The sequence below is a fragment of the Lichenostomus cassidix genome, chromosome 7 (assembly GCF_008360975.1).
Source record: "Lichenostomus cassidix isolate B80296 chromosome 7, HeHo_3.0, whole genome shotgun sequence".
NCBI classification, from domain to species: domain Eukaryota; kingdom Metazoa; phylum Chordata; class Aves; order Passeriformes; family Meliphagidae; genus Lichenostomus; species Lichenostomus cassidix.
In genome coordinates, this window is record NC_139488.1 from 29,682,016 (window position 1) to 29,826,194 (window position 144,179).

The window sequence follows — 144,179 nt, forward strand, 5'->3', positions numbered from 1 at the left end:
AGTGATTATTTATCCTGGAAAACACTGCCATTTTTATTGCACATGAGCAGTTCCACATGGAGAGTTATTCAAAGTAGTTTAATATTTGTGCTGTGCCCATAAATGCCAGTTTCTTTTTCTAGACAAGGATCTTTAAAATATCCTAAAGGAATTGAATGCTGAGCCCCAGTGAAAGTCAGGGAGAGATAAGCACTGAATTCCCTCATTTTAAAAGATCCCAGTGTTTATTGGCTATCCCCCAGATGTCACAACAACATTTTAGGAGCAATTTTGGGTTCTTCCACCATGACATGCGTGGTGCAATGAGTTTAAATGCCCTGCCTTGGGTGACCCAGGGAAGCTGTAGCAGATGCAGAAGAACAGAGGAACCTGACCCAGAGCCCATTCACCTCCTGAATCACAGGCCTTCCGTCACAAGCCAAGGGGATTCTTTCACACGTGCAAGGAGAAATGGCAGAGACAACAACAGTTCAGCCAAGCTCATGGTGGGTTTGGATCAATAGGTTTTGGCCAAGCAGCCAATGCTGAGGAGCAGAGCCCAGAGCTGTGAGGTTGGTTCCTGGCTAACTGCATCTGTGCCTCTGGTGGCTCCTGGCAAGTCCTTTGCCTCACCAGCCTGAAAAGCTGGGCAGAAATGACTTAAGGAGTGGTTGTGAGAATTAGCTAATTACACCTGTGCAAAGCCCTGCCAGAGAGCTGCTCTGCCCTCAGTGGAATAGCCTGAGATGTGTGCTCTCTGCAGCCTCTTGCAGGGAAGGATTGAATTGCACAAGGGCTCATCTGTAGCTGCTGAGGTCACTGGGAGGTATTTTGATGCACCCTTTAGCCCCTCTACTTGCCCAGGCAGCCCCATGGACTGAAGCTGACTGAGGCTGCTGCAGCAGGAGGTGACTTTAGGCATTTTGAGCATCAACGAGCTCCCCCAGGGCAGCTCAGAGGAAGAGCTGTGGTGATCACTGCTGCCTGTGGAGCAGCACCAGATCTGAAGGGCAGCATGAGTTCTGCCACATCAGATGCTGCACCTCTAAAGCATGTCTGTAGCTCTCCATGAAGAGATTCCAGCACAGAATGTTAACAAGTCTTGTCACTCCGCTCACTTGCTGGTTTCTATACATGGCAGGAATGGTCACAGCAGAAGGATCCTGGTGAGGAACCACAGGACTCTTTATTTCCTGATATCCCTTCAGCTTAGAGAGTCAGGCCAGTTCAGGGATTAGGCAGGTGGACTCTGCAGCTGCGTTTTTATTTGTCCCAGCAGCATCAAATTACTCCTCTCTTCTTCTGAGCTCTACCTCATAGAGGTAGGCATATTTTATCACTGGTAGAAATGGAAATATCCAAGGAGAGGGATGAAGAAGGGATAAGAAGGACTGGTGTGGCATCTCTTCAAGACCTGGATTACACCATTGGCAGGTGAAATGCTTCTCCTTGGGTGAGCTGGTTTTCCCATTTTTGTGAAGGGCTCCTTCCCTTGCACCTGGGCTTAGTCTCTTCTCCACTCATACCTGATCGTCAGGGCAGTGGGAGTGCTGGGTGCACTAGCAGTGCCTGGAGAACTGCATTGCTCTGAATGGCTCTTGCTATTTCCTTGTGGTATCTATCCCAGAGGCTGTGCCAGTGGATGTTCAAGGCTTGGCTCATCATAACATTCCTTTGAGAAATAATGGTTTCACTGGAAGAAGTTGCCAGTACATTAAAAATTTAAGGACAGCATTTTTCACGCAAAAGCTTGCTGTCAATATGGATAATGAGCTATGTGCTGCTGGTTTCCTTCTTGGGGTGGGAGACAAAGGAGGACTGGACTTTGTGCTGAATGGATGGTTGTAAGAAGCTGGTACTATTCAGTGATTCACGAGCAGCTTGCAGACATCAGGAGTAAAGGTTTGTTACATCTCTAATTTTTTTCTTCCTCTGGGCAGGTGGCCTAACAGCCCAACAGCTGATCCTACGTTTTAAATTTAATTTTAATTGAATGCACTGCTAGAGATGCCTTAAATTGACTCTTTTTGTTTGAATTTCCTAAGGGAGTTTTCCCCAAGACCTCTATCCTAGTGATAACTTATTCTGGCCAATGGAGCCAGTGTGTATTTATTGTATAGCTCTCCATCCCCTCTCTGGCTTCTGCTCCCACGAACACTGCAGTTGCTGATGACTAGAAAATTACTCAAGTGTGAACTGTTTCGCTGTCTGTCACTATGCTCATTAGGCTAGTGAGAAAATGTATCTATGGCTCTGTCACACACAGCCCTCATTAGGTTAGCAGCACATTGAGATCATTGCCTTTTTTAAAGATGGCTGCAGGAAAATGGCTGGGTAGTTTGATGCTCCTCAGTAATAAGTGGAAGTAGCAAAACTAGGGCTTGCTGCATTCCCCTCTGAGATAATTGCATTGTTTGCAGGCAGAATAATCCCACTTCTTGCTCTGAGAGGAAGGGGCAGAAGGTGCTCAAGGTAATTCTGTGTGCAAAAGAGATTTAGGACAAGGACAGTCTTCATTTTTTGCATCTGCTTCTGCTTGTGCCTGTTCAGCTGGAGGAGCTGTGCTGAAGGTGGTGTGCTATCACTTGTGTCACTATGAGCAGGATTTAGGTCTATCAGCTGTAGCTGTAACTGGTAGGGAGGGTTACCTGGGGGTTTCTAGTTCTTACCTCCAGCAATGAGCCAAAGTAGCACTAGTCAATATAGACCCATTTTTGCCATACCTAGAAGGCTTCATTTAGATACTCACACTGCCAAATGTCCATGCTGAGTTTCAGCTAGAAAAGATGTGCTAAATGACCACATGCCTTCTCTCTAATTAGTACTTTCTTTCTAGTTTACTTCTTTTCCCAAGCAAAGAGTGCCACTGACTTCCACACTGCCATTTCACCTAAAATTGATTCACTAATTGTTATATGCTCTGGAAAGACAGGTAGCTATTTAGTCCAACCACCAGAGCAGGGACTTAATTCTACTTACAGCAGGACCACAGTGTTGGATGGGACCATTGTATTGCTGGGAGCTGCTGCTTGCTTTGCTGCAAAGGGTGATTCTGGGAGCTGCAGTACAGCCTTTTCTGCTGTGGCTTTGGTCTAACTCACCTCCTTACTACATGTTGTTAGCATTGGTAGGTGAAGGTTTGCATGTCACTACAATTGCTCAGAAAAGTAATTTTACATGAGGAGTTTCTTCTATGCTTTCACTGTAAAGTATTTCTATTGGTGATTTACTTCTGTGTGGTGATCCCAAAGAACTGAAAGGCAGTTTACACACAAACTTTTCCATCAACTGAATCTCTATAGAAGTGTGTGGGGCAGTGTCTGGTCACCCCACTGGACCTCCAGTGCTGATGATCCATCTCTGTTCTGCCACAGGAATGTTCATTCATTAGCGTTGGTGCAGAGGATCCGTCATGTTCTGTAGCTGATTAAGTTCATAGCAGATATGTATTCCCTAGGGATAGGATGATGAAAAAACTTAAAGGCCTTTTTGCTTATTTAAAGTTGATATCCAACTCCAAGTTAAATTGGATATCAAGTACTTGACTTACTCTGCGTATATTCTCTTCAATTCCATATACATAGGCTTCTTCTCATTATCTGCATTTACAAATTCAAAGGCAATTAGCCCTGAAATAGCTAGAAATGTAGAGAAAGAAATGTTTGAATTTTTATTTCCCGTAAAGTTCACATTTTCTTTTTCATTTAAGAGGAAGTTTAATTTCTTTTGAAGCACATAAGACAAATGTAAAAAAAAGAAAAAGAAAATCCCTCATGGGAAGGGAAGCTGAAAAAGACCATTATCATGAAATAGAATATTTGCTTCCTAGGCTGGTGATTCAAATACTCTTTGAGAGGCTGAGTCTAAATGCACATGTTGAGAGTGCTGGTGCTAGAATGGCTGGGCTCTGGTGGTTGGTTCTCCTGGCAGCTGAAGCTGAGCTGGGAGCAATGCTGGGTGTTTCTAGAAGCCAAGCAAGTTTGTGTGCTTGGTTCCAGCCTGCAGGGTCACCACAAAGCACAGACAAACTGCAGTACCACCCCATCTGCTGTGTGCAGCCCACTCCTGCCATGGGCTGCCATTCAGCTGGCTTTACAGTCCTCAGCAGGAGCTCAGATTTTTATCCAAGCCAAGCTTGGAGCTACCTGTGCAAGAACACCTGTGTTCAGTCAGATGCTGAGTTAAGGAACGTGGGAGTGGAAGAAAGGACTCCAACTCTCATTTAAGACATAATCCTGGTGTAGCCTATGTGGAATAGGCCACTTCAGCTCCAAAAGAACTGGTGTCTCCGTACTAAGGATAAGCAGACTGAGAAGGCTTGGTTCTCACAAGCCCAGGCACTGAGCAGCCATAGGATAGGAGCCAATTTCTCAGATTTTTTTCCTTTGTGTCAGAATCGAACCAGCCTGGTGAACAGGAAAGCCTGTGCTGTGTCTGCAGTGCCTGGGCAGGAGGACAGCTCTGGGGAACTGTCTCCAGCTCTCTGCCATCACTACATTCCCTGCAGACCAGGCTGGCCATCCCTGCTCCCAGCACCTCGCAGGGTTTCACAGGGCTTGTCCCACTGGCCACTGGGAATAACAGGTTCATGCTTTGTGATGATTTTGCAATTGTCTTCAGTTTTATATTAGTATTTAAGTTGCCTTGTCGCACATAACTTGTCTTCAGAACACACCAGCTTTTCATGAAAGTAATTAATTTACAGCAATATTAGTTAGTTCATCCAGCTGGCTGATTGTGCCTTATTAGTGCCTAGGAACAAGATTGGGTTTTTTCTTCTTTTCTGACAGGGATTCTTGGAGCCTCAAAGAGCAATTAGCTTAAAAAAAGCTGTCCTGGGGAGACAGGATTAGTACTAAAAAGGCCCAGGCCCTAACTTGAAAATCTTTGAGTTGTCTGGAATTTTGTTTTTCTTTTTATTCATTACAGGATACATTATTAACTAACAATCTTCTCCAAAATTCATATCACCTATTAAAAAGTAATAACTTTTTTAAAGTTTACCAGTTGATTTTAATAATTTTCATTTAAAGTAAAAATATAACATCATATTCCAAGAGGTGAATCAGTGTCCTGCTGAACAGATGATGCTTCAAGTGTTGTTTGGGGATTTTTTTTTGTTGGTTGGGTTGCTTTTTTGTAGAATGATATTTTCATAAAGAAATTTCCCAAAGCAGAATAACTCCAGAAGTTGACTTTCAAAGGACTGTTGGTGGCACCAGTTTCTTCTTCTTTTTATGGAGCTGATGGGAGCCAAGACTAGACTGTAGACTTCTTAGCATCTGTAAACTCTGCAGTATCTGCTGCAGTAGGAAAATAAATAACCAACAGCAATACATGAAGACATTACATGTAACATGGCCTGAACTAGTACCTCACTAATGTGTACATAACCTCCTTTATAAAACCATATCTTACCCAGGCTAAGCACTTAATTATTATTGATTAGTTCTGCCCACTCTTCCAATATCAGTCGTTATTGAAATAATCTCCATAGCCCTCATTAAACATGCATCTGTTTCCATGGGAATGCATTTTTAAATAAGAAGTGCTATTTGAATATTATTGGTTTCACTGGCTGTTCAGGCACTTGGTACTGTGGTTGCCCAATCTGTCATAGTTAATCAACTCTCATCTCTTAACACTGGCTGCAGTTATCAATGAGTTGAGGATTAATATTCTGGGCGAAGCAGATGATAAATCATTTGTATATAATTAGTGTACAGCAAGGTTACAGCTGACATGAATTTTTATCTTAATTATGAGAGAAATTTGTTCCATTAATTTAATTTAGTTTGCATGAGTGGCTAGACACCTAACAAAGTTAATCTTACACCTGTCATTACAACATTAAGGAGAGGCTCATTTTCAAGCTGTAGACACAGAAACTCTGGTATATAAGGATAATGTTGCTCATTCTGATGTGAAAATAGATGATCGTAGACAGAAGATACAGAACCTGCTCTCTTTAAAGAGTTCCCAAAGGATTTATGTGTGAATATTACAGAGATTCAAATTTGGTTGCTGCTGTACCGAGTAGACTAATTTTCCTTCTGTACCTCTTCATGAGAGAAGCATGCAGTGCCTGCAAACAAAGGCAAAAATTTCCCCTTAATTTTCATGGATATGCATTTTAATTACCTTAACTATACACATATAGTTAACATATGACAATATCACAGCACTTGTATGACATAATATCTGCATTAATAGCTATGGGTGAGGAAACTGTGCTGCCTGCAATCCAGCTTTCATATTTATGTGTAAAAGAATTATTCATAACTTCATCTACTACACAAATGGCAATTATGCAGGCATTTCTGAGGTTTCAGCACACTGAATAAACCTAAATTCTGTGTTAATTATCCAAGCAATTATCAAGTCTGATAAATCATACATGATTGATAGATAAGGTGGGGCTGTTTGGGTAACAGGATATGGTGTTAGTTATTTTGCTGATAATTAACCAAACACCTAAATGAAAGAAGACTATTTGTGGCATCTCTTATAAAAATGTTTATCTTTACAGATTTGTTGATTATAGTTATTTTATTCTGGTAGGATGACATGGAAAAAGAAAAGCCAATACCCGAGTCTTTTTACAGCTAATGAGATGAGACTGAGCACAGTGGAGACAGAAATATAACTGAAAATTGCATTCTGCACTAGCTCAAGTCCAAATACATATTTGTAATACAAGCCACAGTCCCCTTCACATTTGCAGCATAAAAATAACCCTCAAACAGAAACATTAATTGAACAGTAACTCAGGTTAATGTTTTGTAATATTAGTTCACAATTATTACTCTCAGCTAAGGTCAAGAAGTATATAGTTGGATATTCACAAAGAAATGACTGATTTAAAAACAAAGAGCTCTAATGGAATTCAATAGTGCTTTTCAGTCATTCCAGTTGGCATCTCTATTACCTGAAATGATTCACAGTCCATTATGGGAGCTTCCATGCTAATAGAATGTCTATCTTCTGTAATACAGACACATCAGGGCACTAACTGAGAATCTGTCACAATGAATTTCATCTAGATTTCACTTCATCTCTTCATGGACTGTAAAATTTGCTCTTGTACAATGCCTAAATTTACTGTGGGTAATTGAGAGAGATCTATAGATGCAGCACACAGTAAAAAGCAGTTTTCCGAAGATCTATTGTAAATTGTGCAGATTTGGTTCAGTTGGGAAAAGATTATGAAATGCTGGTCACCACTCTCTGCTAATTAAATGTTTTTGGTGAGCTCTGAAAATATTTTGAATGGATCACGGTGAATAGAAAAGTGAAAAAAGCAGCCTGGTTAAAATATCTTTCTTGCAGCTAGAAAGGCAATGAAAAAGCTTTTCAAATCTAAGAAATCCAAAGAAGAGGTAGGCAAATGAGTGAAAGTAAGCTCCATTACCCCTTGTAAGACTTATGGATCATATCAAGTAGACCTATGATATTTTTTATCTCTCTTGTGTTTACATAGTGCAAAGTGGGATATTATCCAGTTAATCTGACTACTTCTAGTTCTTTAGAAAATCCTTCTTAGATAGGGCAGGCAACTCCATTTTATTTTTGCAACTGAGAATATCCATCCTATCTGAAAATGTTGCTGTTAAGTTCTATGCATAGATTCTTGATACAAAATTAAAATAATGTTTAATGTGTGGCTCATTTTTTTTCCCAGCTGAATATTTGCTCCTCTGCTCATGAAATAGATATCCTGAGCATTTTTAACCATTTCTGTCAAGTTGTGCTTTTTTTTTTAATTTTACTTGTTTCCATTAATAGCTAAACAAAGTTATTGGTATCCTTACTGATCACAGACTTTAATATTTGTTAGTCAATTACAATTGTGATATATTCTATAGCTTTTTTCCTAAGCCACAAACAGAATAATAGCATCACGCTTCACTGCAAGTGAAGTGATCTCGGCCTTTACATTAGGAGAAAATCAGAATGGTATGACTGCAGTTCATTACTGAAATAGGTAACTGATGAACTGAAAAGACAAAGGGCATTGTTAAATGAAATGTCATTATTAGAGCTGTTCATGTTTAACAAATGTACTGTAAGTTAATTCAGTGGTGTTTTCTCCAAAGTTCTCTGTAGGATGTTCACCATTCATGCTTATGTCTTCACACATTCAAAGTATTTTTATTTTCTTTGTGGAAATAAACATTAACTAAATCTTAAGTAAACGCCAGTTAAACTGTTGTAAAAAATGCTACATCAATTTTTGTCCAAGGTTTACTTCCAGAACTATGGCTCACCCAGTGATTTCTGAAAGACAGGCCTTTTTGGATGTTTTTGAATGTTTATATATATTATGTTTGAATAAATAACTTGTTTTCCTTGAAGAAAAATGGAAGATAAATCCAGATTTTCATGGGAAAAAGATTTAGTCTTTAGGCTCTAATTCAGCAATTTGTGACTATGCAACAAAGCCCTTTGGCACGTGTTTAATGTCAGTACCTGAAGCATCTGTTTTAATATGTTGCTGAATTGGGGCCTTAAAGCACAAGCAGAACCTTGGACCTCGTATTTTAAGACCTGTGTAAAAGTGGTATTCTGATATTAAATAAAAAACATATCCTACTTTCAGCATCTGTGGGAAACTGTTTGCATTGCCCCAGAGGTGATAAAAATAATTTATGGACTCAGTATTTTTCACAACAAGGAAATGACCTCAGCTTTGGCAATCTGAGGTAGTTAGTGAAGCTTTTCTTCTACATTTATAGATTTACTTGAGCTACATATTCTTTGACCTGTATTCTAGATTTATTGGCAGATACATAAGTCACAGTGAATAACCTAAAAAGAAATTGATGCTCCGTGCATTTTTGTGCATGGATTGACTGACAGATTAAGAAGGGCTGCTGCTTCACAAGTGATTGAGACCTGTGCCCTTGCTTGTTATAAATATGTCTGCTGGGGTGTCATGTGAATTTTTTAACTAAAGGTTTTAATACAACAGGAAGATTAAAAGCATATTGAGACTACAGGATGTGTAAATATGAGCTTGAAAAGAGAATATATAGTTGTGGATGCTGTGATAAGGGCAATCAAACTCCTGGGAGCAGCCCTCTCTTCTCTGAGCAGTCCTACTGCCTTGGCATCTCTCTTAAGAGCAGGACTGCAGAGCCCAAGTCTGTGTTGCAGAGCAGTAAAAGTCCAAAAGTGTGGGGCAGGAAAGGTTCCTCTGGTTCCTCTCCTCCTGCTGTCACAGTTGTGACACTCAGGTCAGCACTGATAACAGCTGAGGCTTCACCCAGAGCTTGCTTTGTCTTGAAAGGATTTTGAAATGAAGGTCTGGGCCTTGAGTGCTCTCTATTCAAGGCACTCCTCAGTGCTTTGCATAATGCTACAGGACTGAGTGATTACCTCAGTAAGTGAAAGAGGGAGACTCCTGCTGGGTTTCCTCACGTGGATCGAGCACTGAGCAGTAAATATGTGAAATAGATGCTCTATTTGATGGTCTAGCATCTGACTGGAAACCACAGACCACACAACCATGGTTTTTTTCACGACACTGCCATGGAACTAAGCTATTAATGACAGGACATAGATATCCCTAATATCTTTTCATCCCTTTTTCACTTTAGGCAAAGAACTTAGAAGTTGCAATCAAATATCTCTACTGACAGCTCCATCATTTGCCTGATGGAAACTGGAAAACAAACAGCCCCCTCTCCCATCCTGCCACCAGCAGTGAGATTAATTTAAAGTGTAGGGCAAGACTGTAAAAGTTTACTTTCAGTCCCTGTTCTTGTGCCCTTAATAATCCTTCCACACATTTTTGGCAGCAAAAAATAATTGGCAAAATAAAAGTTTTAAAGCAACCCATGGTAATGTATCCTCATTCTCTGAGAGGAAGCACAAGACACATAATGAAGAGTAAAAGTTTACTCACTTGAAACTGAGCTTCATCCTTGTCTGTTCAACTATGCATAGGTTTTAAGTGTATGAAAGATGGATGTAAGCAAGAAATGATAACAGATTCTATCTTTTCTTCTGTTTCTGTCACCAAAGACATCACAAAAAAAATAAACATGACTTAGACTACAAACAGCTATGCATTAATTAGTATTTTCTACCTCCTGAATGTGTTATAGGAGATCTCTGCATTGCAAATGAACCTTGCACTGTCTGAATATGCACGGAGCTCTGCAGCACCACCATCCACCAGGCAAAACATATTTTCTTGGCTTATTTCCACTCATTTGTTTAACTTCACTGCCATCTGCTGTTGAGGAAGGGAATCTGGCCTGCAAGCCTGGGAAATAGCTGTGATGTGCCCACGTATGGCTTGCCAAAGCACTTCCAACACTTACACAATTTTAATGTGTTGAAAGGACAGAAGGGAAATAGTTGTTCATAAGCTTTGTGTCCTGTGCATCCTTATCCTCACCCAGTGAGTGATAAAGGGAGTGTTTTATCCCTGTCACACCTTGCAAAGACTCCAGCAACACCAGCCTAAGTAATGCTATCATTCTTTGGGCACATTTCCCTTCTGCATCTTCCTCCTCCTTTTGCTCAAGAGATAAAGTCTTCCTTATGTTTCTTTTCTCAGCACTGTTGCTCTATGTTCCTTTAAACAGATCTTGGAAAATCCCATTATTTCCACCTGGCTTAACAGTGCATAGAATAAGGGCTCTAAAAGAAATCAGTAATTACAACATTATGTGCAATGGAGGCACCAGCAGTTTATCAGGCAGAGAGTTCCAGAGCAGATCAGCTCTTGTCATTCACTATGTCAGGAATTTCCTTCCAGTCTAGTTCCTTGATGCTGGCATTTTCACTGCATCTAACAAATAACACTCAGTGTGGATAATGGGTTGCATCTAGGAAAAAAACCCCTACAATCAACCAAGAGAACAGTACCCTCTCAAAAAATCCCCATATATATATATACATATATATAGGCTATGACTCTAACCCTTTCACCACACATTTCTTTGTTTCCTCAGTCTCTCCTATGGAACAAGTGGATGCCCTCCTGAGTAGATTCACTCTTCTGTACAACCACTCATTATACATGGGTTCAAACTTTCATAAACAAATCTCTTCAGAACTGGCTCAACGATTGAAATTCAGTCTGTTGGCAAGTTCATGGAAAATTACTGGTACTTTGTAGTTCTGACTTACTGCATGGCACAAGAGCCACTGCTTGTCTTCTCACTTTGCAACTCCCAGTTCACTTTGTCTTCCTGAAAGCAATCTTAACTTTTCTGTCTCTCACAGACCAGCACAGACCTGTTTTCTCTGAGCCACTGTGAAACATGCTACTTCATTTCATACACACTTCCAGAAATAAAGGCAGGTGAATCCTGATGTGATGTTCTGATAGAGTATATACACTTAATTCAACCTACTTTCTATATCAAAATATAGCAGGATTTTTCCTTTTGCTATACAAAGGGAAGAGTATTGTAGATGGATTGACTAGAAGGCAGCCAGTCACAGAAGCAAAGACTGACAATAAAGCAAATGCATTGTCAGAGTTTTCTTTATATCTGTAGTAGAAATGATACTAGCAGACAGCTTCACCAGAAGAGATGAAGACAGAAAAGTGGTTTTAGCACAGTAGAACAGTAGGAAAGGTAAAAGGTGAATCATTTCCTTGGTGGAAGGCAACTGCATCTCCTCCCTAGAAGCAGTTCCTGGATTCAGTAATTTCTGCTCCTCGTGGCTCCAGTTATGGCATTGCTCTGTGCTCACTGCTCAGCTTCCTACCAGCCTCAAGCTTCTCAAAGTGGAAGGAAGTAATTTCTGCTGAGTCCATCTGTAGGAAATGAAGAGTTTTATAGCATGGCTTTTTAGTTTACAAAACGTCTGAATAAGAGAAGCAACACATCTCAACAGCCTGGGGTGTGGTAAATTGTCAGAGCAAGGCCAAGAGATGGGAAGCTGGAAGAGGTTACTTTCCTTCCACAGAGACAGATTGAGGAGATAGGATGTTGCTCCACATCTATTTCTTGCAGTAAGTAAACTAACACAGATCCCAAGAAAGAAGGCAGTAGCAATAAGAAGCAGAGCTTGCTGGAGTTTTTAACAGTTGCTTTGTGAACGAGCTGTGATTTTGATAGCCATTCCAAACAAATTACACTGGACAGCATATGGCATATCCCAGGTGCTTGTGTCTCTGTAGGAACTTTCCTTCTAATTTCAAAAGTCATGGAAGTTACAAGGCATCCTTTTCCACCTTCTGTTTCTAGAAGGCATAGTCCCTGACAAGAGGGCTTGCTTTGGGGATAAGCAGTATAACTCCAAACATATTACTTCCAGCCTTTCAAAATCACAAGGATATGAGCTACTGGAGACAGTGGAGAAATTGCTAGGAGGATTGTACAACAAAAGACTTCATTAGCTTTGTACTGTAAAAAATTCCAGCAGAGTCACTGGAGTCAGCCATTCTGCTGCTTTTGAGGTGACTGATAAGAAAAATGTTGACAATCTTAGAGGTAAATCTTTCTCCTGAGTGGCCCTGCATAAAGGATGTGAAGTTGCATAATAAGGCAATGACAATGCTCCTTATTTTTGCTATGAGCCTTGCAATATTTGATGTTTGTTTACAGCCCAGTCCCCAGAATCAAGGGATTAGGTGAAAGTCTCTGTTTTAATTAAGAAACAAAGGTTTTCTTAATTTTGTGATTGCTGGGGAAAAAAAAATCTCCAAGGGTGAAAAGCCCCCAAAAATCAGATAGCAAACCCTTCATATTGATATATGATTTAGATATGTTAAATGACCTGATTTAAGTTGATAACATTATTTATGGGACTGAATTTTTAATGTTCATTATTTAATATCACTAATGATGATAAACCTAAGTGGAGGTTTCTTTTTTAAATGACCCGTGCTTGTATTAGCAACAGAACAGCTTCAGGGAGACCCAAGCTTGGGTCAATTGATTCCTTTGTGATAGCACCTGTGAAGGAACAAAAAGCAGGTAACACTGATAGCTGATGTTGGAATTTTCCCTTTCTGGTAAGTGACATTACACCTTTGGCTAGATTGGATGCAGATACATGAAACTAAAAGCAAGAACTCCCACCAAAGCTGACTCAATACAAACCTTTCTGGCCACAGTGGGCACCTGGTCATGCTGTTGGAAAGCACAGAAAGCTGCCATGGATCAGTGCAGGCTGCTTATTGTCTCTGCACAAGGTGGCTTCTTCCAGGTTGTAGAGGGCCTGAATTTGTTGAACATTTACTGTGCATCCCTAACAGGCTTCTCAACAACTGAGCTGGAACTGAGCTGCATCTTGTTTTGTTTGTTTTTTTTTTAATTTCTTGCACTCTAAGAATCCTTAGAAATCGTACCAATTGAAAGCTAAAGCTTTTGGAGATGTTACTTTATCCTCCCTCATTCTTTTGGGCAATAATGGACTTGTTTTCTAAGTTACCACTTAGTATGAGTGATTTTGATCCAGCTCATCAACCATTGCAACCTTCCTGAATACTCTTCACTGCACAGAGCAGTAGAATTACCAGTTGGGTGTTTCTGCCACAGCATGTTCAATATTGAAAAAAACTCACCACTGCTAGGTGGCATCACAGGCTGAATGAAGATTTATCAGCCCACTGCTGTGAGATGCAGGGAGGAAGCACAACATACCACTTTTCTTTCAGGTAATCATGATATGCTGTGTGCTGACTTACTCAGAAAAGCTATTCAGTTTTCTGCTAGGTGACATTCTGATGGTTATCTTTACACTTTGGAGATGAAATGCTGTATTATCTTATTAAATAAATTATTAAATCCATATTATGTAGACCAGGTTCATATGATTAAATTTAAAAAAAAATTGGTAAGTCCTTCATCCCAGTTAAGAACTTGCATGATTTCAACATTCTTGACCTTTACCTGATGTTTAGGGGGCTGCACAGCTTTTGAAGTGTGAGAGTCAGTCTGCACTAACCACAGCCTTAGAAAACCAGTTCTTTGCAGACTAAAATTCCAGAAAGTGTTTTCCAAAGTTATTACAAATACTAAATGCTTTTATTAATTCCTAATGAAACTCACATTAGCCTGCCCTTGAATTTTAATGAAATGGGTGCCATCATCATTGTGAAGAAGAACCTATTCAGAAAAATCATGTATTTTATTTGTTAGCATATTTGGGTTCAATTTGTGCAGAAATTAGCTATGATTTTCAAATCATAGTTAGGTTAAGATCCATCCTTTTTCCTTACCTCTGAATAGCTAGAACAGCAAAAGGTAATTCATTTTTCTTAATAATTGCTTCTGTGGAAAAAGAAAATCTTTGAAAAGACAGCTCAGCCAAGTTTCTTGAACACTGTAAAAAAAATCCTTGGATCACACACTGAAAAGCCTTGAACTGTCCAGTGCCATAAAACTTGGGACTGCATTTCATGGTGCCCATAAAACCTGCTCCAAAGCCTCCTAAAAAATGTCTCAGAACAATTCAGAAAATGTTTGATTCAAATTACAAGAACTCATTGATTTAAGGGACAGGAGAGATAAGGTCGCTGTCAGCCATGATTTGTTTTCAGGCTCTCACTTTTGTACTTCTTACATATAACTGAATAATGAATTAAAACATATTAAACCACATCGAGGTGGATTTCCAGAGCTCAGCCTGTACTCCAGGAATGCATTTCCAACTGGCAGCAAAATACAGCGATGTGCCTGGTGTCACCAGAGGGTGCTCTTCCACCATTTGTCAAAGGGTCTGCCTGAGTGTAAGAAAGATTCGATTCTTACAAAGACTCGTAGTTCTACTGGCAGTTTTGGATTATGCCAGAATTCCCTGCCTAGAAGCAGTCTGAAGATGGATGGAGTAGTATTGAATGGTAGCAAAGTTTACTTTTTATTTATAGTTAACTTGCAGTCAGACTAAAATTTCTAAAAACCACTGCTTGGTGGGACTTTTTCATTTCAGAATGCACCCATGTATAAATCACTCAAGTTGGACTGGATGTCTACCCAGACACAGCCTTTTTTTTTCCCCTGCAGGCTATTTTCCTTTTTGCTTAGCTCTGTTCAAGGTTATGTTTCCAGTGCTCACCTTGAATCTCTACCTTTCTGTCTTTTTTACCTCTACATCGCTGGTATTTTATCTTGCTCCTCTTTCCACTTCTCTGCCTTTTCAATTCTCTTTCAAAAAATCAACATTGAAGAAGAAAAGTCAAAAAACTCCTCCATCTTAGATCATCATTCTCTTGGGAGTGAGGTGTACCTGAGAGAAGTCTGTTGCTGTTTCAGACTATCTCATTCCATTGGGAAATTGACTGTTCATTCTTACAACTATTTTAAGTGAAGGATGTGTCATAGTATTATGGCATGTAGAAGGTAAAGTCTAAATCCATATATTTTGCCTGAAACTGACACTGAAAATATACACCTCTCTGCCCCTTTGTAAGGACTTGTAAGTCAGTAATCCAATAACCTGTAGTCTTTTGTTCTTTGAACATCAAATAAATCTTACTAGTGATTCTGTTTGGAGAAGTTTTACCTTTCACAAATATAAGTTCCTGGGCTTTTTTTCCCCCAACAATTCCATATCAGATTTGCTCAGTCTCAATTTAAAAAGGAAGCAAAAAACATTTCTTCACTGTGTGAGCATCACAGAGCTATGATCTGAAATTTAATATCCTGGCCCAAATCAAGGACCCTGTGATGCACTTATAGTGCAAAAATTCTCATTTTGTTTGTTCCTTCTCAGGTCAAGGCTCAGTGAATCAGACTTAATTAGTTGTTCCACCTGCTTAAAGAAAGGAACTACTGTGTGGCCCTTTGCTAACTACATCACCAAGAAAGTGACCACGAACAGGAGTTTATTTTGTTTCCACAGCCATTACTCCCACCTGTTTTGCCTGTGTTTTCCTTGGGTTTGGTTGGGATGAGCTAACAGTTTGGTAAGTGAGCTAAATCTGTTTGTGTTCACATTGTCAATCTTACAAAACAATATTAAAAATGACACAAACATAATTTTCAAGAAAAAAATGTCTTCTTGTCTGCCTGTGTGTTTTAAAGTATCAAGTACTGAAAATGAAAATTGTTCAGGGGAGAGACTGGTCCTTCTAAATGTCACCCATGGGTACGATAGTGAGCATGTTTAAAACATCACTGTTTACTGTTATATCTGAGTGCTGAAAGGGCACAATACCTTGCAAAGAATATCAGCCAGTTTGATGGGATGCAATGGTCTGCTGCAGCCCCTAACACAGTGGCTACTGTAACAGGCCTGTGACTTTTTCATTTCACAGTGCACAGTCTCACTTCCACTGACGATAATTGGGAATTTGCAATTGCCCACTGAATGGTTCTCTATGCCTACTACATCTCAGGAAATAGATGAAGGGGAACTGAGTAACTGTAAGGAGATGGGATACAACCAAGACAACAAATTAAAGGAAGAGTAAATGCATGCAGAGGAAGATACTAGTGCTGTGGCTAACAGTATTGCTGATTCCAGGAATCTGAATGAAAACCTTCATTGCAGAAATCATTTCATTAGGGATCAGGATAGAGGTGATCTCTGTGCTGGGGCTGCCAGGCAACAAAATGGGTTGAAAATAGAGCTCACCCAAGATATGAGCCACAGAAAACAATGTAAAATGTGATAGTGAGTTTGGAAGGCTTGGGTTTAGTTCCTGTAAGTAGGAATCCAGCTGGGAAGATGCAGTCATGGCAGCACCGAGGTCCATAGCCCAGTGCAACCACTGAGATTCTTTTCATTTACTCTGAGATCTGTCCATGACACTTTGGTTTATGGTATCCATAAAAGAACATTGTACCCTAACAAGAAGATGCCGTACAAAGGATCATTGCACAGGAAGTTGTATTTACTTCATCTATCATGCAGAATGGAAATAAATCTCTTTCAGGCCTTCTCAGCATAAAGAGCATTGGAAAGTTACTTAAGTTACTATGTTTATCTGACTGTGTCTGTTCTACAAAGAGTGGAGCCCTTGCTGCTGTTGTTACAACTCCATCTCACGTTCTTCTTCTCATTTCAAGAAGAAACAAATACATTCTAAAAGATACAGTGAGACCTATTGCTACATTTTCAGTGGTGACTGAGTTTGATGTTGTCACAAGTCCAGCCTGAACAGCCAAATTCATCACGTGGCTATATAAAAAAAAGGAGGAAACTCTTTAGCTCAGCTTTGTGGGATCAACATTAAAGAAATGGAAAAATCAAGACAGGATTGTTGAAAGCAATTGCACCAAGAGCCAGAGCTCACTTGCCTTCACAGATCAAAATAAGTAGGGACTGGGAAAACCAAGCCTAAGTTGAATCTGCTAGAGATTTGCAAACACAAAATCTGGAAATCTGAAGGAAGGGAGGGTTTTCTGTTTCAGATGGTACCCCTCTTGGAACTCTTTTTAAACCTAATTGGTATTTAGAAGATTGGTTATCCAAATGTCAGAGAGGACAACAGCTCTGTCTGGGTAACTTGGGAATTTGCATCACAGTTAGGTGTTGGGAAGCAATGCCATTGCAAAGTATTTTATTGAGGTTCAGGTGATCAAAGATGAGTTGTAATGGACATAGATTTTTATATTTTCATTACTTTCCTTTTTCTTTCCTAACTACGTATCAGATGAAGGAAAATTCCAGCCTATAAAGGAGAAAAATGTTTCCAGTCCTCGTGGTCTCATAGACATAGAGCAAATTGAAAGAACCTATTACATTTCTGTAAGTACATCATTTCAAGCCAGCTTTGTGATTTTCAGGGCCAGTTACATGAGTTTTAAAGTTCATAGGAGTTAATTACCCCTGTCTCCCTCCTTTGCTTTACTATGCTTTAAAAATCCAGAGAAACAGTAGTTTCCCAGGGAAGGTTAGTTCCCCCCCTTGTCTGATACTCAGTTACTACTTAAGCCCCTAGTTCATACTACCTTTGGCTTTTTATTTATCCTTTTCCTTCACTGTGTTTCTTTGAAAAGGAATTTTATGACCATATTATGGCTCAGAAAGATTTTTTTTTAAGTTGATGTTTCTTCTCAGCAGTTACCTTACAACCTGCACTTGCTGCTGCATACGAAAGTTGTTTACATCCCTTCCTAATGCTCTCTTGTTTCAACCCTTCTCTTTGTCCCTGCTTTTTGTTGGCTTCAGTCTTCCTCTGCATGGCAATCAAATTAGAGCTGTACAGCTCTCTGCAGACAAAAAGCAGAAAGCCTGTATTGCTGCGGTGACCACATTAGCCTCTGGGGCTATGGAACAGTGTTCTGCAACTCTAATTAAGATGTGGCCAGTGGTTACGCCAGCACATGGCCTGAACTGGTCTGGCCTATTTTTGCTTTTATTATTATTATTATTATCATCATTGTTTTGATCATTCTGTCAGGGCAGCAGTCAGAATGGACTGTGTCACATATGCTCTGCTGCCCGCCAAGGGAAGGGAACACTGTACTCCCGTTCCTTTGCCTTGTCATGCTTCCAGCCACAGCCTATATTTTGTGTAACTCTCTTTGTATGGTAAAGAGTGTGGAAACAGAACACCTGTGATATACTTGAAAAGAGGCCCCTGTCAGGTACTTCCGAAGCTATCGCCAACAAGGATGCTACCCATGAAATGCCGCCATGGTTTGCTACCAGGCTGTTCTGCCCATCAAATCCCTGTGCACTGGTGTGATTTTATTCGCGAATCTGACACCAGCCAACAGCCAGTTCCTGGGCACAGCATCCAGAGCCCAGCACAGCCATCACTCTGCAGGATCTGCCAGGCTCCAGCACATCCAGGTGCCCACCTTCCCACCAGGGGATGCTCAGACATGGCCCCACGACGTGCCCAACAAATTGTGGGGGTTCCTCGGGGTGGGACTGGAGCACAAGCCTGATAAACTGGGGCAGTGGAAGGTGTTTAACCTGGAGGAGGCTCAGGGGTGACCTTTCCACTCTCCACAGCTCCATGACAGAAGGGCACAGCCAGGTGAGGTTCAGGCTCTGTTCCCAAGCAACAGTGACAGAATCACAGGACATCCTCTTAAGCTATGCCAGTGGTGGTCTAGGTTGGCTATTAGCAAAAACTCCTTCACAGAAAGCATGACTAGATATTGGAATGCGCTGCCCAGGGAAGTCGTGCAGCCACCGTCCCTGGAGGTGTCTAAGGAAAGGCTGAAATGGCACTTGGCACCATGGTCCTGTTGACGTGGTCCGTGTTAGACCTGATGATCTCTGGGGTCTTTTCCGACCTAAATGATTCCAACCTAAGTGATTCCGTGACCTGTGTGCAGGGGAGAAAAAAACACAATTAAACCCCCCTTGAGCTGTTATGTCACCGAAGGAAACACGGCTGGCAGCGAGAAGTGCCAGCACCCTGAGGGGCACGAGCGGCCGTGAGGCGCCTGGCAGTCAGGGAGCGCTCAGTAACTTGTCCTCCATGCTGGCGGGAGGCCTCAGGACCCCTTGCTAAAGGAAAAAAAGCAGAACACGGCGGCGGGCGAAGGGCAGCGCGGCGGAGGGGAAGCGCCCGGGGCCCGCGGGGAGGAGCGGCGCTGTGAGGGGCCGCGGGCACGGAGCACCCGGGGCACCCCCCACGGCTCAGCCCACAGGCGGGGCCGCCGCCGCTCGCTCCGCGCAGTCCGCCAGTCACATGAGCCGCCGCCCTCCTTCCCTGCACCCCCCCGGCCGCGAATGGCACGGCCCGGATGCGCTTGTACGCAAGGAGGGTGCGGGCGAACCATTGAGCGGGGGCGGGGGAACCCGGCAGCCGCCGGCCGGGAACACCCCTTCGCCGGGGCGCTGCGGCGGCGGGGAGCGGACGTGACAGCGGCGCGGCCGGCGGCGGAGGGCGATGGGGGTCCCGCGGGGACAGGAGCGCCAGGCCCCGCAGGAGGTACCGGAGCCGCGTCTCTCCCTGCCCCCCGTCCGCCGAGCGCTGCCGAGGCGCGGCCGCTGTTCCTCCGGCCCCGCTGCACCGGCGTCCCCGCGATCCCCGCCCGCTCCTTGCCCTCCTTCCCGGCCCTGGCGGGGAGCGCGGGGTCGGTGCCGCGCAGCGCGGGGGGCGCGGGGGGCCGGGGAGGCCTGCGGGGCTGCCGGCAGCGCTCTGCGGGTCACCTTCGGTGCTCCATCGCCCGCCGTGTCCCTCTGCCAGCCGGGCGAGCCCGGCTCCCGGGGCAGGGTGGAGAGGAGAGGGTGTCCAAAGGATAGGAGGTGGGAAGGTGTGCAGGTGGGTCCCTGCAGCCCTCGGGGACACCTGGAGCCCTGTTCCCGTCTCTCCGGCCTAGGGCCGCGGTGCTCGGGAGCTCTGTGCCTCTAGGAAATCATGTGTATCCCCGGAGCTGTGGGGTTTCATCCTGTGAGCTGGGGACAAAAGCACTGGGACGGGCTGGCTGTGCTGCTGAGCCTTCGGAGCACTGAGGCTGTCCGGGCTGCCTGTCACAGTTCACTTTTGTTACTGCTGTGCTGTGGAATTGTATTGCCCAGAAAGTGGAATTCCACGTGAATGTCTCCTCCTGTTTTTGTAGAAGGACTATAGAAGCGTGTCCTGGTTTTGGCTGGGACAGAGGTGGAATTGAGGCGTGTAATTTTATGAACCCTGAAATTGAAAGAAATGTGTGAAATGGAGAATAAATTCACTACTGGCTTATGGCAATAGGACCATCTCGCTAGCTGGAGGCAAGCAGTGGGCCAGGAGTTTGAACAGCAAAAGCAGATTAAAGTATTTAACTATGTGAAAACATGTGATGTTAAATCCATGTAGAAATGTGTTACCTGTTTCTTTAATGTCTTTCAAATTAACAACCAGGTTGCTAATGGAAGGCAGGTTTTCCCTGATAATGTGTTCTGTGCTAAGATTAGGTTTGGCAAGTGTTTGTTCTTCAAATGAATGAGAAAGGCTGAATTAGTGTTGTGTTTGTTTGTCAGGTTGAAACGAGAGAAGATGAGGAACAAAACATCAAGTTGACTGAAATTTTGGAGCTGTTGGTGGCTGCTGGGTATTTTCGAGCAAGAATCAAGGGGTTATCACCCTTTGACAAGGTGAGGCCAGTACAGTGTTTTTAAATCCTTTTTTTTAAGTATATGAGGTTTATATGTTTTGCCAGTTTGCTTAGCAATTCTAGGTGACTTTATAAAAGCCATTTGCAACCTATGGGGCTTCCCTGTGTGAATAATTCTGCAAATGACCTAGTTTCAGACAGACAGGACCTCCTCAGACCTGGAAGATGATTTCGTGCAGCAAGGCCTGTTTTAGAGGAGACAATTGAATCAAAACTAACTGCTGTCTGCTTTTTTTTTTTTGTGGGTGTTATGGCCTGTATTAGAGTTGTGCAAAGGAAATTTTCCTCCCTCTCTCAACAGCAGTTAGAATAGCTAGAAAGACTGGATAGGCGGAGATAGTATGGTAGTTTTAAAAGGAGCATTGATGAGAAATGAGGAAGTGTCTCTGTAAGAATGGAACAGTTAGCCTGGTGAGATTATTTTGGGGATGTTTTTACATGTCTTTAGAATGTCATATTTGTTAACCTTTCATTGTCATAGACAGGAAGCGTGTGATACTGACAGTGAACAAAGTTCAGGTTGAAGAGAGATTTCTGAATTGTTTTAGTGCTGACTCTGTGAGAAATTCCTGAACCAAGGTTTGAAAACACAGAACTACAGCAGCCTTGAAATGGACTCTCTCTTTGATCATAGCACAGCCTCACTTTGCAATGCAATTTTATTTTATTCAAACTCCTTGGTATTGCTAACAGTAGCTGCTCAGGAGTCTGTGCTCACAGACAGAGGAGTTTCAAGGAGACTGCCTTAGGATGTAACATTGTTGCATTTATGTGTAGAAATCACTTATACTTGCTTAAATACAATTGCAAAGTTACCATTTGATGGCAGTGCCCAACCTCACTGAAATGAGCATTGCTAGTGAAAATGATCATGCTGCTAATGCAAGAGGATATGTAGGTTATTACTTACAGGGGTGTGAGGGTATAATGTGGGGTAATGTGTTAGAAACCTTGTTAGAAATCAAGCTTCCTCATTTGCTGCACGATGTTGGGAAGTGACTCCACATTTTAATCCCTTTCTCTGTTCTTTGCTTTTGCGTACATTTAGGTTATCTTGCACATGTTTATGCAAGGTTGTCTTTAAATATTTATGTAAAGTTGATGGAATGGCTCAGGAGTTTAAGTATGCCTAAGTATATGTCAGAATAGGGCCTGAAATAGAGATTTCTGCAGAGCTGGGGGTTTCTGTTGCTGTGCTGATACTGTGTCTAGCACTTTGTGTTGCATGTGTCAGCAAGCAAGAAATAATAATAGCAAAGATGTATAAATAAAGGTAAATGTATAAATGCAGTAATTATGATCCTTGATAAAATTTTGATGTGGCTGCTTTTTAGAGGTCATGACATTTAACATGCTGTTATGTTTTATCCATTGGTTTTTTGTTTGGTTTTCCTTTTTCAATCTGAGAGCTGTTTCAAAAATAATACATAAAGCTAAGAGAAGAATTTAGAATGTCAATAACTGCTGGGTTGGTTTCTGTCTTCTTGTACATGTGTATTGTATGTAGAATTGTATGATTGTGCTATCTGTTTCAGTCTCTCTTAGAGCAGAGAGGACACTGAGGATGGAGAGATTACTGAGATGTTTTTTCTTAAACAGATAAAGCCTTGAGGATGTATTTGGGTTTACTTCTTTCATTTAAAATGGCCCTGACTGTGCTGTTGCTCCTTTGCCAGGTGGTGGGAGGCATGACGTGGTGCATCACTACCTGCAGCTTTGATATCGACGTGGATTTATTATTTCAGGAAAACTCTACTATTGGTCAAAAAATGTAAGTTGATTAAATGGCAAGTGGGGGATTTTTCTTCTTCTTAGAAAATAAAAGTAGATGGGGAGGGGGATGTTACCTGCTATTTTTCTGTTTCTAAGAAACAGTTTTAGTTCAAATTTCCTGCTTTTCAGGACTGTCTGTTTACAAAACATTGCACAGGTTTCTGGGTTTCTCAGACTGTGTTTCCACAAATTCTAAAACCAGAAAGAAGCTTATTTCAAAAAAGGCAGGGCTATTCCCACTGGGCTGCCATGTTCTTACATCCCTACTAAGCACTGAAAGCATTTATGTGGCTCCACACCAAACTGAATCGGGAACTGATCCAGATTAAAACCTACCAAAAAAAAAAATGAAAAACCAAACAAAAAAACCCAAAAGTAAAAAAAAAAAAGAAAATAGTTTTAACATGAATGAATTCCTGGATCTAGTTCTCTGTGCAGCTGCACAGATGCTTGTGCTGGCACAAGGAGATGATGCAGAGGCCAAAGCAAAGGGCAGAGGGAGACCACGCTGCTGGAAGCTGGAGTGGAACATTAGAAGACCTTCCCTGAGTTCCCTATGTCTGCAGTTCTGCTGTGTAAATAACCTTTGACTCCCTTTTATGGTTCTGCGTTGGAATTGTAGGCATCAGCAAACAGAATTTAAAGCATGTCATTGTTGCCAAAATAGTTACCTGCCCCATACTGAGGAGGAGGATTTCCTTCCTCTGAGGGACCCAATGACAACATTTTGTTTTCATTCATTTTTATGCATGGAATTTGCTCATAAGCCAGATAATTCTTGCAGTAGGGAGGTTAAAAACATTGTTTATGCTGGGAAAGGGAACACATTCTAAACTCCATTATTTCTTTATGTGTATCTGTGATAAAAGAGCCATAATTAAAATTTAGAGGAGATAAGATTAGCCTGACAAGTTAAAATGGCATGAAAAGGCTTGTTTACCCAGTGCAACTAAAAAGAACATCTTTCTGTGTTGTTTTCTTGAAAGTCATAGAGCATTGACAAGGCTTTTAAAAATAAATATTTGTGGATATTGCAATTGCATTTGGGTACACTCAAATCATCATACATAATTAACTATATAAAACATTGCTGAGTGCAAGGAATTAAGTAGAGACTAGGAATGAAGATGAATGAAGATGGTGGTGGTAGTTTTTTATCTTTGTTATCCTTAAGAACAGCAGTGTAGGAAATAGTTAAGTTGTTCTCAAAATGTTCTGTTATTTTTCCAGCTGACTGGATGCAAAACTGGCAAAACAAAAACCAGGCTCCTCTCCCAAAACAGCAACAATGATTTATTTGTAAATTCAAAGTGTTCAGAATCACACAAGCATAGGCTGTTTTGATGTCCATGTATTGTTTGTATTGGTAGTGGCTCAGGGCTTCTGTGGTGTTCTCAAGATAAGGAAAAGTTAAATGGTGTTTTCTCAGTATTATTCCAAAGACATTGTGAGGGTGTCCTGTTATTAAATTACTGGGCTGAAGTAAACATGAAAACATACATTAGGATAGGATCTTGCATCTATTGGATAAATAGCTTTTGTTTTAGTTGCATTTGCTTTGATTGTGCTTCACTTCCCTCTAGGAAGTGTAAGATTTCAGGCTCTATTCCCAGATTTCGGTCACTGTCTCGTAGCTCTTGATTCCCTTTTGTTCTTCCAGAATATCAGTTGTCCACTTGGACAGTACTAAATATCATTGAGGTCAATACTAGACCAGTTAATTTTTTTTTCCTTCATGGGTAAGTATCTGTGGTTTTACTAGTAAAGTTTTCATCCTCAGTGGTGACACCTGCTTTAAAAATGTACTTGAAAACATTGACAGCAAAAAAAATTCTTGCCCTAAAATTAGGTATTCAGTGGAAACTGGATGAATTTCTTGCAGATGGATCCCTTGTGGCAGGGTAATCCTTTCATTTAAACAGCTCTTAGTGAGCTCTAGAATAAGATTGCTGCCAGCAAATTCAGTTTTAGTCACTTGAAAAGTATGTGAAGTATACTGTGTATTTAGCTTTTAAGTGCAGTATATATTTAAATTCAGAAAGCTTCAGGAGTAACATCAATATACATTTTGAGTTATCTGCTAAATAAATTTTTAAGTCCTTACCTTTGATTCTGGACTTCCTTGGAGTACATATCTTTTACTTAATGTAACTGTTCTTAAAGCTACTTTCTCTTCATGTTGGCTGTACACTATGATTTGCAAAGGTGTTTGCAGGTGTATCTTACGTGGGTATTTAATCTGTCCAGATGTGCAGGTCTTGAAATTTTCTGTAATAGTTAAATGAATTTCCAAGGCAGAAGCTTGCAAGTGGGGCTTAATCATCTCTTCACAGACTGATGATATAAATAGTACCTGTAAAAGCTGTTTTGTAAATGAGTTTGACTGCTTTTCAGTATATATAGTGGAAGCCACTAGAGGGAATCTTTGAAGTACTGTGTTTGCAAAAATTTTAATTTGCAAAAGAAAATTGTAGCATATATACATCTGTCTTTTTGTTATTTTTAATAGTGCCTTAACTGAAAAAATTGTGTCAGTATTACCAAAAATGAAGTGTCCTCATCGTTTGGAACCACATCAGATCCAGGGACTGGATTTCATTCATATATTTCCTGTTGTACAGGTAATAATTTTGTGGTGTATTGATACTTTGCTGAAAAAGGCCATAAAACTTGTATGAAAAACTTAACAAAGCTTTGAGATATTGTTTTGCGCTTTACTTAACTTTGGAATATGTAATCACAGAGAAGTAGTTAATGTTTTTAAAGAATGGAGTGACATTAAATATGATAAAATTTTTAACTATTGTTATATCCACATTTAGAAAGTAAACAAAAGAAACTCTCTGAATTCTTTACAATGGAGTCAGATTGTGCCTGTTGTGAAATGTCTGCTTAAAGACAAAGTTTAATCTTGTTGTGGAATCTGATAGTCTGTTTTGCCAGACTGGGAAATAGAACAAATACCTTACAGTCTGTGTTTAAGATTATGGAGTGAGTTATGCAGATGGACCTTGAATCAGAAGGATATTAATAAGGCAAAGGCCACTGGGGTCGTTTCTCTAAGCATAATTCATCCTTATTTCGTGTCACTTAAAAACTGTGTTCTGACAAGTGAACCTCTTACTGTGTATTTGTTGAGCACCACTAACTCACCATGTGCATAGTTCTCAAGTTTATTGAGATTTAAGCTAACACTTGATGTGTTCCAGTTACGTGTGGTATTTTGAGAATCCTTGGCATGTTGTTATCGTTTTTTGATTTTCCTTTCATCTGTATGTGGAAATGTATCTCTGACAGATAGAGAAAATGAAGGCTGTTAAACAAGCTTCTTTTCCATTAAATATCTCTTTACCTCATGCCATGAAGGAATTTAGCAAGTAAGAATTGAATCTAAATTTCAGTTTGTAAGAAGTGGGGGAAACTTCCTGGTGCTCTTTCCTGTTACCTTCTAGTAGGAAGCTCCTGAGGAAAACCACACTTAACTACACTCCCCACAAAACATTCTGTGGTGTGTGCTACTGCTACACAGCTTTCAAACTGTGATGATGCTGCATAAGGTGGAAAGTTTGTATCTTGCTAATGTGAGTTTTGGCTTATGAACTCTTATTTCCTCTCCAGAAAAAAAAAAAAAAATCAACCCAGGTAAGTTTCTTGCCCTGGTCACTTGATGGCAATGAATGGTTATATTTATCAAGGATTCTTTCACAACAAAAATATTCCTCCTGCTGTAAAAACTATAGCAGCAGGCATTCTTTTCTCTCACCTGCCTGATTCCAAACCTCTGAAAAGGAGAAATATTAGTTCTGAACAGGGAGGAAATCTGCTTCTGGGTTTCTCCAAGAGCTGTGATTCTCCGTGTTGGTAGCTGGCCAGTAGGTGGTAGAGCTGACCCATACTTGGTGATAAAATCTTTTTTGATGGGCTTAATATTTTGTACGTAGAGGATCTTTCTTAAAAAATTGTGGCTTTCTGCCAGGTCCCTGTGAAGTTCTGCCTGTTCCACACTCTGTAGGTTCCTCATTTCATCCCAGCCAAGACAGACTTTCAAGGAAGTTGGTGTCACCAGTATACTTTGTTCTGAAAAAGACCATGCAAAAGCTATAAAATGCTGATTACATATTCCTATGTAGGAATTGTGTATTTGATTTTGGAATTTTACTCAATGCCCTGCTAAACTCGAGATTCTACTTTTAATCTGCAAATGTCAAATCAGTTTCCAAATAATACAAAAGCTTTCCCCTAAGCCTGGCATTGTGTCCCATTAGCTCTTTCACTGTGCAAGAATTTAGATGGATCCTTCCCTACAGGAAGAAATTAGGCTGAGCTGGCTCATTGCCATGGACTGTAGCAGAACTTTAAAAAAAGTAATTAAAAAAAAGTCGAACAAATATTCCATTGGGCAGCAATGTTGTTCATCTTAGTAAATCCTGCTTATGATCACAGACAAAAGTATGTACACAGTCTTGTGTTGAGATGTGTTCAGTAATTAATAGTCTGCATTTTCATCTCTTGTTGTCATCATGTTCCACTCGCTTTCCAGGGGTTCATGGTTTTAGCACAGGAAACAGTTGCAGGTTCAAACTTGGATCCCACGATTGATCTCATCTCTTCTGTGACCTCCTGCACAGACTGTCAACAGCCTGCAAGATTTATTTTCTCCAGCATTGTTTAAAATGTACTTCAATATTTTGTGGCTTTTTGTGTGGTCTTATAAATGTCAGAAGTCTTTTTTTCTTGCACAGGCATGTGGTTCTTCATGAACACATCTTCATAGGGTTGAAGATATGTCTTTATATGTTGGATCTGTAGTTTTATAAACCAGTGAGTTAACTATAGTAGGAGAATTTCACAGAAGAAACATATGCACAGAAGAAGAAGAAATGTGAAGTTTATAAAATAGCTAATGCTGAATCATTTTGTTAGGATTAGGCCTCAGAGGTACCATGTTTACTCACATGCAGTAGTTTGGCGATTGCTGCTGTTATTCTTCCTTTTTCAGCTGATATAATTTCTTCTTTTTTTCAGTGGCTAGTGAAACGTGCAATAGAAACAAGGGAAGAAATGGGAGATTATGTTCGTTCTTACTCTATATCACAGTTTCAAAAAACTCACAGACTGCCAGAGGTAAGATCAAGCCAGTTCTTTTTTCTGTTATAATATGTCAAATGCAGTACCAACCTCACAGCTCTGAAATCCACACGATATACCAGACTTGCTTTTGCAATCCTTTTGTGAATCAGTGCTAAAGGAATCCCCTACAAATTCATCTGGGAAAAAATTTAAGCATTATTGTGAAGAGAATTTTGTTGATTCTGGTTAACTTTTGCTTAATGATTACCTTAGTTTTCCTGCAGTATTTGCTAATTTCCTGTCATTCTAGCTGTTCAAAACCACCCAGGATACTGTGGAGAAGCCAATGCAGCTGATTGAGAATTGATAAGTTGTTAATGCTCTGTGATTTGGGGTTTATTTCAGAATGCTGAAAGGCAGCTCTTGTCTCCCTGTACCCAAACCCCAAAATTTGTTCTTGAAAATTAGATTCCTAAAAAACTTCATTCGAAAACTGAACTTTGGGAAAGAGAGAAAGGGGTCAGTTTGGGTTAAAAATAATTATATTTCTCTCTGGTGAAGTATGATTACCAGAGGAGTGAGAGGCGCAGTTTTATCTGGAAGCATAATGGCAAGATCAGCTTTGGATTGAAGGATACCTTGATCACTTTCCTTCTTCTCATAATATATAAATGCTCTCTTATTTCTTCATTGATGAGGTGAAGTTTCCTTGGTAGAGGAGGAGAGATGGAATGAGCTTGGGTATGTGGCTGTAGTGCAAATCCATCAGTTCTGTTCAAACATATCAGAAAGCAATTCCATATTTAACACCTAGAGCCCAAGTTTTGTCTCATAGTAGCAGGATTAAAGGAGATGCCCCTAGTATTGGGATAGACAGATTTTATTAGGTTGGGGTGGTTTTGATTTTGGTTCTCTTTTAATTATTATTTTTAATGCTTGGAAACTAAAATAACAATAGAGGAGACTTCTCTTTTCCACACAGTTTTAATGACCTACCTACCTTGTGATGGGAGATGCAGGTACTTTTCTGTGTTACAGCAAATCACTAACATTTCCCCAAATAATCAGGCAACTCAGAAACTATTTGACAGCTTTGTTTCACAGAATCATTTGAGTGTTTGAGATTTAAACTCCATTCTTGGTATTTTTAATTACCCCCAATAATGTCTTTCAGGATGATGAATTCCTGCAAAGAAAAGAGAAGGCAATCAAAATGGTTACTGATATCTTTGTAAGTATGTTATATGTTTTTTTTAATGATCAAGTGAGTGATTTTAGTAATGAGATGGAGGTAGTTAATTCTGTTTTGTGCAGCCAGGATTTTCTCATGAGAAGATCCCAATTAAGTTACATATTGAACTTCATTCTTTGAACAGGTCTCGAATGTCAGTATATCAGATTGAAAACCCTTTAGGTGTGCACTCTATGAGTAGATAAACCAAATCAACTGCCTGCACAGTGTGTGGGATTTCACATTGTCAAACAAAAGTCACAAGGTAGCTTACAGACTATTAAACCCTCAGCAGATCTAAGTGTGTGTTTGAAGCTATCAGCAATTATGCTATTTGTCTTGAAATTAGTTAATATGATGTTTCAGAACTTGACTTTTTTTACTTCTTGTAATTAGCAGTAGAAATACATGCCCTACTTCAGAAATGTTTTCTTCAAGTAGCAGATGTTGGTTGGTCTCACCTGTGTTCTCCCTCTTCAGATGAAAGTCTTTGAACTCTTGGATAAACTGTTTGCATATATTTTTTGAAAAATTGCTCATGAATGCTACATACAGTGGCACATAGAATACCTAGGCTCTCTCACTCTCATAGGTGAATTCAGCTGTCTAGCTGGCAACTGGAGTTTCTGTCCTTACTTTCTAATTTCCTTCTTTGCTTCTGACCATCAGTTCACCATTTCTGATTCACAGTAGTTTGCTGCTGGTTTGGGGGCTTTATATGGACCATCTTGATAAATTCCAGGCCAGCATTTAAAAAGGAGAAATGAGCATTTAAAATGAGAAATCTGGGCTTGCTTTGAATGGGACATTCCCAAGGCTCTTCAATAGATGGTGAAACCCTGCTCTTCTGAGGAAATCAGTGCTTTTTCAGACAGTTCTAGCCAGGCATGCTGAGCTCTTCATGCACAGATGGAGGTGCTCATGTAAGGAGCCATATGAAAGGTTGTGTAACGGGCCAGACAAGTCATCTTACTCTTTTGTCAGGTTTTGGAGGGAGGTAGTTGTTTTTCTGTGCAAATGACCTGAGTGCTGCTGAGCCTAATATATGTGGTTGAATTACAGTGTGTGTTTATAGAATAACATTGCAAGGAAAGTCTCCAGGTGATGACCAGCACAAATCCTTTGTTAATCTGGTTGAATAATTGCCCTTGCTTTGGAAATTTGAATTACAGTCTCTAAAGTGTTGATTTGGTTTCTTAATTATTAGCAGACTTACAGTGAGTCTTTTACTCCACCTAGAAACACTTGCCTTTCCAGTGAGACATGTTTTCTGTGTTACAAGTTAGCTCCCCCTGAACACAGATATCATTTATGCAGCTCTATAGCCCTTTAAACTGAGAAAGAATGCAAACCTGTGTGACAAAACAAATTCCAACCACGTGTTCTATCAAGTAGCACTTGAAATTCATTTGGCTTCTGCTTATTTTCAATTTCCAGAATAATTGTCCTAATTTTTCAAGGATACTTTTACTGTCTTCAAATAGCACTAAACATTCTGCATCCACGTGGCTGATCTTGACCTTGTCACTGAAGAGACAGAAACAAAATAATAACAATGCTGTTATGAGACACCAGTACCTAAAACTTTCTGTGAAATTTTTAAAAAATAAAGAAGATATTTGATTAACAGTGATGAAGGGTTCCTTTTGCTTACAGAGAAACAGAAGCCTTCTCAGGGCTTATTATTTATGCTCTATTAATTTGTATTCTGTTTTCTACTCTGTCTCACAGATCTCTAGTTTATAGGTGCAGCTTCATGGTAAATGAAGTTTTTAACATTTGTTCATCATTGCTCAGTGTATCATTAGACAAACACCTTTTCCTTAAATATATGAGCTCTGCCAGGATCATGTCTTCTACAGCTGGCACTGATCTTCTTAACAAAAGCTTAGCTCATGAGATCTTTTAAGGCATTAAGGCATGAGTGCAGTCTGGAAGAACACACCAAATGAATTTTCAAGAGAGAATGTGCACAAGCTTGCCTATCTATCCATAGGAGCTGGTAGGAGGAGAAGATGGCTGCTAGGTGAAGGTTCTTTTGCAGGTCACCTCCAAATCATTGTGCATTGGAAGAGAAATCCACTCTCCTAAAAGAGGATCAGCAAGTGTGAAAGATCAGTCTGTTCTCTGAATTCATTATTCTGGCTCTGATCTAAGGATGTGCCCTTTGTTCCCAAGGGGACAGTGCACTTGAGATTTATGGTCATGATCAGACCTAAAGGGATGGGAAAAGGGAATGTTAAATACCAGTGTTGGTCATTGGGATGAGGACTACTGCTGCTGACAGGTGACTGGTGAATTGAGGTTTTCTTGTAGTTGTTTTGTTCAACTACTCAATTACCTGATGGCAAGACTAATGTTTATGGTGTGATGCCTACACTTCATATAGCACAGGTATAAAACAGAATGCCATCATAAAAGCTGTGATTATTTTTATGACTTAAATTGCCTTTCTGTAGATGTGAAAATACATTTAGTGGTCATAAAAAGCTTTTTCATGTGACAGTCAAAAATGTAGAAAGATTGAATAGCTGCAAGCAAAGATGACAGAAATTAAGATTAGAAATGAAGTAAAAATTGTAAAGGGCAACAGACAAATCCAGGAGAAGCTTGCCAAGGAATAGTGTCAATTTTCACTTGTTTGAAATCTCCACTTTGGGATTACATCTCTGAAAAAGATGGAAAGTCATTTCAGCAGTGTTATGGTGCAGAAATTGTTTGCTGAAAATAATAGTTTATGTTATACAATAAGTCAGATCAAGAAAGAAATATTCTTCCATTTGTTTTTTTAAGTTGGAAGCAGCTCTATCATTACAAAATAGTATTTTCGAATCCTTGTTTTATTTGATGGGCTGTTGTCCAGCTATTGGATTATGCTGGGATAGCAGAGGATTAAAGTCATTTTACTACCAGACTTCTTGAGACATTTTTGTTCCTTAAATTATAATAAAATCTTCCTTAATTCCATTGTAATCTGTGATCATTGAGTAAATAATAATTGCATGTCATTATCTAATCAGAGTTTAAAAATAGAATTGACTCACAAAAGGGGTAACATTTCTAGACGCTGGTATTAGCCAAATCAATTTAATAGATGTTGAGTGTGTTACCTTTTATTCTTCTTTCAAACAGGGGAGAAGGTTGAGACATTGTTTCTTGTTAAATAGCCATTTGTAATTTTTTTTTAAAGACAGTCTTTATAGCACATTGCTTAGAATTTAATTCAATAAGATTTTATGCTGCAATTCCTAAAAGTGAAGAATGTTTATTTGGGTAAGCATATTGAGTTGGAAAGCAAACAGTGTGTATATCACTCTAGATAACAATTCCTCCTTTGTTTTAGAAGAATCTTTTACAAGCTCTGAACTCATCCATTGTCTTGCAGGAGGTTTACAAACCCCAGAGAAAATACAAACGTCAGACGGGAGCTGAGGAACTGCTGGATGAGGAATCAAAGGTTCATGCTACACTTCTGGAATATGGCAGGTGAAAGGCTTTATTTAGCTCTTTGCTGGTTTTGGATTGTGTCTATTCCAAGCATTACAGATAAAATTTGGATTGTGGTGAGGTGTTTTCTACTACGTTAGAATTGAACTGTTTCAGATTTTGTTTACTTACCCTGTAAATTCTCTGGGGACTGGACAGTCCTCATGTGTGTGAACCATATTTTGTGCAATGGCAGACCAAGTTCCGCTTTTATGCTCCTGGGAGGGTATGTTTTTTTAACATGCTTGTTCTTTGTGTTTAAAAATGGCTTAAATTCATGATACTTCTAAGTAGTGTGTGTCAATCAACATTGCCTTTTTGCATGCAATCCCCAGAAAGTGTGGGGGAAAAGGAGTTGCAGTTGCTATTGCTTCTTTTTCTTGCTCTCATGTGGTTGCTGCATCAGGAGACTGAATAATGGTTGAATGTTTTGTCTTCTTACTTTCCTGCAAACTTTCATTTAGACACAAAGTTACCAAGGCTTGCACTTTTCCATTATCTTTGAAAGTCCCTCTGGTTTACTGAGAGCTCTCCAAACACATAAAAATGAAGTTACAGAGCTTCTATTTCTAGTTTCTATTTCCAGCTTTCTTTTCACAGTTTAGTGGAAAGGACAGCTTGTCTCCTGCCTGAGCTCTTAATACTTAACGAGTGTGGATGACATTTGAATTCCATTTTGTATCTTCTGGGGCTTCTTTTCCCCCAAAGCTCCCGAAAGCCATAGATCTTTTGATTTTTTTTATCTCACTATTTTGAGTACATTCCTTTTAACAGTAACATGGACTGTAGTGTAATAGCTCAGGATTAGCTTTCAAATGGAAAGAAGGCATTGCTTTTTCCTTTCATGAGCTTTACATGACAGTATTTTATGGAAAGTCAAGATTTGCAAATCATGATGGAAGGAGTAGATGGATCTGAAATCATTCTGTAAATATGCTCCAGTACCTGCTGATTTAGTTTACTTGAAACATTTCAAAACTAATTTAATCCTGGCTTTTGGTGCATATCTTATGTTGAAAACTGATAGAAACTTAATGTATTTGTGAGAGTCATAAACAACAGTATTTTTCTTTCCTGTTACTATTGTTCTTTTAGGAGATATGGATTTAGCAGACAAGCAGGAAAGACAGAACAGGTAAAAATATACTAATTTAAAATACTCAAACTGTGGGAAGAACTGCATTGTTAAAGTGTTGGTTACTGTTGAATCTTAAAAGAATACAGCAGAATAAACTGCTAAAACCTCTATTATTAACATCTCTTAAAATGGTTAATTAGAACTAATAATCTACATGCCATGAAAGGTGGAATTGATTACTCTGCTCACAGATTATTTTGCAAACTTCTTTTCTTAGTAGAAGGAAGGCTTGTGTGTTGTGTTTGTATTGGTTTGATTTTTACTGTGAGGTAATGACATATCTTGTCTGTTTAGTCAGTATGTTTTAACTAAGTGTTCCATACTGGAATAATTTAAAGGGTTTTTCCTTTAAAGAACCATTCAACTTGGTAAGAAATACTGTAGACATATATTACAAAACAGTTTGTTTAATGTGATAGAGAAATACAATACCGTGCCAAAAATAAATCATTGTGCTTCTTGAAAAGTAGCATCCTTGCTGTGCTTTTGATGATTATGGAATCTTAAAATGTCCTTAAAATGCAGGATACCTGCAGTTTTATTATTTCAGTGCAGATATTAATTTGGCTACAAGTTTTTATTACAGACAGAGATAATGAAGGTGATGCATTAAGCATGTCATGGACCCAACAATCCATTGAGTAACTTAGGGTTGCTTCTTCTTCATTATCACAATATTCCACATAAAAATTTCATACTTAATTTTTATAAATGAAGATCTTTCCCAATCTAGGCATGCCTGTTTCCCCCTCAGAGTAACTGCCAGTCACATTTATAGAGTTCATTTTGTTTCCCCAAAGGTTTTGTTGACTTTGGGATATTGTCTATTAGATGTGCACCATGATTGTTGTGGAAGCTGAGCCTCCAGTAGGTTAGAAGTAGACAGTGAAATAGCTTAGTGGTGCAGTAGAGTGACCTAGAAATTGAGTCTGTCTGTCCCCAGTTCTCTTCACTTCAGTCCTATATAGTAGGCATCATACTCTGGGTTGTCTCCTGAGATTGTTAGCTCTCAGAAGGCTGTGGAATAAGGAATCTTTGGACCAGATGAGTCCCTAGGGAGCCAGAGACACAATCAGAAGATTTGGAATACTTGTGAGAACTCGGGGAGGCTTACATTTCAATTGGCATGATTTGGAGTGTGAGGATGCTCCAGTAGCTGAAATGAATTCATATAAACAGAACAGCTACATTCTAGTTTTGTCCTTGATGTCTTTCTTAACATTTTAGAATATTTGAAGTAGGCACAATAATGTCTTTATTTTCCTTTAAAAGGCTGAAGATAAAAAAACGGTGCTACCTCCAGGGCTTGCAGCAGCAGGGAAAGCTGAGCCTTGTGATGAAGATGACCTTCAGGCTGCTGAAGAGGTGTGCTCCACACACAGTAGGCATGGGAGTTACTAACTTGGGGGGAGGGCAGCAGGTTTCACTGCCCAATCATTCTGCAAAAGGAGGAAAATTTCCAGGGATAGTCAAAGTGAGGGTTGCTTCCCACAGAAGAATATGGAGCCTGAAATTGATGCACAAAATAATGTTTATTGATGTTAAATACCCACAAATTCAATTTTTGTTTTGGAATCTGAGCATTTTTTAAAGGGTTGATTTTTGGTTGACAGTGAGAGCTGAATAATCGGAGTGATTGTTTACTATTGCAATATATTTCCTTAAATTTGGTAACTTTAGCCACTTCTTCAACTTTCACAGACTTAGTGCCTCATGACATGTTTTAAAATACACATGATGTGATACTAATTATATGTATGTATCCCTCTCCCTGGAAGAAAAAAGCTAAATAATAGAAGTTAAATTGTTATGTGTAATTCTTCATATTTTGCTCTAGCTTCGCATTAAAACTCTGATGACTGGAATGGCTGCAATGGCAACAGAAGAGGTCAGTAGCATTTTAAACTGATACAGCTTTGTTGAAATTATGGTTGATTGTGGTAATTATTCCTAAAATCAGGCTGCTGTTTCAGGTCTGAAGTCTTGGAATGACTGTGTTTAAATAAGGAGAGTGCATAAAAGATAGTAAATTTTACAAGGCTAATTAGTTCATCATTTGCCTTGAAATGATAACAATATAAATAAGTGCCTCTTTCAAATGTCTTTCCCATGAAATTCTTTTAGAAACCATGACTGTGCAGTATGATCTTACTTTATTCATCTCAAAATAATTGTTTTACTGGGGAGAATGCAAGAAAATTTTATGCTTTTTAAGGTGCTTTTCAGAGAACTGATAAATATTTATAAACAACAGCGTTAGTCTAAGACACTGAAAAAATACTGGATATGTAATACTGGATATGTCTTGTTTTCTCAATTTGTTGTATTTAATGGTATAAAGGAACTTGTAGTCTCTTCTTTGATTTCTGGATGAGAGGACTGGGAAGAAATGGGGTTGTTAAACGATGTTGCTGTTCATGCTGGAGTCACAAAAGAAAAGGCAATAATTAATCTAGTCTCAGAGTTGATTGACATGCTTTCTACTGAAAATCCATTGTAGAATTCAGTTCAATTTGAAAACTGGTTTTATACATCCATGTGGTTTAAAGGTGAATTCTTGCACATGCCTGCATGCTTAGAGTTTTATCACTGCAAATGCAAAATTCACCATAAAGAATAGAATTAAAATTAAGTTTCTGAAATCCGAATTAAAATTTGCTAAGAGGTTTTAAGTAAGAAATTTCTGTCAGCAAAATTAGGTTTGGGGGCTGGAATGCTTCCTGGATTTTTCTTATGATTAGAGATTTTTTCCCATTGTGCAAATTTCTGTTCAAAATTAGAACTTACTGGAAATTGTCAGTGAAAATACAGGCAGTTCCAAAACTCCAAGCATTTTCTTGATACAATTGCAGGGCAAACTGACAGCGAGCACAGTTGGCCAGATTGTTGGACTCCAGTCAGATGAGATCAAGCAAATTGTGTCTGAATATGCTGAAAAGGTGAGTGTGTTACCTGAGTGGGTTTAACCACGTGGTGTCTGATAGTTTGTTCATTTAAGCCTTAAGCTGCCAACTTCATTGCCAGGATTCTCTTGATACACACAGTGTGATATATGCTGTAGGCAGCAGCACAGCCAGAATTCAGGGAAGTATTTTAAAGAGATTTAAACCATACTCAGGCTTTTGGTGTGATAGTACATATCCCTGAACTGCATTCAGGCCAAATTCATTACTAATTTGGGTTTAAGCACCTGCCTAAATGCTTTAATGAATGAAGAAGGGCCTGTGTTGTATCTGTTCAAACTAGAGGCCCAAATTCTCGATAGGTTTTAAAATGTTCAGTGTTGAGCACAGAAATACAATTCTGTGGCCTGCTCAGAGAAAAGTCTAGGCCTGCTTCACTGGCCTCCAGTTCTGTCATGCCCTGGATCTCGAGTTTTGAACCTTGTCTCATCAAACCCAAACCTTTGTTGCTTTGGGAAGTCAAGGCAATTAAGTGTGTGTGTGTTTGCTCCAGTTATTGTGTTCAACTGTGATTGTTTTTCGCAGTAATGTGAAAAGAAGATCTGGCTCTTTGAGCAATTAATGCATACAATACATCACTGCCAGATATGAGTTATAGGTCGCTCTTATTTGTCCAATAGTCTTCTCATATTTCTTCCTTTTTGTTGACACATTTGAGGTATGGAGCTTTCCCATTTTGGAGATAAACCCTATAGCTCAACAGCAAATTCTTGGCCTTTCTTTATTTTAAAAGATTGGAAGAACAGAAGCCCAAGGGTCATATTTCAATGTTACATTTCTTCTGTTCTCAGAGAAGGCAGCAGGACCTTGACTATTACAGTAGAACAATGATTAATGCTCTGGAAAGCAAGAACTGATTCAAGTCAAACCAAAAATAGATCACTTTTCAAATCTATTGGATGCGATAAAAAATAAATTCTGTGTACGTATGCATGCATCAGGAAAAGAATTAAGGATGTTATCAAGGAGTTTATTGAAGCATCAGCAATGTTTGGATATAATTCTAATAGTCTTACCCCCTTGTAACTGTACATAGCCTGATAAATACAGCAGCGTTTATTTGTCCATCAGAGTCTTAATAGAATCCACAAGCCCAGTGAAGAGAGCTGACAACCCACATTCTAGATCTGGTGTTGTCATACGCCAGCACCTTTCTTACAAGAGCCATTTTTGCAGATCAATGCTGATGGTTTTATGCACTTGCCCCTCCATTCTGATGATATGTTAACTTGCTGAGTGAACTGGAGGAAGGATTTTAGTGTCACTCCTCACCTTCTAAAAATACTAGTAGAAAATTATGAGTGAGTAGCAAATTGCTCATCTTTAAACAAAGATTAGTGCTCAAATACAGCTTGTTAGACTACATTCAAAAGGCAACTGCTGTTTCAGTGTAGTAAGAAATCAGGTAACAAAAAGGTCAGAAGCAAAGTGACTTCTATAATTTGTGCTTTCTTTCTTCTTCTTTCTTCTGTGCTGAAAGATGGATTTTTCTCCACAAATTGGAACCCAGTTCCTTAATAACTTTAAAGCTACACTGCTGCTGCAGAGTGGATCTTTAGCCCACAGTGACTGCAGGAGGCTCACCCCTGTCTTTTTCATTTGCAGACCAGAATTTCTCTTCAGAAACCTCTGTATTAGGGTGATGGTTATTTCCCATTTTCAAAAAGCAAGCTGTAAAGTTCACTTCTTGAAATTCAACCTTTTTTTTAATGCCAAAGCTGTACTGTATGGATTTTTACTCTTTTTGCAAACATCAGCCTCAGATTGCTTTAGCTCATGTTTCTTTTGCATTTCCATTTTTCTTCATTTGTATCTTATGCATGTAAGAGGCTAAATGTGTGGTGAGAAGGATGAGGTTTTGGAATGCATAATATGATGAAGGAATTGTGATTTGACTAAATAATGAGAGAAATAAGTAAGACTGAGTGTGTATTTGTTGAGTAGTTCAGGGTTACAGGTGATGCTGTGAGGCACTTCTTCCTTTCCTAACAGAAGGAAAGAAAGTATGTGAATTGTTGGGTTAAGATGTCAGAATTGCTCTTTTCTTGCTGTGGATGTGAAAACATAACAAATCATTAAGCTGCTCTTCAATATGAATAACACAGAAAATGGAGAGGAGGAAGACAGGTTTTGCCTGTTATTTTCATTTAAAATTAAGCTGCTTACCCATCTGCCTAGAGTGGAACCAGGAGCAAATATGAGTGAAGAGTATATCACACTTCTTGTAGCATTTTAGCTGATTATGCATTGTAGCAGTTGTCAACATTTGGTAATTATTCAAAAAGCACTTAGTATTGAACTCTTTGACAGGCTATAAATTAGCACTTGAGGTACTTGAAAATTAACTGGTTTTCTAATGAAATATTGGAAAATGGATTAAGTGAAAAAAAAAAGAAGTCTGAGTGCAGATGGATTTAAGTATTTGAAAGACTTAATGGATTGAAGACTTTGAAAAGGTACAAAAAAATTTTAGGCAAAAAATCTCTTAGACATCAAGATAGTACTGGTTTTTAATGATTCTTTTGTCTACTGCAAATACATAATTTCTATTATAAATGTTATTTCTGATAATTTTTTTGTCAGCTTTGCTTTCACAATGCAGAGAGAAGGGGAGACTGGATCCAGATTGCTGCCTTCATTATGTATTTGAGACTCTCTTGGCAATGCAGGCTGGATTGAGTAGTTCTCAAAGGCTGGTGTCAATAGCACATGTGCACACACAAAAAATCCCCCCCAGAGTGGTAAATGTATCAACCACACTGAGTATGTCATTATCATTCAGCAAAAAGATGCATCCAAGCCTCTATTTCAGAATCGAAATATTTTGTATTTCTTCCATTTAAGAACTCTGCCAGTTTTAACCATAATGCTGATGGCAAAAATAAATTGTCTGTCTTCTAGTACACTGTAGTATTTTCTACCTGTCCCAGGGCACCTGACTTTGTTTAGCTTACTTGTAAATTTTGGAATATAATTCAGTTGTTTAGCTGATTCCTTATTTTGATGTGAGATAAATCAGTAAGTCATTCTGTTGGATAGTAGGACACAGGCCTTGATAAGGAGCACCATAGCTGTGTCCCACTTTGGTGTTTCCTGAGCTTGTGAAGAAGCAGAAAGCAATGTTGTGAGGTCCAAAAGGCTGCTGTTATTGCTTTTTTAGCAATCTGAGCTCTCTGCTGAGGAGCGACCAGAAAGACTTGGAGCTGCCCAGCAACACAGAAGGAAGGTGGCATCTCTGAACAAGCAGATTTTGCAAAAAACCAAACTCCTTGAAGAGGTAAGTCTTGTGTGTGTAAAGAAGAAGAAAGCATTCATAAAAGGTGGTTGATCACTAAGTTTTTGCCATCCAGGAAAGATTTGGTAGCTGTCTTTTGCACCAGCAATTTGTCATGCTGAACAGAGATTTCTCTGAATGTCTTGCTTGCATTGCCCTTGCATTGTGAGGACAGGTTGTGTTCTTGGGGGCAGTCAGCCCAGGCTTAATTTTGGGGAGGACCATGCTATTTGCCATTTTAACAGTTGAGGGCCCTTTAATTCTGTGCTGCTTGTTTTTAGTACATAACCATCTCAGTGCTGTTTTTATAGGGGGAAAAAATGTACTGACAGCTGTAAGCCAAATATAATCCTTTTATCACTTTAGTAAAGTAAAAATTTCCTGGCTGAATTTTATTTACCACTTGCCAAAAGCAGCTTTTGAAATCAGTGACAGTCAAGACCCTGCCTTTTAAAAAATGTTTATGGAGCTCTGGTTTCAATACTGCAGTAAATTTTGGCAAGATTTCTCATAACTAGCAGCTCATGTTAGTTTTCATGAGGTGTGGACTGCAGACTTAAATTTTTTTCAGTTAGTTAGAATAGAGTTTATTGGTGAATTATTGGTGAAAAAACATGAAAAACAAAGAAAAAAACTTTATTTTTATAAATTCGGCTGTGGAAAGGGAAGAGTGGAGCATGAAGTCACAGCTCTGTGTTGTGAATAGCAAACTAAAGCAGCATGAAAGGAAGTGGAACTGAGCTACATGTGCATTTTTTGTTTGCTCACTTTTGCTCCACTTTTGTAAACCATGTCCCATTTTAGTTATTACTATTTGCAGTGTTAGCTTAAGTCATAAGGAGTTTAAAAAATTATGTTCTTCTAAAATTAGCCTCTGTAAATTATTTGGCCTGTGAAATACTTAATATTTGATTATAGTACCTATTTTACTAACTGCCTTCTTGTGATGCTTTCCATAGTTCCACAAAAGAAAACCATAAAGCATCTTGGTTATTTGGTGTGGAAATGTCTGTGGTTTGGTGCCATGGTGCTTCTGTGCAAGCCTTGAATTGCCCTGATTTATCTGGAGAAGTATAAAATGGGACTCATTCTTAGCATGGTGTGAAACTAGGCCAGTACAACCAGGCTAAGAAAGTCTGAGCAATTTAGCAGAGATTCTGTCCAATAAGTCACCATTCTGTTGGCCTCTATTTTGTAAAAGCTGTTGTTTATTCTGGGCCTTAAACACCAAAAACGTCAGGTGGTAAATGTTTGCTGTTATTATTAAATATTCAATCAGAATTCTTGCAATCAGATGTGAGAATAGCTGACAAGAAAAGACAGTGTTTGTTATGCTTGGCCTGGTGTTTGACAGACAACCATTATGAACAGCTCAAATATTCTCTGTTCTCCATTACAGGTGTAATTAGTGTGAATATAGAATCCAACTTTTTTTTTCTCTTTCATAACAGTTGCAAGCTAAATGTGCTGATCTGCAGGCAAAGTGTACTGAAGCAAAAAAGACATTAACAGAGGTAATCTTTGTTTTCCTGTGTGCTGATTGTAGCTGAAACATTTAGAGAAGTTCTGTGTGTGAAGGTGTTTGCCAGCTTAACTCACCAGTCTCATGGTGTGGGAAAACTGGGTACCATGAATCATTTTATGGGTAGAAATGTATTTAAATTTATTGCTAATTTTAACCCTTAGGTTAAGAGTTACAGTGAAAAGCTGGACAAGGAATTGGCAGCCTTAGAAACAATAGAATCCCAAGCAGATTCTAGGTAAGTTTCTTCCTTTGTTACCTTTGAAATTCTGAAAAAGAATGCTTTTAAAATTAATCATTCAATGTTTCTTGCTTTGTCAACCTAAACAAATAACTAAAATTTAAAAATTAAATAATTCTCCAGCTTGCTTCCCAAAGACAGGGAAATATTACAATAGGATTCAGTCACAATGAAAAGTGTCAGTCTGTAGCTCAAAATAATTGTAGGTGTTTAAAGCAGAAGAACCCTAGACACATTTGACAAGTGGATGAAGCCTTCTTGATTTATTTTTCATATTTGAAGCCTTCATCTCACCTACATTAAATAAGAGTCTCTCAGAACTTCCACAGTAATGAGGTTAAAACATAGCAAAGCCATGAGAAGAATACTCAGTGTAATACTGCATCTTTATTTTAACCTTGGTTTATCAGTGGTGATATTTGGGGTTTTAATTCACCCAGGTTTTATTAGAAATTTATTGCTAACTAAGCTTGTTTTGATATATGGTAATTCTCCATCTGTTTAAATTAGAAGCTAAAAATCTAACATGGTTTACTGCATCTTAGTATATTACAGAGTCTGCGAGCGCTGGTGGCCATGAATGAAAACCTAAAAAGCCAGGAGCAAGAGTTCAAAGCACATTGTAGGGTAAGTTCTGGTGTCTCCTACAAGGATGTGTTTAGAACTTGGTAAATAAGCACTTGATTGATTTGGGTTTGTGCTCTGTGTCCCTGTGTGTCCCACACCCCACCCCCCATGTACTGGTAACTCCAGGTTTCTGTTGAAAGCTTTCTTTGCAAAACTCTAAAGATTGTACTGGAAACTTCCTTGCAAAGAACTTTAGGTTCATTCATGTCTCCAAATGCCATGCACTGCAGTCCCATGTCACACTGTTGTAATGTTGCTTTGCTTCTTCAGTTTCATTTTCCATGTCACTCATGAGTTGTCTTAACTGGATCTGGTATATTTACAAGTAAGAAATAAATGTATACCTATGTTTGATAAAAGCAGACAGTTTATTGCAATGAATATTAATGGCTGCCTTACCCTTATGGGAATGCTGTTTAATCTTCCTAATTTAAATATAATGAGCGTGGTCAAGTCTGAAATTTTGTCAGAAGTGTGTGTTGTCAAGATCCCTGCTCTCCCCTGTTCAGAGAATAGGTCTCATTTAAAAGCAACATCAACTTTTGTTTGTTTTAAAGGAAGAAATGGAGAGACTACAACAAAATATTGAGAATTTGAAAGCTGAAGCAGCGGAAAATGGGGAGGAACAGGTAACAGCACAAGTCTAAGTTCTTATTTTCAAATTGTGTTTTGAAATGTTGGTTTAAGGCCTTCTGACTTTTGGCACATTCTTGTAAGCACTAAAGTATCTGCTGGAATATCTGAAAAGCTCTGTAAAGCCACAATTCAGGCTAATAATCCTAGAAATACAATAGTCTGAAAACTAACTGCAGCATTCTGTTATTCTTGCAGAATCCATGGGGCTCTACTCATAGATGCTTTTGTGCCTTTTGCTCTTGTCCTTGTAGTAGCAGAGAAAAATCCCTGGGTGTTGTGTTAAGAGCTGTGCATGCCTCTGACAGAAGCAGCTCTTCCTCAGAAAGCATGTCTGGTTTTGTTGTTTTTTTTCCTTAGGAAGGTTTATCTGGGTTTTTCTTAGGCTTTATCAGAAGGATGAAAGCGTGAGTTTTCAGTGGCTTGGTACACAGCATGCAGTGAGCAGCTGTCAGAAGTTAGACTTTAACACAAGTGCATCCAGAATGATGGCAATGAATAATGAATGAAGAGGAAAGGAAAAGCTTCAATGACTTTATTTTCAGTGGGTAAACATTTGATGCATTCATGCCTCTGAAACAAGGCAGCTTACAACTTCCATGATGCTGCTCTCCTCTTCAACACAGCATGAAAAAATTAAAATGCAAACGTAAATCTTAAATTTTTTAGCAATAAAAAGTTACCTTGGAGTCCACACTGCAGGAAATCTGGAATACATGTCAGGGGGTTTATGTTCTGTTCAGGTGCCTTGTTTATTCTTAACTCCTCCACTGAATCAAAGTATAAACACTTAGACAAGGGGTACTGACAATCCTTGGATTTGTATCTTCATTTAAAGTGTGACTGTTGTAAAGCAGTGCAAAAACTATTGATAACTCTTAAAAAAACTGAAATATCAAAAGTTCAGTGCTAACTGAATGCACTTGTTTACAGTAAATGGTGTCAGGCTTTTAATACAGATCATGGATTATTATTTAAAAAACCTCAAACAAAAAATAGTTATGTTATTGTGGGAGCCAAAGATAGACAAAACCAGGAAACAAACCCAATCTGGCCATTTTTGCACTGCAGCTCTTGTATGCTACTGTAACACACAATTGTTTTGGGTTCTCACCTTCCAGGAGCCAAATAAGATTATAGAACAGCAGTACAAAGCTGAGAAAGAGAAACTTCAAAAGATCCGACTGCTGCTGGTGAGTAACTATTTTGTGTATTTACTTGTACAAAATTGTTTGGTTTTTTAATCTTGTAATTTCTAATACTTCGTTTTGTTGTTCTAATTTTAACAACTGTTTCTGTCTCAAATCAATTGCCAAAAAAAAAAAAATTGATCCTTAGCCAATGCTTTTTGTTTTTAAAATCAATTATTTAATAACAGAGTATTGCTGGGGGGGCTTCATCCATTTTAAGAAGAGAACAAGAAGAGGCTTTTTTTTCTCCCCTCCTAACTTTCTATTCAGGCACGAAGGAACAGAGAAATAGCCATTTTACAACGCAAGATTGATGAAGTACCCAGCCGAGCTGAGCTCACACAGTATCAGAAGAGATTTATTGAACTTTACAGTCAGGGTATGTATATCAAGCAGGACCATCCTGCTGAAGGCTAAAGCCCTGAAAGGAGGGCAATTGCATTTTCAGCATATGGCATGTAACAACAGCACTTACGAATTTGGTGGTGTTTTAAAGGTCTTTGGTATTCGTGTTACACACCATATTTTTGAGGTTTTATAAGGTGGGCTTTAAGAATTTTCCTAATGGTGAAACTCTATGCACAAGATCTCTAGAGAAAATTTTGTCTGCAACAGGTTCTGTCATTTTAATGACCAGTGTGTTTTGAAAGTCCTTAATTTACCATTTACAAATGAGGTTATTATAAGTTTGAATAATGTTTAATTAATTTGCCTTAGCATTAGATTGCTTTTCTTGTTTTCATTGCCATGAGAGATCTGATTTTGAACAAAACTACGTCAAGAACTACAAAGTAAAATCCATCTCTTGAAGGGAATTGTTTCTTTCATTTTTTATTAACACAATCCTGCAATATCTTGGTAGGAGCAGAATACAAATTGTCTTTAGCTGTTGTGAACAGAAATTATAAAATTGGAAAACATGCAAAAGGAATAAAATTTCAATGTTGTTCCACAAACTGATAACAGACCAGTATGCTTACTGGTGTATATTAGCATAAGCTAAATCTCTACCAAGAAAAACCAGCTAACGTTTCAAAGATATTTTGCGTTTATTAAATATGTGTGTGAACCAAGCTGTGGAAGGTTGAGCAGTCCCAAACTGGTTGTCTGAGTGTGATCCAAATCCCTTGCCCTGGTGAGGCATCTCTAGTGACACAGTCCTGTGCTGTCCTCCATGAGTGTTGTCTAACTCAATACGTGGAATAGATGTGAGTACAAATCCAGTACCTTTTCCCCCCACTTTGCTATGCCATGCAGTTTATTTCATCAAGTCCAGCTATAAGGAGCTTCTTGTTTTGAATTAAATTTTCTGCATATTCTCTTTCATGTCTAAGTGAATTCAGAATCTCTGTTCAGAACACTACCTGCTCAGAAGATGGAGTTTCATTTAAATCTGAAGTACAGAAAGATGAGGATCAAAGACACTAGTGCAGCTTTGTGTGTAGATTTAAGACCCTTTGAACTTTATGGGACTTTGTTCTCCAGATTACAAAGTATGTGAAGTATTTCAGAATAACACAATACTCAGTCGTGGTTGGGAACCTGCTTTGTATGGGTTAAGCTTCTAGAGAAATGAGCTGGAAATCTCTAGCCAGTGTTTCTGTGAATTGTGGTGATTTTAGAAGTATTTAGAGGCTTTTCATTCAGCCACATTCAGGTCAGATAACCTTCAGTTGCCAAAACTTGGGTTTTTTTGAACTTTGTTTCAGAGGGTGTTAGACAAGACAGTCTTCAGCCATAACTTCTTACCTGAGTGATTTTTGTACTAGAACCCTTTTCAGTTATGATACTCAGTGTTTTGTTTTTGACCTAACTGAACCTCTTCCACTGAAAACATTCAAGAGAATCAATGAGCCAATTGGTTCCTTCTTCCTCTTCTTCCTTAGTCTGTCTCACCTTGTGTGGGTTCTGATGTGTGCCCATAGGGTTCCATAAATTGGCATAACTTCCCAACTCAGTGGAAGTCTTTAAAGGTTTTCTGAGTTGGTTATATGGAATCCATTCATGAAAGACTTGTGACTACCAGAGCTGCTGGAAGAATAGAAAGAGTTGCATGAAGGAAATGGTTTGGGAAAGGCCTCTTTTTCATTTGGCAGCAGTTCTGTAAATCCCACACTAATGAGCATGATTTCACTGGGATTTATCATTTTTAACCCATACATTTTTTCCAGGTTCTGGTTTCTATCCAGAATGACTTTTTCTGCCCGTTGAACTCTTTTCCCTTGGGAATCACAAATACCTTGGGTTTCCTTAGGCATCAAAGAACTAAAGACTAGAAGAACACTGAGGAGATTTGAGTATCATCTTGTTAGGCCCAAAGGCAAGGCATGTCTGAGCTTTACCTTCCTAGCTGAGCTCTGACCAACATCTGCTGTTACCACCTAAACCAGAAAATATAGTTTAATTCTATCACCACACATAGATTACAAGCAGATAAAAAGGCTTTAAAACAGCAAAAGCTTTGTTGGGCATCTTGCAGATGTGTATCTTGAGATACATAGTCTAATGCACTTTTTCTCCATGCAGTGCTACCAGATTATCTGTTCTTCCCTGTCCTGCCCAGCCTGTGCTCCTCCCAACACCACAGGCAAGGCCACCCTGAGCAGCACAGCTGCCTGTGGGGTGTGAGGGTAAAGCTTGGGAAGGAAGCATGAACAGGCAGCTGATGGTGCCAACATGAGTTGGCATAAAGGGCTGTCAGCAGCTGGGGCTTAATTTAGACACTGAGCTGTGTGGTTCTTATAAAAGCTGGAAACCCTGCTGAGATACACTCTGGAAGGATATTCCCTCTGCATGTATATTAACAAGTGTGTTCCATTATTGATAGTGGAAAATATGTTATAGAAAGCTACAAAGCATTTTTGCAGATTCCATTTTACCTCATGTTCTTTTATTATTCTACCCCCTTTTTTGTTTGCAGTCTCAGCAACTCACAAAGAAACGAAGCAGTTTTTTACACTTTATAATACTCTGGATGATAAGAAAGTATATTTGGAAAAGGAGGTAAGAAAATGTTATTACTGTTTTCTAAGTATTCAGTCTGTGGGGAAGGAAATAAAAAGTTTTTGCTTGGATTTCACCATATTCAGTCCTGTCAGAGCAGAGTTACTGGCCTGTATAAATAGGAATGGACCAACTGATTCATAAGAATATTTCTAGTCTTGGAGGGGAAGTGGTCTGTGTTGTAAAAGAACTGCTGTTAGTACAGCATGTTTAAACCACTCACTGTGCTCTCAAAGCATGAATAACATTTGATCAGCAAATATCTCTGTCTTGCTATCACAGCACCACATTACCTTCTTTCTCTCCTTTTGGTCAATACCTTTTATTAGGAATGCAGGCTGCAGTCAGTGACTCTGGAGAGCAAATTCCAGCTGCTGTCAGCAACATCAGTTAGTTCTCAGGGTCAGAGCTGACTACACTGAGGTTGCTGGTGGTTTTACTAAGTCAGAGGAGTCGTTTTCATGAAAGCAGCTTGGTTTTTTCCCCTCCTCTCTCAGATCTATGTAGAGTTCACCTTCTTCTTGGGCATAACTGAGTGATTTCAGTTTTCCTTTTTTGCAATGACGTGTCTGATTTCAGTAAAGATGGAGAAATAGGAGACAAGAGTTGATAAAAATTATTACTTTACTTTTAAAGTGTAAAATGCTTTGATACCTCAAGTTTCTCTGTTTATTCTAATAAAATAAGAACAGTGTGTTTTGCATTTATTAGATATATTTCTTTAGTTTGTGAGACAAGCAGTGGTCACATTTCTGACTATGTAAAGATACTTTTCAGTGTCCTTTCACATCCTGTTTTGAAGATCATGAGCAACCATTTCCTTCCCTTAAGTAGCTGATTGTAATCCACGTTTGCTAGTTTTGATTTTTTCCATTCAGAAAAGTCAGATACCAGATTTTAAAAACTATATTAAGTAGAAGCTATTGAATTTATATTACTTCTCCCCTATATTAGAGTTTAATACAGATTTATTTGGTTGGGTTTTTTGTTTTATTTTTGGTTTATTTTCTTTTTTGAGGGCAAACCTGCAAATTTAAAAAGCCTACAGATTGTTTTTTGAAATGGGAATATAAAAAGACAATTATAGAGAATATAGAAACGGAATACAGAACAGATTTATTTCACTGTTGAAACTCGGAGTACTCTTGCCAAAATAATTCAATGCCTTTTAGGGCTTCACAGGGGGAATTCTGAATGTCTTCTGATGCTATCTTAACTTAGTTAAATGTATAATATCATTGAGATTTGCTTGAGATGCATTTAATATTAGAACCAAGGTTTCAGCAAGTAAATATTACCTACTAGTACCTAAAAAAATGTCTTTGGCATTTGTGCCTCACTAAGATTTCTGGAATATACTTGCACATTGTATTGTTCCTGGTTCTTTGAGGGATTTTTTTCCCCTTTTTCCTCCCCAAACCAGCCCTTTTGTAAAACACACTGAGCATCTTTGCTTGAAAACAATAGTAAGAATTGTTATACAGTTGAATTTTGGCTATGAATGTTTTAGTTCTGACAGGAAAAGTCTCTGCGATCATGGCTCATATTTTAATCCTATTTTGTGAAAGATTAATTTTTTTAAATACTTTTATACTCATGTTTTTCATAATACCTTTCAGTTTTGGGGTGTATATGGTGATTTCACTGTAGGGTAACCCATCCACACTTTTCCTGTGCAGTGGTTGTGCAGCACTGCTGTGCAGTGTTACTTCTCATGGCTTGAATGTTTTGTGGTATAAACTAATTATGTTCTCAAGCACAGGATTAGTGGAAGGATCTTGAGGCAGGGAGGTGAACATAGCAAGTATTGATGAGTCATGCAATAATTTCACTCCTGTAAATAACAGGAATTCTTAAGCATCTCAGCTGTTCAGAATTTGCTTGAATTTTCCAAGGGAAGGTCAGGAACGCCTGCAGATTCTGCCATGGCTGGTTATTGCCATCTCATTCAAGATTTTAGATTTGGGAGAGACGAGTTCAGCTTTCTGTAGCAGTGGGGCAGGTGATTCTGTTTGCAGCCCTTGGGTTTGCTTAGTGCAGAATTTTTCAAATACTCATCAGAAGGAGAAGCTGCTTGGAAGGTTTAACCACAGGAGACGTGCAAGATGTATTCAAAGCTGAGAAAGGATCGCATTAATTGCAAATGTTGAATCTTAATGCTCTAAGCAATATGTAAGAAACAAGAAAAAAAATCAAAGGCAGTTACACAGGATGTATTCCATATAGTTTAATTAGCTGGGGGAATTTATATGAGCAACCAAATATTCCTGTGATGCTGCTATAAATTTCTATTTTTGTTTTGATTCAGTGCAATGTTATATACCCTATACACCTGTAAAATGTCATTCTGCACTTTTTACAAGCTAACCTTTTAGCATCCAGTAAAACACACATAAGCAAAGTGAGTAATGATGCATGGTAGGAAACCTGCACAACTCATCTGCACAATGCAAGCAGTGCAGGAATTCCCCTGCTGCTCCTGCACTGCTTGGAGAGTCTTCCCAGGAGTGTGTGGAAATGGTTTTGCAGAATATGTTGAGTGGTTCCAGTGTCAGAGGCAAAAGTTGTTTTTTTCCTGTTTATCTGCGATGTGCTTGTGCATCACAGTCAGTGTTGGACACTGGAGCAGCATCTGCAAGGTGCTTTGATGTCAAGTGTCAACACGTGTTTAACGCTTCCAGAGGCCACTTAACCTTATTGTTTAGTTTGGGAAGGCATCATACTAAAGCATTCTTTGTGCTATCATTGAGTGTCAGTAAAATTAAAAATCTCAGTTGTGATCCAACACTTACTTCTGCTTTCTGTGATTCCACCAGCAGGATAGATTTTACTACATGAAAAGGATGGTAGTTTCTCTTCTGAAAGAAAACTCATGGTGATTTTTGTACATCTGTCTGCTTTTGAGGGCATTATCTATATAGTAATTTTTTTAAACTAAAATTCATCTTATTGTCTGTGAACACTCATGCCAGAAATTACAAATGTTTATTTTCTTCATTTTTTTCCCCTAACTCACAGGTTAACTTACTGAATTCTATTCATGACAACTTCCACCAGTAAGTTATGGTTCTTCCTCTCTTAATAGTTGCCAAGAGTGGTACAGTTAGTTGGACAAGTAGGAGTGGACATCAATTATAGAGACTAAAAATTTCTTAGAAGATTTTATAGTCATAAACTGATTTATAGAATAGTTTAATAATTCTGTTTAAGCCAGTTTGGGGAATCACAGATTGGGAATTACGTAACTTTTATAGCCAACATATGTTTTGAATAGCTGACTCTTTAGATGTGGAAATTCAGTCATAATTTTCCTGGAATTAATTTAAATATTTTCCTCCTTTTTATGGAGTTGTGGTTATTACATTATGTACAAAACATTAGACTGGGACATATTTCAGACATGTTTATTATCTGTATTTGAAGATTTTGATATAGTATGGAGTCTTTAGGTAAAACCATGGTTCCCTTGGAAGGTCATGGTCAAGTATCAGTCTGTGATGCAGCCAGTGTTTATTTTTCTCTAATGATTTCAAGGTCTAAAATAATTTCTAGGCTTTCCCTATTACAGTGCGAAATTATTTTGTACAATATTTGCTGTTCTCCTAGACCTCTAGCTGCCTTCTTAGTATTCACAAGAGAGGCTTTTCTTAAAAAAATATGCTTTCATTTATTTATTAGTAATTTATTTCTGTACAGCACGAGAGCAAGAGGCAGACTTAAGCTGACAGGGAGAACACTTGTGATTAGTGAGCTCTCAGTCTCTCTCTGAGCTCCGTTTCCATCTCTCTGGTAGCTTACACCAGCTGAAGAGCTGCACTGTATCAGTGATTAAAAGGATGAATTTTTCCATAGAACACTAAGCAATGAGAGCTTTGGCCATGGGTAGATGTGCAAGACAGCTGCAGCTGAGACACTGTGTGCCACATCCCTGTCAGTTGTTCCATCTCCTTTCCAGAGCCATGGCATCGTCCGGATCTCGGGAGCAGTTTTTGCGGCAGATGGAGCAGATCGTAGAAGGCATCAAACAGAATCGAATGAAGGTCTGATACTGCTCTCACTTTCTGTGCTAGAACCTGGGAATTATCTCAGCTAAGCCACTTGGAGGAGAGTTGTGCATAGAAAGATCCATTATGGGAGGTGCAAATTAGGCAAGCAACTAACAAGTAGTATTTCTTTTCACATTTGTCAGAAACTTCTCAGCACTAAAAGTCAATGAATAGAGTATGACAGGTATATATTATAACACCTCTGTCCTGACAGGAATCCTATACCACTTAACTTCATTACTGGCAGTGTAGTCATTTAAATGCTTGAGACAGCTGAATGTCACTGAAGTCAGTGAGAACTCTTCCATTTGGACTGTGTAGTGCAGTCAGACCTGCACCTCAGACATTTGGAGCTGTCCAAAGCTGCTTTCTGCTGCTGAAGAGGGTCAGCAGCACCTCAGAGTCCCAACCAGCAGGTGCCCTTGTCCCAGTTGCACCTATAGTGCCACTGGAACTGAGATTTCAGCATTAGGCTTTCAGTCTTTTAAGAGCTGACCTAAATAAATGTTCATTGCACTTAAAGCACGAGCCAGGGGTATCATTTTAAAGCATCTGTGTCCCATTGTGTGCTATAGGCAGTTGTTCCTTATGCAGTATGTCCATGTGTGTGTATTCCATCTCTTATCCTTCCTGCATACCAACAGATGGAAAAGAAGAAGCAAGAAAACAAAATGAGAAGAGACCAGTTGAATGATGAATATTTAGAGCTTCTAGAAAAACAGAGGCTTTACTTCAAAACAGTGAAAGAATTTAAAGAGGTAAGAACACTTTTGCTGTGTAAACTGTCAAGTGCTTAGTGATCATTTTGACTTGACTTGTGCACTAATATATGCACAAGATTTCCTGATGTGATGCTTATCACACCATGTTCATTATGGTGATGGTAACCACCATCTTGGTGGTTTTCTCCATGTGACTCTTGGACTCTGAATTTGAATCTGGGAGTTCTTTCACTGCTAGATTGGCACCTCTCCATGTTACAGGGAGGATCACTTGTTATCAAGCAAGCTGTGCATTTAGGTTTGCAAGTGCAATCTCTTGAAGATCTGTGAGCAGTTACGTATTGGAGCAAAGAAGGTTTTGGAAATAATGTGTAAATAAGGGAGGAAATGCAGGGTCTTGGTTGTTAATCTTCAGGAACCAGCCTTGTTGCCTAATGACTGTGAAAGCACTGCGTAACACTTCATTGATTTAGCCTTTCCCAAGCTTTTAATCATCATGTGTTTCTGTTAATTCCTGTCTCCATGAGAATGAATGAAAGGGAGTGCTGCAGGCAAAATTGTCATTTGGCTTCAGATGTTCGAGGAAAAACATCTTTGTGTAATTATTCCTGCTTTGTTCTGAGACAGCTTCTTCCTGTTTCAGACAATGTACTCTGGGAGAATGACAGGGGCTGTTCAGCTACTCGTCTGACATACTGAATTTTACATCCTACTTGCAGAATTTAGGTGGATTTATTTTTAGGTTTTTTACCCGTTTTTCTTCCATTGCATGTGAGGGAATTTCTATGTAACCTTGCTACCCTTAAAAATAAAAGAAGTGCTTGTGGCACTGAACACAGGTGTGTACTTATGTAAATATATTTCCTGACCTAGAGCTGTACCCTGAGCACTGAATCATTTGCAGACTGTCCTGTGAAGTTCCAGATCACCTACAAGTAATCTCCATTTCAGATTTATTCGATTTAGAATTAAAAAGCTGGAGTTGCTTTAGCTACATGTAACAACTTCAGATGAGTGGTCAAGCACTGTTCCTTTTAGCTTACATGTAATAAAGTTTAATGAATATTGCCATTGGAATAACATTATGGATGAATCAGAATTATCTTCAGCTCATCACCTGCTCCAGGCTACTTTGGATTTTGGAGATGTTTCAGAATAAAAGAAAGGGTTTTGCTCTGTTGATGAGGAGATCCAGGTAGTGGAGTTAAGAGCAATACCTCCTTATGTGTTTGCTCTCTGTTGACAGGAATGCCGCAAGAACGAAATGCTGCTGTCCAAGCTGAAAGCCAGTTCTTCCTGAAGAACTCCAGCTGGGGAAATTTATAGGAGATTGTTCAGTCCCTTGAATCTCTTTTGTGAGGTGACAGTTATAACTGCAATGTAGATGTATATATATAGATATATATAAAAATATATATACACACAGCTGTAAAAGTCTGTTTTTTCCAGTATGTGTTCAGTTTACATTCCCTCATCACATGGTTGTATTATTCATTATGGCCTCCACTACACAGTAAAGAGTTAACACAATACAGCAAAATAGAAATAATGTCTAATTTTATTTATTTGGGTTTGGGGTTTTTTTCCACAATAAGGACAGTGGGAATGTTTTTTATTTGGGTTTTAATACTGAATTAGGTGAAGACTCTGGAATAAGTTTACATGTACTGTGTAGTATGTCCACCATCCCACAAGATGAGCACTGCAGAATGCAGTACTTTGTTAATTTTGGCCCAAGAAACCCCACAGAATGAGATTCTTCAAACTTGCTTCACCGGCTAATAACTTCACATTATTTTAATTTACACTCTAGCCATAGATAGAATTCCAAAGGATAACAATTAATTTCTAATGGTTAAGAAAATGAAAACTTACCTTGGATAATTCCTGGTGTAAAATTATAGATCTATATTTTTATAAAGTCTAGCTGTTGTATAAATTTCTTTGAAACTTCATTTTTATATATAGAGAGTGTGCTTGTTAAATTAATAGCTCCAGGAAAAAACACCTTAATACTTAGGACCATCATGTTATCCCTGGCTGGGATGAAAATCAAAGTCTGTCACCTGTAATATAGGAAGATAAGGATTGAGACATTCTGCTCTAATGAACTGATGCTCACCTTTGAAGACAACTTACTTACCCTGCTGAAGATTTGCTCTTGGAAGTTCAAAAACTTTGTGGGACACTTTCTGAAACATTTTTATATCTGTATATACAGTATTTTATAATTCAAACAGTTGCTTTTTGTACTTAACACCAGGATTTTGGACTGACTTCTTAATGTACATGACACCTTCAGGAGAAGAAAATCCATGTTCCTTTTTCCCACTGACACTGATGACAGTGCTGTTTGGTTACTTTCTATGGCAGTGAATAAAAAAATAAAGAATGTTTGGAATCCAGTGACATTCTGCTATTGTGTTTTTAAGGTGGGACTTGCCTTAGAAGCTTTCCCAGGCTCTTGAATTTCAAGTGCATTAAAAGATGAATCATGTCCATGGTCAAATGAGACACTGTTTTTGTGATGTTCTGTTCTTTCAGCAAAAACATAAATAAAACCTTTCCACTGAGCCAGCTGAAACCTTGCTTCCCCACACTGGTTAGTGAGAGAATAGACCCAGGCTGCTCCTCTTAGAAAAAGTCAATCTGCCCAGGGCTAGCAAAATAACAAAGTCAAAATCAGATTCCAAGTCCCTTCAAAGAAGGAAAAATTTACATTCAGCATTCCTTGAAAGAAGGAAACCTGTACTGAGCTCTACTTGCAGACTTTCTGCAGTCAGCTTTGATATTAGGAGGCATTATTTCAGACTACAAACTCTGCCCTCTGTAAGGCTCTTTCTGGTCTGTAAACTGAATAATTCAACTTTGGCACCAAGAAGACCTGTTTGGGAATTCTAGCTGTGCTGTGTTTGTGTACCATGCAATTCTAAAAAAAATAACTTGAAGGGACATTTCAATTTGGGATTCACCATTTTCATCACAATTGCTTTAGCATCAAGCAAAATTTCCTAGGTAGGGTAAGTAATAAACTTGCATGTAGAATAAATGATGTGATTATTTGTTCAGTATAATGTTAAACTTCATGCTTACCTGCTGCAAACACAGTAACCTGGACCCTTCCACAAGGAATATAAAAATGTTACATCCATTGCTCTGACTAGGAGCTTGTGATTTTGACTAAGATAAAAATCTGAGGTTTCTGAAGATGCAGTTGTTGCTCAGAGAGAATAAATCAGTCTAGATAATAACTGACTGTAGATGGAGCCCAAGGCAGATGGACACAACCTTTGCTTTCAGACCCATGTGGAAAGCAGAAGAAAGGAGGCTGGTGAGGCTGTGAAAGCAGTTCCACGAGCTGTTCCTTGCTTTCTGGCACAGGCTCTGTGTGTTGGGTGCCATTTCTCCTCATACTTGGGGAAGAGCCAAAAGCAAGGAGAATCTGTCTTAATTCTCCATCTCAGCTGGCTGCAAGGGAGGAGCTGAGACTTTCTCAGAATTCTACTTCAGTATTGCTGGATTTCTATGCTAAATGAAAAGGATCTTGCCCTGAATTCACTTGGTTTTACCAGGCTTGTAAAGTAACATTTATGGGACTTTCAGCAAAACTTAATATCTTTTATTTGCTAGAGCCTGTTCTGAGCTTTAATTTGCATTTCAATAAATTTAATCATTTTGATATCCTGATGAATGAACTGCTGTAAAGTCAGTCTTCCTTTTCCTTCAGAAACAGAGAGAGTCTTTGAACTTCAGGCATACACTTACCTTTTAGATTGTGACAGCTTTCTGTAAAGGCAGTTCCACAAGTCCACTTGTAAAACATCTCTTAAAAGGGAAATCAGTGACATACACTTAATCCATGCATTCATTTATCTTAATTCACATGGGAGCATCCAGCAGGTTAGGCAATAACCACAGATAACATACTTTCTTTGCCTCACAGTAAGCTTAAAATCCATGTGATTAAAAACCTGAATTCTAAATCCTGAATATGCTGCTGCTCTTCTAAATGCAGTCTGCATTTAGAGCCAGTGTGGGAAGTTGATTTTGCTAAGAGCTTTCTAAAGCCACTGTAATGAAATGAAAGCTCTGCTTCTCGTTGCCTCTGAGTGCATATGGAGCCAGGCTGTGCAAGCCTCTCCCTGTAACACTCACTGCTGTCACAGATGCTTGGGTGGGCAGAGCACTGGCTGCTTATCTTCAGAACTCCTCACAGCACAATTACAGAGACCCAGCCTCGCCTCCTGAGGGAGCTAAATTCATCCTCGAGAAGGAGGAGAGCTGTGTCAGTGCCCTGCTGCAGCTCTCCTGGGAGCTGAAGGCAACCTGCTGCAGGTTAGTGTCTGCAAGTCTGCAGCTGCAGGGAACTGCACAGTTTTTTGTTCTCCCAGATCCCAGATGCCATGGCAAAAGGTGCCTTCACAGCCTGTGTTGCTCCAGGGAAATGTTCCTGCGCTGGAACCAGAGCTGGAATGTGCAGCTGGAGTATCACTGCTGCTCCTGCAGCCAGACTGGGATGGGCCTGGTGCACCAGGGTTGGCATTGGATTGAGTGACAGTAAAGGCAAAGAGGCTGCAGGCACTAAAATTTGGCCAAAACATGATTATTAGAAACTCCAGGAGCACTGCAGGCGGAAGATTTGTATGTTTTTCAACACCAGCTCAGGATGACCTCTTAGTTTCCTCCTTCCAGGTCATCTGTTTGGATTTTAAAGGTTTTAGAGCAGTGACTCTCTTACATGAAAAAATCCAATTGACTTCAACAATTTATCGTTGGTTCTCAATGAGGCTGCAGTTTTTAGTAACGTTCAGTCTCTTCCATATGTGCCTTCGTTCTGATTTAATTAAGCTTCCAAACACTGGTTTGAATGGTAGTTATTCCATATGCAGGCAAGTCGAGAGTCACAAGGGAAAGTTATTTAAATTGGCATTTCAGTCTGAGTCACTAACAATTCTTCAAAATTCTAGGCTATTAAAACTTCTGAATTCCCACAGAAATTGAGAGAAGCAGCCTCTGCAGGAATGCAAGACACACGGGTGGCTGTGGCTGCAGGCAGAGCAGGTCACACTGACTGTCACAGCACTGCAGGTGTGAGGTACAACACCTCACCAGACATTGTGCTCCTGACATGCAGCCAAGCTGCCCTAAGCTCCATGGCACTCTGTGCCAGTAAAAAGCTGCCATGCTAGAAATACTCAGAGATGCTGTCAGCTCTCCCACTCAGGGGAGGGCAGGAAATAAAACCTGCTACAGGAACAAATATGGAGTAAGATGGACCGGGCAGTATGCAGGGAAATACATTATTTATTTATGGATATATATTGTTGGGTCAGAGATGTTTGTAAGATCTTGGGAAACCAATTTAAGGCTTGGGTCTGCATCCCTTTGGGGCTTTGGCACTCACTCAGACCTGATGGCATCAACACCTTTTTTACAGCAGGAGGAAGTTGATGCAAGCTGACAAACTGTGGACTTCACTCAGGTTGGGTGATGAGCACATTTAGGGTGCCAGGGCCCCAGACACAGTGCAGGTACTCACCTACCACTGCCAAGCAGCCACGCATTGCTGCCAGCACAGCTGGTGACTGACTATGTCTGGTGTTTGTAACACAATGCCTACTCAGTTTTATGGTAGAAGAAAACAACCATGCACACAGTCCCCAGCACTTGGAGGGATTGGTGTCTATCTCAAGCTCACCTGGGTTTCACAGAACAGGGAGAGCCTCAGCCATGCAGAGTGAGAGAGATAACACAGGTAAAAAATCCTTGCTAGATCCTCCTGTGCAAGCAGTGAGAACACATTCTTGGGGGCTCAGAATAATTTTACATTTGCCTCTGAAGTTTCACTTAACCCCAGGGAACAGAGCTGACCTGTTTCACCCAGCCTGCCCATCAAGCACTGTTGCTTGCTAGAGCACACAGCCCCTCAGTCCTAGCAGGGCGTGTTTCTGAGCTGCTTAGTCATCCACTTTAATTTCACATCAGCTCAAGGACTGATTGACTGCAGCATGTTTATTCCCTTCCAAATAAATCTCAAACACGAGGCCAGCATCCTGCCCATATCACAAACATGTCAGTATTGCTCAATTAGCAGCTCCCACTGGTGTCTTTGCTAATGAGGAGAGCTCCAGCACAGCCCTGTGGCTGCCTGGGTGGGATCAGCAGTGTTGGGTGTGACAGCCACAGCACTGGACACACACAGAGCTTCACTTGCAGATCTCAGCATGTGTTGATTTGAAGAGCAGACAGGAGGCATTCCCTGCTTCCATCTTCTCTGCCAAACCCTGGAGCAGCACATACATATTTCTAAGGGGGATCTGTAAACTCTCAGTAGGTTTATATCCAGACATCTTCCATCTTCTTTTCCATTGCTCCTAAATCTCCTCAAGCAGTCCTTGTGCATGAAAACTGTACATATCACAGGCATGTTTCCCTCAAGAAATCTCTCTATTATGCAATAGAGGAATCATCTTCTCTGTGTCCCCTTTTATCTCTGCTTCACAAAAAGGTTCTTGAAGGCATTGTTGTAATTTTTGTTAAATGCTGTATAAATGAGAGGATTAAAGAAAGAATTTGAGTAGCCAAGCCAAAGAAAGATGCTTTTCCAGACGGGTGGGATGTTGCAGGAACAGAGGGGACTTATTAATTCTGTGATGAAGAAAGGGATCCAGCACAGTACAAAAACTCCAATTAAGATGCCAACCATCAGAGCTGCCTTTTTCTCTTTCTGTTCTCTCCATGTTTCTCCATCTGTCTGGAAAGTGATAGCTGCACGACGAGCTGTAAACACCATCTGTGGCTCCTGCGAAGCTTCCTTCACCTCAAACAAAAGCAAACACAGTTTCTTACCAAGACAGTTTGTTTGAGTGAAGTATTACTTTTAAATGACAGCACAACATCTGTGCACCCACCACAAAAGGCCTGAACTCCATTCCTTCCATGCTAAAAGAAAGAAAAGGGCCCAGAGTGCCAAAGTTACCAGGCCTCTCATTACACTGGAAAAGCTGCCAAGTGTAACTGACAAACAGAGATAAATAAAGAGTAACTGATGCCATGAGTGTTGTGGGATTCTTTTTCAGTTTATTTTACTGGATGCCTTCATACCTAGGGGGAAGTCAGGTTGTTAAGGCAGGCTAATAAAGGGCTGTGCCTGCTGCCTATCCCTGCACCAGACTCTTGCTGCTACATGAACTTTAGACCTGCTCTAGGTGAACTGCTTTGGCAGGGGCCTTGGACCAGATCATCTCCAGAGGTCACTTCCAACCCCAACCATTCTGTGATCCTGTATTTTCCCCAAAAGTACTCCACTGTCAGAAAAACACCATTTCAATTGGCCTTCAGCTCAAAATCTGGCTTCAGCAGAAGTTATACAAGAGAGGAAAAAAATTCAGCTACTCCATGCTGTCAGCAGTGCTTCTTGTCTCCTCTCAGTAAGGCAGGACATTTATTTGTGCAGTGAGTACAGCACAGTGCTCAGGGGCAAATAGGTTCTGGGCAGAAGTAATTCATATGCTTCGAGTCTGACCAGATGAAGACACTCCCTAGTGATTTTAATCTGAAGATTGAAGGATCTGTGATATTAAAGTTCTTCTAGGCACTACAGTTATGAAGAGAGTGCAACAAAAGCAAAAGTTTAAGGCTCTAAAATTTGCCTGAGTGACAATTCACAGGCACTGCAAGACTTTGACACCACTCCAAAGGTGGCTCATTGTTAAATTAGGCACATATTCCACATTCATGTGCCACCTTTGTGCAAGCTTTGTAATAGATGGAGGGCCTCTACTTAATGTGAGCACAGCAATTCAGACAGGGAAGCACTGGCAGTGGCTGAACAATCACTCTTCAGGATGGATATCCCTGTCTGCACCCTCAGACACCAGACAGGGCTGCAGAATGTAAGAGCAGCAGATTATGGGTGCAGGCAAATAATGGAGGAAAATGAAAATCACATCTGTTTTGACAATTAAAATGGGACACCCCTCATGTAGCAAGGATCACACCATTTGTCTGCAGAAGGACTCGCTCTGCATGTCCTTAATCACACTGTGAAAAGGGATGAATGTATGACACGAGGACAAATTTTGACAAGCAACCCTGAAAGATTATGTCTTAGCCCTGAGGAATAGTTACATAAGTGCCTCTTGGGAAGAGCCAAACAAAGGACTTCGTCAGGAGCATCAGGCACAGTTTTGTACTGTGTTTAACCTTCAACTCTTGCAGTGTGCCATCATCAAATCTGAGGTCAGAATTAGGTTCTGAAATCAGTTATTTCCAGGACAACAATCTCCGAGAGGTGCAGGGATGACTGCTCTTCTGGGAGAATAATAAAGAGAGTAAAGGAAGGAAATCAGCTCTCAAGTACAAATCCTTCTACAGACACAAAGGATTTTGGTTTTAGTTCCAGAATTTATTCTCCTGTACACTGATCAGCACTTAACAGTTCAATCTTGTTTAACAGTCCCTCCTCTTGTTTGTCTGTCCCCAGTAAATTACTACCACTAAGTGGCTACATGTTCCCAGAGCTGTATGTTCCCAGTTCCTGTGTTCCTAGCAGTGTCACAGAAAACATTCTGACAAAATCCCTTGATTTAAAATGTTCCTTATAACTTTAATGATTGTTATTACCAGTCGTTCTTGGCAGGTATTCTGTGTGTCTTTCTCCTGCACCTCCAGGGTCTGCAATAACAAAACAACAGTAAAGATGATAAGCATCAATCAAATCTGGCTTACTAGCACCAATTCAGAGCTTTGCCTATCACAGTGTCCTCAGTGCAGCTCTGGCACACTTCTTGCTCTTTGAACAAGAACATGAGAAACTAAGTGCACAACAAAGGATGAAAACATAGAAATGTCTACACTCTCTTGGATGCTCCACCAATATGACAAACAGTTCATTTGACAGGGAGAAGAACACCCACTTTCCTTCACAGGATTATCTTCTGCTGTGAGCAGGAATAATTCTGTATTTCTCCCAGGAAGTCGCTACCTACTCCACTTTGCTTCCTGCCTGACTCTTTGCTGGACATTTTTTGCAATTCTTATGGACAACTGAACTTTGTTTCCTGATCCATCTCTTTCACTTGTACAGTCAGAGGCAGAAATAAGAAATAAAAGCCCTGTGACCTCTTCAGGGAAGCAGAATCTTTTCCACATTGTCCTGACTGGTTAAGTGAGTTGGAGAGGCCAAATGGGCCAAGGTGCAGAACAACACAGCACCACTGGAGCTCTGGGGCCTGACCTTATCCAAAGTGGGAAGGACTCTCACAAAATTTTAAGGTTTGGATCATGCCTAATGTTTCACACACTATAGAAGCACTTTGAGAGGGAAGAAAGAAAAAAACCAAACAAAACCAGCACAAAACCCCCCAATCATCAACAGAACTTGATTTTTAACTCCTCATATGAAAATTTACACCTGATTTTGGAATTGTTACACATAAGTAATCCAGAACATTCAGATCCTGTCATCCTTGTTTTTTCTGGGCTATCCCTATGCTACAAGGGATTTCATTGATTTAAAAGGGCACTATCCAGCAGTATCTGCTGTTTTTCAAGCAGACTCATTTATTTCAATTGGACTTTTTAGAGAGAGAATTATTGCCTGCTGTCAACTAGGTGTGACAGAGCATAGCTCTCTGTCAGTGATGGCATGTCACTAGGTTTTTAATGAGGGTCACCCACGTCAGCATTGCCTGCAGAATTCACTTTTTAGGGAGTTTCATAATTAGCAAACACACAATTATTAAAGCACCAACTTAATTTAGGATCCTACTCTGGCAATTAATTTATCTCAAAGGAAACATGCAAAAAACAAGCTCTCATTAAAACCTGAAGCATCTCAGATGTTTCATGTCCATCTCCCTCACCTGAATTTTTTCAAAGGTTTTGAAAAGTGTTTTTCAAAAACACAAGTAAAATTTTAACCAAAGAATGACTCAAAATAGTTATTTTGTAACTATTCTATTCTGCAGCTCTGTAAGAGTGTAGGAACATAGGGTATGCATGCCAACTCCCAGTTTAGAAGATATGATAAAAATACACACACAGAGATATATATATACACACATATATATGTACATATTTATAGACGCAATCTGCAAAGCACTTTGGTGCCTGCCAGCTGAAAAAACACACTAAAAACATCAAGGTCCCACACTCACTGCTCCCCATTGGTGCACTGGTTTTTCCAAGGCATCCCTACTGCCATCTGAGTGCTATGAACTCAGAGCTTTTCCTCCTTAGACTTGCCAGAATTACCCAGCTGGTTGTACCTCAGGCCACAAACTGCAGCCCTGCTGTGCAGCTCCAATCCAGCACTACCTGACAGCTCATTCCTGAGTGCAACACAGACGTCTCTCCCAGCAGGGATCACTGCTGTTATTGCTCACCTCCTGACTGGGAAGCACTGCCAGCCTTTGGCACTGTCTGCCAAAAAAAGCCCTCTAATATTCCTCAGATCAACTGGTGCAGGGCAGGGAGGGAGAACTGACTGAGATGCAGATGGGAATTCATATCCAGAGTCTGCGACAGAAGAAAAATGTTGCCAGGGTGAGCATGACGTTCTCTGAGAAGGAAGAGATGGAAGACAGTGGAGGGAGAAGAGACATAAAGGGAGAAAGAAAGGGAAAATTAGAATGAGTTGATGGGCAAACCACGAGAAGGAGATCAGAATTTGCCCCATCAGAGAGGACAGAGCTAAAGCTAACAGCCTGATCACCCCTGCACGTGGAAAAGCAAAGCTTGACAATGTTACTTTTGTGTCTGCATGTTAAAAAAATAAAAACAAAACAGGGTTTTGCCAAAGAACAGCAGTGATGTGTGTGAAGATTCCCCTCCAGAATTCACTGGGGAACTGCTGATCCTCCTGTGGATGTGATGGATCCTACTACCACAAGTTTAAAAAGGATCAGGATAACACTTGGTGAGTAAATCTCAGTATCTTAATTTAGAAAGAAAACACAAGAAATGCATCCTGAATGCAACCTCACTGGATCCACAAGTTCATTTAATGTACATGTTTGCATCTGAATCACAGAAGTCATTTAATTTAAGTCAGCAAACAGAGCTGCTGGGACAATGGGGAAAGTTGTCACTGCATGCCAAGGGCAGATTCAAAGATCCCTGTTACAAAAGGAGAAGTTAATATGTCAATCACACCAATATGAGAAAGATGAAGAACGACTGGCTTGAGCATTTGCTGGTATTGCAATAACCCTTCCAAAATGGGTGCTCAGCTCACTCTGACAGAGCCTTTCTCGCAGTGCAGCCTAAATCAGCCCCGAGGCACTGCATCAGCAAAAAGCACTTACCTGCCAGCCAGGCTGGGCCCACGCAGGGGCTCCTGCAGACACAACTATGACCATTTGCAGCCAGACTTTTTCTTGCTAAAACTGTCCTATGATGTGTCTCTCCACAGGCTTGAGCAGCAATGCCTGAGCTCATTCAGCTTCCCAGAATTTTAGATTTCAAACAACTAGTCCTGTGTGGGTATGTGTGCATGTAAAAGACAGAGCATGCAAAACCACCACAAATAATCAGCTGGCTTTTAATAATCAGCTATATACATTAACTCCAAGCAATACATTCATCATACTTAAAATAATTATAAAGAAATTCGGTGCAAACAAGGGGCTGAAGATTGTAGGGAAAAGATGCCACTAGAGGAAACATTCTCAACTTTTCTAACAATTTTTTTGCTTTTGCATAGAAGATACCTTCATAAAACCATATATATTAAAAGTATCTTCAAGACATTACGATCCAAATCTGAGAGTCTAATCACAAATAATTGCCAGTGCTATTATCTCTTGCAAGAATCTGGGGACACAACCTACTGACACTTACTTGTGACCATAATAATGTGCTTCCTTGACTCTAAATCAAAGATAGAATGATGTATAAATCCAGGGGAACAAGGCTGTGCAGGATTAGCCCAAACTGAACAGAAATGTTCTCTGTAGGTATCTCTACTATTCACACAGCTCACTTATGGCTACTGGAAAAGGACTGGGCTTCAGACGCACAACACTCAACCACAAAAACATAAAGAAACTTTTTCACTGGTAGGAGTGAGAGTAAGAAGAGTGTGTGACAGAAAGCAGGGAGAGTTTATAGAGAGCACTGCCAAGCACGGTGGAGGCATGGAATGGGTGACAGCAGCATCATGAAGAGAGCCTGACTTACGGGACACAAGGAGCCAACCCCAACCCTTCTGAAAGGACACAGCTTTCCTGTCAGCAAGGAGCATCCCCAAAATGAATGAGACCTCCCAAAAGGCTAAGGCACTGCAGGATTACGGACAGTCTTTGGGATAAGAAAGAAAACGTGGTTTTGAAGACAGCAGGTAATTTTAAACCAGAAATAATTAATTGCTTATTGCTTCAACGCTATGCAGTGAGCAAGGTAAAATAGCTCAAGCACATCTCTCTCTCTCTCTCTCTCTCTCTATATATATATATTGTGAATGGTGTGTGATTTTCTTATCGGAATCTATTCAGACACACAAAGTGTGTGCTGATAGATGAACGTGCATGCATTTACTTGGTACAGCACCTAGGGATCCGTTTACGTCCTTTTTTACCTCACCAACGCTATAAAAAACATAAAGAGGAAGCATTCAGAGCAAAGAGACAATTTTCAAACGTCTCTCCCGACTGGCAGTGAATGCACCTCTCCCGTAACACACTAGGAGAAAATGAGAATAAAGCTCTTCTCCAAGAGCGGCACATTTTGTCCAGCTGATTACTGCTCACGTCCAGCCTGTGACAAAGCCAAACTCAGCCGGGAGCCCCAGGGCACCTGGCAGCCTTCTCGCCGTGCCGAACCCACCAGGCAGGGCTGCGGGCGACAGCAGACGAGCAGCAGATCGCGGTGCCTGGCGGAGCAGCAGTGGCTCTCTCCCCTTCCCCAGCCTTACCTGGGCGGCCTCGGGCAGAGGCACCACGGCGTTCCTCCTGCGGCCCCCCATGTGGAACTTGGACGCCTTGTAGATCTTCCAGTAGACGAAGAGCACCACGCAGAGCGGCAGGTAGAACGCCCCGCCCGTGGAGACGATGGTGTAGGACGGGTCCTGGCTGAGCTGGCAGCGCTCCTGCTCGGGGCTGTAGGTCTGCCCCCAGCCCAGCAGCGGGGCGAGGGAGATGGCTGCGGAGAGCAGCCAGGTGAGAGCGATCATCACGTTGGAGATGCGGCGGCGGGCGAGCAGCGTGTACTGCAGGTGCCGGGTGATGGACCAGTAGCGGTCCAGGGCGATGGCCGTCACGTTCCAGATGCTGGCCGTGCAGCACAGCACGTCGAAGCACACCCACACGAGGCACAGCTCCCGGCCCAGCCGCCACCGCCGCCCGGCCGACAGCTCCTTCACCAGGCTCAGCGGCATCACCAGCGCCGCCACCAGCACGTCCGACACCGCCGTGGAGGCCACCAGGTTGTGGGGCACCCGGTGGAAGGCCTTCACTCGCAGGATGGTCGCCAGCACCAGCAGGTTCCAGAGGAAGGTGGCCACGGTGAGGAGCACGAGCAGGGTGAGGATGAGCACGGTGAAGATGGAGAAGGGCTCCCGGCCCCTCCACGCAATGCCGCCCACCGCCGAGGCGTTGGTGTCCATGTTGGCGGACGAGGCGTTGGCGCCCATGCCGGGCTGGCACTGTCCCCGTGGGGCACAGGGGCTCAGGGTCTCCGCCATGCCCGGCACCGGGGCTCGGCCCCTCGCTGCTGCCCCTTCCCAGGCCGCCGGCACCGTCCCCAGCCCCTCTGCGGGCCAGCGGGATCCCCACACCGGGACGCGCCTCCGCTCAGCGTTCGCCCGCCATGTGCCGCAGCCCCAGCGCTGCCCGCCGCTGCCGCCCGCCGCTCCACACGCCCATCCCGGGCGGCTGGAGAAGGAGGGAGGCGCGGCAGGAGCGCGGCGAGGCTCCGGCACGGGCAGCGAGGGCGGGCGGGCGGCACCAGCGCTGCCGCCCCGCCCCAGCCCGCCTCGGGGGCGGTGGCGCGGCCGGGCCGTGTGGGGCGGCGGGGAGTGCTGCTCCGCCGCTGCTGCCCGCGGCCCGTGAGGGGCGAGACACTCGCTGCTCACGGAGCTGCCGGGGCTGGAAGGGACCTCTGGAGAGCACCCCGTCCCACGGCAGGGGCAGGTATCACAGGAACATGGCCAGGTGGCTTTGGAATGTCTGCAGAGAGGAGACTCCATGCCCTCCCTGGGCAGCTGTTCCAGCGCTCTGCCACCCTCAGTGTAAAGAAGTTCTTCCTCATGCTGAGGTGAAACTTCTTGTGCTTTAGTTTATGGCCATTGCTCCTCATCCTGTCGCTGAAATGAGTTTGACACCATCCTTTTGGCACCTGCCTTAGAGATACCTGCAGTCTCTCCTCATAGGAGAGATGCTCCAGACCCCTCATCAGCTTTGTGGCCTCTGCTGGACCCTGTCCAGTAGCTCCTTGTCTCTCCTGTACTGAGGAACCCAGAAGTGGACACAGCACTCAGATGTGGCCTCAGCAGGGCCGAGTGGACAGCAACAGTCTGTGTCCCCCCAGACCCAGGTGGTGACGAGACATGCCCTTCTCCCCATGAACCCCATGAGGATACAGGACATCCCCTTCTCCCCATGAACCCCATGAGGATACAGGACATCCCCTTCTCCCCATGAACCCCATGAGGATACAGGACATCCCCTTCTCCCCATGAACCCCATGAGGATATAGGACATCCCCTTCTCCCCATGAACCCCATGAGGATACAGGACATCCCCTTCTCCTCACAGCCCCTTCCTGCCGTGTTACCTCAGAGCTCCCACCAACCGTTCTATTGCTCTTAAAATAAGCAAATATGAGACCAAGGGCTTGGAGATGGACAACAGAATTAACAGTTGTTGCTGTTGAGCAGCTAGCAGAGTAATGAATGCATCGGTTCTCAGTGGTAAGAAGGAATGACCTTTATTGTTTTGATTTCATCACATTTATAGAGTTCTCAAAAGTTACCCAGATTGGTCAGTTAGAAGCCTTCCCCCAGGCCTGATTGGCCAGGCCTGCACTGCCCAAGTTCTGGGACACTGTTCCAAAACATCCAAACTTTATCTTTATTTACAAAACACAAGAAAACCTCTCATGGGAAAAACTGTGCTAGCCACAAACAGTGAATAAAAGGGAATGTCATCTTTCCATCTGGATGTTTGGCGCTTTGTGGGATGAGAAGTCTGAGGGATGCAAAACACAAAAGGGTGGAAAATAGCAATCTCTTGTAAATCTAAACACTTTATATCTTCCTTTGCACCTGTTCTCACTTCTCCCTGTTGACCTGAGAACTGATGAGAAAAGTACTTGTGACAGAGCTGAGGAATTGCAAAACATATATCCTAGTTCTCATCACTTTACCAAAGATCACTTCAGGACTCTCTTTAACGGAACCTTTTCAGACTCAGTCTTGTCATAACACTTTTTTCTGTCAGCCTGAACATTCTTAATTTGGCTTAACCCTCCCTGCATCGTAATAATTCCTGTCCAAGCTCCCCTTTTGCTTGGCTGTGCTGTGTCTGTCCTCCCCAGAGAGCAGCTGCCCCTGCCAGCTTTGTCACAGCACCCTGTTCCCAAGCACTTCCAAGGACAGCACGCAGCTTAAGAACAGCTCTGGAGGGTGATGATTCATGCACATAACAGAATTTGAACCCATTTTGTAAAGCAATGCTGTGTTTTTATAGCAAATGTATAAAATTTAATGTTATATTTCCCAGAAGTTTGGTTTTATCTGTTGGAGGCAGATTATTTTTAGACCATTATAAAGGGACTGTACTGAACTTGACTGCCCTATTTTCCATTTTTTGTTTTAGATTCAAAAGTGCTATGAAAGCTTCTAGCAGATGCAGTTTTATTCCATCCCCTTTAACTGAAAACCAGCCTCCTTTGTAAAGCATTTTTAGAAAAGTCAGTTATATAAATCCTGCAATTAATTTGAGAAATATCTAGAAAATTTCAGCTCAAGACAAAAAACAAACCTTCCAAAGTCCTTTGACAGCTGGTCCCATACTTCTACGATTGAAAATGTGATTGAGAATCTAGATGTCACATAAATGCCAGCTAGTATTGATTTTATTAATGATGAAAACATTCACAGATTATTGCAACCACTCATACAGGAACCCAGAAAGCCTTGGGTGGCTCAACATCTTCAGCTGACAGCCAAAATAGAGAGGAGAGTTTGGAAGTTTTGTAACTGTTATACAAGATTTTGCAGAGCCTACAATTTTTTATTTATTTTAAAATCTGACCAACAGGGAAAAAAATAGTAGATGGTTATGTTTTTCCGTGTTGCAACTTACAAAAGTGTTTGGGAAGATAGACTGCAATTGGAGAGTATGCTAAAGGGTTTGAGGCTTTTTTTTTTTTCTGAAAAGTGAATGCAGTTCTTAAGCTGGATGACACCGATATAGCAAAGTGAATGTGTTTCCAGACAGCACCCCGATTTTCCATTTGTCTTCCCTTCTCTTAATGGCATCTTTCCTCTACCTCTCCTCACAACTCCATATCAAAAGTTTATTGTGGTAGCGAAGAGCAGCAAAAAAAAAGTAATCTCTTCCCCACGTGGCTGTGCAATAAAGAGATTTGACAGAAGCAACATCATAGTATTTATGACTTTGATGCAAGCCAGCAGATTTTTTAGCAGCTAAGAGCGTTCCAGTTCAAGAAGCTGGATTCTTATTGTCAGGGCTCAACATTTTCTATAAATCTAAAAGCATCAGACAAACAAAAGCATCAGAAAGTGCTACATGATTTCTCATGTCAGCTAAAATCCTGAGAAAATCAAGCTAACAGAGCAAAAGTCAGGAGCAGTGATAGACTTTATTCTGTGTGTGTAGCCCCTTGATTCCAGCCTTCTTTGGGCATTACTTTAGTCTGGAAAAAACCTGAACCCAACAACCAACCCACCTTTCAAGGGCTAATAAGAGGCTCTTTTCTAGTTGTTTTCAGTGCTTTGTAAAATCCCTTCTAAGTTTTGGGCAGTTGAAGTAACTGGACAATGATCTCCTAAACAGGGCAGTAGTAGAACTAAAACAAAAGTCACAGACCTGCGCTGTTAGCACCCCATCTTCCTTCCCAGTGGGACCTCTACTAAAATGTTAATTTTTTAAAATCACAAACCCCTTTTCACCCTTCCTGGGAGAGTTGCTTTCCCTGAGCCTCAGATCACTGGCTTGAAAGCAAATCATCAGAGTATCTAAAGCTTTGGTAGCTTACTTAAATTGAGTCATCGAGTCATACATCAAACAAAAAGGCTAATTACTGCCAAAATATAAACAACAGCAGATCTCAGTAGAAAATAACTTACCCAGTTCTCAACTATTCTTGCTCTACACTGCCAATAAAAGTGCCCTCTACCTGTGACATTCACCCTGAAAAATTTGATGGCAACACTTTCTGACCAGCGTTGTGCTTGTCTATAACTCGGCAGCTTTATGGCACAGGAAACTCAGATCATGACAAGATTTTTCACGATTATGAGCAGTAACTCGGCAGTGGAATTCTCCTTTATGGGCCCGTTCCCAGAACTGTCAAAAACATCTTCCAGCTCAAGCAGGACAGTTTTGATCACCCCCTTAAGTGGTTTAAAGAGTCCAATTTCTTTGTCAAGGTTCTCAGAGGAAGAAAGCAATTTCTCAAGGCACACAATATTAGTCCCCAGCCGATCGGTCACTGTTATGAGACAAGCCTTGAGAGCCTGATGGCTGAGCTCTATTAACTGCTCACAAGATTGATAGCAGGGGAAGTTGCAAAGGAAACGTTAGATTTCCAATCAGTTTGACGATCTTTTGCACTTCTTGCAGTTCCATAGTGGAATAGATGCTGCTCAATAAACAGATATTTCATCAGAAACTATTTGTCATTTATGATTTTATAAACAAAGCAAAAGGTAATTGCATCTACACAAGACAGGAAGCTTTTAATTCCCACTTAGTCTCAGCTCATGAATTTCTCTTCTGCTTAATCAGGAAATTAGAGCTGACTATGTAGCTACTACAGGCTATGCAGTCATTACACATTTATAATATTTAAGTAACACTGTTAACTTTTTCAGGGTAAGCTACTATTACTCTAGAGCAATACCGTCCAGTCTTTCCATCTCCTAGAGAAGTTTGTTTCAAAGATTTCTTTGTATTAGAAAATTAGGAAAATGCAACCCAAATATCACAGGAAAGAGTCGTGCAGGCTCTTGCTAAACCCCTATTTTGTCAGTTTTCCATGTATCAGACACTAGAAGCTGACAATGCCTCAGCTCTTCCAAAGAAAAAATCAGTTGGAGCTAGAGGTATTTAGACTGCTGGGAAAGCAGTCAGCCTGCTGTTCCCAAAATGACTGACAGGTAAAAGCAGGAATTTTGGTACACTTTTAAGCCAAATCAGTTCTGGCCATGAGCACATGGTCAGACAGGTGGTCACTGACTGTGCTCCACATCCCAGCTCTTTTCCTCTTCCAAATGAATATTCCACAATCCTGCAGCCACTGCCTGTGCCCACATAACCACACTCTGATCTTCACAGTGGTTTACTGCAGCTTTGTTTACATCTCTTTCCAAGTAATTAATTTTGCAGTTCATCTAATGAGTCCCTCAGTGTTTCTTTTGCTTTAATGAAAGTTGATTCCCTTACAGTAACAGCACAGCTGGCACATAAAAACAGAAGCCTTAAGCTGTCTGATGATGTAGATATCAGAGAGAACTCCTAAAATGTGCTATTATTAAAGACATGAGAATTACTTTGACATCTATTATTTATAAATTTATAAGAAAACCCAGAATCAAAGATTAGAACTCAGTAAGACAGCCATCACATACTTAGCACTGCTTACCCTTAAGAGAAGACTTTGCTATTTCATTGCAAGCTTAGAAACACAAGACATTCAAATTCTAGTAACAAAATTATTTTGACATGTCAGAAGCTCTTAAGATCAGACCAATGTTAATGAAAAATCTTGAAAAGCCCATTAGGGTCTAAAGTCAGCCATTTCATAAAAGAAGGAAAATGATGCTCAGTTCTGAATGGTGGAAGCACTAGCAACAGAATGGTCATATTATTTCTCCTCCCCAAAAATGCTCTGCTTTCCCCAAGGACAAAAAGAAAGTTCACTAATTTTTTTTAATATTTCAATGCGTGTATCAGTTTTAAATCTGACATTCTATTTCAGAAGACCTAAGAAATAACAGTCCTATTTATATTGGAATAACTACTTACGTTTTTGTATTTGTAACTGCTCCTGGGTTACACTTTAAATGTAAATTAAAAGCTGTTTTACTGTAATCATGTGGTCCATTTTTCTGGATTCTGTGACATTTTAGTCTTTCACTGAAGCATAAACAGTTTTTAAACACTTCCCATCACCGCTGTAGCCTCATAAGGGCAGTTACCTACTGCTCCAGTGGCAAAGAGATTAAAATAATATTTGGAATAGAATTCCTCTTTTACCCAACTTGTGTCTTCTTGTATTGAAGTCTCCACATTTTTTCCTGTTTGAGGAAAAAATGTGTATTTCACTCTCTTCCATTTCAGTCATTTATATTCCTCCTTCAAAATACCTTTCCAGTATATTTATAGCCCATTTCACTTTTGCCCTTATGGAGTCTCTCCCCACCTCAGTCCTGTGGCAGTATCTTTGACTTTGTCCATCACTGATCTGATGTACTAAAACTTAAAAGCAATTCACTTTTGTGATTTACAAGATACAACTGCAGAACTTCTCACTTTGTCAAGGTTATGAAGCATCTTAAATAATACTGCCTGGGTTGAGTGCTTCAATTTAGGTAATCTGCTTTTCTTAAAACTTTGCAGAGTACACTAGACATCACCAGTTGAATGAATTCAGATTTAAACTGAACATGAATGAAAACCAAATATTTCATGAGTGTTACCATCATATGGCTACATTAAACCAGTACTAATCATGTCCCAGAATTGGTGTAAGAAATTTTTTTATTTTGGACACTGTACTTGTTATACAGATACCATGTCTGAAATTATTTGCAAGCTCACACTGCCTTAATTATTCATCCATGGTTCAGTTATAAAGGAATCTTCCTATATTCTTCAGCATATTTGATGGCCAAAGCAGAGTTCTGTAGTACTAAAATCCCTTGCAATGATTCATGTGAGCAAAACCTTTTTATCTCACAACGTCTTTTTTTATGTTATTCACTCTAACAATTTTCAGAGTTATGCATAGAAAAAAGGGTAAATGTAAAGCAAATTCTTCTATAAAACCTAAAAGTATTTTTCCTTTCTTTAATAAAAATCTCTGTAGTATTACTGACTTTAGGTAATTAAATGATCTTCTTCCTTACAACAAGTATGGCAAAATTATCTCGCCATATTCTCCTTTAGTCTCAGTTCCAACAAGTCTTCCTGAAGTGAAAAATAAAAGATGTTCCCAGAAAAAAAACATCCTTAAAGAGACCTAAAAATGTAAAAGGAGCTGTTTAAATTAGGAGTAACTTCCAGATGGTTTTGATCAAGGTAGGCTACTAGTCAAGTTAATGACTGCAATTAACGAGAAAACTGCCGATTGTCAGATTTCTTGCTGATGTGTTTGAAGATTTTCGCTTTGTGGACGTTCTTTGATTTCTGGTAGCCAAATCCACCACCTCCACCTCTTTTCTGTAGTCTTCTGCCATGGTTGCTGTTCACATCTAAAATTTTATTGGTTAAAGAATTTAAAAAGGAATTATTTGAAATATTGCATTTTGGAGTTTGTAAGGGTTATTGACTTGAGAAGAAATAACAGATTTACACAAAAGCTGAGCTGCCTAATTACAGAGAAACCCAGAACTTTGTGCCTGTGGTTTTAAATCGTCCTCCAGCTGTCCAATTAAATTGTCCAAAGCACCACTGATTAAATTTTTGCAGTTATAATATTTGAAATGTTACATTTTTGTTGATAAACTACTGTTGGAGCATGATGCATTTCTAAGATTAATAGCTAAAATCCACCCCAACAACAAACCAGCAGAATTTGAGCTACCATAGGAATTCAGCAGGTTGCACTGAACATTTATAATGCAGAAATTCAGCTTTGAAACACTGAAGTAAAAGGATACTGAGGTCAACAAACGGAGGAACTTTAAAACCAAACGAAAGGCTGACTTTGGGCAGATCCAAGTTATTGACATCGTAGATCTGCTTCAGAGAATGAGAATCATAAGCTCTGATGTAAGCTTTGTATGCCTCCTGGGCTGACTTGTGAAGGAAGTAGTTCTTCTCTATCAGTTTTTCCAGCTGGTGAGGAGAAAAAAAAAGTTAGAGACACTGACAATTATAGCTGTTAAAAGTCTATAAATTATATTCAAACATTATTTACTGTGAGTGGCAATGACATGCACTATGCACTGCAGCAAAACTGGCCTATGACACCAAAGTGCACATACAGGTATAAAAATTCTTTTATAAACAAGTAGAGGGACAGAAATGCCTGAAGCTGAATTATAGTACAAATAAAGCCTCAGCAGTATGAAAATGTACAGAAATATTAAATTGGGCTGTCCCAAACAAGTTAATTAAGAAGTACAATACACCAGCAGCCACACCATGAAACCATGTGTATGAGAATTTCCAGCCTGACACCTAAACTGGGTGATTCCATGCAATTCTGTACATTCTGTACATAAAAGATTAAGTCTTATCTTTTATTGTGCAAATGCATTGTGAAATCAGCAGTATTAATTCTAAGCCAAAAATGCAGATACACCAATGTAGACTGAGGCATTTTATTTGATGTGGGCCAAGTTCCCAATGCTCATTAGATCCCAGTGTCTCATTTGATGTTTAACATAAATTCAGCATACTAAAAATAAGCTACATTAGGTGTCATTTCTTCCTGATTGTGCTTGATTAGGAACCTCTCTCTGTAAGGACTGTCTTCACTGCTTCTTGTGTTTGCTATTTTAAATTCAAGTTACTGCAAAGAGCTCTTATCAAAAGAATGATTCACAGAAGTAATCAACAACAGAAATTCACATTTTCAGAATTATCTATGCTATTCCACTCAACTTTGTGCTCTGTAGCTATTTTTGTAACCCAGGGGCACAGAAGAGATTTAGCTGATACTGGGCTTTATTAACACCAGCTAATTAAAAATACACATGGACTACACACTAAATTCCTAAACAAGCACATGTATTTTTGAGCTGCAGTCATTACAGACTGCACCATTCTCCACGTAAATTATATTAAAGACATTCAAAGCAGTTGAAGTATAAAGCCATGCCATACCTGAGACTGGATGTCTGAAATTTTTGACCAAGAAAATTCGAATTCACTTAGTGGTACCTTAAAAACAAAAGAAGAAATGAAATATCAAAATTATTTACACTGTGTAAATACAGTGACTGTGTTTAAGACCAAGGACAAATAGAAAACAACCTGCTAGATAACAGATTTTTTTAATACCACAGCTGTATCTGCAAAGTGCCTTTACATCAATATGACAGTATTATCACTTCCTTTAAGCTAGAGTAATAGAGACACTCAGTATGACACTGTTTTTTACCACTTCTGCTTTAGAAGTTAAACCACTTTAGTTACAAGCCACAAAACAAACCCATAAGGAGAGCAACCAAGAAACTCTGTGCAGTTCTATTAAAATTATTACCTTTAGAAGAAGGCTCTGCTTCTTTTGGAATTAAACAAAATTAAATGGATCTTTGGAAAAAAAAACCCAAACAAAAAACTGGTTTTGCCTTTAAAAACCTGATGCACAGTAAAAAACCATAAATGTAGACATAAGTTTACCCTGGCTTGTTTTAGATAACGAAGGAAGCCCAGTTCTTCTGGCCGTAAAATGAGCAGAGCGTGTCCTCTACCATTGATTCCTCTGGCAGTCCTACCCACACGATGGATATATTCCTTTTGGAAAGAATAACAAACAGCAAGGTCAGGCAGGCTTAATAATCAACAAAAAATACACCAAAGTGAACCTCAATATCATGTAATGCATCATTCATTATTCTGTAAGGCTTTTTCTTGGCACTGACACAAGGATGAGGGAAACCAAGTGCTGAAGGTGCAAAGCACCATCAGGCTGGGACAGAGCCCCTCAGTAAAGGACTTTATCTTTTACTGAAGGAAAAGAATCTTAAGTCTACTGTAACTGAAAATTAAACCTTGATTTTGATGTATTTGTCAAAACTTCTGAGTTTTTTGAATTTCACTTGTTTACAGTAGACATTTATTCAAATATTATCTTTAAACAAAAAGCAGATTTCAACTGGAAAAGCTCAGGGATACGTACGTAAACTCAGGCTCCTCTTGAGAAGTGTTTTGTTCCTTAGCTGGTTGAATTTTAATTTCACAGCACAAAGGACATTTTAAAAAGCAACTCTTAAAATGGGAACAAAGGTCTTGGTTAGGAGCAGCATTTCCTAGGAGCTGGTGAAGGGAAGTGAAAGAAATCACTTGGATATGACCATGGCTGAATCCTGACCTCTGTCAAGCAGCAGTTTCAGCTTTTCTCTGCAACTAAGTTTGCAGTCAGGGTTTGATTTCTTGCTGTGACACTTGTCCATTTCCTCAACTTACCTTGGGATCATCTGGAGGGTCATACTGGACAATCCAGTCAACTTCAGGAATGTCCAGTCCTCTGGCAGCTACATCAGTGCACAGCAGTATTCCAGACTCTGCATTACAGAACTGGAAAAACGTTGTAGTACGTTTGGTCTGTTTTTGCTTGCCCTAAAAGGAAACAAACACATTGGGGATGAAATATCAACTAAAAAAATAATTTGAGACATTTTTTCCATCTTATACAGACCAAACAGGACCACTTGGCAGTGAAGAAACAAAGAAAAAAATAAACAGCACAGGGCTACAAGAAGTGGCGTCTCCCAAAACATTAAAAATTGCATAAACATTTTTCTCATGAGGACAACATAAATGTTGCAAATTCAGGAAAAGGACATTTGCAAGTCTAGTAATAGTAGACAGATTACAGGTTAAAAAAGCAAGCAACCAAGAAAACCCATACTTCAAACAGTTTTATCAAAGAATAGTGGAAAATTACCCCCCAAAATAAAAAAGGACATTTGTAGTTAGTTGTAACTGTTTCACAGACTTTCAGTCAATTGTCCTAAACTGTTCATTTTGTGGTTTTGACAAAAAGTTTACAATATTCATCCAAAAGGTAAGAATTGGCATAGTAAAACCAAACATCACCCTGGCCTTAGGAAAGTCACCAAACACTTCAGGGATCACTTGGGATTTCTCTGACAAGAGCTTTGCTCCACATGTCAAGTTTTAGTGCTTGTGAAAGGCAACCTCTCGTTAAAAACCACAAAGTTATGACACACAGAGCACAAATTAATATCAGTGTTCAGCCCTGGTTCAAGAAATAGCAAGTTTGATTACTGAAGTGTTATTACATCATCTTTGCATTATCTCCTTCCTCCACAGATAAATCAAGACCATCATCAGTTTTGTGAGGAGGGTGTCTATTAAAAACCAGGCTGAAACAAACAAGGCAAATGTAGAGTCAGTAAGAGTTTACAGGTATTATCAGAATAATTAAAAATAAATCAATAATTACAATACTTACATGAATAGCCAAAACAGGTAGGTCAATATAGTTGAGTAATTCATAGTGGTACTTCACTGACATACATGAAGAAAAAAATACCATCAGTTTCTTCTTCCGGTTCTTCTTGAGGAAAGTGAAGAGCAAAAGGAATCTTTTTTCAGATGGACACACTACATACCCCTGGAAAATTTTTAAACATTGTTAAATAAAAATAGCAAGGAGCAAACTTCTGTTTCAGTAATACAATTGCACCAGGGAAGAGTTACTTTGTGAAAAAATCACACCAAATAGTTAAACAGTGAAATTAGTCTGAAGCACCCCAAGCAAAAACCACACAGGGCTTGGTGCGTTCACAGATCACACCCCTTCCCTTCTAACATTTGTGTCTTACCTGTTCAAGACCATCTACTGTTGCTGTCTCCTTGTTGTCATCAACCCCAACATACAGTGGCTCTTTCTTCAGAGAGATCTTTGCCAGATCTTCAACCTTTCTGGTTTGTGTGGCAGAGAAAAGCATCGTCTGTCTGCGTTCTGGAAAAATATTTGAAAGACAGCCTCATTTTTTAAAGAATTCAAATAGCAAGTCTATAAAATCTCTAACTGCAAACTTCACCATGCAAGTCTAACTTTTTCAATTAAATTCTAATTCTAACATAATGCTACTGACAAACAAATAGGTGTAGTGTATTTTGGGTTTTACACAATGTTTATTTCAGTTGTCCCCATCCCCCAAATCCTACCAGTTATCAAAACACAGTGTTCTTTCTCTGTAAAAATGTTAATAATCATTTGAAATCCAACTTAGACACAAAGCAATGAATTAAATAGAGATCAACCTTCTAATTCCAACTATAACTGCAAGTTAGAAGACATTTTTCCTTCTATTTAAACCTTATTAGGAAATAATGAATTGAAGGAAATAAACAGGCAGAGAAAGATGAATGAGAAAATGCAGATGTTAAACTAAAAGGAGTTTATATGAAAATAATTATATCTCTAAAGAGCATATGAAAACTCTGTTCTTCAGATAAGTGCTGTTGAACAAGTAATATATACTAACTAGCAGAACAAAAGGACAAAGTAAGACAACCACTGTGAAGTTCATTTACAGAACTATAAAAATTAATGACTTCTCTTATAATAATTGAGTCAGAAGGAGACATAATGTTAGTCAAGTGATTCCTGGAAAGATAGTTTTTTTTTTCTTACTTGGTAAAAGTTTTATGATCTGTTTCATTTCTTCTTCAAATCCAACCTCCAAGATTCGATCTGCCTCATCAATTACCAAACACTGCAAGTTCTTGTACATGAAACCTGGGGTGTTCTAGAAGATTAACAAATTCACAGTCAGACAGGGGAAAAGGAGTTTTATTCCATTTTAATAACCAGATTAGACATCAATAATGTGTCTACCTGCATATGATCCAGCAGTCTTCCTGGTGTTGCTACAATGATGTTGATTCCATTTCCCAGCTTCTGTGCTTCTGCTGATCTGTTACTTCCCCCCATGATCAGACCATAGGTGTGAACATGATGGTTCATAAGTTCTTTAAGAACTCCGTAGGTTTGCATAGCCAGCTCTCGAGTAGGAGAAAGAATAATAACACCCGTTCCTAAAAAATACATCCATCAGACACGAGTCAGTTACAGCTCATCCAACCCCCCAAATGGCTGCACTGCAGTAAAATTCAACTGTGAAATGAAGAGCCTTACCATTCCTAGGCATGAATTTCAGCTTGTAGATGAGCTCCACTGCAGGAATGAGAAATGCAAGTGTTTTTCCACTGCCTGTTTTTGCAGCTGCTAAAATATCCCTGTAAGTGGCAATGTTATAAAAGGAAGTAATTAGTTAACCATGCAGACAAAAGAATAATCTCACTCTGATCAATGCTAACAATAATTGCTTAAAGAAAATCATTGGTGTTAGTACTTTGAGCTTGGTGGCAAATGCAGGTCACAGCAATCAATCTGTAAAAGGCTGGACTTCATAATCTTGGAGGTCTTTTCCAACCTTAATAATTCCATGATTTGATTCTATCATTCATGTGTGTAGCTTGCCAGCAAAATTTACAAAACAACTGGGGTCATTAGAGTGATTAAAAAGATGTATTTCTTACCTGCCTTCCAGAAGTGGCTTAATACTTTTATGCTGAATTTCAGTCATGTGCGTAAATCCCATGTCATTTATGCCTTTCAATGTATTCTCACTGACAGAACCAGCCAGGGAAGCAAAGGAATTGTCTTCAAAAGCACCTGAAGTGAGGGGGGAAATGAAAAATATTTAAACTTATTTCTTCCTTTCATGTGCTGTCCAAGATTAACCAGTTCAAATTGACCTTTACGAAAAAATCAAAGGACTTTTTCTTATTGCGTGCTAACGTAAAATCCAAACATATTGGCAAAGTATTCTGCATTAATGTGTTCATAAGAAAACTACACAGACATAATAAGAATGACTATGAATGCACTGCTTCTTCTGCCAGATTTTACTAGTTGTACACCTCCAAATTGCTCTTCATGGACTTCTTCCTTTACAGATAAGCATATGTGCATATTGGTTTAAAACCCAGACTTTCACCAGTAATTTTAGGACCAAGAGGTGTGTATATAATGCAAATTTCTGAAAACAGTTACTGGGTAACAGCTGTACAGCTGCCAGTGTCACATCACCTGTATTCAAACACCTGACTTACAAAGCTCACTTGAAAACTGCAACTTGCTCTGGGAGAAAAGTGTTAGACCTTGGGTTTTTGCACATGCATGAAAAAGAGAACACAAGATACCTGTTACACCTAGTGGTAAACTGGGCACTTCATCCTCCTCTTCTTCCACTTCTTTCCCTCCAGAATCCTGCTTATCTTCATCTTCAACCTCTGCAGATTCATCTTCTTCAGTTTTTGCTTTTTTGGCTTCTGTATCTAGAGAGTTATTTTACACAAACAAGTCAGTTAGAAATGCAAAGCTCACATTAACCACGAAACCATGTACAAAGATCGTGATATTCCAGGCGGTGGAAGGGGGCTGGAGAAGGAGAAGCAAGGTTTCTATGGAATTTTCTGAGGTACAGAGCAAAAAACCCCCAAGTTCCTTCCACACAGCCCACTTCCCACAGTGAAACAATGTAGCTTAATGCATATCATACAACATTTTATATGGAAACAAGATAAACTTTCCTTAAACTAGGCACAAAATTCTTTCCCAACTGCAATGCAGACATCAAACTTCCGACAGCATTTGTGCTCAGGACATGTGAAATGTTGCATTTTAAGTACCTGAATCCTCAGAGGTGAAAGCACCTCTTCACTGGCACAACCATGAAGAGTGTCACAAAAATCAAACACATTTTGGAAGCTTTTGTTCCTCATAGAGCACTATTCTTCTATTCCTCTTTCATATTCCTCAGATATGTATAAAAACATATCCAAATCAGCAGTATTTGTGAGGTGCTTTTTTTTCCTTGTAGTTTTCCAGTACTCTTCGGTTTCACAATATATAGATGTTGCCAAAGGCTGGCCATACTGCTAAAAAGCTGTGCTGGCTGCACAGCCCAGCACAGAGAGCACCCATCTGCCAGAGCTCTGCCCTGAAACACAGGGCATGTATTTCAATAACAAACAAGCCAAACATCCAAACAATGTTACAAAGCAAAATCCTATGCAGCAATTAAATGGGCTGCTAGTGTGAATGAAGAATTCAAATATCGCAGCTGGAATAGAAGAGGTAAAGCTTTAGATCTCAGGACTTTAAAACGCACACCCGGCCGGCACATGGCACTCCAAACTTTCCCCGATGCGGCGGAACCCAAAGGAGTTTGGGGCCCGCAAGACTACCTCTGGCCTGGGAGACACGCTGTCTTTGCTATGAACACGCACCATCTACTCCATTAGCCACCGCTTTCCTCTTTTTCTTCTTCTTTTTCTTCTTCTTCTCCTCTCCGTTGAGGGGTCCGGCTGCGTCCGCAGGTTCCGCTCCCTCCTCCGCCGCTTCCAGCTCTGCGGCCGCCGCTTCCTCCACCTCCTCCTCCTCCTCCAGGGGTCCCTGGGCTGCCTCGCCCGGCGAGGGCACTGCACGGCGGAGAGACAGAGGAGAGAACACAAAATCAGCCACAGATGCACCAGCGCCCGGCCGGGAAAAGGCTCGGCGGCGCCGCCCGCCCGTACCTGCCCCCTGGGCCGCCAGCAGCTTCAGGTTGCGCTGCCGCAGCTTCAGGTTGCGCTTGTGGATCTTCTTGCGGAGCAGCCGCATGGGCAGGTTGCTGGCGGCCGCCGGCACCGACATCGCGGCGGTACAGGAGCGGCACCAGCGGCAGCGGGGCCGGCGCGCTCCCGGCACACGTGGGGAGGCCGCGTCCGGTACCGGCGGAAGCGCCGCCCGCGGGGCCTCACGGGCGCGGAGCAGCGCCCTCTGCGGGCCTGGCGGAGGCAGCGCCGCTCCCGGCCCGCGCCTGGGCCGCTGAGGCGGAGCACAGCCGGGGCTCCCTGAGGAGGGACTCGCCGTGTCCGCACGGACCCTCCCCTCACAACACCCTGTGCACGCTGGGGCTGCCTCTGCCCCTGAGTACAATGTTCAACGAGGGAGAGAGGCAGAATTAAAGAATTGGTTAGGTTGGAAAAGAGCTCTGAGATCACTGAGTCCAACCTGTGACCGAACCGTGTCAACTACACCGTGGCACTGAGTGCCACCTCCGCGCTTTCCTTAAACACTTCCAGGGATGGTGTATCCACCACCTCCCCGGGCAGCAATCTCCCTTTGTGAAGAAATTCCTTCTAATATCCAATTTAAACCTCCCCTTGAGGTTTAAACAGCTTGAGGCTGTGCTCTTGTCCTGTCACTGTAGCCTGGGAGCAAAGCCCCATCCCCACCTCCTACACCCTCCTGTCAGGAAATTACAGGGAACAATAAGGTCCCTCCTGAGTCTCCTTTTTCCAGGCTAAGCACCCCCAGCTCCCTCAGCCGCTGCTCCATCAGACTCATCAGCCTCATCAGCCCTTTCGTCACTGCCCTGCTCTGCCCTCACTCAGCCCTTCAGCCCCCTGGAGCTGAGGGGCACAGCACTCAGGTGTGACATGACCAGCGCCGAGCACAAGGACAGAATCACTTCCCTGCTCCTTCCAAAGGGTGATTCCCGGCGGCTGAGGCGCGGCAGACCAGCAGAGGGCACAGACAGCACAGGGATGTGCCGCAGCTTTGTCCTCTGGAACCAGAAACCAGAGCTTCTTAGAGACCCGAGACTACAAATTGAATAAGGTTCAGCCTGCGATGCCTTGCTGTAGCACAGAATAAACTGCAGAACTAATTCTGTATTAACTTCGAAGTGTTTATTGCGCCTTTTTTTTTTTTTTTAAAGCTACTGATGTTAGAGATGAAACAAAAGTAATTTTTCATCATCTGTAATTGTTGTCTTGCATAGGTCATATGGATCATCAGGATGAGAATTAAATTTGTCTTGCTAGAGCTTCATACTGTGAACCGTGTGATCCTGTTCGGACTTTCACAGACTGGATAACACCACTTCATTAAATTGAGTAGATTACTGCTATCTCCATCAGCTGCATTTGAAAGTAAACTGATCCATCCTCAGCAAGAAAGGCTTTTGGTACAAACCTCAGAGGAACTCAGTTTTACCTGCCTGCTTAATTTTAAGCAGGTGAAAGTTCCTTGCTGCAGCTCAGTGTAATTTAGGTTCTAGGCATAGTTTCTTTCTGGCTACCTCATATTGTGTTTACAGAACATATTTTTAAGTAGACATGGGTTTGCTCTTCCTAGTCTGTACTGATTTCTATGGACGTGACTAGGTTTACTATTTGGATCCAGATTTAACCAGAGCAGTGCTTCTTTCTGGAATATGGCCATGGTGCAGATAAAGTCTATAAAAATCTGGACAGCAGGGAGCTGACACTAATACACTGAGGGAGGACAATATTATGTCCTTTGGGCTTGGCATGGTCTTCATGTTCCCATCTTCACCAGCGATGCCAGGATCATCACTAATTTTGCTTTCACCCACGTCATCACACCCCCAGCTCTGCCAAGAATTAGGACCTGCAAACCCTGGTCAGGTAAAAGCCTTCATAAAGAACTCACCTCAGTGTCCATGCTGGGTTCTGGCTGACTTGGCAAGTCTTTGTGAAATTGCATTAGTATGGCACAAGGCCCACATTGATAAACTGTCCTGAAAAGTTATGTCAGATCCCACTGCTCAGGATGTATTGGCTGTGTCTGTTGGCTACAATCAGCATGGCACACAAGGAAAACTTTATAGATAAAAGATGGTCTTGCATCTGTGTACACAGATGTCAGGGCATTATGTATAAGAATTCAGTAATTACAGATTTTTGTAGGTGGCAAAATATCATATGCTCCAAAATTGCTTTCTCTCAGCGTCTTTTAAAATATGTTCGTTAGAGTTAACAAAGAATTGTTCTCTGGAAATTTCAAAATGTGTATTCTATGAGCTTCCTTCTTTTATAATTTCTTTGTTTTTCTTCAAGCTGTAATCATGGAAAGTCATACAAAATAGAAGACTCAGTAGATAATAATGACAATATTATTGTGACAGGTCTAGACAGCAATTTAAGACACTAACTCATGTTAATAGTTATTCTCTGAATTTTGGCATTTCTTAGATATCATATGAATCCCCCCTAGTACAAGTGTCATTTCTGTCCAATACATTCATTCCTAATTGCTTGAGTTATCAGGCAATCATTACTAACAATAGGATTTTCTCAAGTGGTTATTGAGTTGTTGTCAAAATGTCTCAAATTTTCTGCGCATGATCTTGCAGGAAGGTTGGTAGGGAAACATATTTTGTGTTAGTTAAGCCTTTACAGAGCTGAGTAAGTCCATATGAGGTATTCTGAATTTATTTCTGAAGATTAATGTTTTTAATGGGCTGCCAATGTAAATATTTTAGTGCCCAGAGTTAATTCATCCTTAAAGCCAAATTCAAAATATTTGTGCTTACTTACCATTAACTAATTTGTTTTGGTTAAAACGTAAGGCAGAAGTAGTCATTGATTTCAGTTGTATCATTTCAGGTAGAAGGTGGTCATTCATACAAAAGGTCCAAAATCCTATCTAGAAAAGATCATGAAACAAAAATGTGTAGTCATTTTTTAATACAGAAGTTTGGGTACAGAGCTGAATTAAGTAAGACAAGTTTTATTTTCAGAAATCAGAATTTCTGAAAAAATCCTTTTTGTTGTCTTAGGTTGGACATGAAGAAAATCAGCATGGGTGTAATTTGGAACATCTGCACCATTCAGCTAAAAGTTCTGAACTAGAAAACTACAGCTTTTATTGCTTACAGTCACAAACTGGAAAACTGTTCAGAGCTGTCTTTTCATTTTTAACAGATTATAATTTTCCATATTAGAGCAAATTTATCTGTCAGACAGTAATACAAAGGCACTTGATTTAAAACCAGGGTTTTTTTTTTCAAATGTGCCTACCTTACCAATGTGTGTACATATGCAAATGATGGATACAAAGGTATCTGCAGAAATAATTAATTTTCGAATTCAATGGAGACATGTAATTCTGAAATGTGGACTCTGACAGAGAAAAGTTACCCAAATCTGAACTGAGTAAATGGCATAGATGCAGATATATTCAAATATATCACATAGAGAATAGCTGACTTCATTTATAGAATATGTCAATGTTAGTTTGTGTTAGAAATTGCTGGTACAAATCATGTCTTTGTAGAGTATTGCTGAATATCACTGAATTTGTGGGGGAATTCAGATGATGGCTGACAAGGAGAGTAAGGTATCCATGTTTGGAAAAAGCAAGGTAAGCTATCATAATCACATCTTTTTAGGGGTTTTGTTTAATACTGGCTTGCAAATAATGTCTCCAATGGAAGTGTTGTCTCAGTTGTAACTGCCATCACCAGCACTTTGTGACATGGCAATACAGCTGGATTCAAATCACATCTGGGACTTTTTTAGGAAATTTCTCATTCAGCCCATATTTCACTACTGGAACTGAAACCATTGCCATCGTTCTAATATATTATCTCCTCTTTTACACACATAGAGGAGCAAAGTCAAGGAAATGCTACCTTGTATAAAATGCTGTAGCTCTTACTTGCAGTAAGAGATTATTTCATATTTAACACCTACACACTGCAAACAAAAAAAAGTCTTCTGGAAAACCAGGTGCTATACACATTTTTATCCTCACAGAGGCAATGAGAGAACAAAAAATACATACTGCAAGAGCAGTGCACAGTTTGTAATGTACCACTGGCAGGCAGGAGGGTACCATGAGGATAACAGTACTGTAAAATTATGCATGGCACAGAGCTGAAGAGTTTAGTTTCTATTTGATTTTGTTTATTTAATTTTATTTTTATTTATAGTTTGTTTCTGACATTTGCAGTTTAAACTTACAAAGTATTTTTGGGGTCCTCAGAAGCTGCTTTTCTGAATCAGATGAAATAATAATCAAACATTTTCTGTTCTGTTCTAGGAGACTCTTTACATTGTTTGCTTCCACTGTTCCCTAGCAGGCTTTGACAAATACCCTGTTTTGCATGACAGTAAGATACAGCCACTTGTATTGACAACATGTAAATTCACAATATTCTTTCTTTACATGCAAAGATCCAATTTTTAATTTTTACCTATTTTTTTACAAAACTTAGTGAAGGTTTTTCAAAATGCTGCAAAGGCTACAAGTAGGATGAAGTGATTTATTAGCAAATTAGTCAAACTGCAGGTGTAGCAACTGGTTTATAACTTACAGACTGACAGGTTCATAATCCTTACAATAATAATTTTCTCAGGCATAAAAGGCATTTCTTTTACAGTGCCCTCATTAATTTAAAGAATCCTAGTAAATATATTACTGTCTCCTATTCAGAAGGAGTGTGTCTTATATATTGCCTTATCATTTACAGATCTTCATTTAAAATACCTCTGTTCAAATGATATAAAGTCATGATAAAACTCAAAGAGAGTATGAAATCTGAGACAGTAAGGGAAATACATCTGCTAAAAATTCTTTGCATCTCTTTTGAAGATAAAATTTGAAGGGGTAGATATTCTGGGAACATGGCAGCTGAGGAGACTGAATAGTGGCAGTTTGTGGCTGAAATGAACACAAGATGTCACCCTCGCTGTGAGAGAGCTCCAGCACACCTTTAGTTGAAGAGGAAAGAGAAGGAAGGATTGAGGTTACTTTTTTTTTTTTTTTTTTTAAAAAGTTGTCCACCACATGTGTTCATTCACCTATCCTGGAGCACTGCTTTGCTGCAAAATTTTCTCCACTATGCTGAAATTTTCTCGTCATTGATCAGATTTTTAATTGTTTTAAAGTAGTAAATCTAACAAATTTAATTGTTTTAAAGTAAATCTGAAATTCAGGATCAGATGTTACTTCCTTGAGTAGTAACCCAGTGTTTCTTATACAGTTAGTGAAAAAGATGATGGAGAACAGTGCCATATTTTTCTGAGTTTTCTTCAGTCTCATCAATTTTCATACATGTACCTGGAAGTCTAAAAGCTTGTAGAAAGGATAGAAGGATGAAATGTGAAAAACTTACCAATAACATCATGAGCTGATTTGTTACATTTCTTCCTAAAATGTGTAAACCTTTTTGTGCTGAAGAGTAATATTTTCTTCATGTAACAGTTTGAAATTCCCATTACCTTTACTCTAAACAATACAAAATACTTCCTTTGAGGAAGAAGGGGTTTAAAATATTGAATTAAACAAAGCATTGATTAAACAATGATATTAACATTCTTCTGATTATAATTTAGTTCCTTGAGCTCAGGCCTCTGAATTCAGTAATGCAGACAGCATGCCTATGTTCAAAGTGGCATTTATGCTTTAAATATTTGTTTCCTTGAAGAAATCCCAAATGTGGGACTTGTGAGGACAAACCTCAATTTCTTGTTGAGCTGTAGATGCTCCTATTACCTTAAGTAGTTGTCCACATTTTGTTCATGTCATCCACACAGGGGGAATATTGTCATCTGTAAGGTGAGGATAGCCATATTTCTCAACTCCCACTGCCTGTTTGTGTTTAGATTGCAAGGCCTTGAAGAAAGAGCTATTTAAAAAGCTATGTTTACATGGGACCTATAGAGACAGAGTCTGTATTGGACAGAGAAAGCCTGGGTGTATCAGGGAGCTCTGGGCACTACTGTAATATTGATTAAACAAAAGTGTATTACTCTTAACCACCAAAACTGAAATATGCAAGTGATAGTAAAATACTATTTTACTGCAAAGTATACATCTTGTGGGGCCAAATACTCATCAACCTGGACAGAGGAGAAAACTAAATAGGGAGCACAGAGCATATCAAATAAGCTGTGATACCTCCAGCTGACTGTCATTTTAGCCCATTCTTGAATACCTTCAAGAAAAATCAAATTAAATCATTCTCCCATTTTTCTTGGAGTGGCTCACCCTTCCCTTGCCCAATATTATTAGTATGCTCATACACCTATAGTTTTACACTACTCTTCTGCTTTACATAACTCTGCATGTCCTTACACCCAATAAAGTCTCTCAGACGCTTTCAGATTGCCATTTAAAGGAGATTTAATGTCCCTAAGAATGAGAATGGTTGATTCTTAGCAACCATAATGTAATACTACTTTTTTGACTGAAAGTCAGCAGAAGCTTGGAGAGTGAGCACTCCAGAAGAGAATGCTCAGTAGCTTGTATTACTGGGCTCTGAGCTTTTATGGTTCAGGCCTTTATAAACTGTGTCAAGCTGGGATAGTTATAATTATTGCACACGTTGGCTTAACCTATATCATGCAGTCATAATGCATTAGCCTTTCCAGCTTTCACTTGCCTGTCCTTTATTAAGTGTGACATTTTCCCTTAAAGGTTCAGAGCAAGCATGACTTTATGATCAACCGTAAGCTTTAACTAAATTGACCCTTTTTTCCCAAGGAAGACTGTTGTTGAAGAAACCAGGAGATGGCAGTCTTTCTTAATGGATCACAGTTTAATCTGTTGGCGATCACAGTTTTTGTTCTTGTGCCCCCAGGATAGGCAAAAATTTTAAATGAGTTTAAGGAAAGGGCCACATTTCTTGTCTTGTTGGCACAGGAAGCCACTGCATGCTCTGGTATCTTCCAGAGGTTTTTCTTTCAGCTGTCAGATCCTATAAATCCAGGGGGAACTGTGGTTCACCTTGGCCTTAGTGCAGTTTTCTCACCTGTCTGTTTCAACATACCTGACTTACAGTTCTCTGGTAAGACAGAGGAGAAGCCAATGAGTAGCCAGCCTTCCTGAGACTGTGCCCTTGATCTCAAGCAGCCCATTTCACAGAAAGTTAGCTTAGAAACAAAGCACAATTCATTCATGTATGTTTAATCAGCAAAAGCATAACAATCCAAAGACTGTATGACCTACTCTGTCTCTGTTAACTTGTCCCTCAATTTATGTGTCATCATTCTTGGACAACTCAGTGCCTCCTCAGGGGATCAAGTGATAAGTGGCTGTGGTGCTTTTGATCTCTGTCATGAAATCTGACAAAAAGCAGTGTTGCATCTGTTTATAACCCAGTGGGATAGCCCTGTCCTGGTGTGTGATTGTCTGTTCTTACTGGAGAAATAATTGCTGCCTGGCAGTATTAGACACCAGTTTATTTTGAGCTGTTGGCTGTAAACATGAACAGAAACTTCTCTAGATATTTTTCTGTAGAGTAAGCACCAGAAAGTGTCACAGGAGAGCACAAAGGTGCCTTAAATTATGTCTTTGTCCTTATTGACACAGCGCAACTCAGAGCTTAGGGATAACCATGATCTGCCTTCAATTATTTACTAGAACCTGTCATGGATTTAATTCTAACAAACTAATAATCTTGTATCTTCCTAGTCATCATGGACTCCCAAAGCTGCCTCTCAGCATTACCACTGCTTCCCTTAAACTGCAGTAAGGTACCTGGGAATGGCAAGTTTATGAAGACCGAGAGCAATTATTATTCATAATCACAGCAGGCTCATACATTGCTTGGACCAACACAGTCTTTCACTGTGGCAAATTCTTGCTTTGCACTTTACAAACAGTTCATATTCTCTTAAACAGCATATGACTGACTAATAGAGATAAGACCAGTAATTAAATGAATACATTCTTTTAGACAGTGTTGAACAAGATGAGCAGACACAGAATTAGCTAATGTTTATTAAGTATTCTGATTGGTACCTGAGCAGAACCAAGCAAAGAGAGAAAATGATACATTGCTCCAAATGTCCAGCTATATTCTTGCTCATCATGTTTGTCAGTATTGTAAGGGAAAGGTTTTGGTTTTTCAAGTTAGTGAAAACAGACCTCTGGGTCATATTTTTGTGTGTAGGTCCTTAACCTTTCTTCTGCAGCTCACCATGTTCAGTTTGGTGCATGTTACTCAATGCCTTGGCACTGTTTTCCTGAGCAGTCATGCCTGTAGACATCCTGCAGACGACTGGTTCTCCCAGCAGAGCCCTATTTTTAAGTTGGCACAAGAGAACATGAGCTGTTCTGGAGTTGCCAGGATTCTGCAGGTGAGAATTGTGTTCATGGTAAGGAGTATCTAGGTACAGGTTTGGAATATGGATACACTGAATGTGCAAAACTCCTTCATGTGGCAAAACCACTTGATGTATGAATGACACTGAGTGTGTTTACCGAAGTTTTTTATTTTATCTGCGTCACAAAATACCAGAATGTATTACCTTAGCTGTGTATGTGACATTTCAGTTGCTAGGCAGCACCATGCTACAGGCCTCTAAAAGCCATGTCAAACATTTAGCTTAATCATTTGCCAGAAATGTTCAAAAGCATAATGTCTCATTAATAATTATTAAATCATTGAGTCATTCGAGGAGAGATGTTCCATCTCTACTTACAAAGTGGTAAAACACAGGTCATTTACCAATTTACGCTGCAGCACATCAAGTATTAGAATTACAGAGCCTTATTGGAGGATATGCATTAATCAAAGAAGAAAGTCGTGGTATACAGCCTAGTTTCTACACTCCCCCACTCTGTCAGCTTAAAACATTCTCATGTAAATTGATAGGTGTAAAAGAACAACATTAATAATATAATCAAATTATTTCCATGTCGGTTATGGGACTGGAAGTCAGAAAACACATGTGGAGCTTCTACCTCTGCCACAGACATCCTGCATGATTGAAATAAATCACTCATGGTCACATTCCTGCCATCTAACCATGGGCAATATCAGAGGCCCTGCATTAAAGCACCCCAAGGAGCTGTTCCAATGTCACCGGAGCTCCACAGTGCTGTCTGTCTCTCTGTCTGCTGGGAGTATGGAATGAACAGGCTCTGAACAGTCCTTCCATGCACTTGAGAAATCCTGCTGGATGTTTATCTGGGTTTGTAGGTCATGAATATTACCTGGTTGAGTTGAAATGCTGTACTTCCCTAGAGTGTAACTCATGCCCTTTGGAGGATAGAGTTCAGTAACCACTATGCTTGCTTATCCCTAAAACCTATCAATCCTTGACCCAGCTCCAGGGCTTGTAGGAAATCAAAACTCCTGCTTAATGTCAGAGGCAGGGTCTGGAGGGCTGTTCCCATGTCCTTCTGCTAAGCCCTTGGCCTCTCAGGGATGTGTTTTGGCAGTTCAGACTTAGGACACACACAGATCCTGGCCTCCTCAGGATAGACATGCCCTTTGAAAGCACCATTTTCATATTCTACCTGCATGATCTACCGTGCTCTAACTCTGACTGATGTTCAGCTCTTTGCTGGTCACTATGAGGCTTTCTCCAGAGTCTGATTACTTGGGATGAGGATTTGCCTGCAAAAGTAAAGACATTTGTGTTGTGCCACAGAATTAGTGTTACTCACTTATTTTTCTGACAAAAGATGAAGCCTTGAATAAGTCTGGCACTGGATGTGGTGCTGAGAGGCACTGTGAGATTTATCAGATTGAATTCCTTAGCCAGCTGGACTTTAGTGTAGAATATTTACTTCCTCCAGTGAAGGTAAACCTCACCTCCACCATACACTTCTACACATTTACACCTTCTAGGTAGTTAATTATCTTTCAGAAGAATAAAAAAACTAATTGTAAATAATTTTTAAATTACATAATTTCCAACATCGCATTATCTTTCCATTAAACAGCACAGACAGAGACCTGTGAGACAGCAGCTGTTGATCTGTTAATCTTTCCTTCATTATTACTGTGTGTTTTCATTGATTTTAAGACAGATTCTTTGAGTTTCATATTCAAAATGATCTAGTAGATTTATACACACAGTTTTAAGTGTGAATGATTTGAAAGCTCCCAGTTTCTCTACCTGACTTCTGTGGGTTTGCCTTTTTGTGTAGAAGTGAAGATGGAGAATGAAGAACTGATCCTACTTCAAAATTCTGTCTCCCTCTTGTTAAATTGCAATTCATGGGAAAATGTTTATAATTTCAGCATGTAATTTTCTGCTATTGTCAGACAGCTTTAGTGGTGTAAGCAGTGCTCAGGGTGTGTTTGAGAGATACACTTTGATTAATGAAGAACAAACTAGTGAACTAATGTGATGAACTGTATAAAGATTAAGATTTTCCTATGCTTTTGGAATGGAAATAGACCCTTGAGTAAAATATTTCAGGAAACAAATCCAGTAGGGTCCAATTTAAAGAAAAAGTCCACTTACATGGCTAAGTACAGGTTTCTGACATTTCCTCTCTTACAAAATTTCCCGCAAAGTTATAAAATAAGAATAATTAAGCAAATTTTTCTGATCATTTATTCTGCTAGGATTTTCTGGAGTACATTTTCAGATCATGGATTATAGGTGCATTTCTCATTATCACTAATGAGAATTTCAATGCATGATATAATTTTACTGTGCTATTTTGTCTGACTTGTATTACACCTGTCAGTCTGCTTTCTCCTGCTATTTCATTAATATTTAAATATTAATATTTAAAGGTCAAACTTAGCCTTCAGTGATATTAAAATATATTATTCAGTTTCATCTGACTTTAGGAGAACATCTCTGGGACAGGAAAAAAGGCAAATCATCATCCACTTTGCTGCCTTTTTATTCCAGGTATTTTCTTCTCTTTCCAGCAGAAACCAGGTGGTTTCCATCTCAGAGGGGGAGGAGAGAGGTTTGTAAAGGAATGAAGTGTAATTCACAGTGCAGTCAATGGAAGGGAGGTGCCACTCTTTGTGCCTGGAGAGCCTTGAAATGAAGGTATTGCAGAACTGAAAGGCTTCATGGGGTAATGTTTGTCCAGTAGAATTTCTCAGAGCACATTTCAACAATATGACATCCCAGAATATAAAAGAAATTGTAAGTTTTTAGGGGATTGATGTGATAAAGGCAGTTCTCCAAACTGAGCAGTATTTTTCACACAGATAAATAGACATCTGAACTGCGTTTCAAATGTGAGATTTTGCATTTTGAGCAAAACTTGATAATCCCAGAAACTGACTATCTGTGCAAATATTTGTGGCATCAGAATTGAAGGTTATAAGGCCAGGTTTGCCAAGAATTATGAGTACAGCATGTAAATTCCATAAAACAATGTTACTTGACTCAAGACTATGCTAATGCCAATATTTTCATGTGACTGAATCTCTCTGAAAACACCAAATATATTATATAACCTGTATTTACTTGCTCTGTTCCAGAAGTTAGTCTGGTGCTGCAGAGAAGGTGGAAGAGATCCTGCAAAGCATGAGATGGATGTGCATAAATAATCTCCACTGCATCAAAGCTGCTTGTTCTGTGAATTTAAGGGATTCTGCCTTGAGAGGAAGGTAAAACTTGAGCTGTGCATGTGATGTGTGTGTAAATTTTTGCCTAAAGCCTGCACCTGCAGGAGTCCTTGCAATATCTGTTCATGTGCACACAGAAGGGTGCCAGGAAAGACCTTGTAGATGGTAAATAAAGCTCCTTGACCTCAGCCATTGCTACAAAAGCAAGTGGGATATGTGGCAGCAGACAGCTTAAATGCAGCATATCTGTGCTATCAGCACTGGATGTTGATGCAGTTGGAGTTGTGCCAAGGGACACCAGGGATCCAGCATTTCCCACTGTCTTCTTTCAGTACACATCAAGGGATTATGCAGATTTAAACCCAAATTGTGTCCATGCAATGTGGACACAGTAGTGGTTTGGACTGAACACAAGTTTGAGCAGATGTTGGTTATATATAGACACACCTCTGGTGCTAGGAAGCTGTGCAGCTTGACGTATTTTATTGTAAAAGACTGTCAAACACCAGGGAAACTATTTAGTCAAAGTGTCAAATCTCTACCATGGATGTGAAGAGAAGATAATTGTTGACTGCAGTAGAAATAAGGGCAATCTCCAAGTGCCTAACAGTCTAAATAATCCTGAGCTGATGTGGTAAACCTCCCCTTGTAATAGTTCACCACTGCTGATTGCCAGGATGTATTGCTTTTTTTACTGTGGATCTACACATTGTGCCATGTGAGAAGATATTGGTATTATAATGTAAAGAGATTGTAGTCTCTGAGTCCTTGAACTTGCCCACTAATGCCTGGCTGTAAGGTGGTAAATTAAAGTGGTCTCTATTTCTTTTGTCTGCGATTTTTCACCTAACCCAAACATGTTAGGATGTGACTTTCCCTATCTGCAACATAAATTGGTGATTATAGCTCTTGCTATCAGACACAAAAGTAGTAAATTGTAAATGTGTATACTTTTAATAGGAGTTATCTTCAGCTATATAGCTGTTTATCCAAACCCTTATGTCATTGTTATGAACCTAGAGCTATCTGTTTTTGAAGGTCTGATGTAAATTATAATTAATTTTGTGACTCTCCTCAGCTTAGTGTAATTATTCAGTGTGATTTTCTGACCTCAGCTGGTGATGAGTAATCAAATGTTACATTTCCAAACACCTCTTTTGAAACACAGAACAGCAATAAGAAAATGCAATTGCAGACACACTGAAGGAAATTATAAAAGTGGGATATGATAACAAGTAGCTGATCTTTTGTGACTCCCTGCATGTTATCAAAGAGTAAAAAATATTTTTAATAAGCTAAATAAATCTTCCTAAATTCAATAGTTGAATAGTTCCTCTGGGAGGTTATGTATGGAAAAAACAACCCATTTCTGCTGCCATAGAAACCAACCTTAACCAGGACAGTGTTAATAAAAACAGCTTCATATTTATGTTGAATATACATTGGTTTTTTAAACAGAAAAAAAGACAAGTTCTCAAACAGGTTGTCTGTATTTGCAGAAACAAGCTTAAGAAGTAATTTTTGACTAAGGCCCTAAAGAGTCTGCAGAGGCAGCCTGGGCACCCCTACAGGCTTTTAATGTACAGTCAGAAAGCTCCCACTGCATCTCAGCATGGGGCACAGCAGAGTGCATCTCTTCCCTTGCTGTGCCTTCATCCTTCATGTACCTGTCATGGACAGTGGGTTCTCATCATTCCAAGTATTTTTTGTAATAAATCAAACATTTTCTTACAGTGGGGCAGCTGACACTGCCACTTTCCTGTAGCTCAGTTCTGATATAAAAAGGTATGGCTCAGGCTTTCCAAAGAAAGGAGCTGGTTGGTGCTTTGATTGATGAGTGTCCATCTGACAGCAGTATTTGCATTAAAAAGGGGTAAGTTCCATTAAAGTGCCACGAGCTAAAATCCTCTCAATGAAGGCACTGAAATGACAGATGAAATGCTGTCTCTATTGGCATGGAAATTTTGGCACCTATCAATTGCTTCTTGTGGAAAAAAAGGAGTTAACTGGCACATTTTTCCAAATATCGTGTAAAAAGTTGCAGAAAACCTTTCTGCAAAGTTGAATTTACTTTTTTAAATCCCAAAAATTTTTTTTAAATGGTTGAAATTACCTTTTTTCTCAGTGTGATTCTGCTCTACCTCTATATTTTAGAGACAACTTTAAAATACTCCAGTTTTTTGGAGGCAGAATTCTCCAACCTACTAACCCAGCTATGAACTGAATTAGCAGCTGGTAGTATCTTTCCACATGTTGTATATGTTGTCTGTTTATCTGCTTTTGGTGCACTGCAAAATTGCACATTGCAGGTAGAAATTCTAGTGCTCTTTTTGTCCATGACACTGGGGAGATGAGACTGGGCTGGACTGGGAGCACAGCTGTGAGAAATGAAGGTCCATCTGTTCTGCTCAGTGCAGCTCTACTTTTCCAGCCATTTCTTCAGCTTCTCTAATTTGAGAGGGAATAGATATAATGCCAACAGAGGTTAAGAAAACTTTCTGCCACTCATTCCTTTTGCTTCAGGAGGGACACCTGTCTGATTGCTGCAACTTTCCAGAAAATGCTTTTTTTAACTTTAAGAGTGAATCCAAGAGACAAGGCTGGGTACAGCCCATTCTGGAGAGCTATAGGGACTTTCATATATACACTTTTTTTGGGACCATGTGTAGTCCAACTGCACCATTGTAATGAGGAGATCTGGCAACAAACCACCTAGGAAGGATCCTACACTGATGTTTGTCTGCTGTCAGTCACACAGCACTTCCACAAGGATAAACAAGTAGGTGAAAGCAGCAGCTCACAGCCCAGTTAGTTCTACATATTTTGCATATATAATGGAAGGCAGTCAGCCTCCCACAGGCTGGGTAATGACAGTGGTTGATTGTCAGTAGGTACAAAATACTGTGTCTGTTGCAAGAAATGTATAAATATATCCTGCAGTCACAGCAGGGGGAAACTAGCAGTATTCTGTATGGAAATCTGCTGTGCATTTCTGTGGGGTCTGGGTCAGCCATCAAGGCTTTGTGAAGGACATATGCTGAAGCTTGTTGCTCATGTTGCAAAAGAAAGTATTTCATGATAGTCTTTTTTTTGCCATTGCTGATTTCATTCCAGACAAAGCTGCATTTCTTCTCTGACTATTCTTTGTGTTCTCACTTTCAAATACATACTTCTGCCTTAAAATGCACTGTAGATCAAAAAGTATCTATGTAATGATTTCCTCTTCCTTCTCAAAAGGCTGCACTCAGAGAATAATACTCACTGACTAGCGTGACAAGAGACACCTCAGAATGATTTTTCACTGTTAGCAGAGTGCCTGTGAGGTTTGCTCAGCCAATACACCAAAGAAAAACACTTCTTGCCTTGTCTCTCTCTAGCATTAGACCCATTTGCTAAGTCACAGCTGTGCAAATACACTGACAGCCAGGATGTTACAGCAGTGAAAGTGAGCACCTCCTGTGACCTCCACAGCCTCCCCCTTGAAGAGAGTGTGCTACAAGAAAGAGAGAGCCACTGTAAGCCTTAGATCTCTCTGTCTTTCTAGATAGCAAGACTGTTCTTTTGCTCAAAGGCATGGTTCAGTTCAAATGAGAATTAAATGCAGTCTCTGGGACTTTTCCAGGTGCTAATGGCTGGGGTGTGGGGTAGGATGTGGATGCCAGGACTGGTGTTTCTCAGGGAGAAGCAAAGTCAGGGATGACACACAGGCAGAATGTGGGGGAGGTAAAGAGGTGATATATCCATTTTATGTCTTCAGTAAATGCTGGTTTGACCCATGGGTTGGGAGTCTGTCAGGGCTCAGTGATACCCTCTAAATTCAGAGGTAACTTCGGGCAAACCCAGGCAGACCCCCATAGCATGAGGCTGTTGGTTTAGCAGGTGTGTCCACAGAATGACTAACAAATGACTGTGGGAATGTAAGCTTGGGACAGGTAACAATTAAATGTAAAGCTATGTTATTTATGATTCTTCCCATTTCAAAATGATATTTATCTCTATTAACAGTCTACTTTTATTTGGAGCAATGCAGTTCATTAAGACAGTTGCTTAGGCTGCAAAATCAAGTATTTTGAGGGTGAAAATTGCTAGATTTATGGTTGTCCATGCAACATTAACTATATGTCCACTGTCTTCAATGATGAAATCCTATTTTATTTCTCCACTGGGTACATGCCTTATTCAGTGTGCAAAAAGGGAAAGGAATCAGGGCAAGTGAACTGGCCTTGACTAATTGCTTTGTGCCCAACTTTGTTCCTAATAGCTCCCATTTCACTTGTTTTTTATTCAACTTATCAGCCACCTATTGTTAGTCTGGTGACACCAGACTGCCCTTCCACCTGAAGACTTCAGGACCTTTATGAATGATACATTACCTTTTCAAGCCTTCTGCAATTCTTCAGTTTACAAAGGCAGTTAGATAGACAAATAGGAAATTATATACTTGGACCCAAAGGCACCTAGACTCAACTCAGAAATGTAACCTAGGTTTGTGGGCTCCTGACCATCCATTTTAATAACAAATCTCTTGTCTTATGCCCAGTAGTTATTGATTTTCAGTACAAATGGGAATCAGAAATCTATGTTCCCTTTCAATAGATCTGCAGGAAACTGCTCAAATTTCAGGTAGGGTCTTTGAAACAAATAGAAGTAATCAATTAGAAACAGCTGTAGATGTGTTTATACATTGCTAAGTGACAAAGCCTGAAAGTGAAGTCTCTTGAAATATCCAGCAATATTAGTGGGAGAGGAGACTTAAATGGAAGTGATTTTTCTTTTCACCGTAACACCATGTGAAACTAAAAGCTGAAACTTTATCTATACCCATATCTTCATTACAGTTCCTCCTCTCTGCTTTCCTCTGCAGTGCATGCACTTGCCATAAATCCTTAAGAAGAAATTGTACTACTAATCCTACCTACCAAAATTTGTGTGAGTTTGTGGAGGTGAAACTAGGATTTCTCTATTCTATTCTATTCTACCCCAGCAGCCAACACAGCTGGCACGAACGACCAATTTTTTTGGCTCAGTGGAAAAAGCTTTAGGGGTGAAAATAATATAATATAATAATATAATATATAATCCTCCAAAAATACATAATACAAATATATATAAAAAATCTGACAGCACCGAAAAAAAAAAAAAGTCTGGCCCTGGGGTGCTGTTAAAGACCTTGGATTCCCTTATCCTTTGTTCAAGGAAAGCTGATGTTGTCTCAGGAGCAAAGAGAGGAGAATAATGGCAGAAGTTGTTCAATGGAAGCTTGTTTACAGAGTGAAGGATTTGTTTACATATCTGTGTGGAATAAGGCTGCCAAAATTCCTGCCAAAGCGTAACCACCAAAAATAATCATGCTTGTGTCTTTGGTACATGCTAAGCCAACTTCTTTACTTAGCATGAAGTCTGCAAGGGGATATCCATTAACATGAAAACCTATTGTGTAATTTAAGAAATAATGTTTGTCTTAATCCTTTTTTCCTTCTATCTCCTCTCCCTCTCCCTTCCTATCTCATCCCTGCTGCAGAATGGTGTAGTGCTACTGCATGCTGATGAGACCACACCAAGTCCAAGCCCAGCCACTCAATACTGACCAGCTAAGTTGGCACCATATCAGCATTTAATACTTCTGATGGGGAGGAGATCAATGGAAAAGACTATTCATGATATTGAATTTTCTGGAGAAAATGGGACTATGTTTCATTTTAGTTTGGTTTTTTTAATATATTTATTCAAGTCCTACCTGATTATATTCCCTACTCACCATGCCAAAGTCTTCCTGTGTTCAATCATCTCAATCTGTTTTCTGAAGATGCACATGCAGAGAGAAGCCAAGACCTTCTTTCAGCATGCAGTGAGAGAGATTTATTGTTCATATTTTCTACTACTTCTGTCCATCTGTGTGCCTTAGTTGAAATGCCTCTTGATCCAAAAAAGTTTAGAGATGAGACAAGCAGATTCAGAAATAAACCAAGGCAGAGAAGTACCAAAATGGAAGGTGGCATTTTGTAATTCAATATTTGTGCTATTTGAGACATAGATACACTATATTTGAATAAGATTAATCAGTACAGAATTGCTGTTGAGATCCCACTAAAGCTAAGACTAAAAACAGAGAGGCAGTGGTTGCTATTAAGCAGCAACTGAAGACAAGTGTTTGCCTGTGGGGGAAGCAGCTTTTCTTCAATGAAAAATATGGATGTATTAGAGGGAAAAAAAGGTGATCCTTGGCTCTGAAAAACAAGTCCCAGGACTTAGGAACTGTAAGTATAATCAATAACATGTAAGTGCTGGTATCTTTGAATTATGGAAGCTTTAAAATATATAAAATATGAGTTACAATTTCTTTGTGCATTACCAAAGACGCTGAACTCTTTCATAGACACATTACTTTGGAAAGAGCAATGGCATCCATTTTTTCAGGTACTTCTGTCTAATAGCAGTCCCTAGATAGTAGGAGCAGTCACACTAATGCACTGCAATATAAAGTATACTTCAAAACCATTTCCCTGACTGCAGCTGTCAAGCACAGAAAATGTAACCTGCCTAGTGGCATACATACATTTCTTAAATTAAATAATAGACATCTCACAATTTTGTTGAATTACCTCACTGAAAGATATGTAGACAATTAACTACAATGGTAAATTCAATAATCCCAGAATGGTTGATGGTGGAAGGCAACGCAGGCAATAATCCAATCCAGCTGCCCTTCTGAAAGCAGACTCAGCTAAAGGAGATTGCTCAGGATCCTGTCCAGTCAGGTCTGGAATAACTCCAAGGATGGACACTTTACAGCCTCTCTGGTAAACCTGTTCCAGAGTACAAAAACCCTCTGAGGGAAAAAGCTTTCTCCTATTTATACATATATTTACATTTCAATTTATGGCCATTGCCTCTTGTCTGTCACCAGGTACCACTGAGAAGAGTACCACTGAGTCTATTTTCTTTACTCTCCCATCAGTTACTATTGTGCATTGCTGAGCCTGAACAGCCCCAGCTCTCTCAGCTTCTGCTTGTACCCAAAAGCCCTCTGTAATCTTTGTGATGATTTGCTGGATTTCCATATCACAGATTCACAACCCACCCACAAAAAAACCCAACCACAAAAAAAAAAACAAAAAAAAACCAACACCCAAACCAAAACCCCCCCACCACCACCAACCCAAACCAACACAAAAACACCAAACACCAAAAACACACAACCACAAAAACCCACCACACAGGATCACATGTGCATGTCTGTTTTGTCCTGGAGAACCCAGAGCTGGACACAGGACTCCAGATGTGTCTCATCAGGGCTGAGCAGAAGGGAAACATCACTCTTAGTCAAAACCATGCACTGCCCAAAATATCAAATATTGCAATCCAGCCTGTTAACATAACCCAAAATGTAATCCCCTGATCTGGAAGTGCAAGTGTGTGGCTTGTATAATTCAATTATTTTCCTTACTGCTAACTGTGGTGTGTGTTCTTCTGCACCTGTGAGCATCTCTGAGCTTAGTAGCACATTTCATGATAAGAAATGAAGTTTTAGAATCAAATACAAACCATTTATTACAAAAAGTTCCCATTAGAGCAGATCTATGTCTGCTGCCTAATGGTGGTGTGCTGCACTAATGTCTGTTCAAGGCAGTTGAATTATGCAGAATCAATTCTCAACAGAATGAGATGAGAGCATCCACTCTATTCCTAAGTTTTATGGTAACTTGTGTAGAGTTCCTCCAAATTAAAGAACAGCCAGATGGTTTCTTAAGCAACTTGAATTTCTACCTGAGTGCTCTGCTGAGAGGCAAACACTATAAACTAGATCGTCTGTAGCTGTTTATATTTTCCTATTTTCCTGGGTTTTCCCTTTTCAAGGAAAGCTGAAATGGTGTGCATGACACTGTGGTGCAAAATACTTCAGTAACTCCTGAATAAAAGCTACATGTAGCTCTGGCTGAGGCTTATGAAAAACAGTGTTTACCTTGATCTTTATGTACTACTCACTTTTTGTGGCTGTGGCTGTGGCTGTTTTGCTTCCTGACAGATTTCTCTCTAGACGTGTAAGAAATCTATGGCAAATGATTTGCAGGGCTTTCCTTCTAGGTCAGCAGTTTGCAAACACTCTTTCAAAAGTCAATTAAAATGTTCCATTTTCTCATTGGCATGAGGATAGTAAATGGAAGAATTTCAAGGTTTAATATGTCTCTCTCTCAGAAACACTTCAGCTTGCACAGCTGTGAGCAGAGGCGCTTTATTGGAGATTAGTTTGTTCAGATTTCCTCCTGAAAATTGTTAACAAGAATTCGATTACTGTTGTGGGGAAAGGACCTAGAAAATAAAGGCTATTGCTGGCTATTTGCTGAAGGAATCAGTTAAAGTAATAGTATCAGTTAAAGGGAGTTGGTGCTGCTTTAGAAGTTCCTATTTGCTTAATTGCAATCTTTTCCAATGTAGCATCAGGTAAAAATAGAATTGCAATATGTCCTGCACTTCAAGTTGCTTATGTCTTGTACAATGTCTTATCTGTACTATCTACAGGGGAGATCCAAAATGTGAGAATGATGTCTGTGCCTCTTCTGGCAGCCCTGCATTGCTCTGCTGGGCATTTCAGCACCCTGGAGGGGAAGTGCTTCCCCTCTCCTCCTGTCCCACAGCAGCTGCCCTTCAGCACACAAACTGTGCTTTTGCTGAAGAAAAGTTTTTATTGAATAGAAGAAAAGAAGTAACGTTCTGCTTCCCTCTGCCCCTCACTACAAAGTTTGGGGCTGCCTCCTGCTTACCCCAGATCTTCTCACTCCAATATTACTGATTTTCAGATGTCCTTCCTCACTGTTGATATGTCTCACCTCAGATTGGTTATGTTCAGCCTTCCACTGGTATCCCCTGGGTTGTTTCCTCCATCAGAGGAATTGTCAAGCTCATGTCTTCTTGCTGCTCTCTCTGAACCTTATCATTAGCTCTGCTCTAAGGGCTTGTGAGCCTGAGGGGCTTTGCTTTGACCAAAGTGGGTTTGCTGGATAGGCTAAGTGCAAATTTTCTGAGTCTTTCCTGGTACCTACCCAGCCTAGCTTATCTTTGCGTTGAGCTTCTTCATCTATAATTAATACATGTCAGAGATGAATCTCTGCTATGAAATTTTCCTATGAGGATAAGTTCTTCCATGAAAATATTTATCAAGTTCTGCTCACCTTGACCATAGTAGTGAATTCCTTTGTTCAATTATTCACAGTCCTGTGAAGGACTCAAAAGTTCAAATAGCATTTTAATCACAGATTGGGTGGGATATGCCATAGGCTTTGTATTTTGAGTCTGTCTTCAGAAGAATTAAAGCATTTTTCTTTTCATGGATGTATTTTGAAGGCCTTATTTTAATAACTTGAGCAAGATAAGTCAATACTGCCTCAGAATGACTTTTAAATGTGTGAGATTTTGGTGTAGGCATATTAATAACCTGACTTTTCCCACTGTGCTTAGTCTCTGCAGCTTTCATTAACTTCAGAGAGAAACTTGCAGTCACCTATACTTCCTACCAAAATTTTTCAAGCTTTCTTGACTCATCAGTGACAGAGATGCGTGAATGAGTCATATTTTTCATTAAAGACTCGTGATTTTGAATATATCAGGGCTCTAATTTCCAGAAATCTCACAAGAACCCTTTTCTTTTGCCTATCTTCCTCCCAGCCTCCCACCTAAACAACATGGTCAAAGATCTTATTTTGAAAAGTCAGGCTTCTTTATTTCCAGGTTTCAGATTAAAATTGAAAATGCAAAGTTCTGAAAAGCACTGGTAACTCACAGAGGTCCTGGCAATGACCCCTTTCATTTAATTCCATCTCCAGCATCCCTCACAATTCACTCTGCCAGTTCTGTGAAGCTGATTCTAGTGTTTTCATCCCATCCTGCTAAATTGAGAAGAATATTTCTATTGATTTAGAAAGTAGGAGGATTAAACTCTAGTTTGTGCTTTGCTCCATTGTGCCAGGGAGTGCCTTATAACCAATTTGTAGCATATGCAGCTGTGGTTTACTGAGTGCAGTTCCAATATCTTAACTGTTTGCAACAAGGCTTTCTGACATGGAGGGTTATTTTGTATGGTGTAAATGATATAGTCTTTCAGAAAATTAATATTTTTTTTTTCTCTTCTGCAGCTGCCTTAGTAAAAAGCAATCATTTTAAGAGCATCTCTCTGACTCACCTGAGCTAGGTACAGCTGACAAAGATACCTGCTTTTGGCACAGAGATAGAGCCATAAGGTCATCTGGGTGATCCTCTTCTTCAGTAGTCTGTGCTTGGAAAGCTTGTGCTTACAGTTTTCAATATTCTGCCCATTGAAACAAGTGTGATGTTTAAAGAGCTACTCTCAAACCAGTAGGATTAGGAGCAGTGCTTTCTGATGGGTGTTTTCTATTAGACTGAGACTGCTCACTGTGCTGTTTCTCAATTCTGAGTTTCTACAAGCCCAACAATTGACTAGGCAAGAAATTGGTCACTCTAATAATTTTTTTTTTGAAGGCTGTGAGAAAGGAATTTTTCTCAGTTTGATTATGCTTAACAGTATATATTTAATCCAAGCAAAAATTGAACTATAATAATTCCTCAAGGCGAAGGTGAAATCAGGCTAAATCCCCTTAGGCACAAAAATATGTTGTTCTGTTTGCAAACATTTGGAAAAAAGAGATCCACAAGTGTGAGTCAGCAGCTCTTATTTTCTGTCTTGGGCATGGATTGTCAATCACTGCTATGGAGGACTTGGAAGGTGATGCTTCATGCTTGTTCCTTATGATGTCTGGACTCCCTGGTGTCTTTACTCTCTGTAAAATCCTGGGGAGGTGATAGTCCGGGCAATGGAAATGAGGTTTGGTGGTCACAGAGGTTTCAGAAAGCCTGAGAACAATCCTGCATTATTCCTCCCTTGAGCCCAAGAGCTGCTGGTGCTGCAATACTGCTGCTCCACATTCTGTAGCTGCTGAGGGCTTGTCATGAATATGCTGCTGGAGGGCAGGGCAGACAGAGCACTGGGATGGAGGCTTGGTCTGGCAGGGAGGGTTGGATACCTTTTCCTTGGGGACAACAGGACTGTTCCTCTGCTGCTTGGAAAATGGGGCCATGTAAGGCATGTAGCCTTAAAAATGTAACTGTACAAGTCCCTCAGCTCAGCACGTGTTGGAATATTCAATATCCAGGCAAGAGCTGCCAATTTTCCCTGGCTTGGCATGCCAGGGAATGTTTTCCTCAGGCTCCCTCTTCCCAGGTACATTCCTCTGCACATAGTCTGCAGAAACCCAGCAGACCCCAGGGCTCCTCTGTGCTCCTGGGTGTGACTTAGGCTGCCAGCTTGGCTGTCGAAATGGTAAATATCAGTGGAAATGAGGAGGCTGTGAGCACTGCTGCTGCTGCCATGGGCTTTACACAACATCCCACGTGCCAGGGTGTGCTGGAGCTGTGAAAGACCTGGTGTGGGTTACACCTGCAGACTCTTTGCACCTGCAGGCTCACTGCACCTGCATCATGAGAAGATGTTGCCCTTTGTTGAAAGCTGTGCTTGAGAAAAAGCTAATTAGCACCTAAAGCATGTAGGATAAAATGGCAGAGATTGGTACTTTGCTGCGCTGTAAACTCAGTTTGGAAAAGAGAGATTTATCTCAGTTTTGAAATGTTTAGTTCTTTGCTTCTCTTTTCCACATTACATGAGGAGCAGAAAATGGAAAAATGATCAGAAAAGTTGCCTGAATACATTTTAATAATAATTTTGACATAAAAAGGGAAGAGTCATAATTTTGTTCAAGTAGTTCATCTCCATTCAGACAATACAGAGGTTATTGCAGAGCTCATGCCTTTGATTTCTTGCTTTACTTTGGCTTGTGTACCAACCAATTCTTGTTAAATATTTATGGACAAGATTAAAGACTTTATAAAACTTAGCAGCTGGCAGCTGTCCTAGCCTAAAGGATAATGCAGAGTTTTAATTTTAATTGGATAACTATGTGACTGAAATATGCAAACCCCCAGGGGAATACCAGAATTGAAATATGTAAAATATTTTTTTAAAGAAAATACCCTTTTACATTCTGTATGTTCTTTTTCTCTTAGTAGCTTTTATCTGAAGGTGAAATTGCCATTTCTTTTCAGCTTCTTCCTTTTTAAACTTTTGTTTTCAAGTTGGTTGGTTTTGTGTTGTTTTTCCAGCTGAAGTTAAACTTTTTAGATGAAGTTCCTTCTGTTTGTTTAAATCCATGTATTAATCCATGCCCACCAGGCCAGGCATGGATTAATATGCCTGTATTCTTCAGAATTTTTCCTTCTTTCCCTGTTTTTGTGTTCTTAACTGCTACTGTCATGTTAGTGGGAATTTTTGTGTTCCAGCCCTTGAAGATTACCTATCAACACAATCTAATAGGCCAGGGTCTCCCACATTAGCTGCCTACACACACATTCTGCTCCTTCAGTCTGTCAATATTTCACATACACCTCGCAGCCCAGCTGAAAGAAAGCACAGCTGTAGCTGAGCAAAAACAAAGGGTCATATTTCAACCCTTTTTCCCTCTGGACCCATTGCTCCTGCCCATCTAAAACTGTTTTCTTTACTGTCTTAAGCTGTCCTGTGGCTACTGAAGTCAGTAAGGCAGTGCTTGTCTCTGCATAAATGCCTGCATGGAGTGTGGCAATAAAGCAACAGTTTCTTTCTTTACCAAGTCATGACTTCTCATAGATCATGGAGAATGGCCCACAAAGACAGCAGCCACCTTTTTAACACCTTCAGGTGGATGTTGTCAGGCCCATTGATTTCTAGGGGTGATGTTTCTGTAGCAGTTCAGTTTCCAGCTCTCCCTTCTCTAACAATGGGGCTGTGTTTGCATGAACTTGGATTTTTGTTCCCAAAGCCTGGGTCCCAGCAGTGCTGGCCCAACAGTTTAGCATAGCCTTGCCCCTGAGTTGTACTGGCTTTAAAATTACTGCTCATCACTGCTTCCAGGACATTGTGACCTAAGCTAAACCAGGTCCCCTATTGTCCTAAGCTAAACCTATTGTCCCCTTCAAAGGCGTGGGGGAAGCCACAGACTTGCAGAGCTCTACAGGTGGAGAAGAGAGCACAGAGGGCAGGTAAGGAAAAATGAAGGGTCTGTGGAGTGTCACCTGCATGGTGATGCTCAGGACTGTAATTTGGACTTGCATTGCTCAAATGGAAATTAGGCAGAATCTCCAGAAAATGGAATGAATGTGGCAGAATGAATCAGGCAGAATGTGAATCCAAAGTCTTTCTTCAGATATGTCTTAAAATGACTCACCAAAGATCATAGTTGAAGTCCTTATCAGAGAATAAACTCCCAAATTTGCTTTGCAAATAATAAATTGACATGGCCCTATGGGCCCTGGTTTTTTTAGTCCCCATATTACTTCTCCTTTCCCTCTTGGCACTTCAAAGGATTGACATTTTCAATTTGACACATAAATGTGTTGTTAAAATGACCTGCAAAAAACAGGAAGCTTTGGAGCTGCACTGGAGCAGCTGTACCTTTGTGCATTTTTTATGTGTTTTCTCACCTTCCAGCAACAAGAAAAGGATAAGGAGTTTTTGAATTTTATTTAAGGGTGTAATTATTTCCCAGGCTTGCTTTCTAAAACTACGTGGTTGCCTTGCATTTGTTAAGAAATAAGTACTGATAAGAATATTATCGTGAAGAAACATCTAATTAAAATGACCTTTTTTATTTGTTCTTTCATCTCATTTTAGCAGATAACAAGAATCAACAGATGATATTATACTAATTATGATTTATTTTAATAAATTATATGAAAAGATATATATCTTCTAGTTCAATTTGTATTCTTTGAATACATAGGGGACTCTTATTAGAAGGTGCAAGCAAGTTTGGCTGATATTTTTGAAATGTTAAAAAAACTTTTAAAAATACTGTTCTCCAGTGCTGTATTATTAGTGTATCTTTTCTCTCTTCTTAAGCGTTGGGCTGAGATCTGTAATGCCAAAATTCTTACTTGGATATGAGGATCTTCAATAGCTGTATAAACAGCTCAGCCAGGGTCCACATAGAACAGATAATTGTGGTCAGAGTGCACCAGAGAACCCTTATCTGCCTTGTGTGCTTCTGGGAGGAATACTGACCTCATGGTCTAGAGGCACACTGGGATTATGTCTTTTCCTTCTGTAGTAGAACTTTTAAATATTCAAAGTAGTGCTTAAGTCCCCTTGCTGTCGTCCTGTCTGGTGTGTGAGCCAATAATTTCCACTTTCACCCATCTTTGTTTTAACCACTGTGATTAACTTGCACTCTGCTGGGTGATCCAGGCACAGAAACTTCTGGGTTATCTCCTATAGGGATTTAATATCAGCCCTTTCAAATAGGGACTCTTGGCATACACAATAAATGGGCATTATCCATGCAGATTAGATGCATTGATTGGCTGCACTGTGTCTTGTACACTTTATACAAACTCTGTGATGGCATCTCTAATAGCTCATTCTTTAAAAAGGGCCTGTCATTTTATCATTATTTCCCTGCTTTGTGACCCAAGCACTGCTGAGAAGCATCCTCACTCTGGTTTTCTTCTTTTCTACTGGAATTTCTGTGATTGAACAAATATATTGAAAGAAAAAGAAGGTAGGTTATACCCCCAATTTCTTAATCTCATAATCACATTAGTGCTACAAGTAATGTCATCCAGCAAAAGTCACATTTTTACTCTTCTAATACACTTTCTGTGACAAGTCCATGAAGAAGATAAGGGACTTATGCCTACTGAGGTGAATTTTCTATTAACTCTTCTGGCTGATGTTTTGGATATATGATAGTTGGCAGTTTTAGTGCTATCTATTTTTATATGATAAAAAATTGTTTGTTGTAGCTTCTGAAACCTCTTACATGCTAGACATCTAATCTAGATGTGACAAAGTGATGAGAAAAGGCTATTAGATGTACTATCTTGAAGCTCTTAGGATATTCCATTCTGTTTTTTTTCTGTCTGTCCAAGTCCTTGGGTTGTCCCTGTGTGAGAATGCAGGAACAGAAGGCAGAAATCCTTCCTATTGCATTTTCTATTGCGTTGCTCCTTCACTGGAGTGCATGGATTAGAGAAGTGTGCATCTCAAGAATATCCAACCCCTAGGTTTTGGATCATGCTTGTGATGTCACCACCCTCCACCCCTCTTTTTTTTTTTTTTAATTCCTTGCTTTTGGCCATTTTAAACAGGAAAAAAATTAAGGAAAATGTTGAAAAACACTGCTAAAAATTTTAAAACATTGGGGATTTTTTTACCCTCAGTTGTGTTTTTTCTGTACAATTCAATCTGTTTCAATACTGTAACATAAAGAGGAAGATATCTACAAGAGAAGTAGGGAAAAGCAGAATGTTTGGTTACTTGGCAATTCTGTCAAAACCATTGGCTCAGCATAAGCCTTACATGAATTAAGCAGCAGATTTAGTTTTACTTTGTTGCCGCAAGCAGAATCTCTGCATTGCTTTGACTCGTGTTACACAAAGGGCTGTAAACACTGGTGAGCTGAAAATAGAGCTGTAGTTAAGGACTCCGGGGAGGAATGTGTTTTGTCTGAGGATGCTTGAGGAGGGTGTATTGTAAAGGTCTCTGAGGTACACAGTTGGTAACTCAATGGCTGCATTCCTGAAAGGAATTTATGGGTGCTTTGCAGCAAGGAAATGTGATGCTGATTAACTGCAATTCCTCTTGACTCAGCCTCTCTCCAAAGCCTCTGGTTCAGCCCCTGAAGGACATCAGTTTTATCCTGAGGGACATCTTAGTTCCTGTTCTGTTCTTGTGACTCATTAACTCAGCAGCTTGTAGGACTTGGTGCCAGCTTGTCAAGTTCTAACTATAGATCATCCTCTGCCCTGCCACTGCCTTCCAGCTGGCATCTGTGTCTGCACATCCCTGTCTTGGCTGGACCCCACCTTCGCCAACTGGCCTTCAGTTTCAGAGTTACTGAACAAGATTCAAACCAGGAAAGAAGTCCCTGATACACAGCTTTTCCCCCTCCTTTCATGAGTTCTTGCTCAAGGTGAGAGCAAAGAGCTTTTCAGGGATGAGCTGTCTGCATGTGAATTGTCATCTCTGAGGATACTTCTTTGCATCTAAGCAGTACTTGGGAGTGCTGTGAGAAAACCAATCCAGGGCTGTTGCAAACAGCTCTGGTTTTGAGTTGTGCAGTGGAATGTACTTGGAGAAGAGAAATGCAGCATTGCTTGGGGGTGGGTTACATGCAACAGGGAATGACAGCACCTCCTCACCACAGGGAATTGAGAAAGGAAGATGTGACCAAAGGGGGAGTAATGAAGTACAAGGGAGACTTCTCAGAAAAGAGAAGAGAAAGGAAAGAAAAATATCTGTGGGGAAAAAAAAGTTGGAGGGATGAGACTTTCCAAGTTGGCAGAAACATAACAAAGCCTCATAAGGAAAACCAGAATAGGGAGGCAAAAAGGGATCAATGAGATTGAAAAGCCCCCACATCTTGGGAAAGCCTTTTTACCTGCCATACAGCCTTCAGCCAACAAGAAAGCTCCCTGCTGCTTAAAGGAGAGGCATTGGAGCTTACATGACCCACAGCAAGATTTAAATGAAATTAATAATAAGTGGGTCAAAGGAAAGAAAAGAAGGTGGATTTTCTTTTGTCATTAAAATCCTTACAAATGTACTTTAGTGTTCTCCCAACTCTCAGCTTTTGCTTTTTTCATTTTTACATTTAGGATTTAATTATCAGGCAAATTTAGCATATTTCTTTTTTTCTGATCACTCAAATGGAAAAACAGGACCTACTTTTCGACTTCCAAGACTTCACACTGAATCTCCTTTAGGGCTTAAGGAAACTTGAAAAAGTGATTACTTTTCTGTTTTTACCCTTCCTCCTTCCCCTACCCTGAAATTTCAGTAGGCTTTTGTCATTGCACATTCAGATTGAAAATGAAAAAAGCAATTAGAAGAAATACTGCATGTTCCCTTGGGTCCCCAAAACCTTATTTATCTGCAGCCTTTGGCTTTAATAGCAGAAGCCCAATATCTGCTTTCTGACAAGGCTTCCAAGGGTGCTTATGCATAATAGCACTGGCATGGGGAAACTTCTGAAATGAGCAAGGAGCTATGACTAAAGACCCTCCTAAGGCACTGCCTTGAAAAGCAAGCTCAAGATGAAGTATCTAGTTGCTCACAGCTGGAACAGCAGCACTTAAACTGTAAAGCATGAATTTAATCAAACTTTTTTTTTTTTTTTTGGTCAGAATACATGGCTGTAGGACAGCTCAATTCTTGTTACACCCAAGTAATGTTTTATGAGTATTTCATATTTCTTAAGTGGGCAGTAGAAAGTGTTCTGGGTGCTCTGAAGATTGAGAGAAAGATACAGTGTTAGTATCAAATGCAATACCAGCAAAAATAAACACAGGCAAACAGAAGACCATATCAATTTTGGGCTTTGCTCTACTGGACAGTAGTTTTACATCAGGGATATTTTTGTCCTGAAAGCTGAAATAAGACAAAAAAGTAGCAGATTGATGATGAGGCATTCCTTTTATGGACAGTAAAAGGCAGAAGTAGAAAACCAGAACTGGGAGTTGTGTGTCTTTATCATCCCCAAAGGGTCTGTGAGGAAGAATGTGTGATTTAGAGAACAGTGTTTTTATCTGTTGTCTCTCATTTACTGGAAGCAGTATGCCCAGTTCATGAATATTATCAGTTGTATTTCTCAGGTGTGCAGTGCAGTGGGAGTGCAGAGACTGAGAGTGTGCTTCACCTTTTCCTACCTTCCTCTGTCAGGATTAAGCAGAGGATGGTGAGATTTGCTTTTCCCTCTTTTATGTCTCCTGGAGAATGCAAGGTCTGAGGAAAGCCACAGAGCAGCAGAGATGTGGGGCCTTATTCCCTGTTTTACCCTTTTGCATCCACCTAGGGTTAGACTGTTACCTGGCATACACAGAGCAAGGCTCCACCATTCCAGGTGTAAATTGGCTCCTTCTGGAATGTAAACTGTCTAAATATTCCACTGGCCATTTGATAGCTTCTGCAAAGAGAGCAGCTTTCTGTGGAAGTATCTTTGCCAGGTGCTGCTTTCCTAGTAGGATTCATCCCTCTTCTTAATACTTGCTGGTGGCAGACTGAAAATGCTTGCTGTAGACTAAGCAGTTCACTGACAGCTTTGAAGTCTACAGGGTAAAATTCATATTTTTTCGTCATCAATTCCAGATGAAGAAATTAGGTTTTTTTCATAATGATGCCTTGCTTCCTAAGTGCTCTTTTTGGCAGTCCAGACTCCTAATCAATAGACAGACCAGTTCTGTGTGGATGTGGAAGAGTTCCTTGTCCCAGAAACAGGAACAAAATAATTGAAAGGTGTAGAAAGCACCTTAAAATCTTAATCTGTGGATGGGAATGCTAAAAGAGTTTTGAAAAAATCTATCATCATTCATTTATAAGAAAGCCTGGCTGAATTTACGTTTTGTGTCAGCTTGTCTGTTCACTCTCACCATGTGTTTTTTCTTGCCCACAGATCTGACTGTCTTCCTAACCAGGGGTGCACGTTGGTCTGATACAGCCTTGAAGATCTTGCTGCTGGACAGAATCACTCTTGACAGCTGCACTGGCTGTGTTCAAGCTATTTGGGCAGGTCTGTGTGTGGTACACGCTAAGGTGCTGAGGTACTTTGCAAATCTCCAGGGGGAGCACAGTTTGAGTGATTTTATGGGATTGCTCAGCAGACTTTCTTCCTATCCATAAACCTGGCAGCGCTGTGGCTTGGGCACACACCCTCATAGCTGCACTGTCTGCCTGCAGGGCTTGGTCCCAGCCTGAAAGAGTTAGCAGGGCTGTTGAACTGCTGACATTTATCCTCCCCCCAGGCAGTGAGGAAAGAGGCAGGGATGTGGTTATAGAATTTATTTGCTGCTGGAGCCCTGGCAGCTTGGCAGGAGATGAGGTCGGTATCAGGATCAGAGAGCTGTAAACCACCTGTCAGGAGGAAGAGGTAGGAGAGGGATTATGACTGTGATGAAGTGTGGATTATAACACTACCTGTTATTTGTGACTGTGCCTAATGACAGGATGCAGCTCTGTGAAGGCTAAAAAGAAAATATGTAGCCACAAATGTGTGCTGGGGTGTATATCCTCACATTCTCTCTTCAAAATCATTGGCATGGGGGTGTCAGAAGACCTCATTTTAACCCAGCAGTGAGGCAAAGTTGCAGCTGGGTGATTCCCTTCCTCCTTGAGTGTCATATTTTTTTGTTTTTGCTGCAGCAAATAAACCAGCAAAGTTAAGCAGGCTGGAGCTAATGAGAGGCTACTGGAAAGCAGCATGTGAATAATGTAAATGCCTCACTATGATAAAATGATGTATTTTCATTAGGTTGGAGCAGCATTGACAGGGCAGCTGAAGGGCCCTTTGGCAATATGAAGGCTAATTACTTGCCATGAAGAAACGAAAACTTGTCAAGCAGGAGCTCTGTCATTGCTCAGTTCAATAAATCAAGGCAATAAATCATGCTCAACAGAGTCCCTGTGCCATTTTAGGCTATCAGTAATGTGTGTGGGAGTGAAGAAACCAAACACTGAAACAAAGTGTCATCTCAAAAAGGAGGTGATTTTATGTACTTTATGAAAAATTATAACCATGCTTGTTATATTTTATTGTTTTTTTTATTGTTTTTTTGAGTAATGCACACACACTGATTGAGGTTGAGAATGGTGAAGAGGGTACATCTGTAGATTAATGTAAAGGGAAAATGGAGATGCAGTGAAAGAGGTTTATGGTTTTCTTTCTTGGCTGCTCAGGAGAAGAACTTTAAACATGCTGCCTGGTTCTGATTCCTCACTGCATGGCCTCCAGATTAGCTGCTCAGGAGTGCTTTCAGAGGTACAAGTAGCACCTCTGGACAAACTGGTTCTCAGGGGGCAGTGGTGCCTCTGCTTTCTGATTGCCTTCTGGACCAGGGGACAAGGGAATATCACTGTGAGCTGGGCGCTGCTGCTCCAGCTCTGCTGCAAACCCTCCCAACCTGGGGTAACCCTGCTGCTCTTGTGCTGTAGCCTTTGGTAAAATCAAGGAAATTACATTCACCTTATTTCTATACTTACCTGAAAGCTACATATTAAGATACTTCATAAAAATTAGTAGCCAAACCTTCTTTACTGATTTTTTTGTTGTAAAAGAGATTATTAAACCAGGATACCTAAATGAGCTTTGCTGGTGTCACAGAGCTGGATTTCATTCAGACTGAAGGAGGCTGCTGTTACTGCTCTGTGCTATTCCATGATCTGATTTGCAACTGTAAATGTTCTCTGAGGAGATCTGAAGAAGTCCTTTCTGATCTCTTGGAGGTGGTCAGCTTCTGCTGCATCTGCCTGTTGGTTTCTAATTACAACAAACAATTTAGGAGTTCAAAGAGAAATATTACTCTTGCTTGGTTTTGGCTTTTACTTTTATATTTCTTCTGAACAAATACTGTATTGTGTATTGTTTTTCCTGTCAGAGATCACAACAATTTAATTTCCTCACAAATTGTGAGTGTAATTAGTATGTGGCACTCTTCTACTTCTGTGGTAATATTTATTTATTTGTTTAAAAAATTTGTTATGGCTGGAGATGAGAGGATCTGGGATTAAAAGTAAGTAAAAGCTGTAACTGTCAATAATAGCTTAGATTCAAGAAAAGTTTCTTTCTCCTTTTCCAGTGATTTTCAAATATAATAAGTATTATTTCTTTCCCTACTGCAACTGAGGTGACTGTTGAGATTCCCATTGTGTTTTTTTAAGGACAATGGGATAGCTGACAAGTAAGAATTTTGGGAAATGTCCACAGCAGTCCAATCCTACAGGTTCCCATCTTCCTTCTTGGGGAGAGGATGTGCAGAGAATAAGCTGGAAAAGAGGAATGCTGGTGACAGCACTCAACAGACTGCTGGAAAGTAGGATCCTATGGAAAGGGAATCTGTGTGGTGCAGAATAAACATCCAGAGTTCATATGTAAGTTAACATCCAATGTATTGATAATGATCTGATGGTAACATCAGAAAAGTCTAGATCACAAGTATTACCTGAAATTTCTGAGATAAGACTGTTGATCCCTTTTTACTTCTGGGACAAAAGGCTGAAATCTTGCAATTAAATGCAAAGTTTAGACAAAGCTGCGCTCTTTGTTGAAGTTCTTCAATGAAGAAATAAATTCTCCATTGAGGTTATTTTGCCAACACTAGTAAAACATGGCATGGAAGATGCATCCAATTGCTCAGCTTTCAGTGTTTGGAATAACCAGGTTTTTGTTGCTGAGAGGAAAGCATAAATGTGTTTTTGTAACTAGCACCATAGAATTTCAACAAGAAGTCTTAGACCTAATTTAGCCCTACTGTACACCATGAAGAGCAACAGATGTTTTTGTGGAGATGTGTTTAGTCTGTTGTGATACAATTGTAGTTGTGGTACAGAAAAAAAAAAATCTTGTGAAATTCCCTCATCTTTGCTGGGTAGCTCATTAAAATCTCATTAATGGAATAGTTCAAGTTTTGCCAAGTTCCTTGAGGCAATTCTTTTTATGGAGATAGCAATTTTTCCGCTAGCAACTGAAAGGTGAATTACCCTCGGGTAAAGCATGGAAATACCCTAAGATCTTTTCACAGTAAAAAGACTGTATTAGTGGTGAGGTTTCATTCTTCTCTGCTCCTTTTTTAAAAATTGAATTGCAGGTAAGGAATTTTAAAAGCATTAGCATATAACATATTACAAAGAGTCCATCAGCAGTTCTATGATAAACTTCCATTTTTAGGTTGGGTTGTATAAAATCTCATTTTAGGCTGATAGTCAGCAGTAAAATAAGTTGGGAACCATGCTGCATAGGAGCTGTGGCATATTTATCTCATATTTCAAAATCACTTCTCAGAAATTGAAGTCCTGTATTTATGTCATCAGTAAGGTCTGAGTGTAAGCCTTTTGTAACCAGAAATGATAGTTCCTAGCAGAGGGAACTAAAGCCTGAAGGGCTGAGGCTAGAAAAAGAGGACTTACAGGATCATATTTTCAGAGGTATTTAAGCTCCTGACTCATCTGAAAGCAGTGGGAGGAATCCAGGTAAATGCCTGGAGAGTTTTGAGTTGCAGGTATGGCAAAGCTCCTGCTAATTTGGATATCCTAGTGCATATCCTAGTGCCTGCAGGAGGGTCAGGAATGCTGAGTGAAATGCAGGCAGGACCATCAGGCCAGGTGCTTCCTGAGCTGCCTGACCTAGATGGACACTGAGGAGTTGGGTGTCTTTTAGTCTTGGGCTCAGACCTAAAAAAGAACTTGGGGAAGGGTTTCATGAGGCTGCTAAGCCAATGTCTTAGTTCAAAATGTGTCTTCTGAACAGCAATTATGCTTAGAGAGTTGCACTGGCTTTCTGTGGGATAGACCAGTGTGAGAGCCAGGGTGAGTGAGAAGCACATAGCTAAATACAAGAGGAGATGGTGGAACTGGACTTCAACATTTTGAGGCAGGAATGCTGCAGTTCAGATTTATTTATAGGAGGCAGCACAGCTCCAGTGCTGCAGTGTGTGTTGTACCACCCTGAGACCTTCTCTCAGCATGTGACCTCACTTTCCAGCCAAGGAAGGAAAGGAAGGAGCAGGAGCCCTGTGACCTCCTGCACGAGCTGTAATACCAGGAAATCTGGCTTGGCAGATCTCCCTTTACAACATTTAATGTCTGTGTCTCTCTTCCCAGGAGAGCACTGTAACCACTGGATTTCAGAGGTACCTTCCCTGCTGAAGCCATGCTGGTGTTCAGAGGAGAATTTGGCAGTGCTGGGGTGGTGATGAGGAGCAACCCTTTCCATCAGCAGGGAGCTCTCTAACCCTGAGGTGGGTAGGGGGAAGAAAGAGGGTTTTTGAGTCTGAGATGATGCCCTGACCCAGCCTTTGAAAATCCCACCCTGGACTACTTTTGTGCATTCAGGCTTTCACCTTTTATCTGGGACCACAAACACTGCTTGAGATGAAAGACCTTGAAATATGGGCAAAGCTGTTCACTAGGAAACATCAGAACCTCCCATTTGTTTCACATGGGCCATCATGCTGCTATAAAACACTAATAAAGTAAAACCTGGATCGATTATCTAAAGAAGAAAGATCTATTATCTCTGAGATGTTATTAATCCCAGCTCATCCAGTCTAAATATATTTCAAACTGATTAATATTCTGAGCTGTAGCTGTAGGGGCATTCTGTACCCCTCTCAAGCTTTCCATTTATGAGCAGGCTAAATTTGCATCCACAGAGTGCAGCTCAAAGGCAGGTGATTTTCCAGTGCTAACAACAATTTTGTACCTAGTTTGCATGCACAACACTGTACAAAGCCCAGCCAATCAATGCTGATTACTGAGAAGCATGAAAAAGAAAATAGATAACATTTAAAACCACTTTCAGAAATGAATCCTCAGGACTTTTTAACAAAATTTGCAGAAAAGGCATTATTTTCTCCTACTTAGGCTATGTATTAGCTAATTTTTTGTGTTGTGTTTTTGGTGATCTCTGATGTACAGGCATCCATCCACACACACACTATTCCCTTTAGCACACACCCTGGGAAGTTCTCCAGATCAGCAGTGTCCCTGTGACTCTGATCACTCTCAGTGGATGTAAGTGCAAATGTAGTGAATACAATGAAATATGAGCTACTTTTGCCATTGGAAGCTTTATTGGTCCATTTGTAGAGAGAAGGATTTAGAAGTCAATAACTTTCACTTTTTTTTTTTTTTAGCAAAAAGTTCTGATCAAACAGTTGAAATAAAGCACAGCAAGCTTTAGAAAATGTCTGGAAAGGAAGTTAGGATATGGACCTTTCATTCTTTTGGGCAAAGTAGATTTGGGGAAGAGGAATCAGTTTTGCTGAGTTTTTTCCTCATAAGTGGTTCTAATACCCCTCAATCCTTCATGGTTTATATAAAGAGAAGGGTTTTTCCCCCATTTTTGGAGTGGCATTGAGTGGAAGGGCTTACTTGAGGAATATAAATACAAATTTATCAATAATTTCCATAACACATAATTTACGATTTGGAATGTGGATTGATAAAAGGGTGGTTTCTCTTTATGGTAAAAAATAAATAATAAGGGTCAAATCCTTATCTTCTTCTCCTTACAAATCAGCTTACACGTGTCTTGGGAGCCCTCTAACTCTGTCATATTAATGATTATTTTTATGCATTCTAGTAAGAGGTCTCAAGGAGCTCTACAGAAATATAGAGAAACAGTGGTCCTTGGGGATCTCACTGTCTAAAACTGGCTGTGAGTGTTAACTTCCTTTCCACACTCTTTTAAATATTTTTTTAAATGTCTGGTCCAGAGTTGCAATCCAGAAAAATGAGAAAAAAAGCTTATAACTGATAGATGACAAATTTCATTTTGTGAAATGAAATGCATTCCCTGTGATCTCCAAGAGATTAGAACCAAAAGCCATGGGATCCTTCTCATTTTAGGTGAAACCTTCCTCTCCAAAAAGCACCTGTGCAGCTGAATAATTGAATGTTGTGACTACACACTTGCAAATATGGGGTTTGGAATTTTGTTTAATATCACCATCTTGGAACAGAAAGCTTGTAATTTTTTAATATCACAGTTTTGTGACAGAGAAACTAGATGTGTGAAATGCCAAGCACTGCCTTGACCCTGAATTCTTTGATTCACAGTGGGATCTGTAATGCTTCTGGTTCCTTGGGAGCAACATTTTAAATATTTCCCAGTTGAATCTACTCCAAAGTTGAAAAGTCTGACCCAGGTTCCCAGTAGAAAAGCTTTATGAAATTTGCAAATCTGAGCCTTCACCATGAAGCATAATTTTTTTTTAGAATAAATTGTCCTTTTTCAACAGAAGTCTGTGTCATCATAAGGTTTTGACTGCTTGTAGTCATAACACTGTGAGAGGTGACAGACAGTACTGTGGAAAATTACTTCTTTTAGAAGGAAGGAAATAGCATACAAACTGAGTAGAAACCAGTCCTGCTGCATGAAAGCATGCTCAAAACCTCTGAAAATAAAGCCATTTGGTTTTTAGGTTCTTCATTATCTTTCTAGCTGCAGCATTAGAAAAATGACCAGTAATTTCTAAAACACTGGGATTTTTATTCTGTTGTGGTCAATTGTATTTCCTGTTCTTTCTTTTCTCTCTTTCCTTCTTTAACATTCAGGATCATTTATCTCTGACTTATGTCCAAATCCCTCATTATTTCATTGCCTGGCTTACTTCCAGAACAGCATGGACTCACAAAACTTTGTGCTGCACGATGATACAGGGTATCTATCAAATTCCAGTGCCTGATAAAATAGCAGCTCAGTGACAAAACTGCAATGTATTAAATTGCTTTTGGTTTTATTCTTCTAAAATGGCTCCCATGTTTGGAATACAGGATAAATATTTTCAATGTAAATATTGTTGCCATTTTTTAAAATGTATTGTGATTTTTATTATGCAGAGAAAGGTCTGAAATCCTCATTGTCTGTCTGTTTACATTCCTTGCTCCAGATAAAGGTAAATGACTCTTAGAAATCTGTCACTTGACCATGGAAATATTCTGTTGTCTTTGGTATAATCAGGTGCTGCCTTCTAAAAATTCTTTTGCAGAGTATGTGGGATGCTGCATGAGGGGAGTTAAACTGCAAAAAACTCCTCTGCTGAAATCTAGGCAATACTGAAATGCTATGAAACAGTTTGGGGAAGTTACTGCACCTTAGAAAGCCTTGGGTCCTTATCCTAATTAAGCTGCATTCCCTCCAGGACGTGGTACCAAGGTGTTTAATGATCCCTTAATTCTCCTGTGCTGAGCAGTATCTGCTGTGCCACCACATGACCTCTAACTCCAGATGACTGTCTGAAAAGCTGGAGGGAATTGCATGTATGGAAAGTAATGCATTAGAGACACCAGAAATTACAGTTCTGCTCCACTTCAGGTTGTCTCTCAAATAAATGTGAGACCTTGCCATTGTTACTCTGTACTAATAGAGGCAATGCTGTATCACTGCCTGCTCTGGATTGTGCCAGCAGTCACTGGTGAGGCACAGAGATAAGTAATTATACTAATTGAGAGGGGAGCAAGGTAGTCACCAGCTCTGCACCTGGGAGACCCAAGTTTAATGCACCCAGCAGAAGGGTGACCTTTTTAGTCTGCTTCAAGACACACTAAGCAAAGATATTTGAATTTGTGGTCTTGGAAGACCAAAATAAGCAGGAATTTCAGAAACTAGCCAGTGATGGGAGAGGATGGAAAATATAATAATAGACTGAAATATTGTATTCCCTGATATATATATATATATATATATGTATATGTGCAGACTAACAGGCACCCTGGCATTACAATTAGTAATGCTGAGGAAGTGTCTGACTTTTTCCACTGGTGTTCTTTCTTTCATAATTGTCAGCTCAAGTGGGCTACTGATACATGGTGATGATAATGACATTAAATTGTTCTTGAAAGAAATTGAAAATGGCACTGCTAATAATGCCTGAACTGCTACAGCATCTCTGCAAATTGCAAGAATAGTTCAGTAGCACTGGAAGAAGATGTAAATTGAATGAGGGCCCATATATCTTAATATCAAAGGCATATGATATTTGTCTATTTTACTGATTGCCAAATGTTAAAACCTTGGAGTTGGAAGAAAAATTGCTGCTTGGAGAGGGCTGTAACAAAACACAACTTAATCACTGTATCTATGTGTGCTGTGCTGGCCCTGTAAACAGAGGGAAATTTCACTAAATTTGTACAAAAGAAATATAGGCCAATGAAACATTATCAGTGCTAAACAGAGCAGTACTCTGGTTATGGATGTAGAAGAACTGGAAAATATTGGTTTATAGACAGGGCAATCAGTAAATTTAATAAGTCACTCCTGTAGTTAGTCAAAGTAATTAACACAAGGGCATATAGGGCAACTTGAGCCAGCAGACTCTGGCACTGGAATAACTGACTGTAAGAGAGCCATTAGCTCATGATTAAGTAGTTTATCACCAGAAGTCAGCTTCTGTAGTCATAAGTACTTATTTATAACTATTTCTGACTGGTACCAGGGTTACATAGGGCATTACATAGCTTGGGGAGATGGAATATACTCTATCTCATATGGGAAGATTTCCTGCTTTGCTTTTTTCAAGCTAACATGAAGTTTTCATGCTCCTGATGAAATGGGGTGCATTGCTAGCAAAAAAGAAAGATTGACCTCTGATGATCAGGGATACGAAGGCAACCAACTCCACAGACAGCATTTTCATTTCTAGGGTTATGGTTTTAGAGCTGATGTCAAGAGGACAAGACAGAAGGCAGGAATGTGATTTCCAGGTTGGTGTCTGGAAAAATGCTCTGCATATTCTGAGAAAAGAATTTACTTGGATGAGCATGTTTTACCATTAGTTAGAGATACAGTTGGTATATGACTGGGATAGAGCCAGGATGGTGTCTCCAGAGATGTTGACATCAAAACCCTTTAAAATGGGTTAGAGAAGTCTGAATGCAGTCTTTGGATGTAGGGAAACTGTACTGAACTTCAGGAGTTTCACTGAACTGGAGTTGAATAAGATCATACGGTATTTTGCCAGATGAGTTTGTGACAAAAAGAACACAACTAGGGTATATCAGCAGAATCCCTCTTTGTTAAACTTCAGTCTTACCAGTCATCCATTCTGCAAAGATAAAAAACCATTCTCTGATAAAGCAAAGTTCACAGTGCCAACTCACTGGCTGCTGGAAGGTGGAAAATTTGGGAGCAAAAGAAGATGTTGCTGTTAACAATACTTCCTTGTATCACTTTCCTTTCATGTCTTCTGAAAACGCCCATTTGTAACTTGAAAGTTCTGATTCAGGGTCTATAAATTCCACCACAAGAGCAACCTTTGCATAGTCTAGCTTTGAGTTTTAATTGCAAATAGATTGCAGGCCAGTATTAATCAGAATTTCCTAGGCTGATGGGTATATGGCACTACTTGTTCATACATGGGGAAGGAAAGAAATTCCTGAGAACAGAGCTCAGCCACAGAAATATCTGAGAATTTGTCACACTTCTTGTTCCTGTCCAGTGTAATAACTATGAATTGTAATTTCCTCTGAATTTTAGTGCTCAAGCAGCACTGCTCAACCAACTATGAGCCTTATCAAAATGCAGTGACTCAGTTGTACACCATAGGCAAATCATGGGAAGATTTGTGTGGCTTAGAAATTGCCAGTCATAGTTAGAAAGACTTGAAAGAATGAGGAATGGGAAGGAGTGAAGACAGTAGGTAGATCAAGATGTAAGTGTAGAATATGGAGGAAGCTAAAAATAAGAAGAGAAGGTGGCAAGAAATATTTTGACTTTACTAAGTATTGGGCAGTGGTAATTTTAATAAAAGAAAAGTATATAAGAGACCACATGGGGGCAGGGCTAAATCAAAGATCAATATCTCTGAATATTCCTAGATTTTATGTTAAAATGGTCATTTCATGTGGATGGACCTCACCTCCACTGGCTCTGTTAGTGCAAATAAAGGGTAAGTCTTATGTAAATACAGAAAGATCACCAATGACGTCTAATATAAATATCTGTCCTCTAATAATGAGCTTTATTTGATTAGACACCTTCTCTGAATGTCCTGCAGGGCTTTTTCAATGCAAAATATGCTCTATTCACCAGTCCCTGTCCAGTGTAGGAAAAAGAGCTGGTATTTCTTTGCCTGGAGTTGGCTGTTGATAAAAGTGGCTGACTGACATCATCAGATTATCTTTCCATAGCCCAGTGGAAGTTCATGGCACACATGTCACCAAAAACCTTTGCTTTGATAGGGTATGTGTGTAGTAAGAAAATATATAAATTGATAGTTCATACATTAGGGATCACAGATTTGTGAAGTCCTAGAAACTGATTCCTCAGTGTAGAAATAAGAGTTATTTTCTCTCTTGGGAATTTTATTGTCTGTGATGTTTAAAGAGACGTTACAATCATTCAGGCTCGTAGGAAGTAGGGATTAATTCCCCAGATTTATTGTTGGAGGCACAGTGTATGTTATCCCTTAATGAAAAGAATATGCAACATGAAACAGATAATACTGCAGCTTTTCCATAATACAACAAGCAGACTAGATCCAACCCCCTGAGGCTGCTTGGATTTTAGGGGATTTAAAATTTTGGCTAAGCAGTAATGTTCATGTTATGAGTCCTTTCTTTGAGTTGCTGTGTCTATAGCTTTTTTGTGCTTAATGTCCATCAACCTGTAATAACTAGGGAACCATATATTACAAGTCTGTGGCAATTTAAATAGGTCCTGACTGAAAAGTCTGGTGCATGGCTTGAATCACCAATGTGGGGCTAATTCCTGATTGTGTGACTCCTCCTGAAGAGTTGCAAGTGATGATAACAATAACTCTCACTTGTAGATAGAGCATGTGCTCAGCACAGAGTGCTGCTGCCTCAACCAGCTTTGTGAATTGTATTGCTTCATTGACAATGCTGATCACAGAACTATTAAAATTTAATTTTCAGGAATCAGTGGGTCATTAATTTGAGATTGCTATAATCACAGGATGCACAAATGTAGAATTTCTCTGCTGAGGTTGAAGAATTAATTTAACTTCCTAAAGACAAATGTGTCATAAGTAGGTATTGAATAAATAGTAATTAAGTGGAAAAGTATGTGTTTCTTCGCTTTCAATCATATTTATTTATTTTTCAGACAAGCCTTGTTCTCAAAGCTGAGAACTTTTTTGTTAGCCACCTCTGACTCACACCTCAGCTTCCCACTCCCTCTTTCTAATTAGTTTGTCCAAATTGAGCTTGTGCCCTTTTGCTGTGACAACCAAGGAAGGGAGATGCTACAAGAGTTTGATGTGGGAGTGTGCAGAGCTCTCAGTTGCTTGAGGTCTCTGCTGGGATGAATGTTTTTTCTCTCCCTAGGAAGATAGTGTGATGTTCAGGAGCCCCTGTAGGCTAAGGATGTCACAATTTATGGAAGCAGACGCAAAATGGCAAGAATCAAACCTATCTGCAATAGCTATTTAATTCCTCAGACTCCTGTGGAAAATCCAGTGCATGGCTGGATTTTCAGGTATGTCTGTATCTCTTGAATCCTTAGGTATTGCTTTAACACTGCTGTGGTTTGTTTTAAAGAGATAACACACTTCTGTGAGCCAGTTAAACACATACATGCATGTGTCCCTCATTATTACATCACACTGTAATTCCTACTTCTAATTTAATCAGAAAAACAGGCCAAAAATATGCACATGTAAATTCACTCTTGTTCATTGTTCAGTCTCCATCCTCAGTGCAGGAAACTTTCCATGCAGCTTGTTAAAAATTAGGCATAGTGGCAGCTGTGAACATCTAATTCTCCCTGCAGGGTACTGGCAATGTACTCCAAAGTGATGGTTTTCACTAATTTCACTAATTGCTTACTGCACTGACCATGGAAGCCTTTCACTATCCCATGGCAGAACAGTAGGATTCCTATGGCTTTTCCATTTAATTGAAGTGAATATAAGGGACTGTCACCATTGTCTTCTGAGACCCAGTGAGGCTTCCACAAATTGCAGCATTTCAGACAACTGGTTAACACTTTGTTAAATTGTTAACTATCCTCACTTTCATTTGGGAATAAAAATGAACCCTTAACATAAAATCCAAGAATGTTTAGTAGGCAGGATTCTCTGGAGGTGTGTCATGCTGCCAGTTCTAAATTAAATGGAAAATGGGGCTGCTTTGCTGCGGCTCAAAATTAAAATTCAGGAGCAAGAGAAAACCCAACCCACCAAATAAAACAATGACTTCCTGGAAGTTATAGGGCTTTTTTTTTCAGCTTTTGAAAACAATTTTTTGAAAGATACTTTTTCGATCATTGAAGAGTGATTGTCTTAGTGGACATAATGCATTTTTTAGGTTCTAAGTATGTTTTCACCTTCATCAGTTAGTGCTTAATCTTCATACTACTGAATTAGCTTTGAGAAAAATAGGATTAAACTCTAATATGTAAAAGAAGCCTTGATTAGACAAGAAAAAGAGAAATCAGTTTACCAATATACTATATAGCTGTGTATTATATTGCTCTGTGTAATGTTTTTATAAGTGTCTTTGGGCAGTGTAAGGACAGAACAGACTGGAGCAGATGGAGCAGAGCAGGTGCTTTATGGGGAAGGTGCTTTAGCTGTCCCTCTGTTGTGGGACCTGTGTGCTGTGGAGGCACTGAAACTCGAGCTGTCCTGCATCTCTTCGTGGCACTGCAGGGCTCCTGAAGTGACATTCTGTGAGTACAGAGAAAGTAAAATAAGGTACATGGAGGTTGCTTTAAATGACAAGCTTGTGGAACTGAAGACGATGTTTATTTTTGGTCTGTACTGGACCAAAAAGAGATTTGCTGGAGAAGCCATTCAGGGATAGCAGCAAGAAGGCAACAGTGAATTCCATTGAAGAGAATCTGAGTGAGAAAGATGAGATTTGGCTCTTTCAAATGACAAGAGCAAGAGATGGATAACTGAGGAGAGATTCTTTTGTCAGCAGAGACAAGATGGTTTTTGTTACGTTTTTGTGAATATTTGAAATTTTGTCACGTGGAAGGAGGGAGCTTTGTTTTTACTTCACAGCTTTGGCCTGAATACCTATTTATATTCACAGCTGTGGGAGTTGAGTACAATGCTGGTGTATGACTTTGACTGGGATTGCTTTGAAGGCTTTTAGGCTTCTGCTTGTTTCATTTGTCCCTCAAAATTAAAGGAGTTAAATTCTTTGTGCATGTGACCCTGTGAATTTGTTATCAACTGGGTCTTTTTGAAACAAATTCTGCCGTTTACAAGGACAAGTAGAGTAACTTAAATGAAAGAATGTTTGAAAAACCTTCAAGGAAATTACTTCTGTGTGGGAGAGATGTTTTTAGAGGCATTAAGACAAGTTAATTCTGACAAGAATGCCAAGGCTTTAATATGCTACTTTATATGCTTGAGGCAGTCAGTAATCAAATGCCCAAGTAACGCATGTGCTGACATTTACCAATCACAAACAGATTTATATATTGTGATTCCACAACTTTATCACAGAAAGATCAGACTCTGCTGTTTAAAACAGATGATAGAAGAAGAATTAAAGATTCACGCTTATGAGAATACAAGCATCTGTCTGGTGTTTGTTATATGGGACAGAAAGTAAGAGGAATGCATTTTAAATAGCTGAAATAACTTTCTGGATAAGGTGCTAACTAAATGGTTACCCAGAAGATTTATTCTGGGCAAGCCACTTTACCTTTCTGTTTCCCTCCTCCCAAGGAATAATTATTCTTTCTACTATTCTCATTGGTCTTGCCCTGAGAGTTAGGCTGAGAGTTATTGCTGTGTAAGAATTAGAGCTGCATCAGAATCTTTTTCTTCTGAGTTAGACTTCTTCAAAAGTAGCTCCTGCTGCCCCTCATAACACCCCTGGATTTGTTAAAAGTGAAAATACCTGGAAATGCTAGCCCTTCCTGAAACTCAGCATCCCTCCTTCTGCTCAGCCAGGTCCCTCCATCCCCTGCCCTGCTGTCCCCCAGGTCCTGCTTGCCTCCCTTCCAAACAAAGCTGTTCCCTGGTGCAGCAAGATAAGAAGTTTCATTCTTAACTTGTAAAATTGATGGGTGTAATATTTAAGTCAGGCACTTCTCCTGTGGCAGTATGACTTCTGGGTGTTCAGTACAGTTAATGAAGTGAAAATGTGCAGGAACAGTTGCAATAATGGGAATTCTCCAGTAATATTCAGCCTTCACATCATAGAGTCATGTCATTCCTCCAAATGCATTTGGCTTTAACTCCATGGGTCTCATCTTTTCTTAAAATGTTTTCAGCATTTCATCATTGCCTAAATTCAGGTTTTTGTAGAAAATTAATATTGTTCATTTATGAATGACGTTAATAATGAAATCCAAAGAATTTAAAATATTGCTAATATTTTCCTAGTAATGGAGGAAATTAATTCTTTTATATAAGCAATTTTTTTTCTTTTCTCTTTTGCTTCAGCAGATATTCTGTGTCAGTCCATTCCCTTTCATTTTTTCCCCAAAATTTTAGTGTATTCTGAAAGATTCTGCTCTCCTGAGAGTCACAAAATATTTAGTTCAAAGGAAACAAAATACCTCTCTGTACTCCTAACAGATGGGCCAATCAGCAGTCATCCAAAAAGAAATTATAATAATAATTATTATTATTATTGCTACGTATGGATAGTAGATTTCCTCTCTTAAAAAAATACCCAAGATTTCAATGCAAGAGTAGAGACACATCACACTTGCTATTTTTTACCCAGTAGAGAATATACCCACAAGGTGGACAGAAAAATAAAACCAGGGGCTGTTCCTTTGCTTCCAAGTCAGTGAATAAGCATTGCATGCTACACTACAGTCCTACTGAACCTGAAGTTTTGTAATTTACAGTTCTCCAAAAAGACTCACAGAGAAAAAATAAAGAAGAAATATGCAGCTTTGAGGAAAAAAAGCATCACGCAGGTTCAATTTTTCATTCTTCCTCCTGAAACATTGCCCATTTTTGTGTTGCAAGCTGCCTCTTGTCAGAGCACAGCCCACTGCCACCGTGGGCTACATGATAAAATGTGTTGGAATAATCCTCTGCATCCACTGCACCTTTTATCAGTAGCTAGGAAGCCATTCCTGTAAGAGGAGAAGTGGGAGGGAGAGGATTCCCATGGAAGAGATTGAAGGATCTAATGCCCAGCTAATTGATTTTGTGGACATCATGTCAGTCATATCATAATGTACTTTTTCCTGTACAGAACACACAACTGCATTTGTGTAACTTGCTGTAATTTGTGAAAAGCTTCCACATTTTCTACCTCATCCTTATGATTCTCTTTCAGGGCTAGAGAAATGCTGAACAACACCCTACTGCCCAATTGGAAATCAGCTTCAGGGCTGAGATACCCTTCTGACTTTTGTTAACATTAAAAATGTGGGTATTTCAGGGGAGCAGATTTTTACTGTACTGTCAGATATGAAGTCTAACTTTATAGATCTCAGGAGGAAATCTAAGAAGCAGCTCCCCACATTCAGTGAACATTTTTCTTTCTCCTTCCCATTCCCTTTCTGAGGATAACTTCTGGCTTTGTGTCTCTCTCTGGCGCAGTGTTCCTGTGTAACCTGCAGAGGTGTTGACTTTGCTGAATAGGTTCCACATGGAAGCAAATCAACTCATCCCTCCATTTTAACCAGCTTTTCCATCCCCAGTCATGTTATTCTTTCCAATGACTAATTGTTTGGAGCTGCTCTATCTCCTTCCATGTTGAGGCTCTGGGGGAATATGGTAAAAATTGGAGGCAGGGAGTTTAACTGAAAATCAAAGAATTTGTGAACAACAAGCCCTAAGCAGAATTCAAAATTCACTGTAACTATGCCCAAAAACTGTGCAGTCTCACATGGTTGGATTTAGGCACATACATATGAAAAAAGAAAAGGAAAAATAAAACCTTCTGTGTGCTTAGGTAAATGAGAAGGGAAGAAAATATAGGATTAAAAGAATGTACATTTTTACCAAAGCAATCTCCTCTGCCTTGGTGTAGGGGAAATTTTCAGATAGATTAGATACAGAGAGGTATCTGGAAGGAAAATGACTGTAGAGTAGGAAAGACTTGTATCTCGTGTTTGCTGCTTTTATCTACAATTAGAACTATATCCATTGACTTAGCTTTAGTCCCACAGACCTAGTTACATCTGTGTTACCCATTGACAGGGCACCTCACCTCTCTCCTCTCCAAACTGATAAGTGGATGAGCTGCAGTTCCTTTTGTCTCAAAAGCCTGGCAAGGAGCCTGGAGTTGTTCAGAATCTATACATTAATCACAGGGCATCTGAAGCTCTCCCGGAGTTGTCTGTGTGATTAGAAATGCTAATGCTTTTTTGGTTATTTTAATCTCATGTTGGTTCGGCAGCACAGTGCTAAAAGATGCAGACAAAGAGACAAAATATACTTGTGAGGAGGAGCTCATCAGTGCCTGGAAATAGAAGTGTCTGGAGAATTAGCAACTATAAATATCAATATGGGAAAAGGTGATGTACAGAGAAACAAAAGCAAGAAAGGTAAGGATGACAATCAGAAAGCAATCCTCTGCATGTATTTGGTACAATCCCTGTGGGGAATGAGTGTCCTGGTGGGAGGTCATGGTCTGTAGCTGAGGCAGAATCACTGTGGTGAAGGTTCTCAGGCCATTTGGTGTCAAATCCCAAACCTGTCACAGCCTTCTGAGTGATGTCAGACATGTCATCTTGATGAGGGGACAACAAGCCCACACATCACTGCATACAAATCCTGATTTGGCTTGTCACTCATGTTATTTAAAAGCGACCAAAAGGTGATCTCAAGCTTCTAATTCCGCTAAAAAAGAGCCTGGTTGGTGCTGGTGCTCTGAGGCAAGGCCAACAATAGCCCATGTCTCGTGGGTGGCTGTGGCACAGGTGGGATCAAGGGTGCTCAAGCCAGCTCTGCCCTGGTGATCTTTACTCTGCTCTCCCCTCAAGGACAATACACAGCTCTTGGAGAGAGACAGGCTGTCCAGCAGAGAATTTCTAGTGCCTGAACAACAGTTTATTTTGCTTCTGTGCATTGCCATCAGTATAAATTATAGTTGTTAATGACAGTGGCCCTGAAGGGTGGCTCTCCTGGTCAGACAGCAGCTGTTCCAGCAAAGGCTGGTACTTAATGTGCTTATTGGTCTGTGCAGTGAGTCAGCCTTTAATGTTTGCAGCTGTAAATACAAGAAAGGCAAACAGAATGAAAGATCTCTTTAATTCCAGTGTTGTGCTATCAGCCTATTGCATGAGTTGTACACAATCTAGAGTTTGCTGTTGTCTCCTTTTGTTTAGAAATCAGAACCACTGCAGGCCAGGCTCAAGCTCTGGGCACTTCCAGCCTGTGAGCACTGAGGTTCTGGGAGCTTCTTGCTGCAGGGTATGGGTATTTCAGCTGTCAGATCCTTCCATGTGTGCAGGACAGCCACTGAATGGCTGAGAAGGAAGATGGCTGTTGATTAATTTACTGCACCAGAAAACAGAGTCCCAAAAATCCCAGCAGCCTTCCTTGGCAAAGGCAGTGTTAATTTTACTCTGGTGTGTGAGTTCAGGGCTTGAATTGCCCTGTTCTGGAGGCTTAAATAGGAGCACTAGTCACATGTGAAGATAGGGGCTATCCATTTGTAGTTTTGCTTCCATTTTTCTATGGTGGACATAATTTTGTTTTGCTGTTTGCACAATGTCCAGCACAGCAGTGCTCTCCAAACCCCCAGCTCAATACAACCATTAATGAGAGCTGGTGTGTGTATCCTGTGTTCTGGGCACTCTGAATCTGCTGTGGTGGTTTGTATTCAATCAAGACTGGAGATTCCGGTCATATCTGCTTTGGAAAAATTGTGGGTGAATTGAAATAGCTGCTTCCAGCAGCACTTCCTGGAAAAGTGCTTATGATGACAACAGAGCTAATAGCAGAGGGCTTAACTGATTCCTCCCCCTGACATGGTATTTTATTTGCACTAAAAGCACAGATCCTGTGATAGCAGCTAGCACTGGGTCAGCTGTGCTGATGTCAATGTAAGCCCTAAGATTTATGCCTCACATTTACTGAGCAGAGGAGCTTTGATTGTTTAAGACACGGCCTTTCCCCAGCTGTTTGCTTTTCCAAGTGCAGAGTCAGGCCAGGCTCCTGTAGCTGAGGCAGTGCCTGTGCCAGCAGGGCCATCTGTGAGGGCAGCAGCAGGGCTGCAGCTCAGCCCACCCAGCCCTACACCTGCATCCCACTTCCCTGTGCTTACCTTCCAGCTCCTCTGACCCCCACAGGTCTGCTGGGTCCTTGTGGCAGGAAAGCTGCTCTGCCTCTGCACAGCTCACCCCTCTTAGTGCTAGTTACTGCCAGATCTTCCACAGGGGAACAGCCTCACAGCACTCAAGCTACTCCTAATATGAAGAGGACACACATGGCAGTGCTTTGGGAAGTGCTGGATCTCTCACTGTTGCAACATGGATTGTCTGTCAGCACTTGGGCATGGTGTCTCTTCAAGGGGGAGAGCAGGAGAGATGCTGGCCATGCTTTGTGCTTTGGGATTGCACAGCTTTGGTGAGGCTGGGCAGGGTGTATATTGCAGGTCTGCCTTAAGAAATGTCAGACTAGAAACGTTAATGCTTCTGTTTGGGGAAAAAAGAGCCAAAAAACCCTTGTGAACTTTGTAAGTGAAAAGGAAGAAATTCAGGAAAGCTCTTAGGCCTAAATATCCATTTCCAGCTGGCTTAAAAAAACCCCAATGTTGATGCAGTGTCCCTGATAAAGCAAAATTAAAGCTTGTGTTTAATGCTTTTCCCAAGAAAATGTGATCGTTGAGATGTGCAAGGCAACATGTGCATATTGTTTGTGAAAAGAAAAGACAAGCACTCTAATGGGCTTCAAAGGTTTCTAGATATGCTGTTGTGTCTCTGGGCTATAGTCAGCATCTTATTTTTGAGGTTTTTGAGCTTATGTCTTTTTGAGAAGAAAAAGGAGCAGAAGAAGCAATCTAGGACACTGGAAAGGAAATATTGTGTTCACCAGATCTATTTGATACGTGTATCAGAAAGGCTCTAGGAAATGAAGTTTTTGTTAGTAATTATTTCCCATCCAGTCCCCTTCTGGCTGGGAAGCCCTGACTGTGAAGTACAACTGTTGTCCTGCTGGGATAAAAGTCAACCATCCCTCTTCTTTCAGTTTCAGATGTAACCTCATACCAGCAGCAGCTCTGAAGCTGGGCAGAGTAGATTCCTTTTCAAATATGAAAACTCAATCTCCAAAATGTCAGCTTTCTTTTAAGCCCACAGTATTTTCCATCAGCTGTAATGCTGCCATTCCAACTCACATACATGCTTAGTGTGTGGAAAGCAGAAGAGGGAAGGAAACATAAGGAGCAAAGCCAGGCTGAGCACATCCCTCCTGTTTTCTCTCTGGCAGTGTTCACAAGGACACTAGTAGGTGCCACAACAACAGTAAAAGAGCTCTCAAAGGAATTTATGAAAGTAACTGTTTTACAGTAAACATCTCTTTTCTTTAGCTCTGACTACACAACAAATGATAGCATGGAATCAAACATGACACTCTACCTGCAGGACTTGACTCTGACAGATGGAGCTGTGTTTAAATAGCACCATATTGCCAGTTCCAATAAAGCAAAATACACAAAAGTTAAAAGCTAATGGGAGAACTAAAAATCTTCAGTTCTTGGAAACAGACCAGAAAAGGTGGGAGCAAAGAGCATGCAGGAGAAAAATCTTACATGGAGATCAAAGGAAAGAGCTTGTCACTGGTGTAGAAAACCAGAAGGACTGATAAATATATTTTTGAAGTACTGGAACTTGATGTTACCAGAGAAAGCTCAAATATTTCAAGAAAAGCACGGTCAAGGTGCAGGTGTATTTAGATTGCTTTATGGGTAAATACAGGCACTTCCAAGATTCTTGCTAACTCTGAACAGAAGTTTCACTGAAGATAACGTCTCTTTCTGGTGAACTTTGTGATCACATTCTGGTGTCCATCATCACAGCTCCACCAAAGTCAACATTTGAATTGCCAGTACACTAAGTGGGGATCTCAAAACCTGCAGCAAGTGTGATAAGCCTGGGAGTAGCTTTGAGTCTCCCGTGTGTTAATGGTGAATTTAAATCATTAGGAATTTCCAAAAGTTTAGACACAAGCCTGTTTTGGAATATGAATTGCTCATAGCTTCTGCCTTTGTTACAGTATTTACTGTTCTGCTTAAGGTATCAGTTTCCAGTTCTTGGCAATTAATATGAGAATTTCAGCTTCTGTTAAGCTCTTGGGTTTGTGAAGAAGGAATTTGCAAGTAGGTATTGACTGAACCTTGAAGATGCAAAAAAAAAAAAAAAAAAAATCAGAAGGCAAAGAGTAAAAAATTGCAATTTTTAATTGAAATCTCATGGTTCTGAAGCTTACAGTTTAGAATTGCTGGATTCTTGGGGCTGGCAATGCTGGCACACTGCTCAGGGTAGCTGAGTGAGTAGTGCTTGTTCAACAAGAATAGCCAAAGCTGCTCCCCTAGGCATATTAAAACTCCAAAATACATACTGTCTGCAGACTATTAATTGCATACTTTTCTTCCCTGAATGCATGAAATTAAGTGATATCAATTCCAAGCACAGACAAAACAGAGCAAAGGACTTCTGCCCTTCACCTGCTGTAAAAGTTCAATTTAAACCTCTCTTAAGCACACTGGCAAATCTTTGTATCCTCAGGTGTGGTTGGTATGAGGATTCTCATTTATGACATGATGCTGCTGTGTGCACAACCATGAGGCAGAGCAGGAGTGAAGTTTCTGCTGAGAAGGTTTTGGTTTTATTTGACCAAGACTTCTACCCAGCTCAGCTCTCCATGAGGAGGTGCTTGCCTACCATATGCTGAGTCTTTTGTGGTAAGCAGATGAGCTACATTCCTTTTGGTTACATTTTCTTTTCTTTTTGTACTTGCTAAGTCCAAATAATATTTTTGATACCTTTTTTTTCCCCCACTATAATATATTTAGCAGATTTGTCAGTGAAATATTTCAGTCTGAAGGATTTGCTCTGTAGTAGTTCACAATAACTTTGTGGGATTGAAATTATTTACTAAATTCAACTAAAAGTGCAGCTTATTTCATTTGCTTATTATGGCAGCATTTGCTGAGGGATTTCATAATGCATCAGATAACAAGATTCTGTAAGAATACATAGCAGTGCTATAGATTAAATGTGTGTGAGGAGTCTCTTGTGTCCAGCCCCACAGACAGCTGGAACCCCTCAGGAAAATTGCTGGGTGCCTTGGAAAATTGGTGTCACCTTCATCAGAACAGAGGGTGGGACAGAGTAGGTGGCCAAGGCTCATTGCAGGAAGGGAGATTTGGAGGGAGGGGTTTATTATTTTGTTTATTTGTAAAATGTCTGGCTTTTGTTTATCTGTAAAATTTCTACTTCTGGACCTCAAAAGTGGAATAAAGTAGGCTGTGTGTTAGTGATTTAACTGTAATTGCATGCAGAGCCTGTCCAAGGAGAGCCCAAAGCCCTTAAGCAGGGACAAATGAGACACAAAGCTTAGCTCTCTGGGACTAAAGGATTTAGCAGGAGTGCCAGAACAGCTGACTGCTGCATAATACATAAATAAGTTGTGAAGAAAACTACTTCTTTTCTGAGCCAGAGACCCAGGGGTTTGAGAGTTTCCTGGCTGTGCTCTGGGGGTCTGGATTCAGTTAAGAAGGTTATCCTTGGACCTCATCTGAACAAGTGGATGTGGGGAATTCCTTTGTGAATTGTTGTGCCTTTTGAATTGATGGTCTTGAGACAGAGCCTCAGCATTGTTCCCCCTCTTCTCTTGTGTCTACTTGTCTCTGCCCTGTTGCCTTCAACAGAAGTCCAAGTGGTAGTTTACAAGTCAAGTGACCAAGGTAGAGTAAGAAAATAAGTGCAGTAAGGGGTGCTGATTTTTATCACTTGACCTATAAAAGTACCACTTAAGCTCTTCTGCTGTGTGTGCAGCAGTAGCACAGTAATGTGTTTCATTGCATTCAGTCCAGTATCTAACTTGTGTGAATAGTTGTTGGTTTTGCCTTGCCTTAATCGGCTTTTTTAAATTTTTTTTTATTGTTATTGTTTTTGTAATTAAATTTTTTGGGGAGCTGATGTTTCTGCAGGTACAAAGATACTTTTTAGCATGGTTCGCTAAGTTTAAAAAGAATAAAAAAGCCATTTTCATGTTGTGGCATGCTAGAGAGACAAGGGGGAGCAACACAATTTTACTGTAACCATTTAGCAGAAAGCAGTGTAAAATGCACTGTATAATCTCCCAGCCATGTGTCATCAAAACCTGACACAGAACTATCATCTTGAAGGCCTTTGTATCTGTTCAGACATTACAGCTGCTTGTTAGTAAACTTGTTTTTCCTTTCAGAATTATTACATTGATTCATTTGTTCCTTTCCTCTCACCTTAATAGCAAAACTAATAAAAGTATTTTCTTGGACAAAATAAGAGATATTACACCTTTTAAATTACCTGTGACTTTATGTCCTCCCAGAGGATTTCTTGCTTCTATTTGTAGAAACTAGAAAATAATTGAGGCCAGACTTCTACTTTTCTTTTTTTTTTTCCTTTTCTTTTTTTTTTCCCAAACAGTTATTTCACCTTTGCTTTAACTAAAGACTTTTGTTATTACTGGATCTTCCAAGATTTTATTGCAGTAGAAATTGCTAATGCTGAAAGCTGCTATTACTGGTAGTTGTAAGCACAGGATTTGTATTGTACCAAACACTAAGCTGCTTGTGAAGAAATAACAAGTAACTTGGATTTCTGGGACTTTATGCAACTTCAGCACTGACTTAAATACTATTTCTTCCCTAATACTTCAGTCTAGGAATGCTGTTACCACACTCTGATCTTTATTGAATTCTTATCTCCTTTTGGTGGAAGTATTATTTTCTAATTTCTTCTGCTGCTGTTTGCTCTCAGTGCGCTTGGTTAGAGGCTGTGCTCATGACATATATAGCAACACCCTCAGGAGATGCACTCTCTATTAGTGTATTAAAAGCTGCCTTTAGGTAATGCTGTTTTTCTTAGGGGGTGCTCTATCAGCCCCTTTATTTCTGTTTGTCCCGACGGTCTGCTTTGCTGCCGTCCTTTGCATGCCCTGAAGTGCCATACAATTATTTTTAAATTGTGGGGCTCCATTTGCAGCACTGCATCCTTGTGTTGTGTTTTTCCCTTTGCTCCTCCTTGCTGTGTGGACACTGGCTGTGGCACAGAGGGGTGGCTCCTGGGGAGTCCCTGTGCTGCAGGGTTGGTCTCTGACATGGCAGGGAAACTAACTACTCTCCATTAGGCACCAGCTTCGGATTTAAAGGCTCAATCCTGCAGATCTGTCTCTTATTAAGGAAAAAAAAAACCCTGTCTGTTTCAGTATGTCAAGCAATGTGGTTCAAGTGTTTCAGTTTTGCAAGGAGCTTATTTAAAACCTGTCAGCTCAGTCCCAGCTGAGCACCTGATTGTGAGCAATCGCGTTAGAAGTTGAATTTTGGAGCTGTGTGCTTTTTGCTGTTTTTCTTTGAGCTGTCATGGGTCTAATTACAATCTCTGCCCACATCTCCCTGGGCAGGTTTGCTGGACACAGACTGATGCTTGCTCTCCCTGGCACGACAGCTTGGGAAAAGCACCTGCAGGGGAGTATTGATCTCCAGCACTTGCCTGTTGCTCAGCTGTGCTCTTGGTAGAATTTCAGCTTCCGATTACTACACTTCTTATTTTTATTCCTTGGGGAGATATAGCAACTGAAAGAAAGAAAACAGAGCTTTTGCAGAGGATTTTGTGAACTAAATGGTCTTTACTCACTGACAAAGTGCTGGGGATACGGCTAAAGTGAGTTATCTGTGCACAGTTCCCCAGCTCTGCTAGCAGGGATTCCTGCTGCTCCTTGTAGAAACCCCTCGAGCCTCTGCTGCTGCTTCCTCTTAGCTTGCTGATGGCTGCTGGCAAATTCTGTCTGTTGCTCAGTAAGCTAAGCACTTTCTTCCAGGCTTTTTTGAACTTAAAACTCACTCTTTATTGACAGTCCGCTCTAACTCCGTGGTTGCAGCCTGCCTTTCTCCATGGCCTCAGTGCAAGGCGGCACAGCAGATGTGATTTTTTTTTTTTTTTTCAGTTTATTTCACTTCTAATTCAGTCTTCTTAAAAGCAAGTTTGCTATGATAATGGCCATCAGCTATTTCTGGCCTGGGAGATGTAGCACGTATTGCACTGTACAGCTGATTATTGAATATTTCACTGCATAATCAATGTGAGAAATTTGCCCATTTAAAGCTTATAACATCAGTTTGATATTCTGATATTTCCTAAGCAGTCAAGATTTGCATTTGTAAATAGCAGTTATGGAGTAAATTCAAATAGGAAAATTTGGTATGACTTTTTCTGCCCTCAATTATGCAGGTTAAGTCAATACACTCAACAGTTTATTCAGACTTAATAAATCTGAACCATAAGTTACTGCAATAAGATTTCCTGAGCAGTCTGATCTGAGTAAGGGAAATCTATGGAATCAATGTACTATGTGAAAAACTTCTAGTATTTAGAATAAGTTTTAAAAATTGAGCTTTACCTGTTAATTTGGAATTTGCTAAGAGAATCCAAGTATTTGTAATGGAACCTACAGCTGCTGTCTGGCAAGGGGAACCTTGTACACTACTAAAGCGACTGCTCAGAGAAAAAAAAAATCACAGCTCAAAAAGAACAGTATTATCCAAGAGTTAAGGTTTTCTGTCTGGGAGGAGGTTTCACTCAGACAAGAATAGTGTAGGTAAAACAGAGTATTTATGGTCTCCTCACTTTTAATTAATGCTCCTTGAACAGGCAGGTTGTATTAACTAATTTAGTTCTTTGCCCTGTCAGTGAAATCAAACAAACCTATAGGATAACTTAAATCATGCTGAATGTCCTCCCTCATGTTAACCCAGCAGCAGTGGTGCAACTGTTCATGGCTTGAACAGCTATTCAGTGCAATGCATGTGAGTGCTGAAATGGATTCACCTCTTTGTATAACCTGGCATGAATAGTCTCTTCTGCTGTGACTCTTCTAGGCTGAATTCTTTACAAAAAGACTGGGAATATATTTAAAACCTGAAAATCACCTGAAAAAGTTGTCCTTTTTCCTCTTCTGTGCTTCACCCAGCCTGGCTGCAACACAAAGAACTCTGTTGTGGCTTGGAGCAGTTTTATGGCTCTGGCATTTCACAGGTGTTCTGTGCCTTTGTATCCACCAAGCCTTTCAGGGACCTCATGGCTTAGAGCAGACATACCTTCTGTCTGCTCTTGATAGGCACATTTCTTCTCTGAAGGAGTTTTGAAAAGCTCAGCCTGATAGGAGCTCTCCCTGATGTGTGAATGGGCTGATTATCCTGTGTGCCAATTAAAAAAAATTGGTCAGTTTTACAAAATGTCTTCACTCTACCTGCTGTATCCAGCATAGAGAATCATACAAGGTTTCTTGCAGGGAAGTTATGAATCCAGTTTGAAAGCAGTCAGAAGGCACAATTGTTCTGCTGCCCAGAAGCTGATGGATAAGCAACAGCTCTGTGCTGAAGCAGGTGTGTTTAGGTGTTCGTGAGCTGGCAGCTTTTCTTTTGTTCTCTCAGAAAAGGAAGATTAAAGCCAAATTTCTCTGGGTGGAGATCTTGAGAGAAAAGAAGGTCTTGAACAAGAGGGGATACTATCTCTAGCACAGAAATTGCCCTGATTCAGAATTGTGGGAAAATCCAAGTCAGTGTTCTGTTGCCCTCGTTGAAAAAAAAAATGCAAACAACTATTTTTGTTAATAAAAGGGAGGGTAAAAACCCCAAGTTCTGCTGGACAAACTGACAAGTAAATGTGGACTGCAAAGAACAGTAATGATTCTTGGGAAAAGGGGAGATGGTAGGAGTGTAGCTAAACTTAACTTGGTGTGAAATGATGTTTAAAAAACCCACTATGGAACTGTAAAATTTCAGTCCTTAGTTGGATACACAGATTTTATACACCTCTGCAGTCCCTCTCCAGGTACTGTGCCAATCCTGCTGCCTCCTTTCCCCAGCAATCACAGCTCCTCAAGTGATCAAGGCAAATGTTACATAATGCATACTTCTAAATATTATTTGCCTACTAGTTCAGCTTACAAATCGTTGCAATTCTCCTGGGCTGATCCAGCAGTGGATATGGGGAAGTTTTATGTGTCTGAAATTGTGTAACTTCACAACCAGGTGCAGCTGCCTGTTGCATCCTTTGCCTCACAAACTTATTTTGAGGTTATCTTTGCCTGAATCTGATGATCCCACCTGGCACTGATCACCCCATAGATGGGAAAAGAGAAGAACTTTTCTGGAAATAGTTTATTTTGAGGCTTAGTTTTCTTCTCTGGCTTTTCTTTTCCACTGCAGTGCAATTTAATGTTTGCATCTTTGTTGGTAGAGCCTCCTCCATGATGCTCACAATATAAGTGTGAGAATTGCCATTTGTTAGGCAGATGCTTTTGGGTAAAGAATCCTTTCACCATTTCTAAGAAGAAGCTGTTTGTTAAGATTGTAACAAGTGAAAATTGGCTCTAGTGTCCCATAGCTGCTTGTGAGAACTAACCCAAGCCCCAATGTAAAACATGCAATGGAGAAAACACAACTTGTGTCACCTGAGAAACCAGATCATAAAGGTGTCTTACCATGAGGTTTTGGGGAGTTGCCATTTGTCAGTCTTTGCAGAATTCAATTGGATAGTTGTCCTCAAAAAGATTAAAAAGTTAGAAAACAAAATATGCTGTTAAACACGGACTGCAGAAAATTGATATTTTAAATGAATGATGATGCATTGCAGAGATTAGTGATGGCACAGGAGAGTTCTGGGGGAATAATGAGCTGTCTAAATGGTCAGGAAGAAATTTACCTTCATTCCGTCACCTCAGATGCGCAGCAGCAAAAAGGGAAATAATTTACAACAAGGCTATGTACCTCTTAACACTGTAATATATCAGACTTGTGATGTTGTGACACCAATCACCAAAAAATTCCAGGGTTGTGTCATAAATTAGATTGTGCTGCATCTGATTGGACTTTTTGTGCTTTATTCACATCAAAAGGCAATTACAATTTGTGCAAACTTAATCTTATGAGTTTAATGGTGCATGTAAAATATGCCTTGTAATTTGTGCTTTATTAATACCATACAGAGGGGGTTTCTGCAAATGAGAGACAACTAATTATTTTATGTCTTAGGTATTGGGGGTACCCTTCAGGATTTAATCTTTGCTTAAATTAAATGTATGTGTAAGAGAAGTATTTTGAACTTTTTAAGGGCTGCATCTGTACTACTTAAAGGAATCATCTTAACATTCAATGTAACTACCTACATGAACTCTGCAAGCCAAGGCTCAGCAGATTCTTACATAAAATGGTGATAAACACCAAAATCAAATCTGTGTTTGCACAGGGAGAAGGGGGAGTGGCTTTAAATTGCAAGAGAAGAGGTTTAGATTAGATGTCAGAAATTCTCACATCAAGAGTGGTGAGGCACTGGCACAGGTTGCCCAGAGAAGCTGTGGATGGATGATCCATCCCTGGAAGTGCTCAAGGCCAGGCTGGATGGAGCTCTGAGCAGCCTGGCCTAGTGGAAGGTGTCCCTGCCAGTGGCAGGGGGATTGGAATTAAACTATATTTAACATGCCTAACAAAACCATTCTATGATCTTTTTCAGTATTCCTTTTCCTTTGGTAATGAAATAAACTTAGCACCCACCAAAACTCCCCACAATTTAGGCTAATGGCACTTCCTGGCAGATCAAATCTAAAAAGAATGATTGAATACCAGGAAGGGTTTCTGCACAAGAAATGAATGACCTTGGAGAAGAAAGCAGCAAGAGCAAGATCCAAGTCAGCAGCATAAAAGGCAAAGCCACATCTACTGAAGGAATGGTGAATATTTGCTGATCTAAGCTGGGACCTCTAACAGAAACACAGTATACACCAATGAGCAAGATTGCACCTGGACTGGGCTATTTTTTTTTTTTTTTGTGCCTGACTGTACATTTTCAATGCTGCTTGTAGAATATGATTAAAAAGTCATAAACGAACATGAGCGTTTAATTTTAAGGGATACTGTTGGCACTGAACAAAGTTATAAACAGGCTGGGAATGTGTGTGGGCAGGTTTTCAGGATGAGATTTGCAAAAATGCTTATTGAAATACACTCAAGTAGGAGTATGGGGAGAGAAAATGAGGATTATAAAGGAGTTATACGGTTCTGGTTGTAGTAATAAGAGCTAAGTGAGCTCACCCACGTAGCTTGTGCTTAATTGGGTTTGTTAATGGGCAGGTTTGTGTGAAAAGAGGCTGAAGCATGTGTAGTTTCCAAAAGTCTGTAATGAGGAAACTGGTTTAAAAATGCAGAAGAAAAATATAGCATAGTTGACATGTCTTATGTGGTTGGGGTTGATGATTATTTCAGGGATCAAGGTATATGACAGGTCTCAGTTCTGTACTCCTACTGCTAATCATTTTAGCTAATATTACCAGTTGGAAGCTGTAACCCTGCAATTTTTTTTTTTTTTAATAGAAAGCATTCTCTAGCTAAACTCTTTGTAGAAAATTTATTCTCTAATGAGTGTTTCTTTATGAATGAACAGTTATTTTTCCTGTGGAAAGGGGATAAAACAAATTATTTCCAAAACTTTTAATAGGGAGGGAAATTTGTGTTGGTTTGTTTCCATTTCTGAGTTTTCTGGGTTTTTTCTTAAATAAGTAAAGTTTATAATGGCATCTTAACATTTTCTGATTTTTTTTCTGATATTTGCTATCTTTCTATGTCTATTAAACCAAACCCCAGCTATTTTTCATTACTTAGTGGTTTCTGAGTAACTGCAATTCAGACACTGATTTCAGTTTGCAAGCAGCACAGACTTGACTGAAGCTTACTATTTTTAGAGGATTTACATGTCACATCCTGTAATGAAATTGACCTTGATATTAGTTCAAGCCTAATCTGAAGCTGAAATGAATTAGCTGAAGTGTCAGAAGCCACACACATATTCTGTGCAGACAAGGTAGTGGTGATTAGTCTTGTTATGTCAGCTGTAGCAGTGGGACAGGAAAGGAATGATTTAAACAGACTGAAAATGAAGATAGCATTGCTTTGCCCATTGAACTGCTTGCAGGGCTGATGCATGAAAACTTGTTCTTCAGCACTCAGAGTTGTTGTCCACTTACTATAGCTGAGAGACAAATGATATGATGTGTGACATATTTTGAGGGACACTTTTCTGATATGTACTTTGCATTTTTAAACAATTTTCCATCCAGAGTTTTAGAGCTGAGCTCTCTTTACAAGATCAGATCAGTATTACAGCCAGGATTCTGACCAAGACTCTGAAGAAAATTGGTGGTTTGGGCCTTTTTGAGGCAATGGAAATGAGCTGAGAACTTCAGATCCAGTTTTAGTTTTGTGGCTCTGGTCTTGCCCCAAGAAGTTCCTAGGCTACAACCATTGTTTTAGCTAAATAAATCCGCATTTGGGTTTATGTGAATACAGCCAGGATAATATTTGAATATTATGTGAATACAACCAGGATAATATTTGAATTATGTGAATTCAACCAGGTCTGCAAGCTCAGCAAAGATTTGTGTGGGTAGAACTGGGCAGAGCTCATAGCCTTTAGTTGTCATAAAGCTTCATCCTTCCACTTATTGACCTCACTCCTCAGGACTTAAAACTAAGACAATGTTGGATGACTTCAAGCTTATTTCATCCATCAGGTTGATAAGTATGGTAAAAAAATTAGGGTGGATAAAAAAGGTCAGATGATGATTTTTGAGAGGTACCCGAGGGCCACAAGTGGACACAAGCTAAAATTGGGAAAACTGCTTTTTAACATCAGGCTTTTGGAATAGAATAGGGCTGATGGTATCTTCTGATTTCTCCACTTGCTGTGTGACAACCCTTTGTTTCTTGGAACATCATGCATCTGGTTTAGGTGTGCACTGAGAAAAGAGCTGTGAGTGTCTTTGCCAAAGACCTCTGGGCCTCATCTGTGCTCCAGCCACTGTCAGGGAAGGAAGAGGGACAAAAAGAAAGGTAGAGACTCAAAAATACAGCAGATTAGTGTTATGTGTTACAGTGACATGAAGCTGCATGTGAAACAATGGTAGCTGAAAACTGGCCTAGAAATTAAAGTCAGGAACAAACAGACTTCATGACTCCCTCTGTTTTTAGTGTCCACCTACTGAGTTAATAGAAGGATTTGAGTTGCAACCTGTCCCATACCCACTGCCTGAGCTGGCTCTCTTTCTCTAGCACATCTTGTTGGGACTCCTAAACTAAGCACATTTGGATGTCTTGGTGTATCCAGCTGAGCCAGACAGGTGGTGTCACTGACTCCAGCACCACTGAGCTGGGCTTTACACTCAATTCAATAAATGCTAAATTGGGTCAAATTCTACTTTGACGAAATCAATGGCAGATGTCATTTGGCTGCAATCTTGTGTCACTCAGACCACTTTATGCTCTTCTGGCATGGTAAAGAAGGAATGAATGACATTGTGACTCATTTTAAAGCCCCTCTGTGCTGCCAGGGTGATATTGTGGGTTTAGAGTAAATGAAATTTCAGGCTAATTGGCTTCAGTGTAAATGAGAATCAGGGCCATGAGGTTGTTTGGACTGAATGAATGATGAGATGTTGTGTGGAAATGAGTTGCTCAACTGGTTTTAGTTGCCCTGTGGCTGAAGGGGACCCTCTGCAAGGATGCAGGAAGATAACAGAGCACTCTGCAGGTGAGGGGGAGGCAGAGATGAGCCTTCCTGAAGACTGTAAGCCCCAGGCAAGTGACTGAAATATGATGGGAAAAACATCCATGACATAATGCTAGGGGACGAAATTGGAAAGAAATGACATCCTTTGGGAAAGATTGAGAAGTGGAGAAAAATTTACCCTGTTTTTCAGGTAATATATGAATAGTTTGCTGAAGTGTGGCTGATGTGATGGCACTTTGGGCTGATGGCACTTTGGGCTGATGTGATCTGAAGTTATCTTCAGACTTGTAAAGTGACTTTCCCTCCTCTTCCTGAAATAAGAGCAGCAAAGTCCCTCAGAAATTTCTCATTACAGAGAATTTATTCAAGATTTTGCATTTCCATCTGCAGTCTGAACCTCTTCAGTGGTTCACTGCCTCGTGTGGTGCGTGAGGTACTACAGAAGTAAGGCACTATATCAAATAAACCATTTTATAGCTGTATTGCAGAGTTAAATGGGAGCAGCTTGCTGAGACATAACACATATTTTGTAAAAATAGCCAGAAACTTATTTCCTTTCAGTGGTTACAATTAAGGTTTTCTTTCAGGAGAAAGGTGGAAGAAAGGCTGTTCAATTACACAGAGGGCTGCAGAAATGCCATTGAATGAATCATTTAATCCCTTTAAAGTACAGTCATCTTCCAATTTTACCTGTTTTGGATATTTCCCACCTTACAAGACACATCCAAGCATAAAAGGAAAAGGTTGGCTATAGCTTCTTTTGTGCTCCCTGTCAGTCTGTTCTTGAGAAATACTTGAACACAGTATTTCCATGTACATCTGTATTTGGCTAATACACGTCGATGTGAATGTGTATAGTAATTTATTCAATATGTGTAATATATTTGTATTAATTCTGGTTTGTGATGGACATTTTTGTTGTGGGATTGCCCTACTGATTCTCTGTGCCTTGCATTTAGGATGTGGTCAGGTATAGCCAGCCCAGCATTGACAATTTAAACAGTGAGAAAGGAGGAAAAGAACAAGCACTGTGCAGGGAAAACCATGGGGGGAAAGAATGCTTCGATTTCTCATCACTTCTGTAGTTTTTACAATAAAGTTTCCATTAAATGTAATGTCTCTTCTACCTCTTCATTTCTAGGTTCACAGCTGTTGCTCTGGGAAAAAATAATTATGCCTGAAGTAGGGATCACCTTGGTTGGTATGGTCTTGGTAATTGTAATCCAGGATGCAATTAATGAGTAAGTTTGGTCAAAAATGACTACCATGTGGAAGAATCACCTTCTTTGAGGTGTTTGCTCTTGGTTTGCAATGTTTCCAACCTGCTCTGCTATGTGTTACCTATTTTAAAATGCTAGTTTTGATCCAAGTTAGCTTTTCTTTTTAATATATTTCTGACAATGAGTATTTTGATGTAAGTAATTTGTTAGAGATTCTTCAAATTTCATAGAGTTTTCTCTGGTATACAAAAGTAGTTTAGTAAGAATCTATTATCTGAATCTGTCAGTTTCCCCACGTTTATGGAACCATAGATTCAGATAAAAGAAAGAAAGATAAAAGATTAAACACTCTTTTTATTAGTGAGAATTTCAGACTATTTTCTGAGCTTGTTAAACTTCAGGCAGGAGGGGCAATTTTGGAGATATTTTTGGCGAATAAACTTACTCTGTCAGCTATATTTTGATAGCAAGAAATGAATGAGGTGTGGGTTTGAGAAGCTCCAACTCCCTGAAAAATAATACTAGAATTCCATTCTAGCAGAAGTTTTTAGACCTCAGTGTCCATGAACAGGTAGAAACTGACAGATTAGAGTTTAACCACGAAGGAAAAATGTTTTCCAAGCTGCAAACTAACCTGGGAGGTGTAACTGCTGTCCTAAAGCAAGGAATAAATTAATTTTACTCATAGGCTGCTGACACAGAGCACACAGGCAGCCATGTCTGAAAATTGTGTACATCTGGAAATGAGATTTATATCCAAGGCCGGTTTGCCACTTTTACTAAACAGTGTCTGCTGTAGCTGTGGATTTTTTTAAAAAGAGAGAAGTACATAAACATCATAACATGAATTGCTTACAGAAAGAAAATCAGTTGCTTTTTCCCTACAAAATCGTAATCTGTTTTGTTTACTGCTCCTGTCACTGTCTATATTTAGTGTTATAAAACCTGCCTTTTGCAGTACAGTAAATACTGACACCCTTATCTAAATTTTTATGTAATTTGCATATGTTACTGTGCAGCTTGTATCTGTTTAGTGAAACCATCTCAGTAGGTGTGCAGGAACTCTTGCTCATCTGATTATGTTTAAGTCCTCCTTATTGACAGTTTTAAAATTTCAAAGAAAAAAATAAGTCAAATCTTAGTACAGTTAGGCTAAATTGGGATTTAATAACAAAGTTTTAAAATGTGTTTATTTTGTGCTTCAATATGTGTGCCCCAGTGCTAAATCTCAGCATGTACTTGCATACCTTCCTGGAGAAAGGAGTATTTTATGTGATGCATGAATTGAAGATTAGGGGAAAATTATATTCTATGGAAGTATTCCTGCAAAAGCAAGACCAACATTTATGAGCAGTGCATATACCATTGTCACTGGGGCTGTGTCTGAGTACCCTTTGGTGTCCTTTTGAAAATGCAGTCAATATAACAGACTCATTCTGGGACTTCATGGTGAGCATCATAACACATGCAGCCCATCAGTCTGGGTATCTCCACTGGTGTCAGAGAAAAGGTTAACCTGGTGGTGCTGGCTGGGGAAATAGGCTCTTTTATCATCTTTTTGTGCTCTGCTTACCAGTG

At 40.0% G+C, this 144,179-nt stretch overlaps 3 protein-coding genes across 6 annotated transcripts; 1 reads left to right on the top strand and 2 right to left on the bottom strand.

Moving 5' to 3' along the window:
* Positions 1-19,629: 19,629 nt before the first annotated feature.
* CCDC93 (CCC complex scaffolding subunit CCDC93) lies at positions 19,630-54,282 on the top strand. The gene is made up of 23 exons (XM_085067056.1): positions 19,630-19,789; positions 20,821-20,934; positions 22,631-22,725; positions 25,237-25,348; positions 27,753-27,851; positions 28,972-29,028; positions 32,414-32,514; positions 33,610-33,649; positions 34,925-35,017; positions 35,490-35,540; positions 36,505-36,591; positions 39,776-39,892; positions 41,341-41,403; positions 41,576-41,649; positions 42,198-42,279; positions 42,837-42,908; positions 44,034-44,105; positions 44,373-44,481; positions 47,023-47,105; positions 50,124-50,161; positions 51,061-51,145; positions 51,796-51,909; positions 53,120-54,282. Exons 1-23 carry the CDS (start codon positions 19,748-19,750, stop codon positions 53,171-53,173), a joined length of 1,854 nt encoding a protein of 617 aa, XP_084923182.1. The 5' UTR covers positions 19,630-19,747; the 3' UTR covers positions 53,174-54,282.
* A 659-nt stretch (positions 54,283-54,941) lies between these two features.
* Positions 54,942-65,820, bottom strand: LOC146434887 (5-hydroxytryptamine receptor 5B-like). Of its 4 annotated transcripts, XM_085067060.1 has the most exons (4): positions 64,790-65,820; positions 60,499-60,549; positions 58,577-58,693; positions 54,942-58,416 (listed from the first exon to the last, which is right to left on the bottom strand). In XM_085067060.1, the coding sequence occupies exons 1-4, from the start codon at positions 65,555-65,557 to the stop codon at positions 58,372-58,374; spliced, it is 981 nt and encodes a 326-aa protein (XP_084923186.1). In that variant the 5' UTR covers positions 65,558-65,820; the 3' UTR covers positions 54,942-58,371. The 4 variants fall into 4 exon arrangements, with proteins under 4 accessions (XP_084923186.1, XP_084923183.1, XP_084923187.1 ...); XM_085067057.1 differs by having other exon boundaries at positions 54,942-58,687; positions 64,790-65,819; XM_085067061.1 differs by having other exon boundaries at positions 54,942-58,693; positions 64,790-65,818.
* A 5,984-nt stretch (positions 65,821-71,804) lies between these two features.
* On the bottom strand, positions 71,805-80,781 carry DDX18 (DEAD-box helicase 18). Its single transcript, XM_085067062.1, has 14 exons — positions 80,574-80,781; positions 80,286-80,477; positions 79,197-79,331; positions 78,531-78,666; positions 78,127-78,227; positions 77,827-78,026; positions 77,623-77,737; positions 76,805-76,944; positions 76,432-76,593; positions 75,420-75,572; positions 74,634-74,747; positions 74,115-74,171; positions 72,944-73,121; positions 71,805-72,535 (listed from the first exon to the last, which is right to left on the bottom strand). Exons 1-14 carry the CDS (start codon positions 80,689-80,691, stop codon positions 72,393-72,395), a joined length of 1,944 nt encoding a protein of 647 aa, XP_084923188.1. The 5' UTR covers positions 80,692-80,781; the 3' UTR covers positions 71,805-72,392.
* Positions 80,782-144,179: the final 63,398 nt, after the last annotated feature.

Coding starts and splice junctions, on each gene's coding strand:
- CCDC93 (XM_085067056.1), top strand. CDS start 19,748: ATGGGGGTCCCGCGGGGACAGGAGCGCCAGGCCCCGCAGGAG. Junction 20,935..22,630: donor GGTTATCACCCTTTGACAAG/GTGAGGCCAGTA, acceptor CTCCTTTGCCAG/GTGGTGGGAGGCATGACGTG. Junction 29,029..32,413: donor AAATGGTTACTGATATCTTT/GTAAGTATGTTA, acceptor ATTGTCTTGCAG/GAGGTTTACAAACCCCAGAG.
- LOC146434887 (XM_085067061.1), bottom strand. CDS start 65,557: ATGGCGGAGACCCTGAGCCCCTGTGCCCCACGGGGACAGTGCCAGCCC. Junction 60,550..64,789: donor CTCTGCCCGAGGCCGCCCAG/GTAAGGCTGGGG, acceptor TTGTTATTGCAG/ACCCTGGAGGTGCAGGAGAA. Junction 58,694..60,498: donor ATACCTGCCAAGAACGACTG/GTAATAACAATC, acceptor CTTTTGTTTGAG/GTGAAGGAAGCTTCGCAGGA.
- DDX18 (XM_085067062.1), bottom strand. CDS start 80,691: ATGTCGGTGCCGGCGGCCGCCAGCAACCTGCCCATGCGGCTGCTCCGC. Junction 78,667..79,196: donor TTTACCACTAGGTGTAACAG/GTATCTTGTGTT, acceptor CCCTCACTTCAG/GTGCTTTTGAAGACAATTCC. Junction 77,738..77,826: donor GACTGCTGGATCATATGCAG/GTAGACACATTA, acceptor TTAATCTTCTAG/AACACCCCAGGTTTCATGTA.